Source organism: Lissotriton vulgaris, chromosome 6 (genome assembly GCF_964263255.1).
Source record: "Lissotriton vulgaris chromosome 6, aLisVul1.2, whole genome shotgun sequence".
Classification (NCBI taxonomy): domain Eukaryota; kingdom Metazoa; phylum Chordata; class Amphibia; order Caudata; family Salamandridae; genus Lissotriton; species Lissotriton vulgaris.
The window spans coordinates 596,374,709-596,505,766 of NC_141694.1; the positions used below are offsets into that span (position 1 = coordinate 596,374,709).

General features: G+C 43.7%; 1 protein-coding gene across 1 annotated transcript; it reads right to left on the reverse strand.

Moving 5' to 3' along the window:
• Positions 1-553: 553 nt before the first annotated feature.
• LOC147707764 (trypsin I-P38-like) lies at positions 554-90,264 on the reverse strand. Its single transcript, XM_086926617.1, has 5 exons — positions 90,177-90,264; positions 86,486-86,663; positions 42,819-43,093; positions 30,891-31,027; positions 554-1,167 (listed from the first exon to the last, which is right to left on the reverse strand). The coding sequence occupies exons 1-5, from the start codon at positions 90,220-90,222 to the stop codon at positions 1,018-1,020; spliced, it is 786 nt and encodes a 261-aa protein (XP_086782743.1). The 5' UTR covers positions 90,223-90,264; the 3' UTR covers positions 554-1,017.
• Positions 90,265-131,058: the final 40,794 nt, after the last annotated feature.

The window sequence follows — 131,058 nt, forward strand, 5'->3', positions numbered from 1 at the left end:
CTGGCCAAAACATGTTTATTGTTATTTCAAATGTCCAGAAGAGAGGGGAGAGATAAAGGGAAGCAGAAGGATGACTGCTAAAAACAGGAACAACTGGAGGGGGGTGATGGAGAGAAAGAGGCAAATGGGAAGGGGCCTTACAGGTGAGAAAAGTCTGTCTTAAGTCTGTCTTAAGTCTGTCTTAAGTTTGTCTTAAGTCAAACTTAAGACAAAATCCTAACTTTACTACTACTAAATGCCTTCTGTGAATACCAAAAGTAGTAACTTGAGGATTTTGTCTTCAGTTAGTTCTGTGAATCGGCCCCCCAGTTCCACCAGACACAGAAGCCCACTAGACATAGCATGTACCCCTAGACATATATATACACCCGAACCCCATCCGCCATATGAAACATACACCTCTCAACACAAGCCTGCAGTTTTCCTTCGACATACCCTTGTGGCCCCATACACTTCTAGAAACTGCAGACACTTAAGACACCCAGTCTGCAGTCAAGCATGCACACTTGTAGCCAACACCTCCAACACACATAGCATGTACTCCCACACTTAATTCTATCACTAATACATTTACTGGTGTATATGCAGAAATATATTTATTGAAGCGCTACATAAGACAATTACATTGTAAACTAAATCAAGTACTTAATTATAAAGATGAGGTTACATTTTATACTTCCCATGGATGTCACAATATGTTTCACTGATATCACAAATATGTATGTTGAAAGTTGCCACCAAATGTTAAAGTATGTTGTGTGATTAAAACTTTTTATTCTCTTTTAGAGCTGACACAAGCAACCATGCTATAAGTCTCTGAGACAAATTATGACTTCATGGCAGTATGAAACACATGTGAAGGCCTCATTACTGACTGTGCCACCTGAGTTATCGCATGCTAATTCATGTACAAAAGATTTGGACATTATAATGTGCACATGTATGTTTCAACAATGCGTATAACATTTCTTTATTTCAGGAAACCACCTTTAACATTGCCTATACACTTTCAATGCATTAATTATCAGACATGGTTTGACTGATCCAGGCATTGTAGTTGCAGACTCTGGTGTAAACACCCGGGTAGCCCGCCAGTGCGCATCCTTTACCAAAAGAGACAACACCCTGAAGCTGTCCGTTGCACTCCAGGGGACCTCCTGAATCTCCCTACAATGAAAAAAGAAAGACTGTGTTTAAGAAATGTCATCTCTATTTGTCATGCCTAAACTGGGCTTCAGGCTAGATAGTTACATTTGGAATTTTTCATCAATGTATTAAATGTTTTTCAAAAATGCAATAACTTGTGGTATAAAATGCTCTTAAGCTTTCTTCTCTGTTTAGTTCATAATGGATTCTGGCATATCTGCAAATGTAATATTTTGTACAAGACATGTATGGCAGACATACTCAGGCACTAGCACTATAACATAGATTACATGAGGATGTGGCATAACAACCAGAGCTGGCATCTGTGGAACAGGGAAAACGGGTTCGAGTCTCGGCGTCGCCTCAACATCCTGTATATCTGGGCAAATTGCATATTCTCCCTGCGCCTACAAAAAATAATGTGTCCTTGTGTGTTGTAACTGGTGCTCATGTAAAGCACACTATATAAAATGTCAAAAAAGTTATCCCTAAAAGAAAAACTGTAATTGATCATGTTAACTTGCCCCAGCTTTATAGCTGTATAGGTTTGGGAGAAATTTTTATTACGGCGGGAATTTCGTGCCAAGCGTGATATGTAACATTCTTGAAATTCTGCCATAATGCCACATTGGGTAATTACGCGCTGTTCATGGAAAAATTTTTACAGCGAGCGGGTGAGAATGTCACAAATGGCTAGACTGTGAGAGACTGTTACTCACACCAGTTGTGTTTGTCATGCTTTTCTTTACAATGAAACGCATCCTTACATGTTAAATCAATAAAAGGACACATTTTGCACTAAAATATAGCACTAAATGGGGAAGTTTTGCGAGTCTGAAATAGCGAATCATAAGGAATCGTTATTCCAGACTCGCAAAACGGGATTCATGTAGGAATAGCAATATTTTTTGCGATTCCTACAGATTCCTTATTTGCGATTAGCTAATTGCTAATCGCAAATAAGGAATAACTCCCCATTCAATCCTATGGGGCCTAAAGGCCCATAGGAATGCATGGGGAGTCATTCCTTATTTGCGATTAGCAATTAGCTAATCGCAAATGAGATTGCGATTTTAAGGGTGCAGGGGTGTCCAAAGGACACCCTGTAACACCCCTGAAATGTCAAATTACACAGATGTTACACACACACATGTCCAAAAGACATGTGTGTGTGTAACATGCAACTTAGAAAAATGCTTTCAAAAGCATTTTTCTAAGTTTTCGCTATTTACCACGAGGTTTGACCTCGCGGTAAATAGCGGCCCGAAAGTGCGATTTCGCAATTTGAAAATGGATGATGAATTGCATTTAAGGAATCTCAAATAGAGAATCCTTAAATGTAATTCCTCGCAAATTTGCGAATTCGCTATTACCGATTTTTGCATTTGGGATGATGAATCCCAAATGCAAAAATTGCACTCGCAAAGGGCCAGATTCTGAGAATCTGGCCCTTTGCGAGCGTAATTCTCCTTCATGAATCAGGCTGAATGTCTTTTAGGTATGTGTTATGGAGTGGATATATGTGTGGTGGAGTGCAATTGTGTTGGATGGACTTAAATTGTTTGTTGTGGAATTGAGCGGCATAGAATTTGTGGTGTTGAAGCAAGTTATGTGTAGAGGGATTATCTGGCATGGTGGGCATTGGAAATATGTGGGTAGTAATTATGTGGTATTGAGTGTACTGGAATTAGTGGACTGATATTGTGTGGCAAGGAGTGTAATTATTGAGCAGCCACCAAGAATGGCCGCAGCCTAGGTTAGCTCCCGTCTTCCCGCGCTGCATTCTGCAATATCTTATGCGACCGCACCAAAACGATAGCTGTGGCGGTGTGAGACTAACCCCCCCCCTTTCCTGTGGGGTCGATACTGGCGATTATCGTGACGGCTGTGTGGAGATTAGTGCCCCTTTCTGCAAGTGACGCTGTAGCGGCTGTAATGGCGGCCTCCTGAAGCAGCGAACCAGGGCTGAGAGGTGGCGGTGAAAAACTGCTCCGGGAGTGCCTGAGGGGAGTCCAGAGGTGGCGTGAACTGCAGCGGAGGCTCGACGGCTGGAGTGTAGTGAGTGGGTCCGAGCCGTGAGTGCAACGGAGGCCTGGGAGGTCTGAGCCGGCTGGCGAGGGCTCCTAATTGAGGCTCCGGCTTGCGGCCTGCCGGAGCCACTCTGCAGAAACCGGAGGAGGTGCTGGGTCGGGAGGTGACTGTGCAAAGGCCTGGTGCCTCGGAAGCTTGAAGACGCCGTGGGGAAGAAGCAGTAAGCTGGTGAGTGCTGCCACGCAGCTGTGCGACTGAGAGTGGAGCGAGAGCTGGCAGAGGGCCTGGAGGATGACAGGTGTTGGGGTCTCACTACTCGATGCCCCGGAGGCGCGTCCAGCTAGGCCCAGGGACCATTGTAAGGTGGCTGCCATCAAATGAGAACTGGAGGCGGAAAGGCCCGACGTGCCTCTTTGACTCGAGGCAAACAGTAGTGTGGCTGCATGTGATACCTGCGGCCCGAAGCGCAGGAGAAGCAGCGCATACAGCGTCTGAAGGCGGGGTCACATTGGACAACCCGAGGAGTGTGTGATCCTTCGTGGAGGTGGCTTGTGTGATCCTTGGTGGGGGCAGGCTCTACCTGTAACAAGGGAAGTTGGCACCCCTGCTATGATGTGGATGGGGCTGTATTTGTTGGCCTGCAGAAGGGAGACCCCTATGTAACACCCTGGCAAGAATATTGACGTTGCTGTAGGAGACAAAGCAGTTGTTAGATGAGGCCTGGATTACATATGAACCCTCATTGAGACTAGTGGTGCTCTTTAGAGAGAAAGTGCCTCCCCTAAGAGGACTTTCTGGGTTATTCAGTGCCGGTACCCTGCGTATAGTGGTGATATCGGGCAGCCACTGTGGGGAGAACTAGATTTTAAGTAGGTTGCTGCTCAGTTTGCCTCATGCCCCCACGGAGATAGTGGCATACAACTGGCGGACACTCTCACATGAGCCACCTGCACCTAATTGGGAGGGGGGGCCGGGGCTGGGGGGAACAAGCTGAGGCAGATGAGAATGCCATCATACCTGGCGATGCAAATGACAAGCACGATCAGATAGTGCCTAGGGGTTTCTTCTGGCACCTGAGCTGTCTCTCTGCGGATATGGCGACGGGTGGCAGGGGTCCAAGAGTGAACGCCCAGAAACAACTGTCCAAATTTGAGTGGTCTAAAGCTGGAGAGAAGGGAGAGACACAGCAAGTGGAGAAAGATGGAGGGCCCGATACCCCTAAACGGGCCCTGGAACCGACACCGCATGACATAATGGCGGCAATTAATGGCAATTAATGGCATGCGCACCTCACTGGATGCAGTTACGGTGGAGGTCTCTCTAATCAGGTCGGACTTCAAGAAGATGGACGAAAGGGTAAAAGAACTCAAAGTAGTTACTACTGCTTTGCAAACTTACATGTCGGAGCTCCAAACGCAAGCGGTCAAATTGCAAAGGAAACAAGATTGAATGGCACAACAACTGGATGACTATGAAGGCAGCGCCGGACGTGATAACATACGCATTTTGGGAGTTCCGGAACGAATGGAGGGACCAGCGGCGGACCTCTACGTGAAAGAACTAATCACCAAGCACCTCAAACCTACGTCACTATCTAGCTATTTCTCGATTGAAAGAGTGCCTGGAGGTAAGCCCAAACCGGGGCCCCCGAGGCCTTGATAGCCCAGGTATTTAACTATGGAGACCAAGACAGTATCCTACAGACGACAGGATCAGGCCCCCTTATGAAAGTGGATAACTATGAAGCTGCCTTATTTCCAGACTTCACAGCCAAGGTCCAGGCCCAACGTCGCAGTTTTCAGGCAGTTAAGAAGGAACTTCCTGACTGGGAAGTGAAATATGCAATGCTATTTCCAGCGAGGCTGAGAGCGGAATTGGATGGTAAACGTGGTTCTTTGAATCCTCGGAGGAAGCATGGGACTGACTGGAAAGGTGGAGAAAGCCTGGCAGCCAAAGAAAAACCGTGCTGGGAGGTCTGGTCCACAGAGTGGCGACCAGGTGGAAATGCATGAGAATGGCTCGGCGGTGAGAGAAGGGTCGGATGTGGAGCAAGACTGAGACACTCATCGGACAAGTATGAAGGCTTTGCAATGCTGTGAGAAAATCAAGTGTGGTTGGAAAGAGACTGGCACCGAGTAGAATCTACTATACGTCCCTGAGGGTGGACGATTGTGACTTGGTAAAGTATTGCAGGTTGACCTGAGGGGTCCCACCCAAGACTTATGTGTTCGTAAATTGCGGATGGCGAAATTAATAAATTGTGATATGTGCACGCGGGGGTAGGGACTGACTGACCCCGTGCATTTTCAGAATGTCGGGGAGAGGGAGAGGTGCTCTGCCATGTTGGGGAGTGGGTAGTTTTAAATCCAAGGGCAGGGAGGCAGGAAGGGGGGACTGGGAGGGGGGGGTGTTTCAGGGACAGGGTGGTCTATAAATATAATGTTTTGCTATGTGATCATTCACATGTTGGTTTTGGAAGTGACAGACGTAGGTATGGAATGGTTGTTCTCATTCACGTGATGCGACATAAAGTGTCAGTCTTCATATTGACCTGTTTAGCTGTTGATGTAAGTGAGCTATGGCATGAGGGTTGACAGGGAATTAGTGCTGTCTGTCCTGTCTTGGAACGTGAATGGATTGGGTGATAAAATAAAAAAGGGTATTGTTCAACAGTATCTAAAAAGGCATTCCCCGGATCTTGTGCTGCTACAAGAAACACACCTGGTGGGTAATAAATGTAAGGCCCTTAATCAGTGGGGATATAAGCTTTTGGTTCATGCTGAGTATACCGCGGGCTCTAGGGGTATGCGTATCCTGGTTAGGAAAGGCATGCCCCTTATTGTGCACAAGACTTGGGAAAGCCTGGGGGGTCGCTTTGGGGTGGCTGAAGCCCAATGGGAGGGAACAGCTTTGAATGTTGTGTCGGTTTATTTGCCGCTGGCACTTGATAGAGTGGCATTGATGGACCTTGGTAAAGTACTGACTGAACTCCCCGCTGGTACCTTGCTGATGGGTGGGGATTATAACAAGACCATGGACGATAAGACAGATCACTACCCAAGAAGGCAGGGGGCTAGACCAAACAGATTAATGGTGGAATTCACTGCAGCACTGGAACTGTTAGATGTGGGACGGGAGTTGCAAATGACAGACTACAATTACACATACTTCTCTAGTGTGCGCAACAGTCTCTCCCAAATCGACTACTTCCTAACATATGCGGCCTCGATCAGCAGTTTTAGACACCTTCAGACGTCACTAAGAGGTATCTCAGACCACTCCCCTGTTAGGATTGAGTTCACGCACGAGGAGCGGCAGGCACGTTCCACTATAGTTATAAACCCATGGCTGTTAAAAATACCCGACATTAAAGAAGAATTATGTGTGCAAACCGGAAATTACCTGCAGGAAAATATGGGGTCAGTTGACTCGGCACAAATTGTATGGGAGGCCTACAAGGTGGTGTTGAAGGGGCATGCACTTTTGTTGAAAGCGAGATATATAGAAAAGAGATGCCAAATACTAGTTCAGCTGGAGGAGGAGTTCAGGGGATTAGAGGCAGAACAGGTGTAAAATCCCACGAGCTTTGCACAACATAGATTGAGTCAAATTATGTCAGGGAAAGCGATGGGGCCCAGTGGAACTCCCATTGAGTTCCTGAAAGTCGTGGCCTCACAGGTTGTTCCTCACCTAAAGGCGATGTACGAATAAAGCAGTGAGAGGGGGCGCCTTCCTACGGACCAGCGTATAGCTAGCATTCTGGTGATCCACAAGGATGGGAAACCCGTAGACGAATGTGGCTCGTACAGGCCCATTTCGCTGATCAATGTGGAGGTGAAGATCTTGGCGAAAGTCCTTGCCACGCGCCTCGGGACAGTGATTTCCCCCCTGGTGCACCCCAATCAATATGGGTTTATGCCGGGTAGAAGTACGCCCCTTAATCGACACCGATTACATAATGTAATGGCGCGTAGGGAATTTCTTAGAGAAGACATAGTTATATTGTCCTTTAGATGCCTCCATGACATTTGATTCTATTGAATGGCCATATTTGTTTGAGCTGCTGGCGAGGGTTAAATTTGGGCCCTACATTTATAGGATGGGTGAAATTGCTATACTCAGAAATACAAAGTCAGGGTAAAAAATTATATGTCCAAGGCCTTTACTCTGAGAAGAGGTTCCAGGCAGGGTGTCCACTGTCCCTGCTGCTGTTTTCCCTTATATTGGAACCCTGGCGGTCTGGGTCCGCCGAGATGTCATGGTGTGGGAATGCGATGGACATTGGAATGTGAAGATAGAATATCCCTGTATGCGGATGACATACTATTATATCTCGCCTCCCCGTATACAAGTCCATACATACAGTTCTTAATATTTTTATGAATTTTGGGAAATACTCGGGTTATGCAATTAACTGGAGTAAGTAGGTATTATTTGTATTGTGTGTACAGACTCCCCGGCTCCCCAAGGATTGCCTGCTGGTGGTGACAGAGAAAGGCTTTAAATATCTGCGTATCTTTGTTACCTCGGACCCAGCTCTCTTTTATAGTCGCAACTTAGCAGCCCCGTTAGCCAGATTGCGAGCAGATGTTAAACACTGGAGGTCCCTGCCCCTGTCTCTGGCTGGACGTGTGGCCCTTTTTAAAATGTTAGCGCTCCTGCGATTCTTATACGTCCTCCAGAACTGCCCACATCGAATCCCGGATGAGTACTTTATAGCGGTTGAGGGAGAGGTACGCACGCTGTTGTGGGATGTGGGGCCCCTAGAGTGGCATTTCAGAAATTAACGAAAGGATGGTATGACGGGGATAGCATTGCCAAACCTCAGACTATATTACTGAGCCTCTCAACTTGCGGCTGTGAACCATTGGAGGTATGCTTCACCGACTGACCCGGCCTATACCCTGGATGGCTATTTGGGAGCCCTCTACTCTTGCACTAAGAGACAGAGGTATTTTGGCCTGACACTACACACGGTACAGGTTTAGCATCTGGCAAACACACGATTAAGATGGGATAACGTTCTTACTAAGGCCACACCACTATGGTGCATGCAGAAACTAGGCATGCTATGCTACAAACCAGGATAGATGGGATACAATAGTAATCTCGGCAGTGAGGGACTTAGTTAAAAGGGGACCATACTTAAATTTGAGGACCTTCAAAGGATTTACCAGATGGCGTCGGGGGAGATATTCCGGTACCTGCAGATACGACATGCTCTGCAGACGGCCTTCCCGATCTGCGGGGACATACCAGACTCGTCTCCTCTGCAGGACTGCTTGCTAGATGGGCCACTTCATTCTAAAGCAATATCCCTAACATATAAAAAACTTGCAGTCTGCGTTTGGGAAGTCGGTGGGCCTGACGTCCCGACTAGGTTTGCTTAACATACGGACAGATACTGACTGACCTGACTGAAACTGAGCAGCAGCTGGTGACACTGGGATACACATTGATCAAGAGAGAACCGGCAAGGGGATGGGGGGTGTGGCACCGACCGCCATAGCGGTTTGGCTTAAAGAGCTGGAAAGATGTATGATTGCGGAGAAAGAGGTGTTCATAAACAGGGGGTGCCCGAAGAAATGGGACAAGAAATGGTTGAAATGGAATGTATATAGAGGAGATATCTGTGTGTCGCTCGTGGTGGAGTTAGAAATGCGCAGGACAGTTGACAGAGATGTACAGGCTTAACGTAAATGTGCTATTGACCTTGTTAATGTGTATCATGATGTCTGTGGACAGCTAACAATGGGCCAGATGTAGGTAAATGAGATTTACCGATTTTTAATTACCGAATTTTACCGATTCGGTAATTAAAAATCGGTAAATCTGAGGGGTGGATATGTAGGAACATCCAGATGTTCCTTTTACCGAATCGGTAAATATCTGTATTTACCGATTCGGTAAATACCGACCGGTAACGCCCCATTCATTCCTATGGGCTTTGAAGCCCATAGGAATGAATGGGGCATTACCGGTCGGTATTTACCGAATCGGTAAATACCGATTCTGACAAGGGTGCGGGGGTGTCACTTTGACACCCTCTAGCACCCCCAAAAAAGGTTCGGGGGCCATGTGGCAGGCATACCTGCCCTAAGGGCAGGTCTGCCTGTCATATGGCACAGGTGTGCATGCACACATGTGCATGCACACCAGAATCGGTATTTTACCATCAAATAGTATTTGATGGTAAAATACCGATTCTGTAATGCTTGTGGGACTCAGAAGAGTCCCACCTACATATCAATTTTACCGAATCGGAAAAAATACAGATTCGGTATTTTACAGAAATGGTAAATTTACCATTCGGTAAATTTACCGATTCTGTAAAATACAGGGCCCTACATCTCAAATTACATTTACCGGTCGGTAACGGCCGAATTTGGCCGTTACCGACCGGTAAATGCCTACCTACATCTGGCCCAACATGTGGTGAAACTATTTCCCTTGTCTGTCACAAACTTTATTCAATAAAAATATCTTTAAAAAAAGAATTGTAATTATTTGTAGCGGTGTTTTGTGTTGTGGAGTGGCATGTTGTGGAGTGGAATTGTGTGGTGTGGTGTGGAAATATTTGGTTTGGGATATAATTGAATGGAGTTGAATTGTGTGGCAAGAAACTATGTGACGTTGAGCGAAATTGTTTGAATGGAATTAAGTAGCATGGTGTTGGGTGTATTTATGTGGTTTTATGTGGCATGGAGTGGATTTACATGGGGTTTATTTATGTGGTATTAAATAGAATGTAAGTTTGTAGAGTTAAATTATGTGATAATGCGAGCAAAGCTTCTGTTGTCTATATTGTAACTTAGAACTGTGAGGTAAATAAGTACCCTGTATACACAGTTACCATTCAGTTTTATGTTGTGTTATGGATTTCAAACCTGTCCACTGTTGTGAACAGTCTATTCCAGGTGGCCTATTTTAAAAATAGAAATGAACATGGACTGAAAGAGGAAGACAGCAACTCCAGGACTGGACATTGTTGCACCACAGCAGAAAAAATTACTTTATTTCTCACTGCTGTGACATATTTGAAGTGAATAAAAGCAACCAAACCCCTGGTCCACAGCCCATTACCTGTTCAGCCTCCATATTCAAAACGCTCTTGCTATAATTGAACCGTGACAGCATCTTCTACCTAGTAACATTTATGTAAGTAGTCTTTCAACAAGTACATACCCCAGGTATTTAAAATATATTAAAGAAATGGTCAGGTTGTGTATTAGACTCCATCATTATATTACATCTACCTATGTATGACATCATATATTTAATATTTTCTTGCGAAGTAGATGATGCCGTGTTCTTGGGGGCATTGAAGTAAAAATTTCAATTCAGAGTTCCTAATGAGAGAGATTCTATATTGTCATTTCCACATGATCAGTGGGTATTTTAATCCTGCACGGTCCATTTCAGTGGCATAAACTTTTTACACCAGTGAGCATTGCAGGGTACAGCAGCTTGATCATTATAGTGGCATTAAACATATATTAAACCACCAAATACATTTCAATAAGTGGTGGATTAAGCAGAGCAATGTACCTTCCTGCCTAAACACCAGTCAGGAATGGAAACCAGCTCATGGGTGTCAGAGCCAATTGTGGCGCCTGCATTGCATGAAGTGCTCAGCAGTGAAAAAGCGGAGGTCTTTAGGCTCACATGTGTGTTTGTTCCAGCCATTTTGCATATTTCTTGTGCGGGGGAGTGCGGCAGCAAACAGGGGTAAAGAAAAACCCTCTGCAATGAGGCAATGATATTCTAGTAAAGAGCAGTGGTGGCTCCTCCACTAAGGCGGCGGAGCATCGCCCCACAGTGTAAAAAGGAAAACTAAAATATAATAAATATCATTTTAGTTTTCCTGCCCGCTAGAGTGCAGGGCAGAGTGGGCCAGGTTGTCCAGTGCAGGGGTAGGGGAGGAGTGTAAAGCACACTCTAAAATGCACATAATGGTTTGCCCGACCCAAGATGGCCAGTCAAACCATCATGCGCACTTTGCATCTTCCCCACTAGGCTGCATTACACAGCCTAATGAGGAAAAATGCAAAGCCTTCAAGCCCCCGTATGAACGCCAAACCACAGCGTTCAGACCAATCACAACCCTGCTTAATGAGGTGTTGTGATTGGACAGGGGATTCTGGGAGGCTGGGAGCTTCCTGTTGCAGTGTAGAGGAGACGGAGGAGATGTGGCAGCACCCAGCGGCACCTAGGTAAGTCAGTTTATTTTCTTACCCCCCCTCACAAACCCCCCCCCCCCCCCCCCCCCCCACACTCTGCTCACCTCACTGCACTGCTCACACTTAGTAGCGGCCGCTACTGGTGAAGAGTTAAATCCTGATACAGTGAAAAAGTGGCTTGCTGATTTAAATGCCTACCACTGGTATCAGTTATCACCTGCAGATCACAAATTCAAACCAGCTAAGTCTTCCCTCCTTTAGAGTTTGCTCAAATGAGAGCTGTTTAATTGAGCTGAAACACGTGCTTATAGGGCTTCGAAATATCGAAAATATGTCAAGAAGCACTTCACTAAAGAGGGATCTCAAACTTTGCTTCAATAAAAGTGAAGCAAAACAAATCAGTCCACAATCATGTCAAAGCAATGTTTCTGCAAGCCAGATGTTTGCTAAGTGAATTTTTTTTACTGTGCAAAACACACATTTCTTTTTTTGTCAGATAGGAGCACAATCAACACATTGTGGAGGTAGTTGCCATGAAATGTTGATGACATTCTTGGGTTTGTTCTGGTTCTATATTTGCAGCTTATTAGCACAATGACTTCTATTTAGTTACTGGAAAAGCAAACAGGCACATACTGACCTCCAGACAAAAATACGCCTCTTTGGAAAACAACACTCCTCCGAACCTTAGTACCTAAGGACAATTTTATCAGATATCTGCTATTAAAACAAGTGCTGGTTTAAGACGCATAGCAACATTGATAAAAAAACAGCTTGGCTCGGCCAGCTGCTTCTCTGGTATGTTTATTCCACTGGAAACTGGAAGATTAAGACACCCCTATCAGTGAGGCTTGGAAAGAGTTTTGGAGATACTGTAGCACTGATGATGATATCACCGATAGTGGGGAAGGAAACCTAAAAATAACCCAAGGGTAGAAGTTTCACAAACCTGATGGGATACTTAATCTTACACAGCACCCCCACTTCATGTCACTGGCGTAACTGCAGCTGATCCACAACATGAAACATGGCCCTCTTAGTGAAATGTAATGTGTTTTAACCTCAACGCAGATTCAGTGGTCTTGGAAATTATGGTAGTACACTGTGCTGTTTGCAGAACAATGCGATGGTGAGAAGGTCATTGGGTTGTTATAGCAGGAGGGTCTATGGCGATTTGTCCATCTGTGTTTTAATGTCCCTTCTTTGCTGCATCCTTCATGTCTACCTTTCTCTCTCTTCTTTCTTTCAATATTTTCTACATGCATCCTCTATGAGTGACTGGTTTATATTAACATGTCTATTGTTTTTCCCACTTTCATTGTAAGGAAATTGACATTCGCCAATGTTGTTTTACTTGTAAAGCGCACTGAAACCTTGCTTTTGTCAATGCTATATAACAAATGTGAAATAAAGTAACAAAATAATGTTATATTTTATTATAGCTTCATCCTATCTCACGTCCATCAGAACACTTTAGAACAGTGGGACTGAGTTACCAGAGTAAAGGAATTAACATAGAAACATGTATATACATTGAATATTTGCAGATACAACATTTTATTTACAAACATCGATAGAGAGGAAATATAAAAGGGAAATATGCAATTGAGAGGAGGGAGCAAGAGCCTTCACATGAAAGGCTGTTGTGAGATGGATTACACCATAGAGAATGTGAAGCCTGTCAATGGTCAGGTAGAGATTATTAGACAGGGAAAAGGGAGTGGAGCTATGTACGACTTTGTAAGTGATCCTAACTGTCTCATAAGGTGTTTGAGCTACAGAGGGAGCCATTGAAACATTATTAAGACAGGAATGATGTGATAAAATATCTTGCTTCGAGTGAAAGCTGCTGCATGTAAAACGTCCCTGAGAGGTGCAAGAGGCACTCATGGTAAACTGGTGAGATGAGATGTTCCGAAATCAAGTCTTGAAAGGACAAGATATTGGACTATAGGCTTGATATCTTGTTCTTGGATGACCAACTAATTAGTATCCAACCAAGCACTGTTCGGTCACATTCCTATACTATACAATGGGAGCATGTATTCCAGCTGTAAACTGGCCAGAATGCATGCTCCCATACAATAGGAGGTGCAGTTCATCCCTGTGCCCCCGTGGCAGAAACCGCAAGGTGCCCACCACGCGGTACAGGCAACAACACGGCGCACCATAGGTACCCCCTCAGCCTCCAACCGGAGGCAGTGCACCCAAGGGGCTCTGCTGGTGGCCCCCAAAGTCAAGGTCCGACTGCCTTTCTGTGTCGATAGGCTGGAATGGAAAGGCTGCCAAAACCCGACCTCGTAATCCCAAGGGCAGAAAGAGCCACCTTTAGGATTACTGGCTGCATTTCGCAGGCTCTCCGAAGCCGTCGGAAGCCAGTCAAAATGACAGTTCACCTCATTTATTCTCAATTGTATCCTCATTTATTCTCAATTGTATCCTCATTTATTCTCAATTGTATCCTCATTTATTCTCAATTGTATCCTCATTTATTCTCAATTGTATTTTTATGCCCTCATTTATTCTCAATTGTATTTTTATGCATTATTAAGCATGTTGTTTATAGCTGTTTTCTAAATTGTTTCATTCCGTGTAACAACATGGAACGTTAAGGGATTAAATAATCCCATTAAAAGACAGAGGGTTCTTTCGCATTTAGCAAGACTTAAAACTGATGTTGCCCTCCTTCAAGAAACTCATCTTTCTGAACCGGAGGCTTTGAAGCTTAAACGTTGTTGGGTGGGTAATATTCTTTGTTCACCTACCACTTCTAGAAGGAATGGAGTTGTTCTCTTGTTACATAAAAAGTTAAATGTTTCTTCAATAACTCATGATTGTGATATTGATGGCCGTTGGCTTATTGTTAATTTACTCATTAATAACATCCCGCTCACCCTTTTTAATGTCTACGCTCCTACTGCAATTGATAAATCCTTCTGGCCTGCTATTTCTACCAAACTGTCTTCTCTTAGGGGAGAGTATATACTCCTCGCTGGTGATTGCAACCAGATTGTGGATCCTTTCCTTGACCGACACTCAAAAGTCAAATTTACCCCCTCTAGAATGCACACGCAATTTCTCAACTCATTTAAGACTAATGCCCTTGTAGACATTTGGAGACTTTGCAACCCCGACCTTCGTGAATACAGCTTTTTCTCCCCTCCTCACCAATCCCACTCCCGTATTGATCATATTTTTCTCAGTAAACCCTTGTCCCAACACGCTATCCGCTCAGAGATTGGCTCCATTCTACTCTCAGACCATGCCCCTGTTTTTGTAGACCTAGATTTACTTCCATTTTCCCCACATTCTGGTAGATGGCGTTTTAACAATGCTTTACTTACAGACCCCACTTTTAATGCTGAATTTACTGATTTTGCCAAGGAATTTTTTCTTTTAAATCAAACTCCGGACTCTCCCTTTGTTATGGTTTGGGACTCATTTAAGGCAGCCTCTAGGGGTTTTATTATTAATTTTGTGTCACGGCGGAAAAAACTACATGCGGCCAAATCGGAGAAAATTCTAGCTGACATTAAGATTTTAGAACAGGCCTATTTCACCTCTAAATCTGATTCTTCCCTTAAAGCTCTTATTGATGCAAAAATCTCTTTTAACAAATTTACAACAGATGCCGCTTCTAATATCCTCCTCAAATGTAACTCTAGATATTATGGTGGTAAAAATAAAATGGGGAAGCTCCTGGCCAACTATTTGAAGATTCGTAAAGAACGCACAAAAATTCAATCTATTAAAACCTCGTCTGGTGAATCTACATTTAAAGATAAAGAAATTCTTGCAGAATTTGCTGAATTTTATGATGCGCTTTATACTCCTGAACAAACTCCTGCTCCTGATGATCTTCTTGCTTATTTTCAATCTCTCCCGTCTCCCCCGACCTCACATGTTGATTTTCATGCTTTGGAACGCGATCTTTCCCTTTCTGAAGTTTCCCATGCCGTCTCTAAACTCCATCATGGTAAATCTCCGGGCCCTGATGGCTTTACAATTGAATTTTACAGTCACTTCGCTTCTCTTCTTCTTCCCAAACTCCTACTTTTATTTCAATCCTTCTCCGACACCGGCTCTTCTAGCGGTTCCTTCCAACAAGCTTTAATTTGCTTAATTCCAAAGGATGATAAAGACCATTCCCTTTGTAAAAATTATAGACCAATCTCTTTGGTTAATACTGATTATAAAATTTTGGCAAAGATATTGGCCCTACGTATGGATTCCCTTCTACCGGACATCATTGGACCAGAACAATCTGGTTTTGTCAAAGGACGTCTCTCCTCAGATAATTCCCGAGTTTTTCTTAACGTACTTAGTAAATCTTCTTCACTCAATCTTCCTTTTGCAGCCATTTCCCTAGATGCGGAGAAGGCTTTCGATCGTATTGGATGGGATTTCATGTTTCAGGCTTTACGTTGGATTGGTATTCCTCCTAAATTCATTTCTGTTATCTCCTTGCTTTATTCTAATCCTCAAGCTTCTATTTTTGTTAATGGATTGTCTTCGGACTATTTCTCTCTCCACAGAGGAGTTCGACAAGGCTGCCCACTTTCTCCCTTACTTTTTATTTTAGCTTTAGAACCCTTCCTTACAAAAATTCGCTTAGATGACACTATTTCTGGCTTTCCTTTTGGTTCCCAACAAGTCAAACTCTCGGTTTATGCCGATGATATTCTTTTCTATTGCTATGACCCTGCTACTTCCATTCCCTCTTTTCTTCATCAGGTTTCTTCTTTTTCTGCAATCTCCGGCTATCGTTTAAACGCTGATAAATGTGAAATTCTACCATTAAATCCTCTTTGTCAGAAACATTTTTTCTCTTCTACAGGTTTCTCGTGGCAAACATCCAAAATTAAATACTTAGGGGTTTGGTTTGCTCCTTTGTTATCTGATACTCTCAAGTTAAACTTTGATTATGTGTATAAGAAAATGGATACGGCTATCACTCGTTGGCACCCGCTCTTTTTATCCTGGTGGGGACGCCTCAACTCTATAAAAATGATGTTATCTCCCCTTCTTCTTTACACTATTTCCATGCTCCCAATACGCATTCCTCTCTCTTCTTTTAAGAAAATTGACTCTCTATTGCTGAAATTCCTCTGGAACGGTAAACGATCCAGAATAGCCCTTACTTCCTTACGTAAAGACAAAGCTAACTCGGGAGTTCGTTTTCCTGATTTCAAATTATATCATCGCGCTTTTTCCCTGAAACAAACGATTCGCTGGTTATCATCTGATTTACCACATCATCCTCCTGTCTGGTTAAGCATGGAATCTGCTTTTATTTCCCCATTCACCTTCCGAGAATTCTTATCTTTTACTTCCTCCTCAACTCGTCTCCGCTCGCCTATTCTTTCCTACTCTCGCAATCTCCTTTTCCCCTACATCTCATCTTCTTATTTATCTCTTCTCTCTCTTCATGAACAACCGATTTGGAATAATGCTCTTCTTAAATTACGAAACCGTACCATATATTGGAAAACTTGGCACTCTCGTGGCCTTTCCTGGATTTCTCAATTAGTGTCTCAAGGTACTCCTCTTTCATTTCAACACTTGCAATCTCTTTTCTCTTTGCCCATCTCTGCCCGAACTCAATACAACACCCTTTATCCAGTCTTACTTTCTTACCTTCAAGCTCTCCCACCCTCTAACGAAATTCCGGCAGATTGCGGACCCACTTCCCTTTTACTGGACTCGACTCCTTCTGCTTCCACCTTATATAATTCTTTTCGCCTTATCAAGGATAGATCAAAATCTCGTACTGAACTTGCTTGGGAGCTGGACTTTTCTCAGACATGGCCGGTCCCTTTTTGGGACAAAATTTGGACTAAAATCCATAGGACCTCCAGGGCTGCTAATACTACCCAGACTCTATTTTTTATTTACCATAGGATTTTATTTACCCCTCGCGCTCTATCCCGTTTCTCCACAGACACTCCCTCCTCCTGTTGGTCTTGTTCATTTCCCTCTGCTGACCTCAAACATATGTTGTTTGACTGCCCTCCTATTTCCCAGTTCTGGCAGTTGGTCTGGAAGCAAATTCAAAAGATTTTTCAACTCCACACCTCCTTCTCACCTCTACTAGTTTTTCTTGGTTCCCTCTCATCAGAACTTCCCCGTCCCCCCAACCATTACCCTTTACTTGACCTCTTCCTGGCTATAGCTTTTCATATCATTACCTCTAATTGGAAACAAGCTGAGAATGTTACCTATCAATCCTGGTGGAATGCAATTTGTTTTAATCATCGTTTAGACACTAATTATGTATCTCCCATCTCCTTGGCTATTAAACGTGACCTACTTTGGCTCCCTTTGGTAACATATCTCTCTCCTACCACTTCAGTTCCTACTTCTCCTGCTCCGGACACAGTTGAAGTCCGCAAACCCCCATGACTTCCTCCGTCATTGTTTATTCCTACTAATATTTGATTATTGTTATTATTGTATTCATATATATTGTATTTTTGCCTTATGTATTCCCGCCTATATGATATGCTCACGCTTTTCATGCTTGTAATGCCTATTTTTATGAAGTTTTTACTTTAATGTTTACTTCTACCACCTGCTTATTGTAAGTCTTCTCTTTCCTTCCCCTTCCCTTCCTTTTCCCTTTATTTCTCAATAAATCAAACTTAAAAAAAAAAATGACAGTTCGGATTTCTTTACGGCTGCCTCCTTTGTAATGAGGCGATCAGAAAGAAAATCGACCGGCAAATTACAATGCCATCGGAAAGGCACCGACTGTCGGTCAGAGCCTTTTCGGACCGCATTGTAATTGGCCTCTTAGCCTTTTGTCAAAAGTGAAGCCCAATGATAATGTACTACCAGTGATAACAGGATCCTGGGATCCTGACACTGGTTACTACACATCCCACACACAGACACTGAATCATAGGCACCATGTCACGCTTCAGGTCTGGACACAGCATTAGCCTGAGAAGATACAGCATCTAGCAGACATGAACTCAGCGGTGAATATTGAATATTGAGTGGTGCAGCAGGCTTTCCAGCAGCACCTGTGCTTGTGTATAGTCCTCACTACCCTTCAGCTTTGTGTTCTGTATTATATGAACACTTATCACAATTTAGAAAAGTGCTGGGTATTATCTCACATTACTAGGAACTAATATTCGGGAGCTCACACTGCAAAGCATAGCTTGAGGATAATCTCACCATCAAAGCACTTGTGTTCTAATGGAAAAAGAGCTCACACTCACAGGGCCCTACTGGTTTTATCAGTGGTGTAACGGAAAATAAAGGAGCCCTCTAAAGAATATGACTAGGCCCCCCTGAGTCTCTCATATCTCTCAGTGATCTATTGACCTTGGTCTGAATGGCTCAGATGGCTTCAGAGTCTTAGGACCCTTGAGTCTACGGTATTTCACAGATAATCAGTGGGCCTCTATTCAGCCCAAGGCCAATGAATGCTTGGGGCCCCCTGAAGCGTTAGGGCTCTGTTTGTGCCAGAGGGCCTACAGGGGCCTGCTTTAAGCCCCTGGGGTTTATACTAGTAGGGTGTGGCTATTAGGGAGCACTCACAGTCAGACATTTCTGGAGAGATCACACACTGACAGTATTCTGCCGAGAGGGCGATTTCCCCGACTGCTCAGGGGGAGCTCAACATGTTTGTGCCTGCATGGACATGAGCCCACAACACCAGGGCCCAGTTGGGAGGGATCTTATACTGACAGTCCATTTGTTGTGACCTGGATATTTGCATACCTAGGTGGGAGTGTGAGGACATTCATACACATCTATATGCCTGACTGTGGGCAGGAGATTACACAAGGCATTTTCAGGTCTTTACTTTCGTGCAGTTTCACTGATCGGTCTTATCCTTGAGACAACATTTGACTTAAGTGTGTTTGGGTTTGTGTGAGTATGATTGATGCTGCCCTGATCATGTGACATCAGCTTCCTAGGCAGGTGAGGGAAGTTGCCTTAGAATATTCAGGATAGAGCATATGTTTCTTTACTGAGTGAGGCAGATTGTAGATGGTTGGGGTATCAAAAAGAAGTACAGGGTCTTTCTGTCTTCTCTAGTACTTTGAAATGGACCCTCAATCTTTAGAAGATGCCAAAATAACGTTTGCTTAAAACATCAGTACCATGAATCCCAGCTCATCTTACTGATGTAGAGACTGCTTTTACTATTGTAAATGGGCTGGGAAATAAATTGACTTTGAAGAGTCTCTCTTGTACCGAAGAAAATATGTTTTTATTCTCTATAGGTTCCATTCTGAGGTCACAGCCAAAAATGCTAAATTAAATGGGGACATTTTTGTAAATTCCTAAAGTCTAATGCTTTCTCGTTTCCAACCAGAATGCTTATAATGTGCTTGTGTTATGCACTGATCTGGAAAGTCAGCAGAGCAGGGCTTTATCGCACCTACATGTAGGAAAGTAGACAAAATTACCTTTTTGCTTCAGGAAAAATTGGTAGGTTGAGTCAATTGACAATTAGAGTTTAATATTCTATAACTTGAAACAAAAATGATTCGCTGATAGGCAACCTACATTGCCTTTGGTGTGTCTCCTTTACAATGCTTTCCCTGTTATTGTGACTCAGAAGTGATATCCTTGTCTAAATGGTATAAAATAATGGACATAGCAGAGGCAAACATGAGTGAAAATTATATCATTTTGTGTGTCCCTGAGACTGCGATTCACTGGATGATCAAAAGTACTGAGCAAAATATTTCCTACTCTCACTCCAGAGCGAGAGTTAGCCCCCTTCTCCTGTTAGTGGAGAAGTGTGGCTCAATGATTAGAGCGGCAGACCCTGATGCAGAGGTCTAGCCCGGGACCAGGGCTCAATTCCCCGCCTCGGCGGGTCTTGGGCTCAAAATTCCACGGACCTGATAATTCTCGCCTCGGTGCCTATTCCAATCATGGAGTCCCACTCTGCAACTCTGGGCAATAGCTTGCTTAATCTCCACAATGGCCCCCACAACGCTAAGGATGCCTGGCCTCCACCTTGGGGGTGCCCAGGAGTGGACGCCTCACAGGGAAAGCCAGGATGGGTTCCATAGCGGTATTCGTACAAGCGCCTTGAGACCCTTGCGGGTGAGTAGTGCGCTATACAAGTATCAATTTACATTTACATTTACATTACCACATACAATAAAATGTCCCATGTTACACCTAGTGGGCCCTATAGCGCTTAGAGGACTTATGGGGTAGAAAGGGGCATTAGTCCTCATGAGAAGCCGTAACATGAAATCTGTGTGCAAGTAAATCTCTGACTGTTGTGAGGGTTTTTCTTGCTCTCAAATAAGGTATTCTTGTTGCTATAATGTAAGGTGTATTATTAAAAAGCTAATTGCTACACAGGGACCTTGTCAAATAAAACTGTAAATCATGATGTTATAAAGACTGAACTTGTTCAGTTGGGGTTACCAGATACCTCCATGCACACTGGACAACTTGCTTTAATGTTGGCAATTATTTTAGAAACCATCATCATTCAGTATCATAATCCAATGTTATGATTGGCTAAAAAGAAATAAGATTAATAAAATATAGCCTGTTGCTTGAGCATTGTTTACAGGGACATGGATCCACCCAGGAACTAAACTGCATGGTACGGAATAAAATGTATCTGTCTACTGTTTGTCGCACTCTTTCAGCACCCTACTGCCATGTTTGCAGGTGGCTCTAGGGCAGTGTGACCGGTGTGACCTCACCGGGTGCTAACTTCAGGTGGGGTGTTGCGTTTGAAGTATATTATAATTTTAAAAGCACCTGCTGCCGTATTCCTGGCCTCCTGCAATTTTCAGGCAAGAATAAAAATGTCAGGATAACTCCAGTGATTACTGTTCTTCCTAGAGAGAGATCAGAGATTTGTCTAGTTGAAGTTTTGACTCATGGTAAGGTAGCGCAGAGGGTTAATATGCCTGCTGGAAAGAACATGTACCATTCAGATCACATAGTGCATATATTGTAAATAGATCAGTGGGTTACAGCTGTTGCCTGCGTGATCCTTTGTTACTTGTAGTTTATAAGTTAGTTATAATTCTAACATAGAACAGTGAGCTATTAACTGTCATCAAAGAGCTGCATGCAAACAGCAAGGAAGGGAATAGAGCGTTATGATTTTTTTCCCCGGTCCCAAATTCTTACCTTGTGCTTCTCCAGCCCAAGCACTCTTAAACTATGCTGCCTAGCAGTATGGATACACTTGTAGTTCTCTGCCCTATGTCACATTTACTTAACACTGATTTTACACACCTCTGATTGATTGTCTTTGTGTAGACTGTGTGATGTAAAGTGCTCTCACACCCTACGAACGCTATGAGTGGCGCTATGAAACTAATTAAATGCACCTGAGAGAGAGAGGTTCTGGAGACATGAGGGGCCCTGTTAAAGGGTGGTGGTGAGGGAACCGTGCCGGAGATGGTCATTGGGGGGCACCAACAAACATTGTTGCTCTGGTCGCCACCAGCACTAAAGCCAGCCCTGGGCATGTTCACGCCCAGGCAAATACATACAGAATTCCGATTCCAAAAGAAGTTTGAAAATAAAATGTGAGACTTTCCCTAATGAAAGCAGAATCAATTACATTTTAGGATTTCTTAATCTGCCTTAACACATTCCAAGCTTAAAATCAGCAATGTAAAATATCACAAAACATGTTTTTCATCCGAACTGTGACATTTTGATCCCCATTCTTAAATTAACCAGCTAGCCCATCTAATAAAAAGACCACTGCTGATAACAGCTTATGTCTGGGCAGTTGATGCTGCTCTCATTCCATCTGTAGGAAATAACTTTAAAAATTGAAATTCCGACTTGCCTAATAAATCAAGTTTGTACTTTAAAAAAACGACATGTAGACATTTGGTGCAGAAAATGAAAACACAGAGGCTTCAAAGGAGAAAGTATCTAGTTAATCATGCTCTTTTCAAATGTCAAAACAGGGCCAAGTATAATTCATAGTTAATACTAGATTAGGGTTCGTTTTAATTATAGAATGTGTTTTCTGAACGTATGCGAATTATTAAACATGTGTGCAGTAGTAGTGTATAGTTTCTATTAAATTAACTCAACATTTGAAAAAATTGCACAAGAGCAGTGGCTGCTGAATAGAATTTATAGTTTGCATCTTGCCTCGAAGAAGCTTCATTTGAACTTGTAGATAACACCAGATCGATATGGTTTTAGTTGCTTGTAAAATGTTATTTTAAACAAGCACACTATTCATGAACTGACTTAAATACTTTTTTTTACTGTAAGAATATACTGCAAACTCCTTTCAAAATGCAGTGCCACACTATGCTCTGATGTTTTCTGTTATAATTTTCTCTCGCAGATGATGCAATGTGTTTAGTTAGAACAACACCTTTCTCTATAAGAAGGTTAGGAAATTAAATCATTTTAAATAAGTTTCACATGTGGAGTGAGGACAAAGAGATAGCCAAAGCCTGATGAAGTGTGTGTGGATAGGAAGAAGCTGAAGGGCATATACCTTCCAGAGAATGCTGGATTTCAATTGGAAAGACCAGACCACATGTTTTGTAACATTCTACCATTTATGAACAAGTTCCTAGTTTGGGAGTTGTTGCACTGGAGGGGAGAAGACTGCCTTAGATGAGACAAGAACGAACAGAACTAGAGGGGGGACTGACTTGCAGACCCGAGATTGAGAGAGATGGAAAAGGGATTTAGTGCAGACTTTGATTCAGACGTGAGAAGGGGAGAAGAGGGATTCCTTTAGATCAAGAACAGTTTCAGCTGGAGTGGGTGGAGGCAGAGCAGAACGACAAGCTGTGTGTCTTTTTGACATTTATTAAAATCCCAAGCTTTATATTTTGACTAATTGGCTTTACCAAGACTTATTTACTCTATACTTTTTCTCTTTATCGGAAACTTTGCAATTATTAAATATTGATATATTAGCTTCATGCTAATTTCACTCTTGCCTTTATTTTTGAACTTTTAATGGGTTCTGACTGACATCATTTGTGTCTAATTCTTAGAATAGGGATTCTTTCCTTAATGGAATGTGCTGTATATTCATTATAATATGATCTGAATTATTGTATGTTTCTACTATCAATTCAGTAACCTGATTGATATTTGACTATTCAATAAAGACTCAGAGAAACCTCTATCTTTAATTATAAAATAAAATCCTTTAAACTACTCACAAACTCTCATTATTGACAAAAATATTTATTTGTATTTGAATTGCTTGCTTGCGTTTATGAAGAAGATTTTTTAGTCAAAATATGGTGGCAAAGATATGTCACATCTAGAATACATATTTGTCTGGAAAAAAAGAGTAATAGTAATTAAAGGTAATTCTGCTACATTTACTCAATTTTCAGAGAGAGATTACAGCGAGAGTTCCCCGCTAATACATCTGTCCTACAAGTACATAAAGAGATCAAATTCTGAGAGAGGTGTGAAAATCAAATTTGAGATTTTCAGTGATGGAAGCAGAATCAATTACATTTTAGGATTTCATACCCTGCCTCTACAAGTTTAAAGCTTGCCATGCACTATAACAAGTTATACATTCTATGTTTTTTACCCGAACGGTGGCATTTCAATCCGCTGCTTAAATAACAAGGTGGCCAAACTAATGAAAAGCCTACTGTGGTTAACAGATTATGGGGGTCATTAGGATGACAAGCGGACTTAGTCCGCCCGCCATTTCATCGGTTTACAGGACCGCCCGCCATAAGGGCGGGGGTCCCGTGGGGGGTGCATCCTGTATTTTTAACATCGTGGCGGGAGGTGCTCTCAGCACCGCCCTCCACAATGCTAAAAATGCATGTAATGCATTTGCATACACAAAGCGGCAGGCACCGCGCGGAGCCTGCCGCATTGTGTATGCAAAGGCAGGGGGGTACCACAGGTACTCCCCATGTGCACCCTCCACCTCACCTTCACCATGGGGGCCCATAGCGGGCCCCCAAAGTGAAGACCGCCCGCGTCTCCAAAAGCCGATACTAATATGGATGGCAGTGTCTGATAGACACCGCCACCATATTAAACCTTTTCCACCCCGGTCAAAGCGGCGGATGGTCTTTCCATCCACCACGGTCCCCCCCGCCATAGTAATATGGTGGGGGACAATGGGTGGCGGGCGGGTGGCGGGCAGGCAAGGATGTCGGGCGGATCGCCACCACCCGCATGGCGGTGGTGATCAGCCCAAGATCATAATGGGCCCCTATGTCTGAAAAGTAGAAGCCGCTCCTATTCTGTGTTTATGTACAGTGCATTGTCTCTAAGACGTCTTCAGGGACCCGGTTTTTGCCATGTAAAGTCCTAAATTCATTCTTTGCTGAGCATTCCCACAAATGTGTACTTTAACGATTGACGGGGATTAGATAGCCTAGACTGCTGATTAGGAAAATGAATACAAAGGGCCTGCATTATATAGACATGTCACCTCCAATGATATGACAAATACCTCACCCTCCATGGTATTTCTATTCAGAGCAATGTGGTACCCTTAGCACCGAAAATGATAAACCTACTTTGTAAAATTCACTTATATGATATCCTTTGTTAAAAATGTTTATAATTATTTATTTTAATAACCGTTTGTTTTGGGATGTGACATGTCTTTGCTATGGCGCTCCAGCGGTGTGATATTTATTTCTTCATCAGTGTTATGACATGCTTATAGGACTCATGTATGTAAATTTAAACCTCACATACCATAAGTAAGCAACAATTAAAATGTACATACATACATACACTGCAAGGAACAGTGAAGTGATGCCATGGAAAAGAATAAACCCTATAATTTTTAAACACATTGATATATGTATCATTCACCATAAAAAAAGAAAAAGAGTGTAGATGGCAACAGTTAAAAACTTAGGGCTCGATTAGGATCGCGGTTTTCCCGCATCCTCCGGGCCGGCGGTGGCTTCCGCCGGCCCGGATGATGCGGGAAAACCGCTGCGGAGGCACAAAAGACCCACCGCAAAATTAGGATGGCGGTGGGTATCAAAATCCGTCCGCAGCTTTCCCGCCGCGGTCGCCTTCCGACCGTGGCGGAAAAGCTCCAACATGGCTGGCGGTGTCTATCAGACACCGCCAGCCATATTAGGATAGTGGAAATCATATGCTTTTCCACGGCGGCTTTTCCGCCGTGGAAAAGCATACAGACATTGACTTCGGGGGCCCGTTGCGGGCCCCCTTGGTGACGGGGGTGGGGGGTGCACATGGGGGGTACCTATGGTACCCCCCTGCATTTGCGAGGACAAAGCGGCAGGCACCGCGCGGTTCCTACTGCTTTGTGCACGCAAATGCCGTGCATGCATTTTTAACATTGCGGCGGGTGCAGCTTGAAGCTGCACCCACCGTAATGTTAAATATTGAGGATGTGACCGCCACCCTGGCGGTCACATCCTAATCTGCACGGAGGGACCGCCGCAGCCCCTGCGGACGGTCCCTCCTACTCTATGGTGGCGGACGGACTCAGGTCGGTCCGCCATCATAATTGGCCCCTAAATTCACAATTGAAGTTGGATAGAAATGCTCTAAAAAAAATTGAACATTGTGTGAAAAATGTGTGATAATAAATACACACTCCTACATGAGATTATAGTGAATACTGGTGGTATGTAAGAAAGGGGAATGAGAAAGAGAGAAGGAAGCATCTAATGATATAAATAATTGAATTATGTTGAGGTGAGGGAATGAGAAATTGCAAATAATGCAGTTCAGGGTGAAAAATGTCCAATATTAATGTTCTGAAAGCATAAATCATCCTTTGGTCAGTCCCTGAAGGGGGCATCAATAATCACTAATGCCTTTATTTTGGTTCACAGTCTAAATATCAAATCCTGAATATCGACCTACAGAAATAAAAGTTGGTAATATCAAATGTATAGAATGTCGAGGTCAAGAATATCGTTGGACAGAATATCAACCCTAAGGTAAATAATATTGAATTTTTTTATATCGATGTAAGTAATATCGAAGTTAGTAATATCAATATCAAATATATCGATGTTACTAATCTCAATGTTACTAATATCGATATTTATATTATTGTTATGTATTTTATTATGTATTTAATATGTGTGTGTTATATGTTTTTTGTTAAGTATTCTACTGGTTTTAATTTATATGTATGCTATTTTTATATGTTAATAATGTTTTTTAAGTCAGTTTTGTGTTTTAGTACCGGAGTGGGTTGTGGGTTTATAGGGGAATTGGATGGGAAGTAATGTAATTGTAATTAAGTAATGATTTATTTTTATTTATTGGTATTGATAATTATTTTATTTTTAATTCATTATTAATTGGTCATAATTTTTTTAATTGGTAATAAAAAATGTAATGGGTAATTTTCTTTAATTGGTAATTCATTTTTTTAATTGGTAATTTTTTTTATGGGAAATTAATTGTTTTTATTTGGAAATTAATTTGTACTAATTGATTAATTGATAATTATGTTAAGTATATTATTTTATTATTGGATTGTGTTATGCGTTTATAGGGGAATAGTGTTGGAAGTAATTGAAATCTAATTATGTAATTATTACATTTATTGTTGGGTATTGATAATTTATTGGACATTACTTATTAATTGGTAAATATTTTATATGATAATTTTTGGATTATGAAAATTAATTCATTGTTGAATAATCATTAATTGCTAAATACGTTTTATTAAATTTTATTTATTGAAATGTTTATTTAGTATATTAAAAAGTAATTATTAATTGGTAATTCATGTTTAATAAATACTATTTTTTGGTATAAAAAATCATATGATAGTTCAATATTTTTTAATTGTTAATCAAAGTTTAATAATTGATATGTCTTGTTATGGACAATATTTCATGGTTTAATATTTATTATTTGGTAATTGATATTTATTAAATTATATTTACTGGTGCTTTTTATTAATGTATTGTTAATTAATTATTCAACGGTAATTATGTTTTTAATAATTATTAATGGATATTTGTAAATAATTTAGAGTGATTTAAAAATTAAATTATTAATTATTTTAAATACAATTTTTTTTATATAAGTATGTTATATTTAACTTCTACGCTATCCAACACTTTCCCTATTGTTCCACTCTCTGGAGTTGGAATAGTAATTTTTACCCTGACGCTATCCAACACTTTCCCTACTGTTCCAGTCTCTGGAGTTGGAATAGTAATTTTTACCCCTACGCTATCCAACACTTTCTCTACTGTTCCACTCTCTGGCGCTCCACTGCAGCATTGCCGTCACGGAAAGGCATCTTGAAAAGCCCATGCTAATATGGCTGTCGGTGTCTGATAGACCTCGCCACCATATAAACCCTTTTCCGCCCCGGTCGCAAGGCAACCGGGGTCGAAAAGCGGCGGACGGTCTTTCCTTTCCGCCGCGGACTCCCAGCCATACTAATATGGCGGGGGGGTCATTCCGGAGTGGATGGCGGGCGGATCGCCCCGCCAGGCCGGCGGTGGCTACAGCCAGCCTGGCGGGGGCGATCCACCCGCCATCCTAAAGGGCCCCGTAATGTTTAGCTTCTAATGATGTATTTCTTCACATTAACAGAACATTTTAAAGTTTTGAATTTTCCAGCTTTGCCTTTAGTATATATAATTCAAAGCCTGGAGAGAGACGACTCAATTGTGATTAAGCCTTCAGACAAAGGCGATAATATCGTGATTCAGAGTCGCCAAAACTATTGTAAAGAGGCCCTACACCAGCTACAAGACCGTGAAAACTATTTACCTACCACAGAACAGGAATATCAAACTAGTATTCGCGAATACCATACCTTGATCGATCATTGGTATGGCAAGGGGATCCTGGCCAGAGAAGAATACCTATATTTGCAGAACAAACAACCGAGGCTACCCAGTTTCTACCATCTGCCTAAGATACACAAAGACCCCAGTAGACCACCTGGGAGACCCATCGTATCGTCCATTGGTGGACTAACAGAAAAGATGTCCAAGTTTATTGATTCATTCCTGGCCCCATGGGTAACCCAATTATGTTCTTACACTAAGGACACTAAAGATTTCCTGCGGCAGATACAAGACGTGGAGTGGGAGAACGATCTCATCGTGATAACTATGGACATGTCCAGGCTATATACACGAGTATCAGGCATAACGATGGGACAAAAGCAGTAAAAACATTCCTAGACTTACGTTCTGCAAAATATTTGGAGCATAGCAAGATGATTTTGGACTTTATATCATTTTGCTTAAATAACAACATTTTTATTTTCCAGGACCAAAGGTATAGACAAATAAGGGGGGTGGCGATGGGCACCTGCTTCGCCCCCAGATACGCAAATCTATTTGTGGGCTGGTGGGAGAAGCAGGTGGCCTGGGCTGATGACAAGGCAGAATGGGTGGACAGAGTGATCTGCTGGAAGAGATACATTGACGATCTCTTCCTTATTTGGAAGGGATCTGTATCCTCAGCAGAAAAGTACATAGCGGCCCTCAACATCAATGATTTGAACTTAAAATTCACTTACAGCATGAGCAAACAAGAGGTTAACTTCCTTGACATGAGGGTCTTCGTAGAGTCGGGTATGATGCAGACTGCTCTCTATAGGAAAGAGACAGCGGGGAACTCCGTCCTTCATGGACGTAGCAGCCATCCTGGAACCCTCATAAAAAGCATCCCTTATGGAGAGCTGTTGAGGATAAAACGCAACAGCTCCCTAGACAGAGACTTTGAGGTGGCAGCCTGTGAGCAGCATAAAACGCTTTAGATCACGCAGCTACTCCAAAATGGTACTCGAACATGCTAAAAGAAAAGTAACAAACATTGACAGGAAAACACTCCTGAAAGAGAAACAGAACAGGGAGAAGGAAAGCGGAAATGGCATAATAAGACTAATTACCAACTATTCGGTGGCAGCGAATAGAATTAGAGCCATTATGCTCAGAAATTGGGGTATTCTCAAATCAGATTCAGGCATAGGTAGGGATCTATCAGACCACCCAATGATAACTTTTAGGAAAACGAAGTCGCTAAAAGACAAGTTAGTACAAAGCCATCTGTCGAGAGTAAGACCTAAAGGAGAACTACAGGCCATGCACGGGTCATACCCATGTGGGAAATGCAAGGCCTGCAGTACGAGCCAAGTGCCCCATAAAGAAACTAGGATTAAAATCCCGAAATTCATAACCTGCTCTACACCATTTGTTGTTTACTGTTTACTGTTTGAGGTGTCCTTGTGGACACCGTTATGTAGGGAGCACCACTAAAGCAGTCAAACTAAGGATATTGGAACACTAATAAAGATGAAAACTATCCGATGGCTCGCCACTTCGCAATACATCACAACAGCAACAGAACTCTCCTTAGTTTCTTTAATTTAGACTACATCACACAAGATCTGAGAGGGGGTGACTATAAGCGTAAATTGATACGTTTGGAGTCGAGATACATCATCGAACTCCAAACAAAATCGCCGGGAGGTATGAACTCAGGAGAAGAATTAATATCACACCTGTGAATACTGATGAATGATAGAAACTGTAAGCTGACTAAATGCCTGAGTATGTCTGAAAAATGTCTTGAACAAATCAACACAAGCAGCATGTTGGGAGATAATATGAATTAATACATGCAGTACATTATTATTAGGAAGCATGATTTATTATGAAATGAATCAGGAATATTGATTAAGTAATTACAACAATTTTCAACATCATGCCCATCCAGGGCCGTATGATTTCTGCATGTTCTGATAAAATTGACTCCTTCCCCTACTTGTAAATTTTGGGTGACAATTGACAATATCTGCCTGTACTAACTGTCTAATTTCATTGATAGTGAATCAATTGCATTATTATGAATGTCCATTCAAGGCGATAATATCTGCTTGTAAATATCTAACGGATTGGCCAGGCAGCACTCTGTACCCAAATGTATATAATTTTATTTGATTATTAGTGTGTTTATTTTGCCATTTCAAGATGGCGCACATGATTTCGGACTACGGTCCTTCTTTTATGTCCATTATATTGCCGTTATTTACACCCGCCTTGCCGTCGCCAGTTGAAACTGACGAAGGCAAGTGCTGAAACGCGTCTTTACTTTTTTGTGCAATAAACCGAATTGGTATAACTTACTGATAGTGCTAGTGTGTCGACTTTGGTCTGGCAGAGGAGCTGTGAATAATATATATATATATATATATATATATATATATATATATATATTTACCTATAAGTATGTAAATCTTAACCTTCGGATGTTTTTTAATCTTATACATTTCTCAGACTCCCTAAGTAGGTGTCACAAACTCCCATGGGTCCACAAACCACTGCTCCTCTACAAAAACTGCATAACTGTAATGGCTCCCCTGGATTGATGGCCCAATCCACAGATAGGTCTTCTCTGTCACTCCGACAGTCTGGAGCTGAGGAGCAAAGCCCTGAACAATATCTCTCCTTGAGAGTGACAGGGACAATTTTAGGACTGTCACTAATCACATAACTTCCTAGGCAAGACTTCCTCACTACAATATCTAGCATGAAGTTCTATAGTGCAGACATGAGCTGAGCCTACTGTTATTTTTACCTGGCAGGAGTCCTGTTGACCGCGCATAAATCCAGCACACATCATGTTGCTCGTGTAAACAGCTGGATATGACTCCTCACACAGTGCATTGGAAATAATTGGCAGATTCAGGCATTGGAGAGCATCTGCAGGCATTGCTGAAAAGAGAAGGCAACATTTATTTATTTGGAGCTGAAGCATTTCTTGCATAAATACTTGAAATAGCAATAAAGTAGTACCTAAGTGTTTATTGAGTGATCTGATTTGAGAGGAATATTAATATCTTCTTTTTCCATGGCATTTCATTTGCAGTTTTGCTGTCTCTAGGCAGGTTTTACTATTATATATTTTATCTGTACTCAATTTAGTGACCCCTGAAGGATGAAAGGCTGAGTTATCTCTATCAAGATTCGAACCCATGACCTCCCATTCACACAAGATGACACCACTGGTATTGCAAATAGGTTCCAGCCTTTAGTCTCCCAGGAGTTTTGGATTTTTTGGTCACCCAGTTTTTGGACCTTTACTTTGGGTAACTTTCTCTAGCTGAGTCTCACCCACTGTAACTTCCTGCTAAATTGACTGAGCATGTTACTACTAGTGTTGATCATTTAAGACAAGGCCAATGAAGAACAGCTAGGTTCAGGGTCCCTGGCTAATCACATGTGAACGTGTGTGCACACAAGTCTGCAAACTTGTTTTAGACGATTGTCTTGCGCAGTCCGGTAATTGCACACAGGTAGCCTGGTGCAGAAGGAACCCTGCCAGGATAGATGCTCACCTATGGTAGGTCTTATAATTTAGTGAGCATGCATAGATAGATCAGTAGGTCTTACTTGGAAATCTGTAATGTCACTGTATTATACACATAGTTGAAATCTTCCTTAAAGTGCAGTTTCACTCCACTTGGGCCTACCCAGTCCAGCAAAGTATCAAACTGGGATGAAATATGAATGTCAAATTGGAATATGCAGGTTTCCCAAGAACTTGCATATACATCTTATGGGTCATAAAGGATTGTCATATTTCTCTGACTCGGTTCAGATTCACATTCCTGGCCTTTAATAATTACTCTGCTCACCAGCAGAGGGAACAAGGCCTCCCTACACAAAGGTAAAAATTATCAGGAATTGACTTAGATGCCGATTTTCTTCCCCACTGTAGGAATGTAGGATCTGCTTCTTATGGTTACACCCAATTTTTGCTTGATGTGATGCTGTTTTTGACTACTCTAACTGGGATCCTGCTAAACATGATCACAGTCTATCTGCTTTCTAAACTGTTATGTTATGTACATCAGGTACACTCCAAACTGGATACTGTTGTACCCTTGTCAGTCCCTAGTATATGGTTCCGATGTAGCCAGGGCATAGGTACCCCAGTGGTCTCCCATGGGATGCAGCATGAATTATGCCACACATGAGAGACCATGCAAAATGGAACTACAGGCCTGCCATTGCAGCCGGTGTAAGTTGGTGCATGCACTACTTACTAAAGATATAGGTTTACTATATCTAAAGTTTACTGCACTTGAAACCTATAATCACCCCTATAGCAGGCCGTTACAATCCTGAAGGCAGGGTGCTTGGTTCTAAGTGAGAGTCTGCCCCTGCATTAGCAGGACACCCCTGCATCCCATGGAGTCCATTCTCCCCGGTTGTCAGTGAAACAGCCATACACTAGCATAGAGGGGCATTATGCGACTGCGTGATGACCAACTCTAAAATGTCTGAAACAAATTATATCGTGTTTGGTGTCAAACATGTTGGAATCATACCCCCACACGGGTAATCAGTGCGGGAGGTATGAGTCTTCATTCGAGTTGTGGTTCTTATCCCCCTTTCTTAGTATATGGTTCGGTCCCCCTGTGGAGCCCACTGTGTATTAGCGCTATTTACTGTTATTTCTTTGCTGAAGTATTGTGTGCTTTGTGTCTATCTCCATGTAGGAGATACTGTAAAGTACTAGAGAGTGTTATATAATAAATACATATTTTTATAACTACTGTGTGGTTCTCTTTTCATTTAATCTATACTATAAGATTGCATTCTGATAAAACAAGCTGCTTTACACTGCTTCAAGTTTAAGCCTCAAGGCTGCTCTCCACAGCTACTACATGGATAGCTTTCTAAAGTTGTCAGAGACCTCTTAAATCACCATAAGAGTTTTTTGGCCTGGGGCAAGGTGCCCTCTTTAATTAGTGGACATAATATACCAGACCAACTTCTCAAATTGGTGTGCAGCGATTGAGATTCAAGCCTGCACTGTTTTACCAGATAAAACTTTGTATTGATTAATTGAAAAAACACTAGCCCTAGGCATATATGATACAAGCTTAGCATAGTATGTTCTACTGAACTTGGGGTTGGGTAAGTCAAGGGTCTAGCACACCCTTTCTCCAACCTAAGAGAGGTTAGCTCCCACTAAGTTAGGTAGGTGCAACACCACACCGCATTTAGTATATCTGCTAAAGGAAATGCCAGTGGCTGTCTGCCTTATGGATACAGTGAACTTTCATTCCAGGAATTGAAGGCACGGTCTGCCTCTAGAAAGTTGAAGGCAGAGAGGAGTGCCAACACTCAATGTCTGGTAGAGGTGTTACTGTTAAATGACCTAAGGTAAACTCCTGGGTTAGATGAACAGGATAGACTGGGTGGGACAGGGAATGAGGATAGGCCAGAATGGGACACCCCCCATGACCTAGAATCTAACACTGACTGGGGGAACCTGATGGTTCCCACCTGGACAACTCAGATCTTCAAGACGACAGGGCAGAGGGCCCTGAGGGCAACCTCTTCACTCCTCCTGGAAGAGTGCAGAGTTTACCAAGGAGAAATAGATCTCCCTCTGCAGAGTCTAATCACTCAGGACAGTCTATAGGGACCTCTGTGTCTAGCAAGAGGGACAACTCTTTTGTTTAGGGAGTACCAACTTCTTGAACTTGAGAAAGCCAGGAGTAGGCTCAGGCAAGAGCAGTTGGCCATTGACAAGGAGTCCCTAAAAGTCCAGAGAGCTAGAAAAAGGTTGGGATTAGAGTCCCCTGGTGGCAGCAACAGTGTCCCTAGAGTTAAGGAACATTCCTTTGATAATTTATTTATTTAGCCATTTATAGAGCGCACTGTAACCCTGCGGGCATCCTGGCGCTAATAGAAACCTGAGCAAGATGATCCCTCCCTACTATGTTGGGGATGGCATCCACAAATGGATAACTGCTTTAGAGAGGGCCTGTAAATTACAGAGGGTCTCTCCTTTGCTGACAAAGGTAGAGATAGGCTCCTCACTGTTAGAAAAGAGGATGCTGACAATTACTCTGTTTTGAAGAGTGCCCTCATTGATGTGTTTGGTGTAACCACTGAACAGTACAGGTTTAAGTTCAGAGACACCCAGAAGGCACAGAATCAGGATTGGTTTGACTTTGTGGATAGTGCTATTAAGGCTCTGGATGGCTGGTTGCTTGGCAGTAAAGTACATGATTTTGATTGTATAATTTGATTATGAGGGAGCAGATCCTTAATAATTGCCAAAATCAGTTATTGCATCAGTACCTGGTGGATTCTGATCTGACTACTCCCCAAGAATTGGGAAATAAGGCAGATAAGTGGGTAAGGACCAGGGTGAAGAAAACCCAGAACTCTGGTTCTGGTTATCACCTTTTTAATTTCATATAATTTTATTTATATCTTTTGCACAACTAATTTCCAACAATAGGATCTTTTACACTTCACTTTCGACTATGAACACATTGTAAGATGGCCGCCACCATGGTAAGATTTACCAGTCCTATTTCTATATTGAGCACCACCCATAACACCACAGCGTTTAACGTTGCACATAGGCAGGAGAACAGAGCACGGCTGTCGTGCAAGATGCGAGTTCTTTGAAATCCATTCACGTGAGTGAAATTACTAATAATTCTTCTTTTGGGACAACTAACAGCAAAGGTTCGCTTTCATTTTCTTTTTATCTTACACACTTTGGATTACTTTGCTAACCGTTCGGGTCACCCTCACCAATGAAGCCTCTTAACAACTTGGTGTTGTTTCTTCTTTACAACTCACCGTTGGAAACATTTTTTCCGAATGAATACTGGGTATCTTCACTATTTCTTTCAAATTTGGTTGTTCGTCTTAACTTCACTATTTTTTTCAAAATCGGTTGGTTATCTCTTTTAATGAGACACTATTGTTGTCTATTAGAAACACGTTTTGGTAATCTATTTTATTTCACTGGAGAACACTAGATACATTTCAATATTAACACCAGATTTTTACCAAGTTGGGATCGCTATTTATGAATTGTTGACATATGAAATGTGTAATTTTAAGTTTCCATATCCTCATGTATGATATATTTGATTTTCAGAATCCAGTCCTTGATGAAGGCTCTTCATGAGCCGAAATGCATTGGATGGCATTTTGGGATTGAATATTGGATTATTTTGCGTGATAAATTCACAATTTACCATGAATTAAGGTTAAATACCAAATGGTTGAATAAAACATTTTGAAATACTCAACTTCTATGAAATCGAACATGATATTATTTTCAGTTTTGAAATTTCACAACCCGGTAAAGGGACATTTGCTGTGACTAAGGGACGTCACCCAATTTTGGGGCACGCTACTAGTACACATGAAGTGGACACAGCTGAGAGTCTGCCTGATAAAAATACGATTTACAGGCAGCCTGACCATGTCAAAGATTGCATCAGAACAGAGGTCCAAAAGATGCTGGAATTGGGAGTGATTGAACCCTCAGATAGGCCATGGGCTAGTCCAGTGGTCCTGGTACCAAAACCTCACACCGAGGATGGTAAGAGAGGGATGACGTTCTGTGTGGACTACAGGGGACTCAAAGCCGGCACTAGGACTGATGCTCACCCAATTCCATTGGCAGATGAGCTTATTGATACTTTGGCCTCAGCCAAGTTCTTGAGCACATTTGACCTCACTGCTGGCTATTGACAAATCAGACTAGCTGAGGATGCTAAACCAACAACAGCATTTTTACCCCTTGTGGGCATTATTAATTTATTGCCCTTTGATTTGGAAAATTCACCTGCCACATTCCAAAGGCTCGTGAATAAAGTCCTTACAAGTCTGGTGGCCTGCAGTGCAGCATATCTCGATGATATAGCTGTCTTTAGCTCCACCTGGGAAGACCACCTGGTCCATCTGAAGAATGTTTTGGAGGCTCTGCAGAAAGCAGGCCTCACTATCAAGGCTACTAAGTGCCAGATAGGGCAGAGCAAGGTTGTGTAACTGGGCCACCTTGAGGGTGGTGGCCAGGTTCAACCACTACAGAACACAATCTAGACCATAATGAACTGGGTTGCTCCAGCTACCCAGACTCAGGTCAGAGATTTCTTGGGCCTGACTGGGTATTACAGGAGATTTGTAAAAGGATATAGGTCTATAGTGAGTCCCTTGAATGGTCTCACCTCTAAGAAAATGCCCAAGCAAAGTTCAGTGGAAAGTTAGCTGTCAGAAGCCATTTGATGATATCAAGCAGGCCATGTGCACTACTCCCATTCTGCAGAGTCCTGACTACTCAAATCAATGTATTGTCTAAGCATGGGCGAATTTTGCGAATCTGGCGTTGGGAATTTGCGTATTTGCGAACTCGCAATCCGCAAAATCCACGAATTCTCGCGAATTTGCGGATTTTTTTGTTTTTATAGTGTTCGCAAGGGTTTCTGACAGTTCGCGAGGATTTTGTACCAGTTCGCAATTGCGAACTTAGTTGTCGGCACGCAACGGTCGCGACTATGTTGTTTCTACTTCTGGTTCATCATCACAGGTTCACAGCACCCTCTGTTTCAACACTGCCACACTCTGTTTCACCCATGCCACCCTCTGGTACATCAATGCCACCCTCTGGTTCATCATCATCACTGTAGATTATGGGGGGGGGGGGGGGGGGAAAGCAAGCACACCTGCCCTGCTTCAACTGACATGAATTAATTTGGGGTTGATTTATTAATGTGTCACTGTTTTAAAATTCCAGTCTGGCACCTGCTTCCCTATCTGTAATTTGCTTTCTGTGCAGTGCAATTTTTTTTCCAGGAACTTTGTGGCCTACTTGTAGCTATTCTATGATCTGGCTGTGAGGGTCAGAGCAGGGTCATACAATTGTTGCAACTAGCAACTGAACTCTGGAGGGGCCCCAGTCAGGAAGCACTACAGGGAATGGTTACTAATTATGAATTTGAACTTTTGCACCTGCTGAGTGCTTTTAGTTTTGCAAAACTCGTTTTTCTCCAGAACAGCAAATGTAATGCCCCAAACAAACTTACTTGTGAAAGTTGATTTCTAATCCAAAAGTGATCCAAAGAAAGTCAAAAGGCCTCAAATCCAAAAAAGGGCAGGCAAATGTCAACCTGAGGAGTTATTCTGATAAAAATCATCATTTTCAGAAGGTCCATGCAGCTTGCTAGTGGATTTCTTGTGCAGAATTGCAAATTTTGTAATTTTGCGAGTGCGAGATTGTTGCTGCCCGCCGCACCTACATGTTCACAATTGCGAACTTACGCCGCACGCCACAAAATTGTATCACCAAGAAAAAAAAATCCGCTGTGTGCGAATTTGCAGATTTTCGGTAAATTCGCGAGCGTTCGATGATCACGAATTTACCGAAAATCCACAAAATCCGCGAGCGGAACGGATTTTCCGCCCATGCTTAGTATTGTCCAAACAGATGCATCTGAGTTGGGGGTAGAGGCTGTGTTGTCACAACCTAATGCAGAGGGTGAGGTTTAACCAGTAGCTTTTATAAGCACAAGTTTGACCCCCAGAGAGAAACATTGGTCAGCTATAGAGGGAAGTCTTTGCTGTGGGCTGGGCCCTGAAGAAGTTGAGGCCATACTTGTTTGGCATTCACTTCATTGTTCAGACAGACTATAAGCCCTTTTATGGCTAAAATAAATGAAGGGTGAAAACCCCAAACTTTTGAGGTGGTCCATTCCCCTACTGGGAATGGACTATACAGTGGAACATAGACCTGGGAGTAACCATGCCAATGCAGATGGACTTATCACATATTTCCAGTTTGAAAATGAAGACTCAACTGGGCAAGGTTAGTCTCACCTCCTTATATTTGGGTGGGTTGTGTAGAAAAGTAGGATCTGCTTCTTTTGGTTACCCCCACTTTTTGTTTGATGTGATGCTGTTTTTCGACTAGTCTGACTAGGCTCCTGCAAAACAGGACCCCAGTCTATCTGCTTTCTCCTTAAACTGTTTTGGTATGTACTTATGTACACTCCAGATTGGATACTGGGGTACCCTTGTCAGGCCCTAGTATATGGTACCCATGTACCCAGGGCATAGGTACCCAGAGGTCTCCTATGGGCTGCAGCATGTATTATGCGACCCATGTAAGAACATGCAAAATGGAACAACAGGCCTGCTGTTGCAGCCTGTGTAAGTTGGTGCATGCACCACTTACTAAAGATGTAGGTTTACTATATATAAGGATGCACTTAAAACCTATAAATCACCCCTTTAGCAGGCCTTTATAATACTAAAGGCAGGGTGCTTGGTTCTAAGTGAGAGGGTGCCCCTGCATGAGCAGGATACCCCTGCATCCTATGGAGTACATTTTCCCGGGTTGTCAGTGAAACAGCCATACACTAGTATAGAGAGGCATTATGTCCGTGTGATGACCAACTCTAAAATGGCTGAAACAAACCCTATCGGTAACTGGTGTGGGAGGTATGATTCCACCCATCAGGAGCAACCACCGTTGGCTCTCGGTGGTTCCGGTACCCAGTTCAAATCAGACATGGAAGCCGTTGGCTCCTGCTCTGGCACTAAAACTGGACAAAGGACATGGGAGTACCCTCCCCTCTGTGCAGACCCTCCCCTGGGAGGGTCCCCTGAATCTTTCCAACCCTCTCCCTTGTATTCTTCAGGGCTTACCTGGCTGTAGGTCTTGAGATTCCTCGTGGACAAGATTCAAACCGGAAACCACTGAATTTTGACCATCTGGGCACTCTGGACTTCGTTGGACGTCGTTTGGGGCCTGACTCCGCCTCCCTCTCAGTTTGCTGCATCGTCTGTGCACAATACGGGATCTGTGCAGGACCTGTGGAGCATCCAATACAACTGAAAATAATCTGCCTTGGAGTGAAGGAGTCAATCCCCTGCATTTGCAGGCACAGCACCACTGCTGACTGACCTGCTGTTCCTGAGCTCCCTGGACTCTGAATGGTCCAGCAACACAGGACAGGGGTTCCTACGTCTCCTGAGGACAAAGCTGTACTCTCTATCAGTTTGAGGTCAGAATTCCTTGTCGGGGCTGCAATACTCGAACCCCTGTGCACAGAGTACTTTTACAAGTGCAAGTGCTTGTTGACAATTCTGTAACAAGTGCATTGGGCTCTGAGTAGCTCCAGTCTCTGGCAACTTCTCCTACAAAGAGCTTCAACCTCCTCACTCCAAGTGCTCTGTGTCGTGCTGTTTTGTAAAACTGCTCAAGGTCCTCTAAGACTCCTGTGCCTCCAGCCTGTGGGTACACTTGAGGGTCATTGCTTTCCTTAGGCTCCCCTGCTTGCTTGGGGGCTGTCCTTACTCTCCTACATTTTGTGAGTCCTCTGGACCTTGCTGGTCCAAACCATGCTCTTCTTTGGTCTCCTGCATTGGTTGCCTTTGTCAAGACTTGTTGGTGCTCCCGCCGGACATCGACCCCTCAGCACTCAACATCCTTTGTGGGACAGCTCGCATCCGCCTCCTGGTCATTCTTAGCATTGCCTGGTCTCTGCAGCTGCAGAGTCAAGGGCACCATCACCCAACCTAGAGAACCCAACATCAGTGGGCATTCGTCTGCCAAGTCCCTGGTCCCTCCCAAATGACCCAGACTCAGTCCCCTCTGCTTTCAGGTTCTCTTTGACAAGAATCCATGTTTGGATTCCAACAGACACTATTCTCCATTCCAGCAGCCGCACTTTCTCGAAGTCCTCCATTAAGTTCGACTGTGGTTTCCGACGCCACTTCAGACCTATGCACCCGTCTTCCCTGACATAGGTAACGGTGGGGTGCCTCTCCAAACTTCTGTCCTCCATGGGGTTTCTTCGAAGTCCACAGGGAAGGGTCCTTAAACTTTAAAATTCCAACATTCACTTTCACATAGATTTGTACGGAGCACGCAGTCGTGTTCTCACACTGCACACGTACTCCGTGGGGTCCCTATCTACTCACCTTGGGTAGTTTCTTGGGGTCCCAGCAATTCTACGTCCTCTCAACACTGTCTTGATTCGAGTCATGGTTCTTATACCACTTTATTAGTATATGGTTTGGTCACCCCTGTTGGGCCCACTGTGTATTAGGGCTATTTCTTTGCTGAAGTATCGTGTGCTTTGTGTCTATCTCTGTGTAGGAGATACTGTAACATACTAGATAGTGTTATATAATAAATACATATTTTTTATAACTACTTTGTGGTTCTCGTTTCATTTAATCTATACTGTAAGATTGCATTCTGGTGAAACACACTGCTTTACACTCCTTCAAGACTAAGCCTGAAGGCTGCTCTCCACAGCTACGACTTGGATAGCTTTCTAAGGTTGTCTGAGACTTCTTAAATCACCATTTGTTTGGACTTATTCAAGGTGCCAACTTTAATTAGTGGACATCATATACCAGACCAACTTCTCACACCCACCATTCCGAGACCCACTGAACAAAGAAGAACCCCAGATATTTGGAGCCAACACAGGAGGGGTTCCCCTTTGAAGTTTTGGTAGCAAGGTATCTGGCAGTGCTGCCAGCTAGGGGTGGGGCTAAGGCCCTCAGAGGAGCTCTTCACAGACTTGCCAGTGCCATATTGGATTGTACTAGAATGCTGTGCAGGAGGGTTGGGACAGGAATAGAGGGATGATGTGGCACCCTAGGAGTGGCCAGGGTTGCCTGGCATTTAGAACGTTCACTTTTACAGGGAGTTTTAAGTGTGAGTGGAGTGACAATGAGCAAGGCCCTGGATCTAAAAAATGATGGCAGCAGCAACATGGACAGCTGCAAGGGCAAACCACCTGATGCCCTTGATGGATTAAAGGCTTTGCTTGCAACTGACCTTAAGGACAAGCTGGGTGTCTCCAGGGCCATTGATGCTGGCACACTTACACCTCCTGAGTACCAGCAAGGGGAAGGCCAGCAGTCAGGAGAGGAGAAGACTGGCATTGGAAGTCAATAAAAGCAGCCTCCCAAAGAAGTGCACCCTTTAAAGGCCAGGACACCTGTTAAAAATGCTTATGGTGGCTAGAGCTCACCCCTGGAGTAAAATGAGTCTTTGATCAAGAAAATCAGCCCAATGGGCTGAGAGGTATCCACCTGTAAGGATTTTTTTCTTTGATCCCTGGAATGAAGCAGAGCAGGTGGCACTGCATTGCATCCTCAGAAAATACACCCTGGAGTGTGCCAGTGCCTGGGGTGTGGCTCAAGTTCAATTGAGTATTTTTGACCAAGCAGGGGAGGTGTGTGGATTCCCCCAGACTCATTCTCAGTCCGGCAACCCCATCACCAGGCCTGTGCTGTAATTATGGTCCCAGGACCCATCCCTAGGAAACCTAAATCGAAGGGCAGGGGCAGACAGGAGCCACCATGCTACATCGCTCCCCAGCCGCACGCTACTCGTAGGCTGGGAGAAGAAGGTCTCTCACGCCCTCCCCAACCGTCTTCAATGGAGCTCTCAGAATTGCAATGTTCTAATGAAGCTTATTTTTACATAACGCTCCATGACATAGTTTTTGTGATTTATAAGCACTATAAATAACAGGTGTTAAAGAAAGTGAGGCAAAGTGCTGACTACTAAAGGATAAAAAACTGAGTTGGTGCCTCTGGGTTTGAACACATGACCTTCAATTTTCACCAGATGTCAGCACAGTGCACTAATGTCGGGTAGGAGAAAGAGCCAAGAGTAACAACGGAGTACATGTAACCTTACAGATTATTTAGACTGTGTACAATATTATACATCACAGTATGAAGTGAATGTTACCTAGCCATTACCATATTTCAGCTTCCTTATCAGAATATTTATGAAGGTCTAAGAGTTGTAAATGTAGATTGCTGTTTGTAGGGATGAAACCCCCCCAGCTGAAACTCCAGTAGCCCCATAACCACCAGTTAGTTTGTATCTCTATATTAATTCCTTTTTGTCTGAGTCGAGGGCATGTAATCTCAAGGGAGCCTGTAAACCTCTGATCTAGTGCCCCCTAGGGAAGTCCTAGCTGGTGGCTGCATTTTTGTATCTTTCTGGTGCAGTAGCTGCTCCTAGTGCCTAGGCACCCCAGACCAGGACATAATAATGGCAGGCTCTTCCCCAGGCAAATATCAATGACGTAACCTCTAATTTGTGGGATGCATTCAAAGCGCGTCTAGGGCCATTTATCAAGAACAGCAATAACATTATTGCCGCTTTTGCGGCAGGAAACTGCTGTTAAAGCAGCGATAATGGGCTTGATAATATGCCCTTGAGAATTCCCATAGAAGCCCAAGTTCTGGAGAGCGCACACTCACCTCAGCCTTTCTAATGCATCAGTGCATGGGGTGTCAGCAGCAGGACATTTTCAATAAACATGATTCTCTGATGTATTCGCGCTCCGAGCTACACAGCTTAGCAACTTTATTGCTCAGCCAACAATAAAATACCTGCGCCCAAATTTGCTGAAGTATTGCCTCTGGACCCGTCACAAACCAATGCAAAACATGGCGTCTATTTACTTAATGATGGGCAACACTGCATTACCAAGCGTGCGTCCGAGCGCACATTTGCAAATGTGGTCATTGGATTTAAAGAAATGTTATAATGAATGGAATGTGCAGGCAGACAGGACCATAAACAGAAACATATTGAAGCATAAAGGTTATACTGATGCACAAATGCAAAACATGGTTTGTGCACCTTTTTACATACATAATACTACACAAGAAATATTCAATTTTACAGCCAGTTTACATCCATTGGTTATCTTACCACCAGGTATTGTGTTTCCCCATCCAGACACAGTGCACCAGGTGCCGGCGGCCACACAGCTGGTTGGCAGCGGAATCGGTTGGACGTACTGGTTGTACTTTGCCGGCTGAGCTAGCTTGATCAGCATGATGTCGTTATCCAGAGTTTCGGGATTGTAATTCGGATGCTGGATTTGCTTCACAGCAGCTATGTATTGTTCCGTGAAATCAGGCTCATTTAGGTTTTGCTCACCAAGGCGGGCTCCCATGGTGCCGGGTCTAGCAAAGGAAAATATGATTACAAATCAGAGAGAGAAAAACGGACAGTGAGCAAGAGAGAAACAGCATGGAGAAAATACATGTGGAGTTTAAGGAGATAATAAAGGCAGTAGGTACAACAATATTAAAGGAGAATTAAATATCGAAAAAGAGGTGAAAAGTAAGAAGAAGGTCAGAAGTAGGAATATATAGATGTCCTCTACGTGGCGTTTGTGGGAACACTGGGGGATCAGTCAACTGCTGCAGAAACCCTGGTCACCAATTTATGATGGAGAAATATGACTGGGGCAAATAACTTTAGCTCTTGTATACAGGAACTTAAAAATAAGAAAGGAAAAACAGTGACATACAGGTAGCTTTTCATCTTCATTTTGCAATTTTGTTTAAAGTTTATTAAATGGCAGGAGAGGACAAGTCTACAAAAAGCGCAATAAAATACCATTAAAATGCCAAATTTTCTACCCTAGATTACTTCGCCACCAAAAAACCTCATTAGACCCAACCATGCTTATCACTCCATCTAGATCAAAACCTTTCGACGACCTTTTTCTTTCATATACTGTATGCTACCCCTTTTGACTTATATCGCACCCATTTCCCTCTTAAGTTTTACTGCAAGTGTCCACACGCCCATGATACCATATCCCGGCCCAACTTACCCATATTATAATAGAGCTGAAGGTAACGAATATGTTGTTTTATCCTGTACTGTACTTGACCAGGCTTCTACCTATTGTATGCACACTATTGCGCTAATAGCCAATGTTCCCTCCAATTGCTCTCAGTAGTAACGTCTAAGCGCCCATCATGGTCTCACTGTTGAATCGTCTGCAGCTGTTAAGCTTAATGCCAATCATTCTGCTACAATGTAATAGATATGCATAGGCAAGTCCCTCCATTCTTTCTTCTTTTACTTGGTTTGGTTTGACTTTGTAGGGGCCTTTGTCCTTTGTATACACAATTTGAATATTTGCCTTATGTTGACCTTTTAAGTATGCTTTGTACCTTATTGTATAATTTACTTCATACTTCTCAATCTAAAACTTAATAAAAGTTTTGAAATTGAAAATGCCATCTTTTCTGCATGCGTGCTCTCCCTAGCAGAGCCACATTTTAGATAAACAGTTAAGGGGACAGGCCTTAGTAGGAAACAGCACACTTGTAGCTTTTCTTTAAAAAAAAAATCTGTCCAGTGAAGAGTACTAAAACAGAAAATCTCAGCTTTACCGGTGGAACTATGTCAGCTTCTGTCTTATTTGGTGCAAACCTCTTTTGAAATCTTCTGATCTATATTTTAAATGTCATATATGGAAAGTTTTTTCTGACACTAAGAGTGGGCAAAAAGCAAACTGTCAAGTACGATTTGTTTCAATAATCTTAATCATTTGGTGAAAAGCCTTCAAATCATTAAGAATGGGGTGCAGAATGTGACCAAAGCCCATGATTGCCTTGTGCAGCAGGTACTGGGCACAAGAGTTAATCATTGTTCTGCTTGGCCAAGAGAAGGTTCTGTTCTGCAGTCAGTGAATCTGGATCAAGGGCTTGGCTAGAGGCCACGGCTGCCACAACAAGCAGCTATGCTCAATGTGCACGGCTTATGACCTATAAAAAGGAAGAAACAGATGTATACACAAAGGCCAAAAGACAAAGGCCATATCCCATGGGCACTGTCAGCTTGCCTACTCCCTGAACTCAGTACCCACAGACCACACACAGTGTGTACTGTGAGCACGGCCATAAATTAATCTGCAGGTCTATATATGTAGAAAACCTTTGAAATGCACCAAAAAAGAGTCAATATTCAAATAAGTTATGACAGAAATAGGCCACGGCCACCAACTTTGAGTGATTTTCTGATAGCCTTCTATGGGAAAGAAAGTTAGCAAAGTTTTTCGGGTATGTCATGTGCATTTATTCATTTACCCTTGCCAAGAATCCTTTTATGAATACCTGGAAGGTGTAAATAAGGAATTTCCAGGAAAATGCCATTGTGAATAGCGCTCATACTTTTATAGGGAGATTCCCCAGAAGTAATTTAAAAAAGGATTAGGATAAGGACACTGCTGGTTAAGCTGGGTGGCCAAAGTGATCTGCTATATAACCTTGCTATCTCTATCTACTACTGCTTTTGGCCCCATGTAGGAAGGCAGTGGTTGAATTACTGATAATAAACTGGGTGAGAGTCACCAAAATGTTTTACTTATACATAAATTACAGCAGTTTAGTGACTCAAAGATCATCTGAAGATCCACAAAGAGATGATGGAGCTTTGCAGCTAGGTTTTTTGTATTTTAATGGCATGACACATAGGGCAAAATAACTATTGAATGGTTCTCCTGGACATCTGCTTGCTCTAATTCCATCAGATGGCATCGCCATCGTCCACAGAAACACCATCCGCATTACGATCAACTCCGACCGCACCCTCACCGCCGCCGAACACCTTCACTTCCAGATCCACACAGACCCCAAGACCACACTCAGAGGCACCCTCATCTACAGACCCCCGGGACCACGCACACAATTGAGTGAAGCCATCGCAGACTTTGTCAGTCCACACGCCCTCACCTCCACAGACTATGGGGCAGATGTATCAAGATACCATTTTGCACTTCTCAAATAGCGATTGTTAAGGAATCGCTATTTGAGAAGTGCAAAATGGTATGTATGTAGAAACTCGCTATTTATTAGCGATTCCTTAGAATTCCTTAATTGCGATTAGCAAATTGCTAATCGCAATTAAGGAATAATTTCCCATTCATTTCTATGGGCCAGGAGGCCCATAGGAATGAATGTAAAATTATACTCAATTTGCGATTAGCTATTAGCTAATCGCAAATTGAGAATAATTTCAAGGGTGCAAGGGTCTCTTAAGGAAACCCTGCTGCACCCCTGAATTTGATATGTGTACGCATATGGCGCACATACATGCCCTAAGGGCATGTATGAGCGTCATATGGCACCTTTAGAATTCAAAAAAAGTGCTTTTTGAAAAGAATTCGCAAGTTACCACCAACTACAAGTTGATGGTAATTTGCGAATTCTTAGTCAAAAATCACAACACTGAAATGCTTGATACATTTCAAATATTAAATCGCAATTTGCATTTTCTTAAAAGCCTCGCAATGTTAAGGAATCGCTAAATTAGCGATTCCTTAATATTGCGAGGCTTTTTGAATGATACATTCCAAATCCCGTTTTTTTTGTCGCAAACGCTGCTATTTTCCGAATCGCAGCGTTTGCGACAAAAAAAAACGGATGATATATCTGCCCCTATATCCTCTAGGGGACCTCAACTTCCACCTGGAGAACAACAAGGACTGCAACACCGCCGCCCTGCTGGACAACCTCGCCAACCTCGGACTCAAGCAACTGGTGAACACCCCCACCCACTATGCCGGCCACACACTTGACCCAGTCTTCTCCTCCAGCAAGCACATCTCCTTCAGCCACTCCACCGGACTACACTGGACAGACCACAGCTGCGTCCACTTCGACTTTAGGAAAACCACGACCCACCACCATCCGCAACAGGTTCCCTGCAGAAGCTGGAGCAAGATCACCGCCGACCAGCTCGCCACCACCCTCAGCCAGAACCTGCCCACCAACTCGAAGAACCCAGACGAAGCAGTCCGCAACTTCACACAGTGGCTCACCGACTGCGCTGACAAACTCGCACCACTGAAGAACCCTCTCAGCAGACCCGGTAGCAGGAAAGCCTCGTGGTTTACCAACGACCTCAAAAACTCCAAGAAAAACTGCCGCACCCTCGAGAAAGCCAGGACCAGACAGCAGAACACATGACTGCCCTCAAGAACGCCACCCGCAAACACCACCAGCTGATCTGCACCTCCAAGAAGACAGCATTCAAAGAAAGACTGGACAACAACACCCACAACTGCAAGGAACTCTTCAGCATCATCAAAGAGCTCTCAAATCCCAGCGCCTGCAACAACGACATCACTCCCTCGCAAGACCTCTGCCACTCTCTCGCCTCGTTTTTCCACCGCAAGATCGCCGACATACACAACAGCTTCGGTGCACAAACCACACACCCTACCGCCGAACCAACGCCCCCCACCACCACCCTCTGCACCTGGACCCCTGTCAGCACCGAAGACACCACCCGCATGATGAACACCATCCACTCCGGCTCCCCAACCGACCCCTGCCCACACCACATCTTCAACAAAGCCGACTCCATCATCGCACCCCTACTCTGGGGCATCATCAACAGCTCCTTCGCATCCGCTACCTTCCCGGAGAGCTGGAAACATGCCGAGCTGAGCGCCCTCCTCAAGAAACCCACCGCGGACCTCACGGACCTCAAGAACTTCCGCCCCATCTCACTCCTCCCCTTTCCAGCCAAAGTCATCGAGAAGACCGTCAACAGACAACTCTCCGCCTTCCTCGAGACCAACGGATCCCTTGACCCCTCACAGTCCGGCTTCCGAGCAAACGACAGCACCGAGACCGCCCTCATCGCAGCCACAGACGACATCAGGTCCCTGCTCGACAACGGGGAAACGGCTACCCTCATCCTCATGGACCTCTTAGCAGCCTTCGACACCGTCTGCCACCGCACCCTGATACAGCGCCTCAGCAACGCCGGAATCCAAGGAGCGGCCCTGGAGTGGGTCATCTCATTCCTCGCCGGAAGAACCCAGAGAGTCCGCCTCCCCCCGTTCCGATCCGCGGCCACCGAAGTCATCTGCGGTGTCCCACAAGGATCCTCACTCTGCCCCACCCTCTTCAAGGTCTACATGAGCCCTCTCGCAGCCATCGCCCGCCAACACAACCTCAACATCATCTCCTAAGCCCATCGACACCCAGCTGATCCTCTCCCTCACCAACGACCCCGGCACCGCCAAAGCCAACCTCGAGGAAGGAATGGGAGACGTCGCAGAATGGATGAAGATCAGTCGTCTGAAACTGAACTCAGACAAGACGGAAGTCCTCATCCTTGGGCCAGCTCCCTCCGCCTGGGCCGACTCCTGGTGGCCCCCTGCCCTGGGCAGCGCACCCAAACCAACGGACCACGCACGCAACCTGGGCTTCATCCTGGACTCCTCCCTCACGATGACCAAGCAAGTGAACGCCGTCTCATCATTCTGCTTCAACACCCTGCGCATGCTCCGAAAGATCTTCCGATGGATTCCCACCGAAACCAGGAAGACGGTCACCCAGGCCCTCGTCACCAGCCGTCTGGACTACGGGAACACCTTCTACGCTGGAACCACAGCCAAACTCCAGAAAAGACTCCAGCGCATTCAGAACGCCTCAGCACGACTCATCCTGGACATCCCATCTCTGGGGTGAGTGGTGTGGCATTAAATGTGGGGTGGAGTGGTGTGGCTCACTGGTTAGAGGCGGCAGACCCATAAGCAGAGAACGGCCCGGGACCAGGGTTCAATTCCCGACGCGGCAGGGTCGTGGACCAGGATCAAAACGGACTCGATAATTCTCGCCTCGGTGCCTACTCTAACCAGGGAACACACTCGGCAACTCTGGGCATTAAGCTTGCCTCATCTCTACAACGGCCACCCACAGACGCCGGGGATGCCTGGTTTCACCTTGGAGATACCCGGAAAGGGACCATCTCACAGGGAAAACCAGGACGGGTTCCCCAGAGATCTTCAGCGCCAGGATACTCCATCAAGTCGCAGTGCGCTTTACAAGTACACCCACATTTACATTATTTACATTTTTACATTTACATCCCTCGCTGCAGCCACATCTCCGCCCACCTGAAAGACCTGCACTGGCTCCCCGTCAACAAGAGGATCACGTTCAGACTCCTCATACACGCACACAAAGCTCTCCACAACATGGGCCCGAAGTGCCTCAACAGCCGCCTCACTTTCTACACACTCACCCGCCAGCTCCGATCCGCCAGCCTCGCCCTCGCCACCGTCCAACGATTCCGGAAATCCACCATCGGAGGAAGATCCTTCTCCTACCTGGCAGCCAAGACATGGAACTCCCTCCCCACTCACCTACGGCTGACCCTGGATCATCTCTCCTTCAGGAAACAACTCAAGACCTGGCTGTTCGAGCAGTAGCGACCCCCCCCTCCTCAACGCTGTGAGACCCTTACGGGTGAGTAGCGCGCTATACAAATTCTGTGATTGATCGATTGATTGGTTGTTTTAGCGTAGGAGTCTCCAACCGGTAGCTCTGGAGCTACTGGTAGCTTGCCGGCACCCCGGAAGTAGATTGCTTGCTTGTCGTACCCGTTATTGGTCTTCTCTTTAAAACATCAAGGGCCGCCTCATGGTGCTCTGATTCACTATACATGTTGTAGCATTTGCCCACTTTGCGCTGCTAGGATCTGAAATCGAAAACCAGGGTCGCCCCCTTGTTCTGCTGCCACTCAGTTACGCCATAATAGCATGCACATTCAAGTCACAAAACCTGAAACTCAGATATGGCTTCCCAATTGTTGAATAAATCCATGGGCAGTGGTGCACAGAGAATTATATGTCCGCTTCCAAATGCACCAACTCTTCTCACTCGCGAACGGGTGCTTGTTGCGGGTGTTGCACCCGCATATATGAACACTACGCGCCTCCTACCTTTTCATACAAAACCAAGCACTCACAGGGGATGAGTGAAGTTCCAGTTTAATTTCTGACTCAAAACACCAGACGCGTTTTGGTATTTGCCTTTCTCGATGGTTAATGGGAGCGCCAGATACAGCCGTTTTTATTCATTTACAACAGTAATCACCTCCCGCTCCGGGTATTGACACAGATGGAGGACTAATGCCCTACTAAAAAGGTAGGGCCATTTTGTAACATGTTATAACACACCATTTGAAGTAGAACTTTTCATCAATGTGCTGTGTACCATGACATTTCGTTTCTGGTTTTGTCAATATCACGCCCTGTATGGGTTATTGAGGGCATTATGATGCGGGGGGCCCCTGGAGACTCGTGGGGGGGCCCCTGCAGACCCGGGGATGCCACCTCCCCAAGGCGATAGTCATTAAATGTCATTAAATGTGGGGGGGGGCACAAGCCCCCCCTTGTAGACCTGGGCAACACTACCTCCCTGGGGATTTATTTTTAAAAAAATGTGTGGGGGGATCCTGCCCCCCCACAAAGCCACAGGGACTGCCACCTTCCTGGGCCTTTAATCATTAAGGGCGTGGGGCCACACGTCCCCCGCAGCCCCAGGGACCGCAACCTCCCCGGGTCTATTTCTATAAATGAAGTGTAGGGGCTTGAGCCCCCCCCCATACAGCCCAGTGTGTGTAAAGTTGTATGAGTGAGTGAGTGTCTGTATGGCTGTGTCGGTGATTGAGTGCTTGTGTCAGTACGGGTGAGTAACTAAGTGTGTGAAAGGCAGTATACATGAGTGACGGGGTATATGAGTGACTGTATGCTTGAGTGAGTGAATGTGACAGTGGCTATATAGATGAGTGCATGCTTCTGTCAGTGACTTTATAACTGAGTGAGTATGCGTTCCTATTTCTATGAGTAGGTAAGTGGGTGGGTGTGTAACTGTTTGGGTAAATAAGTGGTTGTATGATTGATGGTATGGGTGAGTATCTAGTTGTATGAGTCATTTTATGGGAGACTCACTCAGTGTGTCAGCACCTATATGCCTGCATGAGTGGAAATGTTAATTGCTGTTTTAGTGAGTGAGTAAGTCTATGAGTGGCAGTATGGGTGAGCAAGTGCATGTGTGTATAGATCAATGAATCAGTGAGTGGGTGTGTAAGTACTGGTATGGCTTTATGAATGGGTTTGTGAATGGTTGTGTGGGAGCGGCAGTGTGTGTATAAAAGATTCTACAGTGGTGTGAGTGGATGCATCTTCAGAAACATGGTAAGACCTACAACAGTGTTGTAGGAAGGGTTGGTGTTTTATATTTGGCTAGACCCAACATTCTGAGCAGTCAGTGAACAAAGAAGCTGCCAGAGAAAAGTAAGGTTTACGACATGTTGGTAGAGGGATTATGGATTAGGCTACTTCGCTTGAGTCTCTGGAAAGGTACACTTGAAGTAGTCCATATAAATGCAGTTGTCTGTTTGCAATGGAAAGTGCAGGCTGTCAAGTTGAAAGGTCTGCATGCTCTTTTGTATGTGTCTACGTGTACATGTATTCTAACACGTGCTGTGCGTCTGAAGATGTTATCTTAAAAACCTGGTGTACACATTTTCTCAGTTCCGTTCCATCATTCGGTCGCAGAGGAAGACATGTCTTACCTATGTACATGTCAAAGAACCCTTCAAATAGACTGCTGAATACCCATGTGCCCTGTAGTATGATCAGAAAGGAATACATACACCTTCTTCTACAGACACTTAGGGCCAGATGTAGGTAAATACCATTTACCGATTCTAAAATACTGAATTTTACCGATTCGGTATTTTAGAATGGCTAAATGGTATGTAGGTATTAATTTACCGAAATTCTTAAATACCGATTCGGTAAATTACCGAATCTGAAATGGCATGTGTCACCCACAAAGCTCTTCACTACAAAACACCCAGATACCTGGCCCAGAAGATTGAGTTGTCTGGTGGAGGCAGACCAGTAAGGAGCGCCAATCTGCTGATGCTGAAACCACCCATCTTCAGGAAAAAGAAAACATATGACAGAGCTTTCACAGGGGCAGCCCCCAGAATATGGAACTCGCTCCCCCCAACTATCAGAAAAATTACAAACTCGACAACCTTCAAAAGGGAAACTAAGATCTTCCTAATGAGTAAGTTCCTGACATAATAAAGACAGGAACGCACCATCACCACGAAAACTGGAGGCGATTGATTCCCTGCAACCGGGAGGAAGAATACACAAATAAAGGACAAGGCTGAACATTTATACAGGAATACAGAATATCCCATACAAATCTTTGTAAGTATGCCAGAATATTTTCTTTAGACTGATACCGATCCTACCGCATCGCGGAGGGAAATATCGATTATATAGTTAGACATTTAGCTACCTCACTCTGGTCATATAGTAGACACTTCCGCTGGATCCCCCTCGAGACAAGAAAGACTGTCACCCATGCACTGGTCACGAGTCGTCTGGATTATGGCAACACACTTTACGCCGGAATTACAACAAAATTACAGAAAAAACTCCAGCGCATCCAAAACGCGTCAGCAAGACTCATATTAGACATCCCGCGCCAAGATCACATCACCGGACACCTAAAAGACCTCCACTGGCTTCCCGTCAACAAAAGAATTACTTTCCGCCTTCTCACCCACGCACACAAGGCCCTTCATAATCTAGGACCCGAATGCCTCAACACTCGACTGTCCTTCTACAAACCCACCCGCCAACAAAGATCATCCAATCAAGCCCTCGCCGCAGTCCCGCGCATCTGAAAATCCACCATGGGTGGCAGATCCTTCTCCTTCCTGGCTGCCAAGACCTGGAACTCACTCCCCACCCACCTCCGCCTTACTCAGAACCACATCTCCTTCAGAAAAGAACTGAAAACCTGGTTATTCGACAAATTATGAACCCCTCCCTCTAGCGCCTTGAGACCCTCCGGGTGAGTAGTGCGCTATATAAATTCCCGAACTTGAACTTGAACTCACCTAATATATTAATTTGGTATGGTTATGTTTTATGAACTAAGCCCTCGACACTTATCTACCTCAACCTACCCTATAACAGGAGGTAATTCTTACAATATAGCTAGACAATTATCTACCTCACTCAATATAATAGTGGTAATGCTATGTTATTTGAGTTAAGCAACTTGACACTTATCTACCTCACTCATTCTATTATATGTTGATCTTACTGTAATTGAATTATATCTCTACAGAATGTATATTTGTCTGTGAAGCGCTCTGATACCCAAGGGTCACGTTCGCGCTATATAAAACTCTCTAAATAAATAAATACATAAATAAATAAATAAATAAATAAATAGCCACCTACATCCCAAATGACTAATACCGGTCGGTAACGGCCAAAATTCTGTCATTTCGGCCATTACCGACCGGTATTAGGGTTCCTACATCTGGCCCTTAGAGAGCATGCGATCTGAAACAGAGGTATTCTACTCTTACTAGGTTTCTTTTTGTGCATCATGTCATCAGGAAAAGGCCAGGGCACATGCGTTGAAGCCTTGGGAAACATGGTGAGACTTACAACAGTGACATGAGAAGGGTTGCTGTTTTATATTTGGCAAAGCCCAACATTCTGAGCAGTCGGTGAATAGTGAAGCTGCTAGAGAAAAGTGAGGTTTAAGACATGTTGGCAGAGGGATTAGGGATTAGGCTACTTCGTATGAGTCTCTGGAAAGGTAGCCACAAAAAAATACTAAATCACGGATCAAAAACCTGTCTGAAGATCCTCATCAAAGTAACTGATGTGATCTAAAAAGGGAAAGATGTCCTTTCTTGAGTCCCCTCATTTACCAGGGTTTCCCCACGGTGGCATGCTTCATCATTGGGGCCATTCCAACCCGCTGCGGGTTGAGGCGTGCTACGACTTGATATATTAAAAGTGGGGTGGGTTTCTAGGTCGGCCTGGTTGCAATGGGTCAGGGTTCCTAGATGAGTGCCAACATGTTTCAAGCTTACCCCTAAGCTCTTCTTCAGGACGTCACAGGGACCAGCCCTGTGAGTACCACTCCAAAAAGGTGCAAATATTAAGTGATTATAATGCTAAATAATCATAACATGAAAAATACATACAACATTCAATAATGTATGGTAGGTACCTGTAATAAAGAAAGACAATGTTAATAAACAGAATCCTGCCTAAAGCAGGTCTATTAGGAAGTATTCAATGTTCCTCAGTTGTGGTGCCTACGACAAATATATCATGCGCCAATTTGCATACATATTGTGGACATGCCTGTGGAAACAACAAGTAATTGTGCCCCTATGAACCTGGAATAGGAAAGGGGCATTGTGTTGTTGTGCACGGTGTCCTGGTAGAGTTTGTTTAAAAATGACATGTAGAGCAGAAAGACCTATCACTGTGATGCCACATAGAAACAAAAAACAGATACAAACAAATAACAACACACACTTATTCAAAGGCTGCAATGCGCCTCATGGTCAATGCGAGGGGGCTAGAGAGTTCCACTCGAAATCTGAAATCGGAAGACAAATGGTAATGTGTTTCCGTAGGTAGTGGTCTCCTCTCGGGGCCTGCCCGGGCTTTTCTGTGCTTGTGAAAGCAAAGTCTAACTCCGGAACGTCTTTAAAAGAATGGACTTACTTGGGTGTTTTTTCTCCTAGCTGGATGACCTGTTTTGTGTTTCCTCTAGATCGCATATTAGCGAGTCTCTGAAGGGAGCCTGTATTTACGGAAGTGACGCCTAGTCATGTGAGAATGACTAGAGCGGCGACTTCACAAGATGGCCGCCGCTATTGTGCTAACGGTGCGTCCATTTTGGAAAACTTGGGTATGACGAACAATACAACAGAAAAAACTAAGACAAAACCCGTATGAAGTTTCTCATGCTTTTGTGATGCCCAAATGTTGAAAAGGAATACTTTGGCTGTATTGGCAGAGTTTTAAGGACTGTAAATGTATAGGAAAAGTACATCGCGCTTCCTCATATAATCATTATGTGTGTTGCAGGTGTAGTAGTAATCTTCGTATCAGTGTTAAGATATGCTAAGATACTAAAAATACAAGAGCAGAGTCCTTGAGTACATGGCTGCTAAAACATGTACATAGTGATTAATAATGTTAATTCATTTGGCTGAATCTATGTAGTTATCTTAGTTTTGGGGTTTCTAAAGGAGAACCACTGGTGTTCAATCCAAAGGAGAGGTTCTTTAACCAAATAACTGTTGATGTCAGGCAGGTGGCTCCTGACAAGCACTATGACTGGCAAAATCCATGTATGTTAACGGGCAAAACAGGGTTGTTTAAGAGATACAAATGGGGTGCTGGGAAAGGTATCTGGTTGTGTTTATTACTTCGACAATTGTCCCCATGGTATGGTATCATTCAGACCCAGTCTGTCAGTACGTAACTTAAGCACCCAACGTTGTTCCTTTTCCAGCAATCGTTGTTCAAGGTTATCACTACTCTTCAGATGTCCAGGATGACCTATTTGATGTCATTTTGAGTGTGTTTTTTGTCTATGAAATGCGATGTCATTTTAGTGGTGTTTCTTTTGCACCTGATGTTGCTGCGGTGTTCTACAATGCCTGTGCTCGCTTTCCTTGTGGTCATTCCTATGTAATGAAGGTTACAGACGCATGTGATCATGTGTACTACAGCTGATGTATTGCAACTAGTGAAAATGTGAATTTCCCAAGTCCTTTGATTGTTGAAAACCATTTGTTTTGTTTTTGTAGTCAGGTGACACACGCTGCAGTTGTTACAGGGATAGTGTCCATTTGGTGGAGTTTTCAAGGTCCTTTGTCCTTCTCTTTTCTCCTCATTCTTTGGTAGTGTATGAACTAGGTAATCCCTTAAGTTTTCCCTTTCCTGTGGCTAAACATTGGTTTGGGGATGTCCATGTTGCCGCTGTTCAGTGTTCGCCAATGTTTTTTTATAATCTTCGTGACTGGTGGTTGGTTTTACATGAATGGTTGTGCTGAGTATGCCCTCAGTGACTATGATATTGAGGTCCAGGAAGACCAACTGGGACCTACTCATACTGTAAGTGAATTTCAGGGGTCCTGTAGGTTTAACCAGTCAATAAAGTTTTCAGCTTCTGTTTTAGTCCCTTCCCAGATCAGTAGTACTTCATTGATGTATCATTTCCAAAGTATAAGATGGCTACTGTGTGGGTTGGTTTCGTTGAGAATTTTCTGGGTCTCCAAGTGGTGGACATAAAGTCCAGCCACACTCAGCGTAAAAGTACTGCCCATGCTGGTACCATGCACTTGGCAAAATAGATTGTCTTCGAATCTGAAAAAGTTTTCAGTTAAGGCCAGGAGGCAACACTCTAAGATCACATGTCTAGGTGTTTGATACACTCAAGGTTTTTTGAAAAGAACATCTTCTAATATTTGCAATGCCTCTTTGTGAGGTAGGCTTGTATATAAGCTTTCTACATCTAGATCTATCAGTATGTTGTTGGTTGGGTGAAATTGTAGGTTTTGTAGGAGGCATAATACTGCCTTAGTGTCCTGAAGGTATGTGTTAGTTTTTTGGATGATAGGTCTTAAGAAAGCTTCTGCAAATTTGGACAAAGGTTCCAGGATCGCGCCAATACCTGAAACAATGGGTCTACCTGGAGGGTTCTCCATTGATTTGTGAATTTTAGGTATCGTATAGTAGTATGGTGTGGTTGGGTTTGTGTTTTCCAGGAAATCTGCTTCCTTTTTGGACATCCAATTATTCGGTGCAGATTCCTCTACTAGGGAAGCAATCTCTTTTCGTAGGCTGTCTGTTGCATCCTCTTTGATTTTTACGTAATTCCTCTCATCCACCAGGAGGTTCAAGCATACGTCTCGGTAGGAGTTGGTATTTTACAGTACTATCGCGCCCCCTTTATCGGCTGGTTTGTTAGTAACTTTTGGCTCATTGGCCAGTTCTTGCTAGGCCTTGTGTTCTTTTCTACTGGTGTTGTGAAAAACATTTATGGTTCTGGGGTCTATTTCAGAAACTTCCTTCATTATTGCCTTGCTCAAATGCTAGTAACTCCACTGGTAGACTGGTGGTTGGTGGTGTAAAGGTTGACTTCTTGTGGAGGTTTGTGTCACTATCATTAGTGGTAGTCAGGGGTTTGTCTTTGAAAAATACTTGTAGTTTGATTTTTCTTATGAACTCATTGAGTTTCCAAACAAAGTTGGAATTTGTCCATGGTTGGTGTGGGCACAAAGCCTAGTCCTGCTTTTTGAGTTTCGGTGATGGTGGTGTCAGAGAGGGTCACCACTAGACTGGGGGCCTGCTGTTTGTTGGTTGCTCTGGGGGGGCCATGCTCCTGGTGTGGCTCCTCAACACCTCTAAAGGTTGTGCCCATTGGACCTGTTGTCCTTTCTGGATTTTCCTCTCTGTGGTCCTTGGCCGCGGCCTAAAAAATAATGTTTTTGTGAATCCTGTGCTTGGGTTTGATCCAAAAAAGCGGTGGGTTGTTGTTGTTATGGTTGTTGCTGGAACATTGGTGGACCATAGAAAAAAGGTTGTGGGCCACTGTATGGGGGTGGTCCCAGATATCCGGGCCAGCCTAAGCCTTGGCCTCCTCAGTTCCTGAACCGGCCTCCTCTGGGTCTTCTAGATCTGTTTCGGTTGTTGTTGTAGCTGAAGCTACCATCTGAGTGGTCTGAACTGCTGTCAGATCCTTCACTATTCGTGTTATATCCTGGATTTCTTCTAGATGTAACATAATCTTCCCTCGTGTAGGGGTATACTTTGTCATGTGAAAAGTTCTTCTGGTCTTTTTTAAATTTGGTATACTTAGCGTCTTTAAGGCTAATTTCAAAGTCAGTCATTGAATTGTTGAGATCTTCCAGGCGTTCTTTTTAGATCAGGCACACTCTGGAAACTTCTGAGACGTATTTCCAGTTTCTGTACTTCGCCTTTCATTTTTTCGCATAGTCGTGCTGCCATTTTTATAATGACCACAAGCCAATCCCTGGTGCAGTGCCAGGAAATCAGCGACCAGTCCTTCTTAAAGGTCTTATCTGCCATCATAATGCCATGTATTATAGTTTTGACCGGGTTTTTCTTTAGTTCAGAGAGCTCTTCCCAACATTGGTTTGACTCATCTGACTGTAGCTCCAGCTAGGGGCAGCATGAAGGCTATCGTTCTTTCAATTTCCTCCTCTGAGAAGGTGAGGCCCATGACCTCAGCCATGTTTCTATGTGTGCTGGCGAAAGGTCTAGGTGCTACGTCAAGAAGAAAAAACTCCCACAGCTTGGTGCTGCAATTTAGTAGATTCAAAGAGAAGGGTGGAGGTAGAGGGATATGCTAGGTTCACCCTTCTGTTCAAGTTGTAGCCACAAAAATATCAGAAATCATTGATCAAGTTATTGATGTGATCTAAAAAAGGAAAGATGTCCTTTCTTGAGTCCAGTCACTCACCAGGGTTTTCCCACGGTGATATGCTTCATCATTGGGGCCATCCCAACCCGCTGCGGGTTGAGGCGTGCTACGACTTGCGAGGATACGCAAAAGGTACACTTGAAGTAGGCCGTATACATTTAGGTGTCTGCTTGGAATGGGAAGTGCAAGTCAAGTTTAAAGGTCTGCGTGCTCTTGCGACTCAGGCATGTGTCTACTTGTATTTGTATTCTGACATGTGCTGTGCATCTAAATATCCTAGCTTAAAAAACTGAAGCTTCTCATACAGGTGCACAAATCTTCTTAGTTTTGCTCCATCATTTGGTCACAGAGAGAGACATGTCTTACCTATCTAGGTGTCACAGAACCCCTCAAATAGACTGTTGAATACTCATTTTCCCTGTATTATGAGCAGAAATGAATACACACACCTTCTTGTGCAGAAACCTAGAGAGCATGCGGTCTGAAACACAGGTATTCTATTATTTCTAGGTTTCTTTTTATGTATCATGTCACTAAGAAAATGCACAGACACACATTGAAGCCTTCGTAAACATGGTGAGACTTACAATAGTGACATGGGAAGGGTTGCTGTTTTATATTTGGCTAGGCCCAACATTCTGAGCAGTAGGTTAATAGTAAAGCTGCAAGAGAAAAGGTTGTACTGTTACACTCATCCGATTACTCAGGCACAACTCTTGCACTAAGTCATTCACTTAGGTACTACCCATGCACTTATCCAATCACTCATGCCCTATCCTTGCACTCAACCATTCAGTCAGGCACTATGCATACAATCCTGTATTCTCTCAGGTACTACCCATGCACTTATCCAGTCATCTGGGCACTTCCGATGCACTCTTCCGCTCATTCAGGCACTACCCATGCACTCATCCAATCATTCAGGCACTATGCATGCATTCATCCAATCACCCAGGTACTATCCTTGCACTCATACTTTTAGTCAGGCACTATGCATATACTCCGGCATTCTTTCACATACTACCCATGTTCTTATCCAATGACGCAGACACTACTCTTGTACTCATCCAGTCCCGTTGGAACTACAAGTGCATTCATCCAATCATTCAAGCACTATACTTGCACTAAACCATTCACTCAGGTACTTTGCATGGTCTCATTCTATCACCAAGGCCCTACCCCTTGCACTCATCTATTCTCTCAAAGCAATACGCATGCACTCATCCAGTCACCCGGGCACTATCCATGCTCTCATCCAATCACTAAACCACGCCCCATGCACTCATCTAATTACTCAGGCACTGCCCATGAACTCATGCATTCTCTTAGGCAACACCCATGCACTTATCCAATCTCCCAGACACTACCCATGAACTCATCAAACGAGCCAGAACACTAACCTTGCACTAAACCATTCACTGAGGATTTGTATACAGACCTATGAATCAGTGAGTGGGTAAGTACGTACTGGTATTTGTGTGTCAATGGTTTCAAGAATGGTAGTCTGAAATTTGGAGTGGTTGTATGAAAGGTTATATTGGGGTGTGAGCAGGTGCATCAGAGATTATGTGGATGATGTAATTAGTGATGTCATTTGAGTTGTCATCAGTGATGTCATTGACCATGTCATGAGTGATGTAATATGTGACGTCATCAGCAGTGCATTGCGGGGGCGCGAGTTACAGTTAGCTCAGCTAACTGTACCAGCTGAATTTCTCTGGTTTTATACAAGTGAAATATCAGTCTAACAAATAATGTTTCTGTAACCTGTGGTTTTCTCAGTGTAAAAAAATATATATATATGAGCCGACAGGCTCCTGCTATTCTCTGACCACTTCCCTCTTACGGGACTGGTGCACATTGAACGGGAGCAGGGCCTGATAACTATTCAAAAGGCAACCTTGTTGTGGATTCTTGACAAAGAAAAGAGCCGGCACTTTAGAGATATTTCATACCAATGTTTTAATAAACGGCTGACGTGTTTTGGCCTTGCTGCCTTTGTTAAAGCCTAATCATACTGTGAAAAGTGCAGAATTCCTTTAAAAACAATCCAAATTGATTTCTGATCCTAAACATACAAATTAATTCTGTTAAATATGTGTATTAACGAAGAAACATTGTTGCCCGCATTATTTTGTGTTATTTGTATTTTGTAAATAATATATATTACAAATATATAATTCATTTTGATTGTTGGTAGAACTCATATCATTCCTACAAAACAAAAAAGGTGTCTCATTTCTCACATCATGAGCACCAATCCTATTGCAAAAAAGGGGGTTATTATCATACATTTCAAGAACAGAATATGCCCAGTGGCTGATTAATCTGCATCCAATTAATAATCAACAATACATGGTTCTTCTATAGTGTCTGCACATAAATCTTTATAATTCCATGACATAAGATTTCCTCAATACATATGTAACCTACAACAAGATGAATATATATTATTTTTATCTTGGTGAATCCAGTAAAGCAAGTGCACAAGTGAAAAGAAATAAGAGAAACAAAAAAACCAAACAAAGACATATATAAAAATATATAACAAAAAGCTGATTTCACTCAAAATCATTAAATTCTCAGCCCAAGACGTCATAAGACAGATCACACAATTGCTAATGTTAATATTATTCAGAAATACTTACAGAGAAAGGAACAGAGAGCAAAGGCTACTTCTCCAACATCTTCTTCACCCCAGATGAACATACATCTCCTCATCCTGATTGAGCTCAAAAGTGTGACGGCTGTTCAATAAAATAATGTATTCCGATTGCAGTCTACGTGGAATATGCTCTCTGTCTCCACCTCATGGACTTTCCCATTTAAAATAATGGCAAAGCCCAAACTTTCCTTTTTAATATTTATAAGTCACCCCTACGACAAGCCTACTGAGCCCTAAAATCAGGGTCCATTATATTAAAGAGTTGGACAGGTAGTTATTAACTTTACATGTCCTAACAGTAAAAACCCTGCATTGTTGTTTATACTGTGGAAAGGCATGTAGCCCCATTGGCCAGTATAGGGTAACATGCTGAGAACTCATCAGTGCTAGCTTCTGAATGGGACTGATTGGGACAACACAATATGATACTTCAAGTCATCAAAAGAATCATTACCATCTAGTTGGCTTAGTGCAAAGCCACATTTGTTGCCCAAAGTTTTCCCCGTTTCCTATTTTTAGCCTCAAAACAGATATCTGCCCTCCTAAGGTGAGTTGTGAATGACTCTCAGGAAGGAACACAAAGGGCCTGCCATTGAAGGGGGTGTGATCTTTCCCTGGCAGGAAGGCAAAACTGGGTGTGAGCACAAAAGGCGAGTATAAAAGGGGAAGACTCCTTTGAAGAGCAAATGGTGGAGACACACGAGAGGGGCTGCTCTTTTGTTTTTGCAGACAGGTTGGAGTCGGGGACAGAGACAGGGAGGCTATTGCAAAACCTTTTTTTCTATTCAAATTTAGCCCTCAGGTAGCCACACCTCTGGGTTGGGCTGGGGAGATCCACACACCAAAGAAGTGCTCGGCCATCTTGAAGGGGGCAGAATGGTGTGTTCAGTGCTAGCTAGATGACACCCATCACAGGTAGCCATCATTAAGTGCGAGGGGGCCTGGTAGCCCATTGGCTAGATGTCACCATATCTCCAAGAGCAAAAACATGGCATAAAAGTGTCACCTGTATCACCCAGACCTCAGATCATGTCTGTACTGACAGTGGACTGAAGAAGGTCTGCCCTATTGTCCCCTCGACCTAGTAACGAGAGATTGCACCAAGACTGGACTGCAACAGCTTCTCTTTGGGCCAGCAAGGAGAGAACTGAATATGTGGTACCCTGCTCAAGAAAATGTGATCCCCGAGCCTCAGACAGAAGAGTTGGCTCTAAGAGTCAATGGACTGACTTTCTGTGGGCCAAAAAGGCCGAAGAAGCTTGCCTTGGTGAGTGGTAGCCAATAATGCCTGACTGCCACTCACAACCAACGTAAAGCCTGCGAAACCAAGACCCAACCATCATAACTTGCAGGAGAGTCGTCGGAGTGCAGTTTGGTCACCCAAGATGGAAGTTATCACCAGTTAACAGGAACTGCTGGTTTCGCTGTATCCGGAGTCCGGCAGACCCGTGGCAACTGGTGTTTGGCTGGACTTTACACTTGTTGCTTTGATAAAGCCTGACTGCTTAGTGGAGCCCAGGTTTGACCTATGCTTTGTCAAACAAATCTGCCTGGATCTAGTATAGGTAGTGAGCTTATTTCATAGTCAGGTCTCACAACCCCACCATATAATAAACTATGTTCCTCACTGATGTTAACTTACTTGAAAATAATACATACATTTGGGGAGTACATCCATTGGGGCCCAGGGCTTAATGAAGCTTTAGTGCCATTATGGGTGCCTTCACTTTCTTGATTTGTATTGGGAGATCTAGGGCCTCCCTTTGAGCCACAGAAAACGGATCCCTCACTACAGCAAGCAAATTGTTGGGATTCAAGACACACTACCCAGGAATATAAATCTGAGTAGAAAGGTGAAACTCTTTCAGTTTCTCAACATCTTCAATCAGCCAGTTACCTAAGGCATATTTCTTTCCTGTCTCCCGTCCAACAGTCTGGCCAATTGGATGCCTACCTTATCTCCATTTAAATAGGCTCTCTTCTGCATGTTTAAGACTGCAAGTTCAGCTCTATTACTATAATGCATATGCAGCAGCCCTCTAGCAGCAATGAGATTACATGTGTTTTGTTGTCTGTGATTCCCAGCCCTTTTCTGTTCTAACACCATGAAGTCTCATTCAAGTTTCTGGACTTCTAGTCTGTGGAGACGCTGATGGTTGCAGCAGGCACTATTACACATATACCTTTTAAGTGTCAGATCACTGGCATTGATGTCTGTTTAGCAGGTCTCAGTGCAACTTCAGAGTAAAAAAAACAGCAGCATCAGTCCAAATACTTGAAGATGATAATGCAAAAAAAATGATTTACTCATCAATGTTTAATCATTGTGCAGAATCGGGCTCCATAACTCCCTTAATGGTAGAAGCCGTAATATCGGTCCTTCCCAAGCCTGGTAAGGACATACGAAAGTGTGTCTCCTATCATAATATTGCACTTTTGAGTCTTTATGCAAATGTTTATAGTAAAATCCTGGCGACACACATAAATGAGATCCTTCCCTCCCTGGTGCACCCGGACCAGAGTGAGTTTGTGCATGGCCACCATATACACAACAACAGTAGAGCTACCATCCACCGGGTCAAGAAGACTTCACTTCAGAACTATCTAGCAATTATTTTGTCATTATATGCAGAAGAGGCTTTCAACAGTGTGGATTGGGCCTTGTTATTCCTTGTTATTCAGCGGATGGGTATCGGCCCTCTTTTTCTCAATATGACTTTCTGTAATTATGTGAGTTCCATGGACAGGGTAACAATCAACGAACGTACTTCACCAGATTTTAGGCTGTATAGGAGCACCAGACAGGCTTGTTCCTCACCTGCACCCATTACCCTCATTTAGCTGAAAGTAATTGTCAGTATGTTGGCCAATTTCATCCTGTATCACTAGGTTTCTCAACAGAGAAGGGTGCAAGCGGCAGTTGCGAGGGGGCTCCCTAACCACAGCTCCAAGTGTACGTCATTGGGGCATGATCAGAGACTGTTATCGTTCTAATGTGTGATACATGGACCCCTGTTAAAAGTGGTGTACTGACTAATGTGTGATCAATTCAGGAAAGTGTCCTATAGACAAGCAGTAGTATGGTTTGTCCATATCTGCCGGATGTAGCTCTCACCATGTGTCCTGTAGAGGCAGTTCTGATAACATATCCTATGATCTTCTCATCCTTTGAGGGTCCCACATTTTGTTGAAGTTCCCAATGGGGATAATCTGTCCAAGTGCTTAGCCTGGTAGGTCTGAGAGGAACTGCAGATTGCATACATTTTAGCTAGTGTGAACATGTGACCCTGTAATGTCCCTATCAGTATTTAATATTGGCCTTGTCTGTCTGTTTTGACCTCTGATGAAAAAGAGACTGTTGAGTATAATAATAAGTGACACATCTCTCTGTTTAGTGGGCACAGAGGCAAAACATGCTGTACGATATGCTCTATGCCTAAACTCTTCTGATCCTTCCTCAGTAAGTGAGTCTCCTTTAAACATATAATATCTGAACTCTGGTCCCTAAGGGTTCCCCAAATTTCCTCTCTTTTATTGGGGCATTAGGGGCCTTAACATTGAGGATGGCAATAATTGTCATTTACGTTGACATGTAGAACAATTAAACAAAAAAATTACAGGCATGTTGATCATACATAAAAACAAAGAAAAGCAGTAGTGAGTCTCCATTCAATACCTGAGTTTTTAAAAATCTTTATTTATTGATATTTTCAGTTATACATTACAGACATCAGTTGATTTACACATTGTGTCATAGCGTCTTGTCTTAAAGAAAAACAAAAATTAGGCTTCTTGCTTTCCATAAATCACGCATCTACGACATTATTATGGCATGCTAGTTGTTCCATCACACTTTAGCTTCTCACACAGATATCATGCGATTCTGTGGTACCACTCTACGTGGTACACGGGTCATTTTTTAACAGTGTTCTGGCGCAGAGGCTTTGTTCACGGATCACAATTCACTATTTCTAAATATCATCAAATTGTTGAGTGCGCGTCTCTTTTCCTCATCAGTTCCTATACCCTGTAGGTAACTTTTGAAAAGTTCCACTATGTCTCAGGGCCTGGAACTGGGTGGGAGTAATTCTGCATATATACTGTTTTGCTCCTGACATAATGTCATATATTTATTTAAATTTAGGGGCTCTTTCTCTTCCCCATCTGTATGCTACTCTGCGTTTCGCCATTAGCAATCCTAACGCAATCAGCTTTTTGATCTGCCCTTCAATCTTATTCAAGTAGCCTAATATCCCCACCACCGGGGTCAGGTCAATTTGTGTCTCTGCCATTCCATTTAAGGCCATTCCCACTTTCTCCCAGTAGTTAACTATAGCAGTACATGGCCAGGCCAAATGCAGGAAATCTGTACCTTCTTGACCACACCTATCACAAGCGTCATTTTCCCTCAATTTAAATCTATACATTCTTGCAGATTAGTACATTCTGCGTAGAAATTTAAAATGCATAAATCTCAATCTGCTGCTAGCTGTGATTCTCTCTGTTTGCTGACAGCAGTGTGTCCGTATCTCATCTGTTAACGGGAACCCAAATTCCTGTTCCCAGCCTGCTCTTGCCCGCCCAGTGTTCATTGCTCTCTTTCCAATAGTTGCTTTATATGTTTGCGATACTGCATGGCACGGCCCATTATGTAATAACAGGTGTAGTGGCAGCAAAGTGGGAGGATCCTTCAGGAACAGTGGTGTGGCTGCTTTGACATCTTGTCTAAGTCAAATGTATAGGAAGCAGTCCATTATGGTGGGATTTTCCCCCCCAAAGAAGATGTCCTCACATTTAAATTCTCCTTCCTCGTACATATCTCCCCTTTGTGTGCATTCTACTTTTTAAATGCAAACATCTGCATATACCCTCATGCATAACTGAGAGGGCCTGCTGGTGTATTTCGCACATACAGCGTGACATCATCTGCATATAACGAGACTAGCACTGGCCTGGTTGGGCAGTTCAATGCATGTGCTTTATGGTATTGTCAAAGCGTAGCCGCCAAGGGCTCCGTTACAAGCGCAAATATGATAGGGGGCAACCCTGTCTCGTTCCCCTGGTTATTTCGAAAGCTAGAGTGTGCACCCCATTTATTAGTAACCTTGCCTTTAGCTTGTGATATAACAGCTTCGCCCATGCCAGATATCCTAGCGGAAATCCCATGTGCGAAAACAGCCCTAATAAGTATTCCCATTCAAGAGAATCAAATGCTTGTGTAGCATCTAAGATGAATGCCGCCGCCTTTTTGTCTGTGAAAATAGTGTGCGTAAGTTATGAGATGTGGCTCTACCTGGCACAAATCCTGTCTGGTCCGGGAAAATCAATTTCTACATTAACAGTCTCAGTCTATTAGCTAGAACTTTGGCTAGGAATTTGGCATCACAATTGATATGGGATAAGGGTCTGTATGAATCTGTGCGGTTGGGCGCCTTTCCTCGTTTCAGAAGCGAGACTATGAGTGCTTTTTGGATCGATTCTGGCAGTATCCCAATTTATGCAGCCTCGCCATACATTTTTTTCAGGAGTGGGGCCAAGATTTCTATGAACGTTTTGTAAAATTCAGTCGTAGGGCCGTCGGGTCCCGGGGCCTTCCCGTTACCCATCTGCATTACGGCTACTCTAATTTCTTCTTCCTCCAGATCAGCAGTCAGGAATTCCCTATGCGCATTGCTTAGCAAGGCTAGTTCTATCTTCTCAAGGTATGTCCCTGTTTCTGCTTGTATAGAGTTACGCTAGGTATATAGTGTTGTGCAGTGTGCAGGGAATGCATTTATAATATCTGTTGTGTCTCTGTGCACTGCCCCATCCTCATCCATGATTTCTAATATGTAGTTAGTGTCTAATATGTAGTTAGTTAGCTCTGCTACTGCTTTACCTGGCATTTCCCCTCTGCCATATCTCCCAGCTTCGTAGTATTTCCCACAGAACTGGCTTTCTCGCTCCGCGATGTCTTGATACTAGGTGAGTGTTTCCCTGATACCTGCTAGTGAGGAGTTTGTCTTGGACGCCTGCGTCTGTCTTTCCTGATCCTTTAGTTTGGCTTCCAGTTGGAATAGAGTCTTCCTAACGTCCCTTAAAATGCCACCTGCCTTAGCTAGGGAGATCCCTCTTACAGTAACTTTTAGTGCTTACCAGACCGTGGCTAAAGAGGGTACTGAATCTATATTGTTCCTGAGAAACTCCTCTATTTTTTGTTCAAATTCCGTCTTAAAGGCCAAGTCTAGCAGTGCAGTGGAAGGTAGTCACCATGCAATATATCTATTTCTATCTTCCGGAGGGATCAGGTGCATATATACAGGGGAGTGGTCTGAATATGTGCATGCCAGGTGTTGGGTGGGAGTGATCTGTACAGCCATCCCCTGGGAGATTAACCAGACTTCACGCCTTGAAATGTTCCTTCCGCCAAGTTCGGGGAGCAATGCTGCCACTGCATCCACCAGTTGATACTCAGCTACAATCTGCTTTGTTTGACAATGTGCTTTAGTATAGTGATGTGGCTGAGGATGTGAGCGGTCTTGGGCGGGACATTGTGTGAGATTAATGTCACCTTCCCATATTATATGCATGGAGCCTATATTTACAATCAGTCCTCAGACTTTGATGAAGAAAGCTTCATCGTCAGTGTTGGGGCAATAACAGTTTATTAATGTTACAGACTGCGAAGCCAACCTGCCCCAAGCTATGCAGTACCAACCTTGTGGGTGACTTACCGCTCCCTCTTTGACATATGGTGTGTTCTTTTTTATGAGTATGGCAGTTACCCTTGAATATGATGAGTATGAAGAAAAATATCTGTATGAAGCCCATTTCGAGGCAAACATAAATGTGTTTGAGGGAGTTGTGTGAGTTTCTTGAAACATAGCAATATTCACGTGAAGTCTGTCCATGTTGGCTAGTAGATGTTGTTTATTTTGCGGATCTCCCTAGCCTCTTCCATTCCAGGTCAGTGAGCCTATACCCGCTGATTGACTTTGGCTATCACTGTTAGGTGACATTGTGCTGTATTAGTGAGTCCTTTTGAACCAGTATTGTGTATGCGCTGAAGTTCATTACTTGTTGGACCTCATGCCTTCTTATGTTTTGTGTTCATAGTTATCTCTACATATCCCATAACCCCCTCCCACAGCGCCTCCCCAACTTGTTGTGTAGCGCGCCCTCTCACCTCAAATACCCCTTAACAGATATGCAAATTAACTGCTTTGTTGCTTTTTCTACATCATTCTTATAGCATTTGTCCCACAAAATTATGCACATAATACATTTTGACTGGTAGTTATAGTAGCTTGGGACAGCAGCCTTCTTATTGGCATGGTTTACAAACTTTACAGCAGTTGCATAGTTAACCAGCAAAACATTCAACAAACCTCCTTCACGAGGCTGGTTAGAACAAATAGGTTTCCTCCTCCACATTGGGAGAGATAGGGGGATCTCCCTTTGGGGGTGTGTTCTCTGGGGGGCGAGGCTGAACCTCCTGCAGGAGAGTGCCCAGGGTTTAACAGTTTAGTGTCTGTATACTTTTACTTTTATCACTTTGATTCAATTTGTACTGTATATATGGCTACATCAAGTTCCCGTGTGAAAAGAGTTCCCGAAACTGGTGTCAGGCGCTTATCATATACCACCCATTGTCACATCAAGGCATTTTTTTTTTGTGCACGTCTGTCTGGATGTAGCTTATACGCGTAAGAATATGTGGTTAGTGCTCCTCTTCATGTTGGGGCGACGATCCTCTGCTAGTTAAGGGTAAGTGTTCGGCGAGCTTGGCTTGTCTCAGGATTGTTCCCAGAAATTCTGCTGCTTGCTGCGGTGTGTTGCAAAAGTAAAATATACTGATATTGTGTTGTTTTCAAATATTATTGATCTTATTTCCCTAGCCTTACGTAGTGCTGTGTTGCGATCTCTATAATTTAATATCTTTGTGATTATGGGTCTTGGCGGATGTTTTGGCGGCAACGTTCTATGCGCTCTCTCCACGATCAGCAGGGGGAAAAATTCTTCTCTGCCAAAGCCGGTGATGAGCAATCTTTCTATGTATTCCTCCATTTTCCTCGTGTTGGTGAACTCTGGAGGTCCAATAATTCGTATGTTGTTCCTTCTGGATCTCGCTTCCAGGTCTTCGTTCTTTGCTGCTATCACCTTGAGTAATCTGTCCATGTCTGTGATTTGACCTTTGCACTGGATGTGATCATCTTCCAGTGCCGATATTCTGTTTACTGCTTCTCCCAGCCCTCCGTCTAGTTTATCTAATTTCTGCGTTAAGGAGTCCATCCTGGTGCACATTCCGTCCATTTTGGCTTCTATTGAGGAGAGGCTTTTTTTCATTGTGATCAATAATGATTTTAGCTCCACATCCTCTGGGGTTGGTGCAGTTTGATCGGTCCCATCTATTTCTGGTTCTTGTGCTTGTCCTCAAGGCATTTTGCGGACCTCAAACGGTAGTTTGGCTTGTTTGCCATCAGTTTGGCCCATTATTACCTATGTGACAACAGTGTTGCACTGGGCAGCTATAAGTTTTGCCCATTATTACCTGTGTGATCACAGTGTTGCACTGGGCAGCTATAGTTGTTTGCGGTGCTCTGCTTCGCCAGTTGCGGCCCTCTCAAGCAGTTAATGAATAATAACGAATCAGCGAGCTCCTCACCTGACCTATTCAGTGGCTAGTTCTGATGGCGTGTGTATGTCACGTTATTGCCGCACAACTGCCTGAATTTGGCGATCTAGTAGAGATGGTTCTTGCCACAGCACTTATTTACAGCCCCTCTATTTGTTTCAATGTGTTGTGCTCTCTGCATTTAATTGAGGGCCATGCATGGCTGCAAACTCCGTCTCACGGCTGCGAATTCTGCCTTTTTTTTAGCACAGCACTAGAGCGTCTTTGCAGTTCCGTAGTCCGCGTGTTGGGCACCTTTTACCGCTTTTCTTTTGTTTTAGCCCAGTACGCTGTTCATTAGGCCCCACTTCGGCCTTGTTTTTATTTAACAAAGTGGCAGCTGTGTCCTGTGCAGAATTATTCCCCCCTCGGCGTGTTTCTCTTGATAACGCTTTGCGGTGTCTTGTATTTTTTTTGTGTGGCTCCCCAAAACATGCGGCGCAACTGCTTGTTATAACTACTCGATGTTTCTGGAGAAATGGGTGCAGCAGCGGTGAACTGTTTGGTTTGCGCCGTCTGTGGTGGAGGCAGCGTTCCACGCTCCCCTCACTTCTGCCGCCACACCTTACTCATTTTAACGTATTGTCTGCAGTTGTGCTCCGGTGTCCAGTCGATGCAGTTTCAGCGCCACCACATACCATTGCACCTCAATTCGTCTGATGGAAGCACCCGTGGTCTTGCCTGCTGTTTTCCCTTGTCTCCGGCGGCTCACATAGCCTCTTGTTGGCCTCCGGCATGCCGTGACATGTCGCAGCGGATTTCTCGGCAGTACTGCTCTCGCAGCAGCTGTTGGGTGGCTCCTCTGGTGCCTCACCCCTTCTGTTATCTCCTCCATCATTTTACATTAGTACGTTTTGACCAGACGCAGGATATTTTTGGATGATTTCCTCGGGCTGACAGAGCCTCACTACAGTGCGGCCATCTGGTTAGCCCACCCCCTAGTGGCCCCTCCATTACCTGAGTTAAACGGAATCAGCCAAGAAACGCCTACACCAAAATAAGCAGGGGGACAAGTTCAGACCTCCTATGAGATTGCAGTTCTAGGCATAATGTTATCCCTATCACCACCTGTTGGGGAGAGGATCCCTTTTCCACAGCCTGGTCTAGGGAAGCTCTGTAGAGCCCTCCCCACCACAAATCTGACCAGGAACATACAATTTACTTATCTTGCCTTTTGCGTTTATTAAAATCACTGACCTCCATTAGCAGCCTCATCAAAATAACCAATCAGCTGGTCCTTAGTAAGGCCGGGGATCTCCGCCTGGAGCCATGGACTCAATGGCCAAACAGGAGCAGAGTGGCAAGAAGAGGAAACCTGCAATCCAAACAGGACATCTTTCCTCTAAGGGGTGATTAGAACAGGGACATATCACCAACTACCGCTGTTCTTGATCCCCAGAGTTACACCCAGCATCATGACGACGCCTCGGGTGGCTCCAGCCAGCTCCATCATACCTCTTTGACACCATACCAGAAATACCTTTCTGCTGAGAAGATACCGAGGAGTCATTACATTTGAGGAGACCTAACAGGGGACAGCCTGTAACTGCTCCATAACATGGTGGGGTTTGCCACCTATTTTAAATGCAATACCAAAGGGGTAATTTCAATGATATTTGATGCTGTCCTCTGTCAACGTCTAAGTGATAGCACTGAACACTGCTTGGCGCTGCAGAGTTGTTGGTGCAGCATTCTGGTATATAGGGTAGGTGGGTAAACAACCTTTACAACGAAACATTTACCACGCACTACCATTACGACGCAACTTTTACAACGCAAACCATTACAACGCATTGCGCTGGGGCGCGCTCTAGGATAGGGAATATGTTTAATGTACTATCCAACACCTTCCCTACCACGGGGACTGGAGTTGGAATAGTAAATTAAACTATTCACTATCCAGCGCCCCAAAGCACTAAGCGTTGTAAAGGCATGCGTTGTAAAAACCGCGTTGTAAAGGCATGCGTGGTAAAAGCATGCGTTGTAACGTCATACATCTGGGTAGGTGTGATCTTGAAATAGCACACACCTCTCTTGATTTTTTCAAAACCTTTTTTTTTCCAAAAAGTAATGGAACTTGATCAGGATATCTCTATGTTGCAGATGTCACACATGCATCTAAGTTGAAGTAATAAATGTCTTCAATCAGGCTGTGTATCCTCAAATATTCCCTTGGTGACAATTTTACAGGCCCTACAGCTTATCCAACTTTGACCTGAGCTGTCAATCCCCAACAATATTGAGTGTGAAAGTGTCCGGCTGTTGGCCCCCCAATGTGTCCAGTCAAGCTGTGGCATTCAGGATACATTGTCTGATACACAAAAAGAGGGATGATGAGCGAAGGAAGAAGGTCCATTACCCGTGCTCCCAAGGTAATACATCTTAATCACTAGAGAGTAACTGTCCTATGAGTAGGTGCTAACCCATGTGGCAGCATGAAGTATAGGTGAAGTGCAACAGTAGTTGACAAAAAACGTCTATCTTCATCAATGAGTAAAGGTTTGATGCAGACGAAATCCTCCAAATTGGAGAGTTGCCCTCACATACCCGTTAATGTGTCATGCTTCATCATTGATCATCGTCAGGGTGGCGCTGCAGTCCTCCACGGACCACACTAGACGCTCTTTGGCAGAGATATTTTGTTAGATGAATGCCGTAGTGGTGAGGGCGGGTGTGTGGGAAGTGTGCAGGTGAATTAAAAATAAAGTAACGGTGCCCTAGGTAGTATTTGTTCTTGGGTCGGTTCGATACAGTTAAACATAGACAAAAAAAGAACTCATATACCCTGCTTTGAGTGAGGAGGGTTTGTTTGTTCTTACAAACTGAGTGAGTAGTGATATAGGTTAGTAGTCAGGTTGACATGTTTCACGCATCATTGGTCCCTAATGGATCCTATGGCGTTTCATCAGGACCATGAGAAGTTTGGAATAGAAATATGTAGCAAAGGGGGTTTGAGAGAAACATACAATACACCTTGTTGTGGTAACCTGATTCAGGTGAATGGTCTAGGCGTATTTGAAACCAATTGGTATCGACCATTCCTACGTATAGATCCAAACTAAAGAAATAGAGAGATAAATGTAAAAATAAAACTGAGTGAGTTAGTGCTGATATCGCTACGACGGTAAGCAATGTCACAGATTAGTCGATATCGATTCAACCCCTGTCAGAATTCTATACACGTTCGTAGCAGACTAAATGTATCATAATATAATGGTGAATTCTCAGTGGAGAGTAACTCTGACAGCATTGTAACACCCAATAGTGACCCAGGGTGCACGAACACAGGTACTCAATCGGTGATGTAAAGCACGAACCTTACCACTAAGCATGAGCGAATTTTGCGAATTTGCGAGCTCGCAATCCGCAAAATCCGCGAATTCTCGCGAATTTGAGGATTTTTTTTTGTGTTCGCAAGGATTTCTGCCAGTTTGCGAGGGTTTTGTACAAGTTTGCAATTGCGAACTTATATGTCGGCTCGCAACGGTCGCGATTATGTTGTTTCTACCTCTGGTTCATCATCACAGGTTCCCAGCACCCTCTGTTTCACCCCTGCCACCCTCTGTTTCACCCATGCCACCCTCTGGTACATCAATGCCACCCTCTGGTTCATCATCACTGTAGATTATGGGAGGAAAAAGCAAGCACACCTGCCCTGCTTCAACTGACATGAATTAATTTGGGGTTGATTTATTAATGTGTCACTGTTTTAAAATTCCAGTCTGGCACCTGCTTCCTTATCTGTAATTTGCTTTCTGTTGCAGTGCAATTTTTTTTTCCAGGACCTTTGTGGCCTACTTGTAGCTATTCTATGAGCCTGCTGTGAGGGTCAGAGCAGGGTCATACAATTGTTGCAACTAGCAACTGAACTCTGGAGGGGCCCCAGTCAGGAAGCACTACAGGGAATTGTTACTAATGATGAGTTTGAACTTTTGAACCTGCTGAATGCTTTCACTTTTGCAAAACTCGTTTTTCTGCAGAACAGCATTACAGCAACTGTAATGCCCCAAACAAGCTTACTTGTGAAAGTTGATTTCTAATCCAAAAGTGATCCAAAGAAAGTCAAAAGGCCTCAAATCCAAAAAAGTGCAGGCAAATGTCAACCTGAGGAGTTATTCTGATAAAAATCATCATTTTCAGAAGGTCTATGCTGCTTGCTAGTGGATTTCTTGTGCAGAATTGCAATTTTTGTAATTTCGCAAGTGCAAGATTGTTGCTGCCCGCCGCACCTACATGTTCACAATTGCAAACTTACACCGCACGCCTCAAAATTGTATCACCAAGAAAAAAAAATCCGCTGCGTGCAAATTTGCGGATTTTCGGTAAATTTGCGAGCGTTCGCGGATTGCGAATTTACCGAAAATCCGCAAAATTCGCGAGCGGAACGGATTTTCCGCCCATGCTTACTTACCACAAATATTATCCGGGGATGCTTCAACGGCGGGAGATGCAGCTCAGAAGGTTACCTTGAGTAAAAAAAAGGGGGAGGAAGCAACAAGGGGAAAGTGGGAAGGGTTTTGAGCCAAAATCACTCCCGGGGCCCGAGCTTAATAATAATAAACACATTTATAAAGCGCCTGGTTACACTAGGCGAGTGTGTCCCACGCTGCGGTACAAACTTCCCTCAACAACTACAACCTATCCTACAAAGAGTGACTATCCAGAGGGGAAAAGATGAGTTTTCAGATTTTTCCGAAAGGTGACTTCCGAACCCTCCAGCTGGAGCCTCAGGGGGAGTTAGTTCAATTTCTGTGCGGGCCAAAAAAAGGATGGAGCAGCCTCCCATCCTTGCTCTCTTAATGGCAGGAATAAACACATTTATAAAGCGCCTGGTTACACTAGGCCAGTGTGTCCCGCGCTGCGGTGCAAACTTCCCTCGACAACTACAACCTATCCTACAAAGAGTGACTATCCAGAGGGGAACAGATGAGTTTTCAGATTTTTCCAAAAGGTGACTTCCGAACCCTCAAGCCTGAGGCTCAGGGGGAGTTAGTTCCATTGCTGTGCGGCCACAAAATGGAAGGAGCAGCCTCCCATCCTTGCTCTCTTAATGGCAGGAATACACACATGACCTGTCCCACTTGATCTGAGATGGCGGGTTGGAGAAAGGAGAGTAAATAGATCAGACAGATATGAGGGGCCCATCCTTTGAATGATACGGTGACAAACGCACAGTGCCTTGAACAAGACTCTCTCCCTAATCGTCAACCAGTAGAGGGAGACCAACGCCCTCTTAGAAGAGGCGCTCCTCAGGAGCATAAGAACCAGACGAGCTGCTGCATTCTGGATACCTTGGAATCTTTGCATGCATTTAGCAATAGCACCCAGGTAAAGTATGTTACCATAATCAAGGCGCGATGTCACCAGTGCATGCACCATGGTCTTCCTGGCTTCAGTAGGCAACACATCCAAGGTTTTCCGAAGGCCCCGCAGAACTCCACAACAGGCACCTGCTACCCGCCTGGTATGGTGCTCAAAGGAAAGCTTAGTGTCCAGCCATATCCCAGGTTCTTTGCCTGAACGCAGGGTGTGGGGATGGGCCCAAGACTCTGGGGCCACCATGCCGATGACCACACTGACGGAGTGTTCCCTATCACAAGCATCTCAGTCTTATTGCCATTAAGTTTCCGGCAGTTATTAGCCATCCACAATGCTAGTTCTTGCATGCATGCCACGAAGTTGGAAGCTGCCGTGTCCTGTGCCAGTGTAAGGGAAACCACCAGTTGAGTGTCATCAGCATAGGACACAACCATAATTCCGTATTTTCTGCAATCTCAGCTAAAGGAGTGACATAGAGATTGAACATCCCTGAGGCACCCCCTGTTTAAGTTTGATGACTTTGGAATAGTGGTAGCCCTGCCTCACCTGAAAGCTGCGCTCCGACAGGAATGATTCCATCCAGCTCAAAGCACTGCCAGACACACCTCCTTACCTCAGACAGTGCAACAGAGTATGGTGGGCAACAGTATCAAAGGCGGCGCTTAAATCAAGCAGAAGTAAGGCCGCCGTCTAACCTGCATCCGCATATTTCCTAATGGTTTCAGTGGAAAGTAGCAGGGCCGATTCCGTCGAATGGAGGGCCCGAAAACCGGACTGAGTGGGATGAAGGAGATTGTATTTCCCGATATGCACTGTAAGTTGCGTATTTATAAACTTTTGCGAAGTAAGGAAGTAAGGAAATTGGACACAAATTATCAAGATGGTCTCAGCTAATGTGCCGTTTCTTAGGTAGTGGAAGGACCACTGCTTCCTTCCATCTTACTGGCACCATTCCTGCCATAAAGGATAACTCCAAGAGGTGTCTGATACACAGCTCAAGAGTTTCAATACTCCCTCTAAGCACCTTGGGGGCGGCAGGGTCTCTAGGAGAACCTGACTTGACACTGATGCATATTTTTGTTAAGAGCTCTGGAGGGGGAACGGCGAATTTATCAATACATTCTATCTCTAGAATGTGCCCAGCTCCCCCCGAGGTCTCATGGCCTACTCGAGCAGAGTCTGGGTAGGTGGAGTTAATCTTCTCCACCTTATCAGCAAAGAAATCCGCCACACGGTTGCATGACTCCTCTGAGCCAGCTGCTGGTGCTGCCATTGTCGCTACGGAGGATATTTCTTTGTAAACCCTGAACAGTTCCTTTGAAGAGTTTTCCGCCGCCCCAAATCTTTCCTGATAGTAAGATGCCTTAGCCATTCTGATGCGCACATAATAGCTCTTCAGAGTGACTTTATACTCCCTCCTCACCTGGGTCGAGAAGTCTTTCCTCCACCACCTTTCTAGGCGTTTATACTCTTCTTTAGCAGTTCTCAAGGCGGTGTTATACCAGGGAGCAGATTTTTGTACTCTTCCCGGCATTTTTAGTGTCCAGGGAGCGGTGCTATCCAGTGCCTTCATATTACGCCTAATCCAAGTTTTCGCATGCGCCTTCAGCATCTGAGCCCCCGGCAGCCCACCCTGGGAGAGGGCATTGTTAAACTTCTCCTGAGAGAAGCCAGCCCACTTCCGGTGTGCTATTTTCATCTTTGATTTCTCCTGTACCTTTACCCGGGCAACCTCACCGCAAAAGGAACTAGGAAGTGATCTAACCATAAAACAGGAAGCGGTGGGATCACAACTATGGCATCCCAATTAGCAAAAATAGGGTTGAGTAAATGGCCCAGTTGATGGGTGGGGGAATCAGATTTTAGCATAAGTTGTGGAGTAGCCATTTCCTGACATAACTCATGAGCCCCTACGTTCGTTGCACCATCAAAATGCAAACTGAGATCGTGAAGCACTAAGAGTTTTTCGTATCGAAGTGCTGGTTGTGTAAGACATTCTATCAAGCTAGGTGAGAAGCGAGTGGGATGTCCAGGGGGACTATAGACCAGGAGCCCTTTCAGGATGTAATTCGTGGCCACCCCAATCGTAAAAAGACCAGCCTCATTATCTGCAATAGCGACCGGCTCGAGAGAACATTGGATGGTGTGTTTAGATATGATTGCCACCCCTCCTCCTCCGCTGGAACGCCTATCTACCCAGGTGATCGCATAACCACTGGGGAGTGCCTCGAGGATTTCAGACGCAGAGTCCTCATCCAGCCAAGTCTCAGAGAGGAACACCACATCTACCTGACCATCTAAAAGCTGATCGTAGATCTCCATTCTGTGCTTCCTAAGTGATCTACAATTCAGAAGGCAGCTGTTCAAAGGTGAGCTCGCCTCCTTCACCACCCTCCCAGCGCTAGGCCTAAAAGAGCAGTACCTGCAGTCCCAACTTTTACTCCCTCCCTCAATGCTGTGCCTACATGATGAATAAAACATAACGGTCCGTTTTCTATAACGTCACTAGTTTATTATTTATTTATTTCACTAGTCACTTTCTTTTTACTTTTTCGTTTCTCAGAACCACTTTTTTGTGCCTATACAAAATGTGCAATAAAAAACAATAACAATGACATATATTCACTATACATATTTACAATTTTTCAACTCATCCACTCCAAACTTAGACTAGTCAATTCATCCTACAATCACACATACACATGCATAACACATAAAACAATAAAGTATGGCCCTTTGCCAACAAAAACAGTTTGACGTACAATTCATGTACCCTAATAGATCCCAGAGTGTGACTATATTACATAGACATATATAGTTAGAACCTAATTTCTTAGTATCCTAACATAGTCCTTCTAGCCTTATTATTGACGCAGGGCCAAAATAGACCTATTTTGGCCCTGTGTCAATAATAAGGCTAGAAGGACTGTGTTAGGATACTAAGAAATTAGGTGGGATGATGTGTCCTCACTATTCAAATGTTTGTTTTATTTTTTCCCTTTCTAACATTTTTTATAGGTTCAGCTAATTGAGATTCTATATGTTTAATTTTGAACTCTGTTTTCATTGTTTATTCTTATTTCATCAGACCTGATAAAGTATTATTGCATTGTGTATTTTTATTTTTTTCGTCTTGAGAGACATTGTTTGTGTATATGATTTTTCTTTTTGTGTTGTATTAATGAACAAGGAAAATAAAATAATAAAAAAAAAAAAATTACCATCAGGTCAATTCCCCTGATTACACAGGAATTGTAACCCTATTAGTGAATATGAAAAGCAGGCATCTTTCCTTAGATCCAACCTATTGGACCATCACTATCCACACAGGATGATACATTAGGCCTATAAGAGAGCTAAGAACCATCACAGAGACAGCCTTTTAGAGAGTAGAGAAAAACCTCTTACTGATACACTGGCATGTTACAACTTTCACTCCTACCTCCAATAAAATACAGAAAGCCATCAAAAACACTGGACGATCCTTAACACAGGAAACTTTGCACCTGGACCATGACCTCTTTTTGCTCACAAATGTGCACAAAATCTTAAGAATCTTCTTGTACATACTCCCCCTCTGTTCAACAAATAACACAACCCACCTTGTGGGGTCTTCCACCAGTTGAAGGTCATTTCCCCTGTGGGTCGTGTTCTTTATGCCCCTTTACAACAACAATGAAAATCATAAACCTGGGCTTACAAAGACCTTGGCAACAAAAACGACACACTAATTGTAATACCAAAAATTGTGTCTGTTTGATTACATGCCCTTGCCAACTTAGGGGCCCATTAGGATGGCGGGCGGATTGCCCCCGCCAGGCTAGCGGTAGCCACCGCCGGCCTCGCGGCGGCAATCCGTCCGCCATCCACACTGAAATGACCCCCCGCCTCATTAAGATGGCTGGGGGGTCCACGGTGGATGGAAAGACCACCCGCCGCTTTTCCGCCCCGGTTGCTTTGCGGCCGGGATGGAAAAGGTTTGATATGGCTGGCGGTGTCTATTAGACACCGCCAGCCATATTATGATGGGCCAAAACAGATGCCGCCACGGCAAGGCATGCGGTCTTCACTTCAGGGGCCCTCTGCGGGCCCCCGGAGTGAAGGAAAGGTGGGGGTGCACACGGGGGGGTACCTCTAGTACCCCCCTGCATTTGCATTAACGAAGCCTGTCGCTTTGTTAATGCAAATGCATTTGTGCATTTAAAGCATTGTGGCGGGCGATGCTGAGAGCACCGCCCGCCACAATGCTAAAAATGCAGGATGCGCGCGCCACAGTGGCGGACGCATCCTAATTTGTGTTGCGGGCCTGCCGCACCTATGGCCCACGGTCCCTTTTGCACCACGAAAGTCCGCCCGCCATCGTAATCGGCCCCTAAGTTATGACTACTAGACCTGTCAAAATAAGGATTAGCGAGCATTGCAGCATGATACGCTGCAAAATAACTAACACTAAGATATGTTCTCATTTCATTGAAGAACACCACACACCCCACAGTTTATGTCGGACTAATTTTGAATCCAAGCAGAGCTGGACAGCTAGAACCTTGTTTGCACAGGAACAAAGCTGGGCGTTCCATTTAAAATCAAACACCCAGGGATTGAATGATGATATACCGTAGGCGGAATTCATCGAGTGACTCGTTCAACTTTTTCTATATGCCATTGTCCCTAGTTTACACTGTTCAGGGCTATGTGTACATTTGCAACACTAACACATGCCTTAGACTCCTGACAGTTTATCTCCACTCTGGCATCAGGCACCAGTGCACCGATCCCAGCACACACATGAGGCATTACTCCTATCTGATTTTAAATCCTTGCCTCTGTTACAACCTTCTGATGTGGGGCCCTGCTGTCCTCCTGAGCTTCAGAGTCAGTGATACTTGACCAAGTAATTATTCCCACTTTTCTTTAGTTCATGACTCCCACCACTCCCCATCAGCTCTCACTGTTTTCTCCACCCACCAATTTAGTGGATGTTGTCAATAACGATTAAATGTTGGGCCTCCTTAGTGAATACCTACATTTGACGCCAGCTTCTGGCCACTGCTACCACATTTTAATAATGGCCGCCATAGTTTCCTCTAGGCTCCACTGGTGTTATATGGCCCTTAGGGACATTGTCGACATTGCTAAGTTGGCATGAGCTTTGCTGCCATGATGCTGCTTTTGCACACTTTACTACATGACCTTGTTTTGCAAGACCCTGTTTGCTCCTTTTACATGAGAACGGGCTGCTTTTTGTGTTCTTTGCCTTTCCTGGAGTCTAGTCTGAAAACGATGTGCAAGGTAGATAAACAATGCCACTTGTTATTCTGTTCTGGTCAGTCCCTAGCACCTAGACATAACATGCTAAACACAGCTGCAATGCTGGAGACTTGTGCTTTGATATTAAGGGGTTGCATGTTGTTTTAACACAATTGGAGACAGCCTTTCCATGGAGAAGAGCTCCGCTTTTCCTATGATGTAAAACTTACATCCAGGATTTTAAGTATGGGGTCTGCTGTCAAAGCCCAGAGATCTTCACTTATATAAATGAACTTCTTCCAGCCAAGGGGAGGGTGGTTAGGCCTTATTGTCCTTTTTCCACTGTCTTTATATAATGACTTCCCCCTTTGAACTCTATGGAATTGTAACAGTGCCAACAGTGTTGAGTTTATGCATTTTGCTGCTGGTAGTGGCTTGTATATTGTATTGTGGAGCGCAATAGTTAAAATAAACATTTTGAACTATTTCAGTGACTCTGCTAATTCTTATTGTGGACAAGTATGAGTGACTGAGTGAAAGAGTATGTCTTGCTCCCACGATTCCTGAGAGAGCCAGGAGTGTTGTGTTCTGGGTTGTATAATCATTTGTAGCTTTGTGATATTTGTTGGAGAACGAATGACACACTATAGCTAGTCGTTTTGGGGATTTTGGGTACTGAGGAGGTAGGTTGGTACACCCCTTTACACTGAGGTCTATGTGAGTACATTTTTGACTTACCTGTTTAGAAATTTAGGAACAAATTCCATAACCCCTTCGATGCTCATGACGGAATGGTTCCGTCATGAGAATCGGTTGAGCTGCGCTCATGACAGAACCATTCCGTCATGACCACACCCATTAACATTAGGGCTCAGCACCGATGATGAATCTGGGCAGCAGCCAAGGTGTTAAGCTCCAGCCCCTGGAGTGATTTTGGCTCAAAACCCTACCCACTTACCCCTTGTTCCTTCCTCCCCCTTTTTGTTCTCAAGGTAACCTTCTGAGCCGCTTCTCCCGCGGTTGAGGCATCCCTGGATAACATTTGGGGTAAAGTACGCGCTTTACATCACTGATTATGTGCCTGTGTTCTTGCACCCTAAGTCTCTATAGGGTGTAACAATGCTGTCACAGTTGCACACCGCTAAGAATTCACCGTTATATTATGACACATTTAGCCTGCTGTGAACGTGTATAGAATGCTGGCAGGAGTTGAATGGATATCATCTAACCTGTGACATTGCTTACCGTCATATCGCTATCAGCACTATCTCACTCAGTTTTATTTTTTATTTCTCTATTTCTTTAGGTTGGATCTATGCGTAGGATTGGTTGATACTGGTTGGTTTCAGATACGCCTAGACCACTCACATGAATCAGGTTACCACAACAGGGTGTATTGTATGTTTCTCTCGAACCTCTTTGCTACATATTTATATTCCAAACTTCTCCAGTTCCTGATGAACTGCCATAGGATCTATTAGGGACCAATGAGGCGTGAAACATGTAGCCCTGACTACTAACCTGTATCCCTACTCACTCAATCAGCAAGAACGAATGAACCCTCCTCACTAAAAGCAGGGTATATGAGTTCCTTTTTTGCCTGCTTTTAACTATATCGAATGGACCCAAGAATAAATACTACCTAAGTCACTGTTACTTTATTTTTAATTCACCTGCACACTCCCCACACATCCGTTCTCACTACTGCGGTGTTCCACTAACAAAAGATCTGCACCAAAGAGCCCTCTTGCAAGGCCTGTGGGAGACTATTGCGCCACCCCCACGAGGAGCATAACGCCCTATGAAGAAGCATGACACCTTAACGGGTGTGTGAGGGCAACTCTCCAATTTGGAGGATTTCGCCTTCATCCAACCTTTACTCATTGATGAAGATAGATGTTTTTGTCAACTACTGTTGCTCTTCACCTATACTTCACGCTGCTGAATGGGTTAGCACCCACTCATAGGAACAGTTACTCTCTAGTGAATAAGATCCAGGATGCATTGGTACACAGAATCTATATCCGTGTGTAATTTTTGTATCTTTGAGCGTAGGTCAGCTCTCATGTTAGATATTGTTTTGTTGAAGTTGTGACGTACTTTGTCCCGCAATTCCACCTTGAATGTGTGGAGGCTCTTCACCAAATCTTTCTTAGTTAAAGCCATGATATTTGCAATAGTGAGTGTTTAATGCGCCTAGTCTATGCAGGTACGCAGAGAGGGTACCTTTTGCTGTTTTCTTCTTTTGCGGCATGCAGAGGTTCACTGGAGTCTGTGCTCTGCTTGAAATGCTAGACGGGGTCAACCTGTATCACCATAAATGTGTAGCAACAAAGGCCTTCCTAGGCCACAGTCAGTTGCATGAGGGGAAAGGCATCACCAAGTAGCTCCTCCGCTCATAGTACCCAGGGACCTTGAGTTTGCACATTGGACAAACAGTACTACCATAGGTATGCCATATTTAGGGCCCACCTGGTCTGCAGACAATGGGTGCCCAGCATCACCCAAGGCCCCACTGCTCATGGGGCCAAACAGCTATCCATCCCATTTACCCCACCAACGGTAGGGACCCCTCAGCCCAAGCCCAGGGATCACCCAAACTATATATGAATTAGGCCAAGTCTGCTCCATCTTGAGAAACCATGTGGTCACTAGTCCTGCTTATAATGAGGACACCCAAGTCAAGGGGCCACAGCGCCCACCTTTGCAACTCCAGGTGCCCCCTCCAGACTGCTGATAAATTGTTGAAGCCATTATTTGCAAGGTGGCCCCATCCAGAGCCGCCACTAACCTGCGACACTCCACATTTGAGCCATCTGCCAGGATGGGACTCTTGGACCACTCCTCCTCTGCAATGCTCACCAGGTCAAAGACACTCCATATGATATTATTCCCTCCCAACAGGGAGCTCCAAACCCCACTCTATAGGAGCTCCCCAAATTTATGAGGCAAAATGCGGATAAGGCTAGGTGGGACAAGAAACTGAGACGAGGAGCATCCAGCTACTCTGCTATCCAAGCAGCGCCATGCAAATACATTTTAACTGCTATGACCACATCTAATAGAGGTAACTTTTAGTCTGTTTCATGTACTGAATTCAGGCTATAAACTGGGAGCATCACTTCCTGTTCTCTATAAAAGTTTGAATTAACTTTAGGACTTAAAGCTGGATCCCACCTCAGAACATTGTATTGTAAAAAAAGTCCTAAGTAAGGGTAGCAACAGGGAAAATACCCTAATCTCAAAGTGTCTTTGTGTGACAAAGTGTGATTGTCACTAGAACAAATGATTCATGGTAAAAGTTCTCTGCAACCACTTTCAAAGACTTAAGGAGAAAGTCCTATAAAGAACCTAAAACTATTGGAGGATTCCAAGGAGGATTTAACCCCTTGAAAAATGCAAAGCCCTTAAAAATACGAGACATAAGGTATTCAGGTATATGCAGATCACTCGAAGGTGATCTAAAAGCCTTAATAACTGACCACTGTAACCTTAAGATACCCACTGTAAAAAACTGCAGAACATTTTCAGGAGAAGAGTTCACTTGAGAGAAACAGACACCATCTGCTAAAGAGAGATCAATGATGATTGCACAATCTTCTAGTGGACTCCCTCCTGGATGCCTGAATAGAAAGCGGGACCAGCAATGACAGCCCTAGATTTAGAAGTTCTGACATTTCATCCTCCACACAAATAGCCTAATGTGCCGATAGATGGTTAAGAAAAGAAGGTATTAATGTAGAGGGGAGGAAACCAAAAAAAATATTACTTCTTTAGCTACTGATAAGACAAGCTGCAATGGAAATCATGGTCTGTTTGGCAGCGGGGTATAGCGAGAATTACTTATGCCATTTCTCTATGATTCTTTGCTAGGACATTAGGAATTAGGGGCATTAGGAGAAAGGCATGAAGCAAAGACTTTGGATTATTGCTTAGCAAAACATCTATGCAATTTCTAGAAGATCCTGGAACCTTGAGTAGAAAGCCAGAATTGAATTTTGACGTTTTATAAAATGTCCACCTTAAGAACACATTTTGCGTGCTCCAAGATTAGCAGATGATCTAAATGGGCCCATATAGTCGCGTAGTAACGAACATCTTCTTATGACTGAATATTACAAATGGTCAGTTGTTAAAGCCCAGTGGCAGAGGCCTCTTTGGTCCGAGGGCCTGGATATACACCACACAAAGACCCTGACATGGCATCGGGTAAGGTGCGCAGAGACCACAATATTAAGGATATGTTAATCTCCAAAGGGCATAAGGGAGAAAAAGTCAAGAGAACATAAAGATCTGTCAGATCCTCACCTAAGAGGATGGTGGAGAAGATGTGCCAGTCACCACGTACCAAGACAACTTACAGAGCTTCTTTAAAGAAATTAAAGGAGAGATAGGCATGGTCCAAGACGCAAAAAAACTAAATGACAGAAATCAGGCAGGATATGAGCGCACTGTGTGCCAGATTTGACGATATAGAACATACCTTAGACCGGTCGGAAGAACTACACTACATTGACAATGGACTGATGTGATTAGAAGACCAGTTTGTAGAAAGAATGTGGAAACAGGAAGACCTTGCGAACTGAATCAGAATCAGAGGCCTACTAGGTGGGGAAGAAGGAGCCAATATTCAGAGCTTGATCCAGAAAATGTTACATCAAACCACAGTCTGCTCCTTTCAGGTTGCATTGTACTCATAGGGTTTTGACTCTGGGCTCCCACTGAAAAGTCCCCTGATATGCACCGATTAGAGTACCTTTATTGGAAAAGAAGTGAGAAATGATGGCACTCGTCGACCCCAGGAGGTGATCGAATCTGACTGACAGAAGTTGAACATCTCACAAGTTCTGGCAGCCTCCACACTAAAAAGATAAAGGGAATTGCAGCAACTAACAAAACTCCTGCCTAAACACAAAATCCAGTATCAATGGGGATGCCACTTTTCCCATATTCGCCTGGAATGAAGCCAAACATTTTGCAAAAATGTTGGCGGAAGCACAGCAAGTTTTAGGGCTACAAGATGACCTACACCCCAATGATGAGAAGGGCCGAAATAAATGCACAGGGCAGTCAATGACAAATGGTGCACAGTAGGAAACAGAACACTATGGCAATGATAAAAGAGATTGAGGAAGCTAAAAAGGAGGCTCTTCAAGAGGTGGGAAGGCTTTGGAACCCGCCTTATGAACACCCCAATGATGAGAAGGGCCAAAAAGAAATGCACAGGGCAGGCACTGACAAATGGTGCACAGCAGGAAACAGAACACTATGGCAATGATAAAAGAGATTGAGGCAGCTAAAAAGGAGGCTCTTCAAGAGGTGGGGAGGCTGTCCTATGAACATAGATGCAGTCACAGATCCAAGATTGAGAGGTCCGTAACCTACATATGATAGGGAAGAGAATAATGCCTCAGAGAGCATACTGAGAATGGCATTGATGGGGAGGCGGGGTAGAAGGATTAGGGAGGAACTTGATAACCATGATAGGCAATGGTAGGAATGCCTATTGGTAGGAAAGGTGGGGAGAGGGGAGGAAAGGGGAATGAAGACTTTCTTATTGGGGATTTGTTTACCCACACAAGAGGTACAACGCATTTCAAAACTCAAGGAAATTGGAGGGTGTTTCAGGGAGAACACTCGCACTGGGTGGACTATGTTGTAGGGGGTCCATTAGATACACTAAGATTTGCACTATTAAAAATATGCCTTTGCCAAAAACTAATATGAATTTTTGGTCCGGGCAAGGTTCAAGGCAGTTGAGCAGTCATCATAATTCTTTCAAGAAGATCATAATAAAAACATCTCATTTCTGAGTTAGCAAACATAAACTTAGGATCTCCATTATGTGGCTTTCCTTCTATTTTGGCATGTAATAGGAGTTGCTGGTTGTCATTATTGATAGCTGTTGCTTGTACAGTCATATCATGCCATGTCATTAGGACTGAGTCTAATCCACAATGTATACCCTCAGTACCCAAACTACTGCTCCACCTTGTAGGGGGTTAGTTGAGACAGGGACAGAGAGACTCATATGCTCTATTTTGTCAGGAAGGGGATTAGTAATCCATCTTTCTAGCTCGACTCAGGTGCTAAACCTTCGGTGGGGAGGTGGGAGGTAGATGTAGTTGTGATTTATTTCACAGCCCAGATTTCTAAATTGGTTAAGATCAGTGGTTATTCGGGACTGTTTAATATTATATCATTTTATGTTTTTCCTTTTTAAGATTTGTAATTATTTTGGTGGTTGTACTCATAATTTGCACATGATGATAATGGACAGTTTGTTGAACAGCTAGAGTATGCCACATAATGTAAGTCTAAACAAAATATAAAACAATTTAAAATACATTTTATGCAATCACAGTAATAACCAAGCAATGCAATCGACTTAAATACTGGCTCCTTTTACCATCTTCAGGCCATGAAGGAGCATTAATAAATGCTACATTTCAGAAACTATGTGAATGAAAACATGTGACAGATAGATGGTTTTTAATTCTTCTTTTAAACATACTAAGACACTACATATTTCAACAAATAGAGGATTGAACAGAAGAAGAAAGACACTCACAGGCCCATACAATGTGCAGCTGATAGAATCCAATTCTGATTGATCAGGGATCCCCCACAAGAGTAGGTCCCATCCTCTTTCTGATACTCCAGGAAGACCTGCCAAGGTTTACTTTTTCGTGGACAGTTGTAGCCATTGACAATATCATTGATATCTTCGACCTTTGTCGGGTAGGCAGCTGTAAAATGCAAAGTAAGAGAATTTGAAATGACATGGGACAGCTGTTCTCAGGAGTCTGATTTACAAACATTTTATTGGATTCTGATTCAACTCAAGTGAGTAAACATGTGCCATTTGAAAGTGATTCGTCAAATGAGAATTTGCAAACATTAACTTCCCAAGCAAAAGTTATGGATGAAGAATATAAGCAAGAATCATCTTGTTGTGATGGGTGTACCCAACATGAGCGTTTCGTGGTGATGGTTGGAAATAAATGTTAGGGAAGTGACAATCATCCACAATGTTTTACTTTGGGAGTATTTTCAATACATTAACAATAACATTTTACACCAACTTTGAGCAATTAATTCACAATCAAATTCACAGTTAAAAACCCACCTAGGCCACCATATTTACTGGTCGTTAAATAGGAGACCTTCCACTACTTTGAAAAATATTTTCCAGAAGAAAAAAATGTGGGAGACTATTGCGCCACCCCCACGAGGAGCATAACGCCCTATGAAGAAGCATGACACCTTAACGGGTGTGTGAGGGCAACTCTCCAATTTGGAGGATTTCGCCTTCATCCAACCTTTACTCATTGATGAAGATAGATGTTTTTGTCAACTACTGTTGCTCTTCACCTATACTTCACGCTGCTGAATGGGTTAGCACCCACTCATAGGAACAGTTACTCTCTAGTGAATAAGATCCAGGATGCATTGGTACACAGAATCTATATCCGTGTGTAATTTTTGTATCTTTGAGCGTAGGTCAGCTCTCATGTTAGATATTGTTTTGTTGAAGTTGTGACGTACTTTGTCCCGCAATTCCACCTTGAATGTGTGGAGGCTCTTCACCAAATCTTTCTTAGTTAAAGCCATGATATTTGCAATAGTGAGTGTTTAATGCGCCTAGTCTATGCAGGTACGCAGAGAGGGTACCTTTTGCTGTTTTCTTCTTTTGCGGCATGCAGAGGTTCACTGGAGCTGGTGCTTTTTTCATTTAATTTCTAACCACTACCCAGTGGTTGTTCTGTGTGCAAAAATTCTTCTGATTTATGGTTAGGTATTCATTTTGAAAATTACAATTTTTGAAAATCTCTAATGAATAGTAACTTTATTTTAAAAAAAAGACTCAGGAGTAAGACCAAGACCCTTAAAGTTGCTACTTTCTTCCAGAGTCAGGTTTAAAGAATTCCACATGAAGTTACAATTCTCAGTAAGATGCTACAACACCCCTTCCAGGATCCTACCTCCTTACTATCTGAAACCTCCAATAACAACAGCCCGAATATACTGTGGGTATAGGCATCAATTAGGCACAGGTGCAGGCTGCCTTCAAGTAGCACCATTTATCATTCCGCAACTAAGCACAAAGTCTCTGAAGCACTACATTCATTTGGGTGACAATGTTGCAAGTCCATGCAGAAGACTTGTGTACAGGTTTTAGTGTCTCCTCCCAGTTGAAGATTTTACCCTGCTTTTATCTGCTGGTTGACATTTCAGTTTTAGCAGTGCAGCAGTTACTGTTCACACACATAACCTCATAGTGGTGTATTCTTTTTCTCTGTGGCCCCAGCACTGGAACAGGGACTGGTGAAAGTAGTTGGCATAGTCGAACTGTTCAGCAGAACACATGTGATCAAGTTTAGCAGTTGTAGGCTTCAGGCCGCTTCATCCGTGATATCATGACTTCAGCAGTTGTGGCTTCTGGGCTAATCATGACTCTTTGCCTGTAGCTCAGCTCCTCTTCCTGACATCAGTAGGGGCAGCACCTGTCTTTCTGGCACTTGGCAGTTGCAAGACAACACAGTGATAGTTGGTTTGTAAATGTCACACAGAGACCATTCAGAGATGTCATAGATGACCCTATACACCACCTGTCATTCCCGGCATCCCATTGTGGTAATCAACTTTCTCTGGGTGCTCCTTAAAACGTGAATATGCTGGGCATCTCTTTCTGGACTGTAACCCCCTCCTGCAAGGTAAGCCACCCTCCTTCCCACAGCGGGCAGGCAGACAGGCCTTCAGGAACTTTAGGCTGAGCCGTAACAACAAAAGTCATCCCGAACTTTAACAAGATGGTTCTTCATGGAATCCTGACTGTCCAAAAGGTATATCTTTTTTAGGACACAGGACACTAAGCCGCCAGCGGTGGCATGCTTCATCATTGGGTCTGGACTTCATTCAGAAAAGGCAGCATGTTTGTTTGTACGGGCTCCTGGAGGAAAAGTTCTTGTGGACATAATTTATTTTTAAAGACCAGGATATTGTTAAACTTGGCAGTCAGAATTTTATAAAGCTACAATAGTGGACGGCCAACTACATTTTATCAAGATAGCCACCTGTACTATTAAAAACAAGAATCAGATATTGGGGAATCTAAATCATTCACCACATATTCTGGTCAACTTTCTAGCCAGAAGAGGTTAGTGGTTTTCTTCAGGACCTTAGAATCCCTGACACTGCTCCTACTCTACGTTTTATGGTTTTTGTGTACCCTATATCAATGGGCAGTGTGCCCCAGAGAGGAAAGTGGCAGTTCCCCCCTGTAGTCAATTAATTATCAATAAGTCGTACTGACAGTCCCACCTAAGTGCTTCTTCCCCTTCTGCATATTGGACAGTGCTAGTCAGTCCAATATGTTATGTTTGTGTTGCCCACAAAGGAACGGCATGTGACGTCATACATGTATGCGCATGTTTGATGTGGACACACCGTGCCTCACTGGTCAATTTCTAGGTAATAATGTTTTGACCCACCATGGCTCCTAGCACATTAGGAGGCATTATTCCTGTCATACTAATGGAGATTTGATATGGTTCGCCATTCCTTATTGCAGATTTCCTTTAATGGATTTCAAAGATGTATTACCAACACTACACTGATCTAGTTATCATTCACCATACCAGTAGTTTGACATGGGCAGATTTTACCTATTACACCCTAATAATGTAATACCACTCCTCAATGTTCAAGTCAACAGCTGTATAAATGCAATTGTGTGCCATTCTGATAAGGTATCCTTTGCTTGAGGTTCCATGAAAACGAGATCAAGGCTTAAAAACGTACTACTAATCCATGAGGTTATTAACACAAAATATGTTGCCTCCCTAAAGTAACAGCTATCCAGAATACTAGATTCTGATTTGGTGAGATTTTTCACCACAGGTAGACCATCTATGCTCGTTAACTATGATCTTGCTCTTCACATCCAGGGACAAGATGATCTGCCATTTTGGAAATATCATAAATGCTTGATTTTGTTAATACAAGGCTTGTTAGTTCACACTCCTCCTATCAGGTCCACCTGCACAATCTGAAAATGAAGCACATTGGACTGACCCAACACATGATCAAGAAGCAGCAAAGTCTCAAAAATTGTGCATGCAAATCAAGTAAATAACTCTACATAAGACCCAAGAATGTCCCTAACTCCCTCGCTCTATTGGTTGTCATGGAAGTAAACTGTTTCTCAAGCTTCAAAGAAGTAGAACAGTGCACTGACTCTCTCTCTTGGTTGTGTTTACCTGCATGATGCCAGACTGCCAGAACCAGCAGAAGAAAGAGCTTCATCTCGAGGCTGTGGTGCTTCAATCAAGTTTCACAACTATTACACTGGGAAAGGAACGTTTATATATGTTTCATTATCGTGTGTCCTGCGTCAGAGATTCCTAGAATTTGAGCTAATCCGGCTACTTATGCCTTATCTGTCACCTTGCCTTTCAAATTATTGACCTGGCAAAGGTAAACCCCTCCAAATATAAAGGGAATAATGGTCCCCATTCCAGAGACACAAAGGGAACACAAACACTCAATGTATTGAGAAAGTGTTTACTTTGCAGTAAATACGTGAACAGCAAACAGTCTCATCTGAGGGTGACATTGACTGCAAGACTACTATGAGTTTGTGCATACATCTGAAAGATTTCACAGACACACACGCACACACAATCACACACACTATTTTGTAAGTACACGTCACTAGATGTATTAACATTTTACCAGGCCTAAACTCTCTAGTTGACTAATCGAAGGTAAAAATCATTTTCCTATTTATTACACCCATTTTACGAGTCAAACCCGTTTTTCAAGCTTGTAAAATAGGTTTAGAAATGATTATCAATATAGCATTTATAGGAGGCTTTCTTTGGTTATCCCTTCCAAATACTGCATAAATACCTAATATATCAATGGCTGTGACTGTAATTCCAGCCACAAACCATTGATAAGTTCCCGACTTCCAAGGAGGGGTGGTAATTCATTTGCAAATGGGAGGGAGTCTACTTGGGCCTTTTTACCCCTTGAACATTGGAATAGCAGCTCCATGGGAGTGGCCTGTGGTGAAGAGACCACTGCCAAGTTTAACTGAAGTTTTTGAAAACTGAAAACCTTAAGGAAATTAGGGTGCCTAAATAAAAAAGCTTTGAGTTTTCAAATGCAAAAAAAGACCTTGTGGTCTGCTATCACTTGCAGGCCGCAATCCCTGCCTTTTCACCTCTCTGGCTCAGGCCAAGATTTACTAATATATTTTTTTGTTAAATAATTTTTATTGAAGGTAAAAAACACAGGAATAGAAATAAACAATTCAGTACTGATATATAAATTATCTTACACGTAAACAAAAATAGTAATCATGAAGTAGATGAAATAAAGCATGAGTGGGTACATTAATGTATACATTTTATACTAAATTTCCATAACAGTGACCATGCAAAACATGAGTATATACTACACAACAATGTATCATATTATACTAATCTATAAAATAACCTGTGTAAAAACTAGATTGAAAATGGTATAAAAAGAAAGACAGTTATTTTCATAGAGAAGTAGAAGAGAAGGAAAAGAAACAAAGATTAGGAGATAGAGAGAAAAGGAAGGAAGAAGGAAAGAAAATAGAAGAAGAAGAAAAAGAGGGAAAAGAAAGATATATGAGAAATAAAATAATTAACAGTAAAGATTAAGATGAAGATGATAGAAAAGTAGTAAAAGGTAACCATAGTAAATCAGATTTAATTTGTAAATGAATAAGAGATTGAGGTACATATGCTATTCTATGTTCATCACATACTAAGTTCCACCAAAGTAAAAAAGATATTTTTGAATTATCTTTCCAGCAAATTAATATAACTTTAAAAGCCATAGCCGGAAAAAAATCGAGTAATAAAGATTTGGAAGTAATTAAATCAAAATCAGGAGACTTTGTACCTAAGAAAACATTGTGAATGTTAAATTGAATATTATATGAAAAAATCAACATACATTTGGACCATATAGCTTCCCAAAAAGTATAGACCTTAGGACAATAAAATAATAAGAGAATTAGAGAACCTTCAGCATTCAGACACGACCTACAACTCGAAGAGATAGAGTGGTTGCCTTTATGTAAAAGTAGGGGAGTAAGAACAACTCTATTATAAATGAAGTATAGGGATTGCGTGATATTTGCAGCTTTGGAAGTTTTAAACAGTTTTTGCCAGAATCTGTCCCATTGAGATACAGATTATATCTGGGAAAGATCCTGTACCCATTCCATTTCAATCTTTGACTTACTCCTTGAGCCATCTGGTGTAGATAACACTTTACAGATAAAGGAGGCACTAGGAATAGTATCAGTAGGAATTTGATGTAAAGGAGTGTCAGGTGTAAAAGAAGTCGGGATTGGGAATAGAAAGAAATTTCTGTAGATAATCTTGTAATATGGGAGCTAAAGTATTATATTGCTGAATACAGGTGTCGGGTAGGTTGAACGAGTCTTGTAGCTGGTGAAAGGATAGAATCAAATAAAAAAAAATAATCTTTTTATTATAAAATCGACTCCAAACAATACACATCAATCAGCATCAGCAAATCATTGGCGACTGCAAATAAAGTGGACCATTAGCATCCCTCCCAGTACTCTGATCGGCCTACACACAAAAAGCAAACCCCTAATGACCCTTTCGAATGTCGAAATAGACATTGCTAGAACCCCCAACCAAAGCCTCCCCCATACAATCAATTACCCCTCCTCAATTACCCCCTCTCCCGCCCATGCTAAAATGTACCCATCTATGCACAGCGGGCCAAAAAGTCCAGGTCCATTGGGTATCCCCCAGCCCTACTACAACAAATCCTACAAGAAGGACAGCATCTGTGGTGTTTTCCCATTAGTCTGACTCAGCCCCAGTCTGGGCTTCTCTCCAGTCCCCCCTATAGCGCTTCCATGCTGCCCATATCTTCTTCCATTTCTTGGGGCAGCCTCGACTCATATATATTACCTTCTCCGCCCTCTGGCACCAGTCCAAGTCCCGCTCCTCCACCGTTGATAATAGATCACTCCCACATAACCTCACTATGTTTCTTTTGGCCACCATACTTGCCAGGGCTAGCCACGTCTTATCCCATTGTGGCCAAGTAACGTCGCCCGTCACTCCCAGAACATGCCAGCGTGCCTCCATAGGGACCTCTGCCTCCACCACCTCCTCCATTATAGCTACCAGGCTGGCCCAGTATGCCCGAATCTTGGAACATTCCCATAGAATGTTGAAGAAAGTGCCCTCTTCACCACAACCCCTCAGACAAAATCGTGAAGATAAATAACCGATTTTGTACTGTACCGTCCGTTGAGTGTATGACCTTTGAAGAATACGTAACTGGACTAGTCTAAATCTGCCGCGAATCGCCACCTCTCGGGGACACTGCAGGGCCTCACTCCAATCGTCATCCTCCAGTAGGCCAACGTCTGATTCCCACTTTTCTCGCAGGTGTCCAAGTGGGTCAGGAAGATTATTTATGAGTTTTCTGTAGGTGAGGGAGATAGCCTTGTCAATCATGGGATCTAGCAACAACCTATCTTCTAACGGGGCATATTCAGGTAACTGGTCCCCCTGGCTCATGTGTGTGTATATGGCATGTTTAAGCTGCTGATAGTGTAAAAATTCTCCATTCCACATCTGAAATTCTGTCTGCAGGGTCGCAAAGTCCACCAAGTTTCCCCTTTTCCACACATCTCCCAGTACTTCTATACCAATTAGACTCCACTGGCGTAGACCTCGCAGTTTCGCAACTTCCGGGAGGAAATTGCCAGCCCATAATGGCGTGTGTTCCGTACATTTCGCCTCCCACCCCAGTAGCTTCGTCGCCTGCTTCCACACCTTCACTACCACTGCCTTTTGGGGCGGTAAAGTCCTACCACTCTTTCCCCTGGAATAGAGAGCTGTTAAGTAGTCACCTCTACCGAGGACCATACGATCAATCCTATATGCAGGCTCGTCCTGTGGGGCAAAGACCCAACCGTTAATATTGACCAGTTGCGTCACCCAATAATATAGGCAAATGTCCGGGACCGCTAGTCCCCCCTCATAAGGCCCTCTTTGAAATTTCCGGAGGGCTATTCTCGGGCACCCGCCGTTCCATAGTAAGGAGCGCTGTTCCGACTCCACCGTCCTGAAGATCTGCTCCGGGATCGGAAAGGGGGAGCTCTGCAGGACATAGATTAACCTGGGCGGGGCCATCATTTTAAACAGGACAGCACATCCCATCAAGGAGAGTGGAAGAGTCTTCCAGTATTCCACGTCTGTGTGGAGCCTTTCCAGTTGCTCCGACACATTTAGTCGGAGAAACTCTGAGTCTGATATCGTGACCCAAATGCCCAGATAGTGGAATACCTCCTGCCATAACAGGCCCTCACAGTCCTCTGCTAGCTGTGGCTATGGCCCCACCAGGACATGCCCTAGGGACTTGTCCCAGTTGATGCGGTAGCCGGAATATTCCCCGAATGTGCGGAGGATGGTCATTAATCTCTGGATGGAAGAGGCTGGTTGCTGTACATATAGTAGGATGTCATTGGCATATAACGATGAGCGCTCTTCCCATACTCCTCCTAAATCTATTCCCCACAACCCGGGGTCTGCCCGTATCCAATGGGCCAGCAGTTCCAACGCCAAGGCGAAAAGGGTAGGGGAAAGGGGGCATCCCTGCCTCGTGCCCCGTCTCAGCTGGAATTCTCTAGAGATAGCGCCATTGAATCGGACCCTCGCGAGCGGGTCCGTGTACAGCAGCTTCACCCAAGACCGGAAGTTATCCCCAAATCCAAATTTTCCCTGGACCCCATATATTTACTGCCACTCCATGCTATCAAAAGCCATGTGGACGTCAAGGGACAACAGTGCCGCCGGAACATCAGGACGCTTCGAGACCACCTGCAGAACTCCAAACAAACGCCGCAAATTGAGCTGCGTGCTTCTATGCGGCATAAATCCTGACTGATCTGGGTGGATCAGAGACTGGACCACTGCTCCCAGTCTTGTGGTCAGGATCTTCCCCAGGATTTTTGTCTCGTAGTTAAGGAGTGATATGGGCATGTAGGAGCTGCACCTTTCCTGCGGTTTACTGGCCTTGTGTATAACTACTATCATAGCCGACCGCAGGTCCCTCGGAAGCCGCCCAGTCTGTCTGGCCTCGTAAAACATGTTAAGTATGTGGGGCGCAGTTCTACTCGACATACACCCAAACGCTTCTGCCGGAAGCCCGTTGGGTCCCGGTGCCTTCCCCGCCTGTAAGTCCCCCATGGCCTCCTCCACTTCTTTAACAGTAATAGCAGACTCCAGTATGTCCTTATCGGCCTGATCTAAAATGGGCAACTGCAAAGGGGCCAAAAAGTTATGGCACTCCTGATCGTCCCTGGCCGTCTGCGATCTATACACCTCCTCATAGTAGAGCGCAAACTCCTCCGCTATCCCCTCACTCGTGTCTTTTACAGTCCCGTCCGGCAGCTCTATCCCCGGCACCCAATTACGTTCCCTGTCCCTCTTTTCCAACCAGGCAATCATCTTATTGGCCTTGTCCCCCAAGTCATACACACGTCGCTGGGTGGCAAGGGCGGGTGACCTCACCTGCTCCGTAAGAACATCCCTTAATTCCTTTCCAAGGAGCTGTGCCCTGTGGTTCCTATCCTGTACCTGTTCCTGTGTTTGCCCCCTTTCGTACTCTGTAGCTTGAAGCTCCGATTCCAGTTTGTCAACTTGGGCATTTTTTTCCTTACGCCTCCGACCCACCTCCGCTTGGACGAAGTCCCTGACCACGGTTTTATAAGCCTCCCAGACTATCCTCGGGATCTAACTGAACCCACATTCTCTGCAAAGTATTGATCTACCCTTTCTCGAAACTTTTTCTGAAACTCCTGATCCTTAAATAAAAAGGTGTTGAGTCGGGGGGGAACACTCCAATCCCACCTAGGACCTGTCAGCTGCACACTTACCAGGGAATGGTCAGAGATCCCTCTAGCTTTATGGTGCCTGCCCCGAAAGAGGCCCACATAGCCCGTCTGTGTAAATAAATAATCCATCCGGGACCCTGAGCCATGAGCCGCAGAAATATGAGTGTATTGCTGAATTTGTGGGTTATGCACGTGCCACAGATCTACCAGGCTCATAGCTTGCACACACTCCCGTAGATGACTCGGTCCCCTCCTGGCCAGTAGAGCATGCGACCTGTCCAAATCTGTTGCCATGACTGCATTCATGTCACCCCCCCAGGATCAATGTCCCAGTGGGCATTTCCAGGAGAAGCTTCCCAATGTCAGGGAGAGTGGTGTTGTGTAGTTTCGGGGGGATGTAAAGGGAACATAGGTTCAGTGTCCGGCCCTCCCATGTCACAGTCAGCGCTGCGTAGCGCCCCAAGGGATCTAACCATCGCCGTCCTATGATCAGCGGCATGGAGTTCTTGATGAGTATCCCCACACCCCTGGAGCCCGTGGTAAAACCGGCATGTGCACGAAGGGTATAACCAAACCTGTCAAGGGGCTTGCAATGGTTCCCTAACAGGTGCATCTCCTGTAGGAGAACAACATCAGGGGCATGTCTACGAAGGTATTGAAGCACTGTAGTGCGTTTGATCTTGTTTTGTAAGCCGTTCACATTCCAGGATACTATATTAACCTGCTGTTCCTTTGGCGTGTGCGCCATAGTCCTCTATCGTACCAAGCGTGAGGGAGGCAACCCAGCCCTTCCGCCTCCCACCTCCCGCCCCCTTCCTGATGATGCTAATGGAGCCATAACTTGTGCACAATACAAAACAAAGCTCAGAAAATGAAAGCAGATTGACACGAACATCCAGGGAGACAATTGCCTCAGCTCCCCACCCCAGCCTCCCGCTTGCCTCCCAATAGCTCCTTCGGAGCCATAAGGAACACATCATAGAAAAATAAAAAATTGAAAATCACATAAGTAACCTTTACCCCCAAATCCCCAGAACTGTCCCCCCCCCTGCTACCCTGCTACGTCTGCCAACAGGGCCAGACATCCCCCAATATGCAGAGCGCCTGTAGCCCTTTCAACAAAAACTTAGGGGGTGAGTACTGCTACCTAGATCCGCAACTTGAGGTCTCCCATCAGCCCCACAATGCAACCTATTAGCTGCCACAGTCTGCTCTATGCACCCCGAAGTCCCAGTCCGGCCTTCAAACCACATGCAAGGAACAACTTCCCCACTTTCAAAACAGTATCAGGTGGCCCCCCCTTGATATCTCCGGTACATTAGGGGCTCCCCCCCGCAATCTAACCTCCGGGACCAGCCCAGAGGTACCCTCAGTGCGCAGTCAATGCAGACATGAAAGAGTCAATATACTTCACGTGAACGTTCGCCGGGTCCTGCACTGCCAACCAGTCCGGGCCACCTCAGCCCATGTCCGGCAAGGCCGACATACTGCGAGGTCTATTCCTGTCAGGGGGCATAGTACGTCCCCGCTGCCAACGTCCTCTCCCCGCTGAATCTATCAAAGAAATTGGAGACCTTGGCGCCATGTTCCTCCAGCCGCCCCGCAATCCGAGGCCCTCCGACGCACCCAAGCGTTCTTCCAGCCATGAGTGGACATCCTCCGGGGAGGTGAAGAAAAAGGATTTCCCATCAGCCAACAGTTTGAGTTTTGCTGGGAAGAACATCATGTATTTAATGCCCTTTTCCAGGAGCACTCTCTTCACTCCATCAAAGGATGGGCGCTCCTGTTGGACCTTCAGTGTAAAGTCCGGGAAAAGGCGGATAGTAGCATTGTCGAGCCGCAGATCTCCATGTTGGTGGGCCGCCTGCAGGATAGCATTGCGATCACGATAATTAAGGATACGTGCAATAATTGTCTGCGGTGGGGCCCCCGGATGTGGCAGGGCGACCGGCGCTCGATGGGCTCACTCAATAGCGAAGAGCTTCGAGAGGCGTTTGGGCTTTAGATGGTTGAGGATGAGGTCTTCCATAAACAAGTCCACACTCGGCCCCTCCATCTTCTCCAGCACACCCACCAACGTATATTGTTTCTGCGGGACCTCCCTTCCTGACCCTCCAGGCGGGCCGCCTCCACCTTCTGTTGATGCGAGAGGCGCTGGACCTGTTGCTGCAGGTGTTTGGTGGTACTCTGGAGTTCCGCAATATCCGCTGCATTTTGAGTGGCTTTCTCCGATGTTTTATTCAAGTCAGCCCTTTGTAGCGCCATTTCGATAGACACCTTGTCAATTTTCGATTCCAGCGTGGTCCCCAGCATTTGGATTGCCTGCATGATCGATGCAAGGATGGCTCTTGCGCATCTGACAGGGCGCCGGCTTGCGCCTCGCCCCCTCCGCTCGTGACAGCTGTGTAGTTATCCATGGTATTGGTCTGGGTCATCGCGGATTTCTTGGGCCGCATGGCCGTCTCTGCAAACGCTAGGCCCACCAACCAGGGGGGGAGAGGGGGCCCCTCTTCCGCAGTTATCTCTTCAGCCGACCACCCGACGAATATAAGGTACTGTGTCCAGGTCCTTCACCCGTGGTACCGCACCCTGACCAGGGCTCTCCCCTGCCGAGTATGCAGCGCCTGTCTTCCCGGGGCACTTCCCACTCCCTTCCAAGCGTCGCCCTCAACTTCTATTTTACGCCTTCCACTCTTCTCTTGCGTCGCTCGTTGGGTCACACCACTTTGCAGGGCACTGCTCCCGCCTTGCTCACATGCCCCTTCAGAGCGCCAACTACCACCTTTACCACGGATCTCGGGGGATAATGCACACTTACTTGCCCCCTTTAGCACTTGTAAGGCCTGCTCGCCATAATGCTGGCCGCTGCTGACTGTGTCACCTGCAGACACTCCTCTTGCTGCTGTGCGTGCCTTCTGAATGCTTCTACCAGGTTTCCCGGGGCTAGCGCTGCCTCACTCTGCACCCACCACCGGCGCCGCCTGCGCCTTCCAGGATCCAATCAGCCACCCGCCGGGCCCTTCGCTCACCTGGCGCTGGTCTCCTTGTCCTGCAGAGCCACTGCCGGGGGTGCTCTTTACCACCCTGTAGGCCTCCGGGGCCCTCGGGCCTCAGGCAGTCACCGTGGCACCACCAGTGGGCTAGTTGCAAATTGGGCAGATTACCCAGCACTGGAGTTCCCCAGGTACCGTCACGTGGCCGCTGGGATAGTGGGGCCGCAGGGGAGATGTGTATCGGGCGGTTTCAGTCCGCCGGTAGGTCTGCAGCTTGAGTGGCTCGCGTCGCCGAGGTTGTCCCTCCGGCGCCGGCCTCAGGATCACGCGAGGCCGGTGCTCAGGACGGCCCCTGCCACTATGTAGGCCTCAGGAGGCCCCGTTCTGCAGGCGGCCACCACAGCACTTACACGCGGCCAGGGAGGACCGGAGCCGGATCGCTCAGCACCGGAGCCTATATTTCACGCAGGACTGGCCTCTAAAATCGTGAGGCCACAGGAGAAATGCCGGATGTCTGGGGACTTTGGGAGTTCCTCACGGGAGCTTCGTTAAAGTGTGGCCATCTTCGGTGCCGCCAGGCCACGCCCCCTAGAATCACATTATTAACAATCACTTGAATGACATCAAAAATACCCTTTTCTTTCCATTGTTTGTAATAGAATGATTTGTAACGGAACTTTATGAATTTTTTAAACCATAATGAGGAGGCTAAAAAGGATTGATATTGGTCAAATTTTTTAAAGAAAAGAGTATGTAAAAGGTATTGAGAATGTTTTAAAATTCGGTATTTAGAAATAAAAGTACAATTAGTCATATATATATAATATCTCGTATTGAAAAATCATTTAACAATGAGCATTCCACATTAATCCATGAAGGTTTAGGTAGATCTTGATAATCTTTAGATAAAGCATAAAATTGGCGAATCCGAAATGCATTATGGTACATCTCAAAATCAGGAAGTCTTACACCGCCCCTCGTTCTTAGGACGAATCAATTTAGATATAGCAATACATGCATGTTTATTATTCCAAAGAAATTTAATACATAACGAATTGATCTGAGTAAAATAATATTTAGGAATTTTGAATGGTAACATAGATAACAAGAAAAGTATTTGAGGAACAATCATCATTTTAATAGTATCAAGTCTGCCCCACCATGATAAAAATAAAGGTGACCAAAGATTCAACAAACTGGTAATTTTAAGTTTTAAGGCAGTAAAATTATAGAGTAGTGTATCTCTAATGTTAGAAGAAAACCAAGTCCCTAAATATAAAAAATTTTGAGGACACCAAGTGAAGTTGGTTGAATCAAACATATGTCTGTAACATGAAGGGTTTAAGGGTAGAATCTCTGTTTTGGAGAAATTCAGTTTATAGCCTGAAACCTTAGAGAATGCAAAAATCTCCTGTAAAAAGAGGGGTAAGGCGGATATAGGATTAGACATATAAATAAGTACATTGTCTGCGTATGCCGACAATTTAATCTGATGGGGTTTTATTTTAAAAGCAGTAATGAGAGGATTACTTCTGATGTGTTCTAAAAAAGGTTCTAAACATAATAAAAAAAGTAAGGGGGAGAGGGGACAACCCTGATGAGTACATTCTTTGAAGTGTAAAATATGGAGAAAAAAGACCATTAACAAAAACACAAGCCTTTGGATTTGTATATATTAATTTGACATATGAAATAAATTTTGGGCCAAATCCAAACCATTTTAATGTATGAATCATAAAAATCCAATTAATGCGATCACAGGCTTTTTCAGCATCCACAGATAGTGCTGCCAGTGGTGAGGGTTATTGTTTACTGAGAGCCAGAATATTACAAAACATTATTGCATTATCTGAAGCCAGACACCCCTTTACAAATCCAGCTTGGTCCGGATTAATGATATAAGGTATAGCTTTCTCTAGACATGAACCCAAGATCTTTGCAAACATTTTACAGTCATAATTGATTAGTGAAATAGGATGAAAATGTTTGCAAAAGGATGGATCTGGTTTAGGGATGACAATAATAAGGGCTTCCAAAAAAGAGCCACAGGCTTTAGAGTCGGATTTGAAAGGGTTAACCAGTTCAAATAATTTAGGGGTAAAGATTGAGGAGAAGGCTACGAATAATTAACTGAAAAACCATCAGGGCCAGGTGCTTTTGCTTTTTTTAAGGATTTGAGAGCATCAGATAATTCTTGAAGAGTAATATCCTCCTCAAGTTGCTTGAAAATGTCTGGCGAGGTTTTAGGTTTGGGAAATTCTCAAAAAAAAGAGGCAAAATCATCCTCAGAGGGAGTAGTAGTTTCTGTATATAGAAGATTATAGTATGTTTGAAATGTGGAAATAATATCAGAATCAGTTGATAGGAGTGAGTTATTTAATTCTGAATGAATAGTACCGATAGTTTTACGTTCTGATTTGATTTTTAAGTAATTTGCTAGCATTTTCCCTGCTTTGTTTTGAGCTCCGTGATATTTCGATTTGATCTTAAGGAGGATGTTACAGGCATCTGTAGTGACTATTTTATTTAGGGTGGACTTAGCTTTGATTAATTCTTGTAGAGAGGAAGGGGATTTGGATGAATAGTAAATGTATTCTAATGTTTTGATATGAGCAAGTGTTTCCTTATATTTAGCAGTTATTCGTTTTTTTTATTTCGAAGAGTATGCAATAGAAAAGGCACACAAGGAGGCTTTAAATGCATCCTAATTATTATGTAATGAGGTATCGGATGAATTATTGAATACAAAGTATTCCTTAATAAAGGAGGTCGCTTCTGACATAAAGGTATGATCTGATAAGAGATGGTTGTTAAAGCGCCATCAACCTTGTTTGGAGGTGGAGAGAGATAGGTCAATAGAGGTAGAAGCAGGCGCATGGTCAGAAATAAAAATAGAGACAATTTCAGATGTTTGAAGGCAAGGTAACAACGATTTGGAAATTAAAATATAATCAATGCGACAACTAGTGTGATGTACCGGGGAATAAAAAGTAAACTCTGCGGTATCTGGATTACATATGTTCCAAGAATCAAATAGTTAAGGAGAGGAAAAGGCTGATTGAAATGATTTATGGGTTTTATCTGGTTGAAATTTGCATTTAGATTGTCTGTCTGAAAACGGGTCTAACCAATTGTTAAATTCACCACCCACCACAATGTCAGAATTGGATACAGATAATAATTTCAATTTTATAGACTGCCAAAATTCTGGATCTGGTTTTACAGGTCCATGTATATTAAAGAAGGTAACTTGTCTTTTATTTATGATAACATCTGCCATTACCCAACGACCTAAGGGATCCCTATCTGATGAGAGAATCTGTGCATTTATAGGTTTATGAACCAATATAGCAACCCTACCATGACGATCAATAGCAGGAGAGAAAACAATTTGATTAACCCATTGGTGTTTAGGGGTGGAGAGATTCTTTGTCCGTACAATGGGTTTCCTGTAAAAAAGCCACTTGGGTGTTAAGTTTAGCTAGCTGGGACGTAACCTTTTGACGTTTAAGAGGATGACCAAGACCATGAACATTCCACAAGACCACATTAACCATAACGTTGGAGTGTGGGGAACAGTAGGGAACAGGGACACAAAACTGCATAAATAACAAGAGAAACATGTTCAAAATATTGTTCAATATATGAGAAGGACATATTATGACAATAGATGTAAATATAAAAAGTAAGGGTAAGAATGAAAGAAAATGTGACGTATTGTTAAAAGTCAAACAGTTACCAAAAGATAGGATTAAAAGTGGTACACAATAAGAAAGGTGAAGAACCGAAAGGAAGAAAGAGGAGAAAGGAGACAGAAGAGAAGAACAAGCAAACAGATCAAGGAAGAACATCCAGATCTGCCAAAAGAAAAGAAGTTGAGAAATGAAAAGCATAGTGACGCCAGATGACACGGACCTCAGAAGAAAGACAAAGAAGATGAGAAGAAAAGAGCCTCATGAAAATGAGTACACAACAATTAAACTATGAACAATGAGTAAGCATATATGATAGATTCAAAGCAATTAGGTAAATATTTTTCGATTTAGATAAGCTATGTGATATCCTTAGATCCAAGTAAACTAATCAATTCGATTAAATCGATAACAGTTATAACTGTGACTTTAGTTAGAGTCACTTTAATAGCCTCGCTCTTTGGTCAAGATTATAAAGAACGCAAATGTTATGCGTGACATTACTGCTCATTAGGCATATGCCTCTCAAATTTATAAGGGTGTTTTCCATTGACCATGCGACATCTTGAGATCTAGTGAAATGAATCAGCCCGGAACATTCGTTAAAAGATATAACATTGATTACATTTAAAGTCACTACATAAGTATGTATCGCAGTTACATTTACAAATAATAATGGTTTCCTCCTTACCTTACATTAGGATAATATTATATCTTTGATTAATCTCTATTTCTTATTGCCAGAAAAGGAATATTGAACAATAACCCCTTCTTTGGTCTGTCACAATCAAAAACCGCGATAGCAATCTTTGCATCTCAATAATAAGCACCGCGATCAGAGGCGGAATAAGATCGAATATGAATCTAGTAAGTAGAAATAGAGGTTTTTGAATATCCTTTTTGATACAATGTAAACATCATAGACATGGGTTTATCTTTTGGACCCCTTCTCTCTATTACAGACTTATTGATCATCTTTTGTGAACTGCAAAATTCCAATCATTGACTTTTTGCACATTCTTGAGTTCTTTGAAGTGAGTATTTTTTAGACATGTCAATATATACATGCAAGTTATCACGTCAATAGTTGAGGTTAGATTTGAATCCACATAGTTTCAGTTAATACCGGGTTTTTAATCATTATGACTACCGAAATAAACTATTTGTATAGACTTTATTAGTTTAGAAGTCTACCTTGTCCATTAATGGGAGGATATAAAATTTCTGAGTTTCCTTAAAAATGAGTCCTGTAAAAATGAAGCTGTGATATTTGTACAATTTTTAAGATGTCTTTCTTTATAAATTACATTACTCAGATAACTATCTATAGTATTAAATGAAGTATGACTCAAATAAAGGTATTATTTATTTTATATATAAAAAAACGTAGGTATCCAGTGGCTATTCCTGAAAAAGGCGCTGGTTCGCCGAAACGCGCGTCAAATTATTTATTGTGCCACATTTATTATCTTTTTGCTTCGTATTTGTTTTATGCTTTTCCTTTCTCCATTCTATTTTATTTTAGTAATATCATGTTTGGAATTGTTGTCATTGTATGTTGATACAATTTTTTTATGTGAATTATGTATAAAATGTGTTTTTAATGAAACTCTGAAACAAATTTAAATAATAAAGACAGTACTCGTTATTTGGAATTGTTAATTCTCCCATTTATTATTGCATAGACAAGAAGTTATAATTGCCTAGGGGTGTTTTTTCCTACATATGATAGATTCAAAGTGACACTTCTAAACCACAAGAGAGATTAAATACTAGTATCCATTCCATTCGATGACAAATATTGAAAATAGATTCTGTGTTTTTCCAGATCATCAAAGGAACGTGACCGACCATTGTGGGTTATCTTGCAGAGACATGGATGGAAGATTCCATATTGGATGTTGAGATGTCTCATCTCAAGACGTAATGCAAGAAATTTTTAGGACGTGCATTTGTTGCAGTAGAAATATCCTGAGAGATGAAGAGATTATGACCAGACCAAATGAGGCGACGTTTGAGTTTACAGCCTTCAAAACCTGCATTAGTTCAGTGAATTCAAGAAAGAGCATTATGATTCCACATGGTTTAGTAGCATTAGGATTTAGATGACCCAGACGATGTGCTCTTTGTATGTTGAGAGGATTAGTGGAAACCTGTAGAGTTTTTGTAGAAATGATACCATATCAGGACCTTCAATATTTCCCAGCAAACCACCCAGGCGTAAATTATTTCTCCGATTTTGATTCTCAAGGTCCTCAGCAGGGATCTTTAGCTTGTGAATTTCCTGTTTTAGTAATGGTATCTTAGTAGAAACATCCTGAACGTCGCTAACACGTTCCAATTCCAGTACCTTGCCCTCCATAACAATCCATCTCTCCTCAATCTGCTTAAGTTTTTTGTTGGTTGGTGACTTAAAAGGTTGAAGAACACGAACTTCATCTAAGATTGAGTCCAAAAGAGAAGGCAGATCATTGTTATGCCACTTTGGTTTTGTACCAGAAACAGAGGATCTAGTGGATTGAAGATCATTAGCCATAGTGATATATAAATGAAACACCAAAAAGTGAGAAGAAAAATATCTTATTTGCAACAATTATTGTAGAAGGACCACAATGTAATATAATATGATAACAGAGCAGACAAAGTTAGCTGAAGAATAAAAAGTTCCTCCAATCCTGGCAGAATAAACAAGGAAGCACAATTCAAATTCCTCAAAAATAACAAATGTTGGCTTTGGTAAATAGGAACGCTGTTCCAGTTCCTCAATATAGTGGTCACAACAAGAAGAATGCTGAATATAATCAATCTGTATAGAGCCAGTAATTGTTCATATCAGCTATGCAGTAGGAGGAATAAAATAAAACTTCTATGGTCACATTGTGTTGTTATAAGTATATCTTGACGCACGATGAAACATATATTTTACATTTGGATACAGCTGCTTGTAGTGGTTCTGAATGCGTAATTGGAAGCAACCTGATATTGATATTACTTAAATATTGACTATGTTGGTATGTGAAGTCATTGTAAACACCAGTAATAAATAACACTTTCCTCACAGCAGGTTATGAGAACAAAGCAATGTTGTAAATGGTGAATAAATGTGTTCAGGAGCGCTTAAATAGCAGAGTCACTTGTAATAATCAAATAATGGCAGCAGTAAGTTAATTCTCTGAAGTTATGGCATTCCAAAATGAGGAGCAGTAAATGTTGGCATTTTAGAAAAACGCAAGCGCAGCGACCTGGGCAGGCGGCCGCTCGCATACTGACATCAAAAAGTTACCGCGTTATAATTTACAATCAACAAACGTGCTTGTATGCACGTAGAAAACACTTGTGGCGGTAGCGGAAAAAAACAAAACATTAGGTTGAATCTAGGAGAGTTAGGGCATGCTGGATTATATATGCGGCAGAGCTTGAATGTTGAGGTGGCCTAAAATGGCGGCCGCTCGTGTCTGTCAGCAGAAGAAATTGCTGCGGGAGAGAAACGTTGTGAAGAGGACAAGAATGTGTCCGTACAGCGGTCTGCGAACTCACCGCATCTCCTAGTAATGTAGTCCATCATTCCACACCCGAAGAGCCAGAGTAAAAGGCTCGAAATAACTTTGTGAGTCCCACAATGCGGCAGAGCTCACACGGGGTCCACCATTACAACTCGGCGCGCAAGCCACGCCCCCATTTACTAATATTTTGCAACAGGGTTACGTCACTTTTTTGGCTGAACCAAGGTGCAAAATCTTTTTGGGATTTACAAAGTCATGAAATTCCTGATTTGCATGGCTTTGCATGGCAAGAAGGCTTTATATGGGTGGCGTAAGAACCTTTCTGTGCCTCATCCATGTATTTCAAAGCAAACTCATATTTACGATGATTTGTAAACATGGGCTTGCCCCAAAATGGTGCACCTACCTTAGGCTAGCGTAATGAAGAGAAATATCATTTTTTTCTTGTTATTTCCCCTTTGCATGTGCTGCATTCTGCAGCACACAGGCAAACAAGAAATTACCTCAAAGGATATTGTTTGTGCAGGAAGATATGCTTTTCCTACACAAAAACTATCCAGACCTCAAAGCAGGCACCTTTGCTCAATGATGCAGGGTGCCCTCATTGGCGCTAGGCAGCCAAAGGGCGCAAGTGCATAGAGAGAACATAACTGCGTCGTATCTTTGAAAATATGACACTGCTCTGCTTTCTCCCTTTCACGTAAAGCAGTAACTTCACTTGCTATGCTCCATTGTATGCAAGGTTAGTAAATATTCCGCAAGCATGTTTTGAACTGACATATTAGGATGTAGGCCAGGTAACAAAATAGGATACTGTTTGCAAAAAGTCAGGTCGCAAATTACAAACACTTTCTGTGACCTTTATCTTTGTACTCTATCCCTACAGTACTTTGGGCCAGAATATAAAGCGTTTGAGCATTCACAATTATCAAAGCATTGGTAAATCAGAGGCTATCTAAATGCTAGAACTCTTTTTCATAAGTACTAAGCCCATTTTACAAAGGAAATAATAGGACCATCACAGGAACTATGAAAGAAACCACTAGTTACTCCCTTACTGAAGGAACAACATGCTGATACACAGGACCCTAGACATTTTCGGCCAATCTCTCAGCTCCTTTATCTGGTCAAAATAGTAGAAAAGCCCACTAACAAAATGTTGGTAAATTTCTTAGAATTGAATAAATTACTTGAACTAGAACAGATTGGATTTATACCGGCCAATGTCACAGAATCAGCCCTAATTATGGCAAGAGATGAGCTGAGGAGGCGGGTTGACAGTAGGCAGACAGCAGTTTTGATTTTATTAGATCTGTCAGCAGCATTTGACACTGTCAACCACCGGATCTTACACATTAGATTAAAGGAAATAGGAGAGGAAAGCACTTTCCTATATCCTATCTATCAGAGAGATGGCAAGCTATCTCTCTCCCCGTTTAGATCAGAATTTAAAGAGTCATCGCAAGAAGTGCTACAAGGGTCTACATTAAGCCCCATTCTATTCATTGTGTATCTACGCCCCATACTAACACTAATCAAATCTTTTAGGGTGTATTTTATAAATTACGCAGACAAATTCCAATTAATTATATCTCTGGACAATGATAACCAGAGCCAGCTGGATCATTATCCATGTCAGAAATGACAAAGTGGCTCAGCAAAACTACAATACAATGTAATAGATGAAAAATAGAGGGGTATATTATCAATAAATAGCGATAATTATCGCTAAATAAGCTTAGAGCATTTTTTTCTTTGCAGCACATCGCCGGATATTATCGATGAGATAATGTGCTATTAGCAACGTTTATCTCTAAAGCGATAAAATATCCGGCGATAGCGGCTCAATGCGTGAATATCCAGCGATATTCAGGCATTATCGCTAATGGGGACTGAACCTGAATATTCACCTCCCATTGGATATACAGGTTAAGTCCTGGCCTAAGCAGGCGTTAGTTTCTAGCGATATTCGCGCTTAGTGCGAATTTTTTAATCGCTTCGCCTTCCTAGCTAATAGGCAATAGCTGTGTTAGTGACTGCTTTCAGTCGCTAACAGGTTGGGTACACCCACTTTGCATGTCATTAGCGATAAATATCACTGACATGAAAAGCGGACCCCAAACCTGTAGCTCTCGCCTACAAGCTGTTGCTAACTGCTGTTAGCGACAGCTTGCTAATAGGGCAATAAAAATATCGCCGCTTTAGCGGGGAAAAGTCCTGCTAAAGCGGCGATATGACCCTTAATAATATGCCCCAGATTTCTTGTACTGTCCCCCCAGTTCCATGCCAACTTCCAAATAATTTTTAAATGTGGACAAAGGATGGGGATCTAATTACAGTGAGAAATGTAAGGGTATAGATCGTTATGAAACTCTCCATGGAAGCTCAGGTTAATAGGATAGTAGCCACCTGGCATGACCTTATGAGAAATTTAAGGAAGATTGTCCCCTTGCTTAAGTACCAGCAAAAAAGATGATTGTATAGAGTACACTATTAAGTAGGAATGACTATTGAAACGTCCTCCTACTGGGAATCCCAGAATATCTGCTGAAAATACTCCACAAAACACAGGTAATGGCGGCCAAACACGCACTTAATAAATCATGGGTGATCCTGCAAAAACACCCTAAAGGAACTTCACTGGTTGCCAGTAAAAAAAAGAGAGGCATTTCTAAAAAGATGTGCATAGTCCCTAAAGCCTTAAATGGTTCAGGACCCAGACTCCTACAAGAAAATTTCACCTACTACAAAACCGGCAAGGAGGCTGATATCATTGTTAGTTAATCGTGTATGAGTACAGAGGTTTAGGAAAACTAGGGTAGGAGGGGGAACTTTACAAGTCAAAGTAGCACAATCTTGGAATAAGCTGCCCATATCCCTTAGAACAAATAGAGATCTACTTAGTTTTAGGAAGGGCCTAAAAACTTGTCTCTTTCCTAAATAAATTTGATCAGAGTGCGCTTTATTCAAAAGAATAAAACTGTTACCCAATCCTTGATCTTACTGATGAACATTAATAGCACCAAGATGCCTGCCAGGTGGACGTTGCGCTGTACAAATGATTAATAATTACTAAGTGTGTTTACCAAATACTGAATTGGTATCCATTTCTAAAGGCATGAATCAACTGTTATCAGATGAAATCCAGTCGCTTAACATTGAAATATTACAGACACCTACACAAATATTTTCTACAGAGGGTCCTAGGGATTATCAATTTTTAAAGACCAGGCAGTGTTCTAGCCCCATACTACAACTGAAAAAAACACAAAAACCTACCGGTCTAGAATCAGTGAGACACAGATTAGCAGAGAAACTAGAATGTCTAGGTCAAAATAAAAACATATTCACTAAGTGAAAAAGAATCCCATCAGCCCACATCAGTGGCGAAACTTCATCATCTGGGATTTGTGGTTGGTTGCACGACTTGTGCAGCCTGCAAGAGTTGATACAAAAACTATGCTTACTTCGTACCCCAGTGATTGGTACAGCCACTAGCCAGTTTTGATAAGTGGTGCTGAAGGTTTGCAGTGCAATAAAGTGAAAAAGAAATAGTGCAAATGTTAAAATTGACTACTAGTATAACTACAGAAATTTTAATAGACACTATCCTAGTGTCAAAATCTAAAAACAGTGCGCTGACAGTTTGAAAAAATAACTATCATAGGCGATTAAATGGCAGGTCTACATGTTTCAGCCGCAAGGATTTCTTGTATCCAGGCTTTCGTCAGGACTAATATAACAATGCTACTGCAAAATGTAATATGAAAACTGTGCAACAAAAAACTTTTTAAACAACTTAAATGGTTGGTGTGATATACCCTACCATGTCCTGGAGTCCCAACAGGTGGTCGAATAACACAGGAAACTTGGATTCATTCCTACAAAACATTGTATAATAGTGCATTGTAAGAAATGTTTTTTGACCCAGAACATCCAGAAACACTGTTGCTCAATATCTCATATTTAGGCAATGGCAATATTGCCCAATTCACCACTTGGTCGCAGCAATACAAATTATCAAAACAAAATTTGTGTACTCACCCAGCTTTATGTGGGAGTACTCCTCACCTCTCCTGGCGACTGCTCAGGGAAATGAGGCCTGCTCTGAAAAGTTGGTAAACAAAACGGATCGCAAACAGAGTAAAAATCTCTGGGAGTCAGTTTCCCTTATTAATCATAAACCTTGTTACATTAAAAAACACACTGTCCATGGCCTCTTTGCGAGGTTCCTCTGACCTAAGTGTACGTCACAATTCACACGTATAATATATATTGAGACAAAAGTGTCATATTGAACCTACATGTCATTCTATAAGGGATGGAGACCCATGACTGGCTCACCTAGTGCAACTGGGGCTGGTTAATGTTTAAAGGGCTACTCTCAATGTAGTTTCATCAAATGTTATGACTAACTTCCCTTTTACATTACTATGGAGCGCGATGGTTTCTCACAGTGAGATTTTTCAATAAGCAAAATGGAACTGGCTACTATCTAACGCGCTACACATCACAGTCCCACCTCGTATAAGGATTAATCCCCTAATCATAAAATCCAAACCTGCAGGGACAAACAAACAGTCTATTTGCCTCGGTTTCGATCATACCCAGTTATGAGAACATGCTCAAATAAATATATTACAGACACCCCACAGGACAAGGTAACACATTTGCAAAAGGTCACTGGTCTCTTTGGGACTTGTGAATGTAAAAAAAGGGTTTGTTTAAGAGAAACCACTGCTTCCTTTAAAAACAACAGTTTATTTTTTGTTGTTTGTTTAAACGCAATCCTGTTTCCTTTAAGTAAAATGGGTTGCATTTTTTTTTTAAAACAGTTTGCTTTGTTAAAAAGCAATCACAGATATGGTGGTTTGGTGACCCCCGCAGGCCACCATCCTTGTGATGGTTGTGAATTGTAATGGGTCGCAATTTGCAACCCACCTCATTATTATTTATAAGGTAGTTCAAATTGTGTCTCTGGGGGCAAATTTGTTTGTTACCTGACCTATCAGTACATAGGTTGTTTCGGAAAATACCACACTGGTTGCAACAATACTGTTTGCAAATTAAGACCAGTATTTTACGACCAGGGTTTAATACATCTGGCCCTATGTTCCCTCCTCACATCTGCATTTGTTTTTGATAAGCGAAGCATTAAAAGCACCTGAACTCTCCTGCACTTCTCTTTTTCTTTATGTCAACCATGATGTAACGATTTCTCAAAGTTGAAGCAAGGGGTACCAAACTGATCTGATACAGTCTCACTTTAGGATACTAGTAAAAATAAACATTGAACCATAAATCAACATTTGACACTTTTAGCCATGAGGGTTCCACACGTACTGGGGGCTGAATCAAAAACAGGCTGCTGGTAAATATCCCTTGCACTTTCACATTACTGTGTTTCACCTAATACATATATGCTGCTAACGTGAAGAAAACAAATATATATGAGATCAATACTTGCAGCTTAAATTTGAAGATATCTGTTGGGGAAATGTAAAAATGTACAATTTGGAAATTGTTATCTTATATGAGCAGGCCATGCATAGCGCATTTGTGCCATTTGTATGCATAACATCACAATGAAGGGTATTATGGTATCCCATCTGATTTCTCCCAATAGACTTCAACCTTTACTTCCCCACACTGGAACCAACCTTACAGCAGCATCAGGTACATTTCGAGATGTATCTAGATGACACCCAAATACATATTTAGAAAGATGACACTATGAGAGTGAGAGTCAGTTCAACATTATGAAATGCCTTGACCACATGTTCCAGTGGATGAAGTCAAATTTCCATTTGCCTAAACAAAGTGAAAGCAGAATTCCTGGTACTAGGAGGATGTGATCACAATAGGCTTCTTTATTTGTGAATGGCCAATGACCAGGGCTCTACACTATCCACACATTAAAAAGTAGATATCTAGAGATAATCTTCTATACATATTTTTTATTTGCTCCCCAATTTAAGTCTGGAGTCAATGGTCTTAACAAATAAGTATATTCTCAGGAAAATACCATTTATAATTCAGACAAGTCACTGCATAGGATGTAGCCCAGTTATATGGTGTTGGATTACTATAAACAGATGGCAAACATATCAAAATCATGGTGCCAAACTCTACCTGCAAAAGTATGACCAAGGAAAACCACCTTTTAAAACTCTTCTCAGGCCTCTTGTCAAATCTAGGATACATTTTTAAAATAGCCTATATGGGCTAGCAGCACCAGCAACCGACAGTCAGGACCAACTCCAACACTCAAATAAATCCTCAGGTATTTTAAACCAGCATCACAAGCCTGAACAAGTATGATAGAGTTTGACTTGAGACTGGAAAATCCCCTAAGGTTAGCAATCATAGTAGTTGGTTAATATTATTGGGTTGCAATATCTACCTTACAGAGTGTGACCACCCCCCTCCCCACCAACCTAATGTCAAATTAGAAGGTTTAATTTTTTACAAACTCACCTTCAAAGATTATGTCTAGGCCCCTTACGCTTTTATTCAAAAATCCCACATAACCAGCAACAACTTAAACAAATTAACTCTAACTGAAGGCCAATAGGTGTGCTATCAACCCTAATAGTGTTTAGTCAACCAATAAAGCCCAAATCATATCCAAAACTCACTAAACAAAATATTACCACCAAACCTTTGAAACACTCCAACCTAATCACACTGGGCCCTGTTCACAAAGGCAAACTTATGTATCAAGAAATTTACAGTTTGCTCTTATACTTTTAAGTAACTTTACTACTTTGGGCTATTCACCATTTACAAGTAAGCAATTACTCACAAAGTGTTGATTTATATATCTTCACTCCTGAAACAGGGGGTTTAGTCTGAGAACTGAATTTGTGACAGTAAAGTTAACCAATGTACACTTGGTAAGTCTTAGATCCTCTGATCTTAACTTCTGCATTTCATCATTATTCCTTTCACTAACTCTCTTAATTCTGAAGAATATTCAATACTACAAGTTTTTTTTATGACGTAGTATGTTTTCCTTCCTTTTAGGTATCTATAATATGCAAACATTTCTGGTCATTATAAATGTTTATCTATTGACAATATAGCTGGTCATTCTAGAAGTATTTACAAAAACACCAAATACAAGGGCACAGATTCAACAGATGATCTCATCGAGGTCCAGAAATCGAATCTCTAAGACCGAGTTTATGATTTGATGTTAGAGATATAATAATTCTATCTATGGATCAGATATTAATTTCACAGTTTTTTGCTCTTAAACTTATCATTATGGTACCAACTTTATTAATTATTTGTAGAACAAAGTTTACTTAAGTAATCAGTTGAACTTTGACTCAAAACTCGTTTGATGTACCTCAGCTGTTGACATCTTCCAAGCAATAGGGTAGTTGTGTTGGACAAAAATGCTGAAATGGAAGTCTATGGGCATACCAAGGACACAAACCAATCCTTCTCCAGGCAATAATGTCATTGGCCAGCACTGCTGAACAAGAAGAGTTGTAGAAGGAGCAGGAGCTGTTTGAAGAGGAAGACCTGAATGAGTATGAGGACATTGTTGCCCCCACACAGAACATCTTGAAGAAGGCCACTTCATGGATGAGCAACGGTGCAGCTTCCAAATCACTTCTGGGTATTGCCAGTCCCACGCCATTAGCTTAGAAGCCACAGCTGCTTCATCTACCTATGAAGCACTCACCTTCACAGAGCCCTTGACTATCAGGTATCTTTTTAAAACCATTACACAATCCTCTCAGGAAGGTACATTTCCGATCTTCTTTCAATCATCCAAAATAGAGAACACCCCTGTTGTAGATGAGACATCCTCTATTCACCAATCTTCCCTACCCAACCTTCCAGTTGACACCCCTGTCCATGCTACCCAACTAGTTAGCCATGACAGATGACCAAGCATGCAGGAGGTTGTCCCACTGTGAGTCACACTTTTACCAATAACAGTATAATGTGCAGGAGGTCAGCAGATTTGTGCCTTGAATGATGTTAAGAAATGTTTCCAAAGATGTGCCAAGAACACCTTAAAAAATGTAAGTAAGCGATGGCAAGACAACATGCCCTGGCCATAAAGTTAATAGATCTACAAAGAACATCTTAGAACTTTCAAGGATGAGAGTGCAAAAATAAAAAATAAATACCTTAGCCATAAGTATGATGGAGGTAGTAAGCAGATATGGGCAGCAAAATCACAATGAAATTGGGCAGCATTCCTAGTAGAACAGGGATTTCTTCTGCACCCCCCCCCCCCAAATTAAAGGGTTTTTATACACATTTCTTGCATAAAAAATTAACACCTATGCAATTCCAACATGGTGTATCAGAACACAAAAAAAATCTGAACACTTAAGCAACATGCCATTTTCTTCTAATATTACTCAACACCCTCCATGCTAACGTAATCCAGAGATATTTGAACAAATATGAAACATTTAACAATAGACTACCTTTGAATGAACAGGACTAGTGAAGGAATGAAAAACGAATCTATTTGTTACAATTTTACATCCACAACATGGACGAGTCCAAATCAGCAAGACAAGCTGTTTTTAAGCCAGGGGCTGACCAGTGTAAGCCAGGGGCTGACCAGTGAACCCTGCTGCCTCATTTAATTTCTTAGCATCAACGTAGGCGCCAAATTTCTCCCCGCACAGAACATTATCTTAACAAAGGCTGGCTATGTTGAATCGATTCCCTGATGAAGGGCAGTATTGATATGCCCGAAATGCATTGGATTATGGATTATAATCACTTTTGTGTCGTTGGTGCATACATGAATTAACATGAATGAACCGAATTCATGGTTGGAAGAATGTATTAAATAACATAAGATGAACCACCATACAGCAAAATAAAGGAACTGAACTAAATAACTGTTTTCGTTTTTTGGAATCCTCTACATACGGAGGAGTAAAGGTGTGCCCAAAGGGGATGTCTGTAGTGACCCACTACAGACACTGTTTGGCCACTTAAGCAACATGCCATTTTCTTCTAATATTACTCAACACCCTCCATGCTAACGTAATCCAGAGATATTTGAACAAATATGAAACATTTAACAATAGACTACCTTTGAATGAACAGGACTAGTGAAGGAATGAAAAACGAATCTATTTGTTACAATTTTACATCCACAACATGGACGAGTCCAAATCAGCAAGACAACAACAGCAGTGGAAATAAACTATAATGACACCAGTTTGACTGTGCTTTCTGGAGTCTGTGGGGAAAGGATATGTGCAGAGGCAAAGCACTAGTGAGTGACAGAAAGCGCTTCCATCTTGTTCAAAATAAAATTATACACAAATATGTGGCCTAACTAAATACATTAATAAACCCATTTACGTAAATTTATGTTTCAAAATCAATTATGTTATTTCAGTCCATAAATGTGAAATCATGTGTGAAAATGTATAGCACACATTATTACTGATGCCCATAAACATAAATCTGCGAAGCTTTTCCACACCAGGTATGCCAGTGCCTGTTTATTTTTCTTAAAAATCTGGGACCCTACTTATTTAACCCTGTATAAAACCAACCTAGTCAAGCATGGCCACCTGACAGGGAGTCGGCGGTCCCAACAGAGGCATTAGGATGTGACCGACACCATAACGGTCGCACTGCCCATGTTTTGCATTGTAGTGGGTTATGCTGGCTGCAGCAGCACGCTGCAATGCAAAAAGGGACACCTGACATATCCCTGCACTACTAGGCAGACACCATGCAATGCCTGCCACATGGTACAGGGATATGTAAGGGGGACCCATAGTTCCCCCCAAAACTCACATTTTAGGGCCAGGGTGGAAGGGGGGCCCACTACAGGCCCCCAAAGTCCCTTTACGCCTACCTTTCCATGGCGGGATAACCACTATGAAAAGGCAGGCGAAATGAGACATTATAATCACTACGGAGGTGCATTGTAGGGATTGGATTCCCCTACGACTCAGCCGGAAGAGTGGCGTCAGTCTTTCCCACCGCCAACCATCTGCCCGCCATGGTAATATGGCTGGCAGAATACATGGTTCCAATGGTGGTGGGAGCGCCACAGATGGGCTGTCGGTGGCGGTCCCACAGTCATCGTAATCGGTCCTTTGTGATTATGCCTGCTCACATAAATAAGGGAAATTTGGAGGAGGATTTAGCACAGGGACAACAAATTTAGCTTCTCTTTGTGTTGTTTTGCATCTAGCGCTATTTTCGTAGTGCAAAATGTATCCATGTGGCCATTTATAGATTTGTTGGGAAGGTGCATATTGTGATAAGAAACTGGTGCTAAATACCAGACGTAAGTAGGGGAGAAATCTTGTCCCAAGACCACATTTATCGAGCACTAATGGCAGCTTTCAATGCTATTTGCATTCTGTTGCATTTAGCGCTATTTCTAAATGCCAAATGCATTCTCACATCCATTTTGGACAGAAGGGGGCATTTGTGTGCTGAGACAATAGTACTTAATGCAGAATTACTCTTCTCGAATAATTGTTTGTATGTGGCAGAATCTTAAGGTATTTCTGTATTATTATGCTACACGAAATTATGCGAATTACACCCATCTTTAATTATGATCCTAACTAGCACCACATCAGTGTTGTCTTGAAGTGCCATTCCATATAGCAGGTTAGTGTGCAGTGTCGAGAGGACATTCTTCTCCAAGGGAGGATGTGATGGAGATGGGTTTCAGTTGGCCCACCAGGAACAACTTGAGCCAGATGAATCCTAGAGAAATTCTACAACAGCTGATTCCTCTCATATTGTCATATTTTCTTAAGGTCCATCATGGTCTAGATTTCCTCTTCCAATGCCTTTACAAAGTCAGTGACCTTCTGCCATTAGACGGTCTTCTAGGTTCCACATAGCGAGAATGGAGGCAACTCGTGTACTTGTTTATATGATTTAACTACTAAAGAAACTACAAGGGCTATCTTGTCCTCAATTAAATTTCTCTTCCTCTTCAACACAGGAACCATTCTTGAGTGTGAAAGAAGAGGTGGTGACTTCAGCACCCAAACGTTGAAGAGGAAAGAAGCAGATCTTATGGTGTGAGTATTATTAATGTGGTTGTAAGAGAATTTATGATAGGTGGGTCTGGATTCATGCAAGTAAATATCATTTTCCTGTTCACAGCCATGCAGAGGTTGCTTATTCACTGCCTTAGAGAAGTCTCTGCCCCATGTGTGGTAGTTTTCAATTCCCTATCATGTGGAATCTCTGCCAAAATGGCTAAATCTCCACCTGAGTGTGCAGATTCCATGAGACATAAAATATAGTCATAAGTTACATTCATAAATTTACGTTCATAAATTGTGATTATTCTGACTGAACCCCATAAACTGGGGTGGAGACATGTAAGTCTATACTTTTGAGTAACTTTACACTTAGATTCTGTGAATAGCCAAAAGAAGTAAAGTTACTCAAAATTGTAAGAATAAATTACTCACAAGTATAAGTTACCTTTGTGATTAGCCCATGAGTCTCTAGAGCCTACCACCTGCAAGGTATTTTGTTCATCAGGCCTTCTTTCAATTCAGAATAGTGTTCTTCTATAAATTACAATGGTTGAACACATTAAAACCATTTATCACTCATTTTATATTTTTCCCTTTCACTCCATAAAGGGCCCAGCAGATGTCTTTATTTTTCATTTCTCTTATTAAACACTGAAGGAAACCTTTTGCACTAATCTTTTTGCCCTTGGCCATGCTTCAATGCTTCTCTTATCCTCTTTGATAGCCCTTTTCTATATAATTTGTGTGCAATGTGATTAGATTCAATAATCCAATCAGAGCTTATTGACAGGTACGGCAGTGAGCCAGGCTACAATCTTTTTCCCGACCAGAAGATGGAAAGAAGTCAATGAATTTAAAGGGGACAAAAAATTCCATGATGTGACTTTTGAACCGAAATATTTGCTTAAAGTTGTTATCACACTTAAGCGTAGGCACTTACTAGTCTTATGGCGTGAACTGGTGTGGCTGTTTTACCAGTTTGTAATTGTTATGTGTAATGTTAGAGCTACAATTCATAGAATGCATATTAAGTGATGTTCTAAGAATGTATTATATCAACTGAGTTAGCTGTGTAGATGTGTCATTGCTCAGTTTGACCACATGCTGTACACAGGCTTAGTGTGGTAACAGTTATCTCTTTTGAATCTTTGCTGTGTGCTTCATGTATATTAAATCTCACTGTCCAAACTTGTCCCACAAACTGCTAAATTATACTTTTTGAACACTTGTGTTTTGCACTTTATACTCAACGCTTTATTGTTTATGGATGTTGCAGATCCATGCCCCCAGATTTGTGATAAGAACTTCCCCTTGAAAGCACAAGACTCAAGTGTCTAGAAAGTCGTTTGGCATTCCAATTTAATCGTATTACTTGGCATCCTTACAATTGATCAGTTGTTCGACCATGGGCATCTTAAGACAGAGAAATTATGCTTGCCTGGAGCTGTCATATTACCTAATGAGTAAACTGGGACTATTACTCTTGTCTATGCCGACCAACTCCAAATTTCAATATCTGAGACACTGGAGTTTACACAGGGCGGTTAGGTCAGCATTTTACAATCTACCTGTCTGTCACTTACACTCAACGCCACCTGTGATTGAGCAGATGGTATTGCCACATAATTTGACTGCCAGCCTCTTGCCTTTGGGAAACAAGGCAAAGATGGCAAGAAAACAGGAAAATAAGAAAGAAAGTAGGCAAGAAGAAAAGAAACCAGGAAAAAAGGAAGGAAAGCAAGAAATAGAGGAAAGAAAACCAGAAAAAACAAAGGAAGGAAATAAAGAGGCAAGGAAAGAAAGAAAGTGACATAAAGACACGAAAGAAAGAGGAAAGAAGGAAAGGAACAAAGAAGGCAAGAAAGAAAAAATGCAAAATGGAAAGAAAGTACTAATCTAGCAAATTAAGCAAGAAATAAAAAATAAAGGACGACAGAAAGATGGAAAGAATGCAGGAAGGGTGGAAATATGGAAAGAAAAAAGGAACAAAAGAAAGATGGAAAGAAAGAAGGAATAAAGACCAAAAAGAAAGATGGAAAGATGGAAGAAAGAAAGAAAGAAAGAAAGAAAGAAAGAAAGAAAGAAAGAAAGAAAGAAAGAAAGAAAGAAAGAAAGAAAGAAAGAAAGAAAGTGTTTGTGATTCGGTAATTTGAAGGGGCGTATTTAGGGCGTCCCTTTCAAATAGTAAATCCTAATGGCATGTATAATTGTTTTGTGACCGTGAATGCGGTCGCAAAACATTCGCATTTTACTACCTACTTCAAGGAGGTGGCAATCCATTCGCAAATGGGAAGAGGTCTCCACGGACCCTTTCCCCTTTGGGAATCGTTGTAAAAACATTTTTTAAGAGCAGGCAGTGGTCCCAGGGACCTCTGCCTGCTCTTAAAAAATGAAAATAAAACTTTTCATTCTTTTGTTTCTAAACACAACCCGTTTTCCTTTAAGGAAAGCGAGCCTCATTTAGAAAAATGATTGCTTTATTTATAAGCAATCACGGACACGGTGGTCTGCTGACCCCAGCAGGCCACCATCCCCATGATTTTAGTGATTCCTAGGGAGTCGCAAATTGCGATCTACCACATTAATATTAATGAGGTAGGTCAGTTTACGACCCTCTACAAATTGGTATATGAAACTTTTGGAGTTTCATACATGGAAAATTGCGATTAGCGAATTGCGATTCTCAGAAAATCGTAATTAGGTGATCACAGTTTATAATTTTGATAAATGTTGGCCTAGGTTGCTGTTTTTTAAAAACATTTTTACAGTAGCAAACAGTCCAATTAGTAGTTTAACAACCCTATACATTTTTGTCACAACTAAAGGCATATTAGGAGTTGTCAAATTTTTACTAGGTTTGCAACTCCATTCCGAATCTCTTTTTCAAATGTGTGTGTTGTGGGACTCCCTTCCAAATAGCCTACGTTATGAGACAAAACAATAACTCCAAGTTGCGAACCATTGAAAAGTTTCCAAGATCTGGTTGTAGCCCTTTTGCAAAAGAGAAGGATTCCTCTTTGGATACTTTCCCCTTGTGAATGTTAACATAAGTTTCCTAGAGAGCGGGCAATGGTCCATGGGGTTCCTAGCTTGTCAGTGAATTTCTTTTAAAAAAACTCTGTCTTACATGTATTTCTTTAGGAAAAACAGGCTGCTTTAAAAAATGTTTTAAACACAATTGCTGACATGATGGTCTACTGACCTTTGTAGGCCTCCATACCTGTGATTGTTGACAGAGTGAGTCACTGAATATTAATAATGTAGTGTGAATTGCCACCCACTCCAATTTGGAATTTTAGAAACTGACCTATATAAATTAAATAGTTTGCAGAAGCATAAGATTCTCTGGAAGAGGAGTAAGAGTTCACAACAGCCGCCTGAATGCTGGAGTTCAGTAGCCTATCAGAGTTTCAATACTTGCTTTATGGGGGATGACCGAAAGAACTCATCTGCGAAGTCGGACACTAGAAGCAAATGTTCCTGAATTCCTTACCCCAATGCTTCATCTCGGCCGGCCAGGGCAAAGAGAACACTATCACCAAAGCATCTTACTTCCCTACTTCACTCTTACGGACCTCCATCCCTACCTGATCGACCAGTACACTTAGAGAATGCACAGAAACAGTCCTTAATCCAACCCATCCATCCCAATGACTCTAGATGGACAAGACACGCTCCCAGAGGTATTGTTGAAAGCAACCTCACAAGAGTACCCATCTCCCATGAACACAACACCTCCCCGACCAAGGCCCAGATAAAATGCATCCTATTAAATTGTAGATCGGCAGCACGTCATGCCACTGACATAGCTGACCTTAATATAACCAATGAACCTAACCTTATAATTTTAACGGAAACCTGGCTAACTGAGTCATCCACGCCCATTCTAGACATATTATTTCCCCAAACTACTACATCACAAGACTAGACAGACCCTACAGGATTGGCGGGTGGCATTTCCTGCCACCCGCCAATCCTGGATACAATACGATACAATAGGAACAACATCTCTGTGAGATGCTCTAACACCCCGATGTTCTCTTCCTGTGAATACCTTTGCCTACATATTACTAGCGATAGCAAGCCAATATGCTCACTAAACTCCTTCTACCATCCTCCAGGTAACAACCTCACCTTCATCGAACACATGATGGATATTTTAGCAACAAATGTAGGACAACAGACTACACAGATCTTCCTAGGAGACTTTAACCTCCACTGGAACGATCTTGATGACTCAGAGGTCAATAGCCTCAAAGCTTTCCTATCCGACCTCAATTTGACCCAAATTTGTGACAGCTCCACTTACGACAAAGGATCAATTCTTGATCTAATAATTTCTAAAACAGACTCAACCCAGCTGGAATCGCTTCTCCCATGTGACTGTTCCGACCATTACATTATCACTTTCCATATCAAGGAAGTAGTTAACTACTCTCTGTCCAACCTACGAGAACAAAAATCTGGAAGAAGAACCTAGAAAACATCAATCCGGTCGATCTCACATCCTTGCGCCCCCACCTGATGGATCCAATGATGTTCAGGACTTGAAAAATCACTACTTCCACTCGATGAACAGGGTACTTGACACCGTAGCCCCCCAACAATTAAAAAGAGTCAACACAAATAACTCAAACCCCTGGTATGATGGTAGACTAAATGAAGACAGAAGATCATTGAGAGCTATTGAAAGACAATGGAGAACCGCCCATCCACTGCCCACCTCAAACTACTAAGAAGCACCAGAAATGCCTACTACAGAAGGATTAGACGATCAAAAGCGGACTACATTCGCACTTAATGACACCAAGCAAAGAATCGCCCCAAAACATTGTTCAAAATAATCAAAGCTCAGTCCAAGGGTGTCCACCACTCTCCCCAAGCCATCCCGGATACACTCCCCAAGTGTGAGGATCTTGCCTCTTTTTTCACTACAAAGACTGAAAAACTAAAGACAGACCTACTTAACGATCTAGTATCACTTCCCGATACACACACAATCTCCTCATGGACCACAGTGGGGTCCACGTCCAACTGCTTCACAACACTCGACCTCAAGAACAATGCCTCCTGGACCAGCTTCAACCTCCACAGCGAAGAAAGTACGCTTAACACGCTCAGTACTCTGAATTCTTCTAACCATTTCACAGACCACCTCCCAGCATCCCACCTAAAAACCTTCATGCCACTGCTAGTGCCCCTATGGACTAGGATCATATATTCTTTCCTCATGCAAGGAACCATCCCTGACATCCTCTAAGCTGGTCAGGTATCTCCCATCCTTAAGAAAGTATCAGCGGACCCATCTTACTTGAATAACTATCGTTCAATATCCAACATCTCGACCCTTGCCAAACGGACCTCTCTCGGGGCAGGAGAAAGGTGCCCAGAAGGCTGTACGAGGCATATCAATGGACGGGAGAGACAGGCGACAGTGAGAGCCTCCGGGAGCGGAGCGCATGAAGGACGAGGCGATGGAGCGTGCTGTCCGTGTCCTGCGTGCATATCAGCCTGGCGTCCAACCCGCCACTACCGTAGCCCACCATCAACTCTGAGATGAGCCCCGGTGCTAGACCAGCCACCCCGTGAGAGAACCGCAGCAGCAGCGGAGCAACAGGGGCCTCGCCACGCACTCCGAGATGACTCCCTGCTCTGGCCGGGCCGGCCACGGGTGCCCAGTGCTCTTCCTCCTGCTGCTCTTGGGGCTCCTTGGCGGGGCTCCACGCTCATCCGCTATGCCATGCCCAAGAAGGTACAGAGGGGTTCCCGAGTGGGGAACCTGGTGGCAGACCTGTGCCTGAAGCTCCGGGGGCTGGTAGAGCACCAGCTGCGGGTGGTGCCCGCCGGAGGGGGCCTGCGCTACCTGGAGAGCGAGGCACTGTTTGTGAACGAGAAAATGGACCGGGAGCAGCTGTGCGGCCCGGCCATGCCCTGCCTGCTCACCCTGGAGGTGGTGGCCGAGAACCCCCTGGAGCTGTACAGCACTGTGGTGGAGGTGCAGGACATCAACGACAACGACCCCGCCTTCCTGGCCGGGGACATGCGGCTGGACATCAGCGAGTCCGTGGCCCCCGGGGCGCACTTCCCGCTCGAGAGCGTGCAGGACCCTGATGTGGGCGTCAACTCCGTGCAGACCTACAAGCTGAGCCCCAACGGGTACTTCACCCTCAGCGTCCATACGGGGGAAGAGGGCACCAAGTAGCCAAGTAACTGAGAGTGGCCTACCCCGCCAAGGACTCTCCTGGACTTTTTTTTTGTCCTGGCCGGCATTTTGCTGCCGCTCTCGGACGCTTTTCTCTGGACCCTGACCCGCTATCTTGCCCATTCCCTCCTCCTTTAACCCTCTTCCCTCATTTCCCCCTTGACGATCCTCAAATGTTTCTTCCCTTTTCTGATTTGCCTTTTCCCCATACCCGCATATCCCTCCCACCCTCGCTTGGTGCTGTGACTGCATCCCCCCGACCCCACTTAATGGAACTCTGCTTTTCTGTATATAGAGATAACTTTAATCACTACTATATGCAGTAGACCTTTGTACTCTGCACCACTCCTATGTGACTCTTGGAGTATATCCATTCGTATCCCTTCCCTATGTATATTGAGCTAACTCTAATCACTAGTATATGCAGTAGACCTTTGTACTCTCTACCACTCCTATGTGACTCTTAGAGTATATCCATTCATATCCCTTCCCTATGTATATAGAGATAACTCTAATCACTAGTATCTGCAGTAGATCTTTGTACTCTCTACCATTCCTATGTGACTCTTAGAGTATATCCATTCGTATCCCTTCCCTATGTATATAGAGATAACTCTAATCACTAGTATATGCAGTAGACCTTTGTACTCTCTACCATTCTTATGTGACTCTTAGAGTATATCCATTCATAGCCCTTCCCTATGTATATAGAGATAACTCTAATCACTAATCTCGTCTTCATGTGACTTTACATCTTGTACATTTGCAATTTTTCTGTTTGTATCTTTTATGTAATGCATGTAATCCTTTGTCCTTATGTTTTGCAACTGGTTCTTATGTAAAGCGCTCTGACACCTTCGGGTAAAGTTCGCGCTATATAAAATTGCTTTGAATAAATAAATAAATTAAATAAATAAATACTCAAAAAATGTGTCCACATGCAGCTTAGTATCCACATAGACCACTTCAGCCTACTCAACCAATTCCAATTAGGCTTTCGATCAGGACCCAGTACCGAATCAGCCATGACCCACATAATTGATGATGCACTACAAATACTGGATCAAAACAAAGCCTGCCTGCTAATCCTCCTTGAACTTTCCTCAGCCTTCGAGACAGTCAAACATGACAACCTACTGGACCTCCTGAAGCATGGAATGGGGCTATCTGGAACAGTATTAAACTGGTTCACCTCTTTCCTCCAAAATAGAAAACAAAGATTCAAACCGACCGATCATTATCTAATTCCACCCCTGTCACCTTGGGAGTACCTCAAGGATATTCCCTCTCCCCAACACTCTTCAATCTGTTTATGGAACCACTCACAGAGCTTCTCAACTCCGCAAATATCCAATACTACATGTACGTAGACGATACACAACTCTACATTAAGGTCCAATCTCTTGAAGACATTTTGGGGCATATTTGCAATTACTGGCGCATCCCTGCAAATTAGCAGGGATGCACCAGTAATTGTGCGCCATGCCTCCGCCACCCATGATGCCCCTCATTTACAATGCGGCGCACCATGGGGCAAAAACGGCACAGATGCGTCACGCATCTGTGCCGTAAAGGTATCGCAATGCTGGAGTTGCGTCGCATGCGCGACGCAGCTCCAGCAATTCTCTGGGGGGCCCATTCTACTAATGCTGCATCAAGCCTTAAGCCTGCTTCAAGCAGGCACAGGGTTTTGATGTAGCATTGGCCTAAAAGTGACTGAGTGAAATCTTGTAGATTTCACTCAGCCACTTTTATGAGGCGTTCCTGCGCCGGAACGCCCCCCCCCTGCACCAGAACGCCTCCTTAAGGCGAAGGCTTTACAACGTGACGCATCTTCCAGATGCCTCACGTTGTAAATAGCCTGCACTATGGCGCATCTTTTGCGTTGCCGTGGCATCACAAAAGTGACGCAACAGCGGCGCAAAAGAGGCGCAAGGGGCTTGTAAATCTGCCCCCAAGTCCCTTAACTCAACACTCCAAGATACACAGATATGGCAAGCTAAGAACCATTTAAAAGTAAACATAAAAAAACAGAATTCCTCTTAATCGCCCCCCCCCCCAACCAAACAATGATCATCCGCTGGTGAATGGAGCACCTAATGGCACCCGACGGTCAACCTCTCATCATTGATTTCGCTAAATCTCTGGAATAGCCCTAGATAATAAATTAAACATGCTGAAACACATCAGCGCAGCAACAAAAGGTGCACATTTTCAGATAAACACACTAAGAAAACTGAAACCCTTCATACCCGCAAATGACTTCAAACAGGCAGTCCAAACTCTAGTAATTCCCAGAGTTTACTATGGGAGTTTCGCACTCTGTGGTCTACTCAACAACATTTCCTCTCAGAGCCTCAATCAATACAGCCACCAGACTCGTCACAGGCACCAAACGCAACTTTCACATTTTCCCTGACCTTCAGGCCCTCAACTGGCTACCTTTTGAGGCCAGAATCCAGTTAAAAATCGCCTGTATGACACATAAGGCATTACATCACAAAACCCCGAGGTACCTAGCGGAGAAATTAGTACTATCAGGCGGTAATAGGTCTACCAGGAGCTCTAACAACCTTCTACTGAAACCACAACATTTCTCCAAGAAAAAAACATACAATCGTATCTTTTCAGGAATGGCCCCCAGGATATGGAACACTTTACCCCCAAAAACGAGACTTAATCCATCAGCGGCCTTTTTCAAAAAAGAAGAGAAATCGATTCTCATGTCCAAATTCACTCGAACTGGTCCTATACACTCCTATAGTTATGCGCTAACCTCTTATTGTTCCCAGTACTGTATTCACATAATTCACTGTATTTATATATATATATGTAAGTATATGTCATTACCTATATTTGATCTGTAAAGCGCTCTGATATCTGCAAGGGTCTTGTTCGCGCTATACAAAACCGCCAAAATAAAATAAATAAATTAATTAATTTTTAGGCGTCTCTTGTTTTCAGAATTTTCCTCTTGCCTGATTTTATATGGTCAAATAGATGATGTGTTTCATGGACACACCCTTTTACTTGCAGTTGTAATCAAAATAAATTAAAAATGTCTTATTACAATTCACTTGCATATTGCCAGAAAATATAAATAATATATGTAGGCAAGTAGGATATGCTTCTTATGGTTACCCCCACTTTTTCCTAAATGTGATACTGTTTTTAACTAGCATAATCCACATTTGTAAAGCGCGAACGATCACCCGTAAGGGTCTCTAGGCGCTGGGGGCTGTCGGGAAGATTAAGCAAGCTATTGCCCAGAGTCACGTGGTGCTGGGCTAATCGGCCGCCGGCGCCGGGTATCGAACCGTGAGCCACCGGGTTCCGGAGTCAGTCACCCTGTCCGCTGCGCCCAACCTCTTGCACTTTAACTGGGATACTGCTAATCAGGACTCCAGTCTATCTACTTTCTCCCTAAACTGTTATGATGTGTACTTAGGTACACCTCAGATTAGATGCTCGGGTACCCTTGTCAGCCCCTAGTATATGGTACCCATGTACCCAGAGAATAGGTACCACAGAGGCCTCCAATGGGTTAAAGGCAAGCATGTATTATGCCACCCATGAGAGGCCATGCAAAATGGAACTACAGGCCTGCCATTGCAGCCAGTGTATGTTGGGGCATGAACCACTTACTTTAAATATAGGTTTACTATATCTAAGGGTCACTGCACTTAAAACCTATCAGACCCCCCTCTAGCAGGCCTTTACAATTCTGAGGGCAGGATGCTTGGTTCAAAGTGAGAGGATGTCACTGCATGAGCAGAACACCCCTGCGTCCTACGGACTCCATTCTCCCGGGTTGTCAGTGAGGCAGCCATTTACGACATATAGAGTGGCATTATGCGACCGCGTGATGACCAACTCTAAAACGGCTGAAACTAACCATATCGTGTTTGGTCTCAAACATGTTGGATTCATAACCCCACACCGGTAACCGATGTGCGACGTATGATTCCACCCCTCAGAAGCGAGCTTCGTGGGATACCTGGTATTCCCGGTACAAGCCTTCTAGTCCCGGGCAACAGAAAATGGTTGCTGCCGACCAGAGACATATTTCTGCCCTCCTGCTGCTGAGCCAAGCTTGAGCAGAGGAAGGCAGAACAATAGGCATCCTGTCACAGGGAGGTGTGACCACCTCTCAGACAGGATTTGGTGTATTAGGGCTGGGTGGGTGCACTTGCAAACGACTGAAAGTCTGCTTGAGGGGAACATTTGGTGTCCCTGTGCATAGTCCAGTTCAAACTAGTCCTGGGAGCTATTGGCTCCCGCTCTGGCGGGAAACTGGACTATGGACACTGTCCCCTGAACCTTGCCAACCATCTTCCCTGGGTACATAAGGGCTTACCTGGCTGTAGCACCTTAGATTCAACGTGGATAAGATTCTGAACCAGAAACTACTGAACTTCAACTGTCTGGACACTCTGGACTTCGCTGGACATCATTTGGGCCCTGCCACCCCACTTTAGACCCAGCCAGCCTTATGCAAATCAGTCTTGAACCTATGCCTCATCAGAACAGTCCATCCTGAACTGCCAAGTCAGGTCCTCTCTGGACCGGAAACAAGCACCTGGAACCAGTTTCGGGGTATCACCCCTCATCAGCCAGGCTAGCTTGGCACGGTGAGCCCAGGAGCCACATCTGGGCATATCCGGCGCACTTAGGGCGAGAAAGCAAAAGACGCACAGATAAAGGATGGAATGCAGAGCAAATCAAACATTCACCCCAGTCAAAAGATCTGGGTTAAATCTATCGGTCTTTTGCTCAACATGCCACCCCAGGTTAGACCCAACCATATGCAATTCTGTATTGATCCTGTGCCTGAGGGGAACAGTCAAGACTGAGGCACAGGCTCAAGACTGATTTACATGTTGCTGTGTCTGAACTGAGGAGGGGGCATGGCTAGCCAGCCATCAGGGCTGGCGGACGCAAGTCCCTAGTGCTCCGACCGACATCCCCTTGTAATCCGATACATTTATCCTTCAATCGTGTCATCGAAGCTGGACACATGCGGTGCCGGATAGGTGAGAAGCAAGCCACTGAATCTGCAAAAGCCCTAACAAACGCCATCTCGCTCCACAGACCTGCGGCTGCAGCTGAAGTGAGGAACGCGGCCTGCACACAGAATGGAGGGGAGACAGTGTGCAGTGGGAGGCAGCCACTCGCGCCGGAGCTGTGACCTCTGACTGAGGCGGCGACTCGCCAAAGCGGTGGAACGCCCGTCTTCCTATCGGGCCCCGTGGGCACAGGTTACCATCGCAGTGACAGGGGTGAGAGTGTGAGCGTGATCCGAAGCGGCGCACACCACAGTCGGCTGCGGCGACAGAACACGCCGAGGGCAGCCTTGCCCCTGACAGTGGAAGCGGCGGATCCCCGCCATACTCCCATCGGAGACAGAAGTAAGTGGCTGCCATGAGGAAGACTACAATCCTGTCAGAGTGGTCCCGAGCCACCATGGGGGGCCGTGGTAGCTAGCAGCGGCGGACAGGAAAGCAGCGCTAGGAGCGTCCTGCCCTCTGGGAATCTTCACAGGACACGCATTGCGGAAGAGAAGGTCTCGGATCATCTGTAAGCAGGACTTTGTCACAAGGAGTAGTGGCTAAGGAGCTCAGTGCCGCGGGCTTGCACTGGTTCCAGGGGGCCCCACTAGAGCAGTTGTCAGCATTGGGGAGTGGGCCTTCACTGCCGAGACCTGGAGCAGGTAACTAGGGCGGACTGCGGCGGTTGACTCCCAACTGCAAGGCAATCGGTAGGTGCGCAGCATTCAGGCCGCACAAAGGAGTTCTGCGCACATGGAGCGGTGGAGACCTGCAAATGGGACTTTGTCACAAGGAGTAGCGGTTATGGAGCCCGACGCTGCGGGCTTGCACTGGTCCCGGGGTGCCCCACTGGAGCCGTTGTTAACGTTGTGGGGTGGGCCCTCACTGCCGAGACCTAGAAGGGGTAACTAGGACTGACTGTGGCGATCGACTCCCAACCGCAAGATTGGTAGGTGCACAGCGTTCAGGCCGCGTGTAGGAGTTCTAAACACACGGAGCGGTGTAGACCTACAAGCAGGACTTTGTCACAAGGAGTAGCGGCTGAGGAGCTGAGCGCGCCGGGTTGCAGTGGTCCCAGGTGGCCCCACTGGAGCCGTTGTCAGCGTTGAGGGGTGGGCCCTCACTGCCGAGACCTGGAATGGGTAACTGGGGCTGACTGAGGCAGTCGACTCCCAACTGCAAGGCAATTGGTAGGAACGAATCGTTAAAGCTGCGCGAAGGATTTCTGCGCACACGGAGCGGTGGAGATGCGGTGTAGGTGAGGCCTACCCTGGGAATGACGATGTGGGTGAAAGCGTCCCTGAGGCCTGTGTGGTCCTGATTCTGCTGTAAAGTTGTTTCACTGTGCTTCCTTGGCATTTCTCTTCCTGTTTTCACCCACCCTGTGCCCCCTTTTTCTCCCATGCCTCCATTTTCTTGTGTCCCCTACCTTCTGGGACACCCACACGCTCTCCCCTCCAGGATTCCTGCTGCTGCGTCCCAGCCCCCCGCAAGCCCATTTGCCACCCGCTACCACCTCCCAGCTACTTCTCCCTCCAACATCCCCTCATATGGAGGCCGCGCAGCGGGCATGCCGCTGGAGCGCCGCTGGCGCGCCTAAGGCAAGCCCGACTGCGCCCATTCACGCATGGAGCGCACCCAGCACCAGGGCCCCTGGCCCCCCAAAACACCACAGCACCCGCCTCCACTACAACTCTAGCACCTCTAGCACCCTCCACACATTCAATGCCGGATGATCACGCACCTGCTGCCTAGCCACACCGAAGCGCCCCCAAGGACTCTTCTCCTGTTGGAACTGCAGCTTCACCAGCATCCAGCCCACCATCCCACCCACCGAAGAACCCAACCTCCTCAGATGCATTCTGCTCAACACCCGCTCCGCCCGGAACACGCCGTTGAACGCTGGGACCTACTCGACACCAACGCCCCAGACGTGGCCTTCCTGGAGGAGACCTGGCTGACCCCCTCCTAGGCACCCGACATCGCCATAGCCATCCCGGAAGGTTACAAGATCTCCTGCAAAGACCACACAAACGGAGCGGGAGGAGAAATTGCCATCGTCCACAAAAACACCCTCAAAATCTCGACAGATGTCGACGACACCCTCAGCACCGCCGAACACCTGCACTTCCAGATCCACACAGACCCCAACACCACCCTCAGAGGCACCCTCATCTACACACCCCCGGACCCCAACCACAGTTCAGTGACTCCATCGCTGACTTCATCAGCACACACGCCCTCGCCTCCATGGACTACATCCTCCTCGGGGACCTGAACTTACACCTCGAGAACAACAACGACTCCAACACCTCCACCCTGATCAACAACCTCGGAAACCTTGGACTCAGACAAATCGTCACAACACCCACCCACTTCGACCGCCACACGCTTGACCCCATCTTCTCAGCAAGCACCCACGTCTTCAACCACACCACCAAACTCCACTGGACCGACCACCGCTGCATCCACTTCACCTTTCGGAAACCTACCATGCACCACCGCACCCAATAGATACGCCGCCGCAGCTGGAGCAAGGTCACAGAGGAGCAGCTAACAACCGCCCTCGCCCACAGCCCACCCACGGACCCGACCGACCCCTACGCCCCATCCCGCAGCCTCAATATATGGATCGACGACTCCATCAACACCCTCGCCCCACTCAAGAAACCCCCCAACACCCACACCAGCAAGAGAGCCAGCTGGATCACCAAAGACTTCCAGGCCTCTAAGCGTACCTGCCGAAAACTGGAA

Coding starts and splice junctions, on each gene's coding strand:
- LOC147707764 (XM_086926617.1), bottom strand. CDS start 90,222: ATGAAGCTCTTTCTTCTGCTGGTTCTGGCAGTCTGGCATCATGCAG. Junction 31,028..42,818: donor TGGTAAGATAACCAATGGAT/GTAAACTGGCTG, acceptor TTCTCTTTTCAG/CAATGCCTGCAGATGCTCTC. Junction 1,168..30,890: donor GTCAACAGGACTCCTGCCAG/GTAAAAATAACA, acceptor TTTTCATTGTAG/GGAGATTCAGGAGGTCCCCT.